We start from the raw sequence: 144,179 nt of genomic DNA on the forward strand, positions 1-144,179 counted from the left end.
TATGTTGGGTTCATTGTATTGGCCTGATGGTTCTCAGTCAGAGGCAGGTGTTTGTCATTGTCTCTGATTGAGAACCATATTAAGGTAGACTGTTTCTCACTGTTTGTTTGTGGGTGATTGTTGCTGTGTCTGTGTTTGTTCGCCACACGGTACTGTTTCGTTTCGTTCGTGTGTTCCTTCCTGTTTGTGCGTTCATGTTATATGTTCTCAAGTTGAGGTCTGTTCACGTCGTTTTGTTATTTTGTATTTTGTCAGTGTTCTGTTTTGTTGGATATCATTAAAATTCGACATCATGAACATTCACCACGCTGCGCCTTGGTCCTCCTCTCTTCCACCTAAAGACGAGCGTTACAAAGACAGGTCCTACAGGCTCTAGTTTTGTCGCAACTGGACTACTGTTCAGTTGTGTGGTCAGGTGCCACAAAGAGGGACGTAGGAAAATTGCAATTTGCTCAGAACAGGGCAGCACGGCTGGCCCTTGGATGTACACAGATAGAAAACATGAATAATATGCATTTCAATCTCACCTGGCTCAAAGTGCAGGAGAGACTGACTTCATCACTACTTGTACTTGTGAGAGGTGTTGACATGTTGAAAGCACTGAACTGTCTGTTTAAATGACTAGCACACAGCTCAGACACCCATGCATACCCCACAAGACATGCCACCAGAGGTCTCTTCACAGTCCCCAAGTCCAGAACAGACTATGGGAGGCGCATAGTACCACATAGCGTGATGACTACATGGAACTCTATTCCACATCAGGTAACTGATGCAGGCAGTAGAATCAGATTTAAAAAACAGATTCAAATACACCTTGTGGAACAGCGGGGATTGTGAAGCAAAACAAACATAGGCGCAGACACATGCATAGACACATGATAACATCTGCACTATACGCACACGTACACATGGATTTTGTGTTGTAGATATGTGGTAGTGGAGTAGGGGCCTGCGGGTACACACTTATTAGTGTGTTGTGAAATCTATTCTATCTATTATCAATGTATTGTAATGTTTTTAAAATTGCATAACTGCCTTAATTTTGCCAGACCCCAGGAAGAGTAGCTGCCTTGGTAGCAGCTAACGGGCATCCATAATAAATACAAATACAACAAAAAATGGTGTGTTTGTGAAACATGGTTCACTTCAAATACAGTGAGTTTGCCTGTGCTATTGTTGAATTCATTGAACTGCCCCATTTCCTATTTTGGTGAAGGCAGGTGGCTTTCCAGGATGAAGAGAGATGCGTCCAGACCCTGAGCTGTGAAGTGAAGATAAAGGGAGGGCCAAGGAGTTCATCCTACTGGATGTTAGCATGAAAAAGGCTAATCATACATAACGAGATCACCTGCAAGCAGATTGGGTATAAATGAATACATTCAAGATTTGGATTGTACCACCATTCAAGAACAAGAGCCTCTTTACCATCTATTTGAATCTTGTTTCTGCACTCAGTACAACAGTGATATTCAGAAAAGGTGTGTCTCTTTGAAGAAGAGAGATATTTCAATGGATTGATTTTGTATAAGAAAACAGGTCTGATATTGATATATTGATCATAATCCATGACACTTTATTTAAGATAGATTTCATTTTTATCAGAATAGATGAAGATAAACTTGACATTTTCTACAATACAACAAAAATAGTGGAGGCACATTTTGAACTGTGTGGCCAGATTTGATAAACATAACACTATATTACAGTGCTGTATCTGAATTATATTAAATGTGGTCATCAAACACGTGAATCATCTAACGCTATCACATAATGGGAAAAAGTACACTTCAAAGCACACTTCCAGTTTATACTAGATACAAATTTTTACCCTAAATGATTGTGCATCCTTTACACATTCTCCTTTTCACCTTCACTCGTGATGACTTCTCAAATAGGTAACCAATCTTCTTGTTGGAGCTTGATAAACACTTGTCCTCAGTCTTGATCAATCACACTGATCTCAGTTCAGCTGTAAGGTCCCACGATCCACCAAAAGGCCTGTAGTTGTGCCCCTGGTCGGATCCTAGAGCATCCTACAAAGCTTAGTCCAGCCCTGACAGTCACCCCAGAGGGCATTCCATAGTAAACAATCCCATATTCCCAATCCTGTTTTTCCCATTATCTCTGTGTGAAGTTCTATCATTCCTTCATTCCTGTGTCAGGCGAAGTCTGATTCCACTGTGGCACCTTGCAGCACTAGTGAGGAATGGGCGGACACCAATGTCCAGTACGATGCTCCATAGGCTCTGCAGCCAGTATGTGATAATAAGGATGTAATGGACGAATGGGCTGAAGAACCTATCACGGTTAGATAGAGAATACATGGAGAAACAGAAGAAAAGAGAAGGTTAGAGAAGACAAGACAAGACAAGAGAAGAAAAGAGAAGAGAAAATGTGAACATGTTGATTTATGGTTCATATACTATCAGTGGGCCTTGAAATGATATTATATACCTACCATATGTGTAGGAAGCTGAGGATGGCGAAGAGCAGTGCAGTGATGATGGATATAGGGACGGCCAGCAAGACAGTTACTATCCGGTAGATCCAGACCCTGGTGACCTCGAACAGGGCATTACTCCAGATCCACACTCTGTCTCCGCTACGCACTGACACCGGCTCCGCTATCACATCCTCAAAGGTCACCTAAAGGCCGAGTCATAGTCTCAGGGTGGACGTTCCCACAGTTTCCTTTCAAACTACTGCACATTTTTTGACACTCAAAGAAATATGGATAAGTGCAGTCAATAACATGCCCACCAGAGGGCAGTACAAGCATAGAAAACCAACTGTGACAAACCACAGACTGTATTACTGTAGAATTATAAAATGTTTCAGATCTGTTTGCTAGTTTCAGTAATTAGGTTTGAATAATTGGGTTAAGACAGATTATATGCTTGACCCCACATCACCCAATATTACTATTGTGACAGCATTACTCCTTTCAGATGACAATCCAGAAAGCACAAAAAACTCATTCATGAAGTCATGCAAATTAACACAACAAATGCGGTCTTGTTAGCAGTCAGCGCCTGCGTTGATGCATTGATGCATGGTTGTGTTGAAATACCTTCAGACAGTCGTTGACTCCTCTAGGGTCTCTTTCTTTCAGCAGGGGCTTGGTGTCACTAACGTCAACTAACGGGGACACAGCCTCCTCTTCATCCATCCCATCCCCCAGTTCAGCCTTCCATAGCAGCTGAGGCTCCTCACGGTCCTCATCCAGGTCTTCATCATCAGAGTCTCCTAGGTCAATCTCTGTCCCCACTGGATCTGTTTCCCTCATCATGGTGCCCATTCAAAAGAACAAACAAAACGTTTTTCGAATTGATTTGAACTGAAGAAAAAATGTATTCAAACACGAGAGAGCAACAGAGACTCACAAGCCCAGGGCCAGAAATAGACTCGCTCTGCCCACAGAAATACTTACACACTCACACACACTGTCAAATTGTGACACTCTCAGGCAGAGGGTGACCAACCAGGCTGTTTACACGGGCGTGGTCAGCAGCAAGTGGGTTATATTGGGAAAGTGAGACTGGCCTGGCTGGAATTTTCAAAGGGGCTTTGGTGTGTGGATCACTTCCCCATACCCAGGCTCAGGCCCAGGGAGAGGGGAGAGACCCTCCCTGCTGCAGGATATAAATACCTAGAGAGGAAACTATATTCTGCCTGCTTCTTTGAATACAGACTGATCTACTCATCTGATCCAATACAGACTTTACATTACAGAGGACAATGACAACTCAATAGGGTACTGGTTTTGACTTGCAAAATGTATGAACAGAAGTAAAAAGTCACTTTCCACTTGATATGAAAAGGAGAAAGAAGAAACAATTTGCACACAAAGCTTTGTAGAGTAAGCCAAAATTGTGATATGAATGTCATAGTGATATGGCAACAGGATCTCACAAACACACTTAGATAGGTTACGAGTTCTTGTGATATCGTTGGCTAGGTGGTGATTAGCCCGCCCTGCACTCTGTGACTTATTAGAAGTGGTAACTTTACCTGTCCCGGTTCCCACAGGAAGGTATTGTAAACCAGTTCAGGGCCGTACTCAATGTTGCACACGTAGCATAATGCTTTGCAACGGAAAATGAAAACTAGCATTCTTAATTGACAAGTTCATGTAGTCTCTCCCTGTTTTGTCCCGTTTGCTCCCGGTTTTGTTCCAAATGAATGTCGCCCATACTCCAAGAAGAAAAGGGTCAACTAAAGTGTGTAAAGGCTGCAGCCCAACAATACCCCCTTCTGGTCTCTCAGGGTTGGGGTCATAGTTTTCTTCATGTTGGGGAATAAGAGATTTGAAAGTCTAGGTTGGAAATCAAATATGTCCCCAAATATGTCCCCTGTACCAAGAGGAATCAGATCTTTTACCTGATGGTGGTGCTCTACACATCATAAAATTCCCATTGGAACAGCCATTTTAAAAGTGCAGGGCTTGTGCAATGTGCCATGCCTTCAGGTTTTGTCTTATAGGAATGATATAATGTACAAATGAAGAGAATGCTGAAGTCTCTACCTATCTATTGATGTAAATGAATCCCCTGTCTGATTCTTATTTTTTCTCACCAAAATATTTCTTGCTAGCTATGAGTCTGAAATGGGGAATTGAATTTGAATGCTTTGAATATTAACATTTGTTAAATCTAAAAATGTCAATAGTTCGATTTTTTGGGGATGTGCTCAGCAATTGTTTTATTTACTACATCTGGATAATGCTTTATAAACGGGAAAATAGAAATGACAATACATGGACTGCATAGAATTCAAACATTTAATGTGGTGTTATAGATCATTGGCAAACTGCACAGTTAATTACCATAAAGTGCTTAGCTATAAATGTTTTATGAATGAATAGATTTGACTTTACCTTGACTGTGTGTTATAGACCGGTATCGACCAACTTAATTGTGATGTGGAGGGGGTTGTTAATGAGGAAGAACGAGTTATGATATGACCCTCAACTACACAATTTGATCTGTAAAAGCTACCCTGAAGATTCAACCATGTGGGGATTTTCATGCACCATTGACCTCAGTGAGAAGAAGAAGGTAAGTCATGGGTCTATACTGGCCAATGGGGGAAATGTGGCTGGTTCAGGCTATATAGCAGCATCATTTTCAAAACGTGGTTTTGGCCTTTCGGCATATTCACTAACAGAAGCACTTTTCAGAACAGCCATAATGATGACCCTGTGCTGTCATTGTAATAATGCATCTATTAAGAAACGTACATAGGAGCTCTTGCATGACATGAATGCACTAGAGTTTTGGTATGGATATATTTCATTAACCTTTAATAATGTGGTTGGGACCTGCTATAACACATTCATGAAATGCTTATAGATGTGTATTAAATGCGTTATGGATATGTAGCCAAAGTAAGTCGTTACCCAACCGATAACCAAATGTGTGTTCATTGTGGAGCCATATTCTCAAAGTTTCAAAGTATATTCGTCACGTGCACAGGATACAACAGGTTTAAAACAGTACAGTGACATTCTTACCATGAGAGCTCTTTCCTAACAACTCCCTGATAATAATAATATAGATAATAATAGAAAATATAATTTTAAAAATTAATTAAGAATAAAAACCACACAAGAACTACGATGAGAGTCAAAGAATAGGAGAATGCAAGTATATACAGGTCAGTGCTAGTACCTTATTCTATGTGCAGCGATACTGGAGTGGTTGAGATGGGTTTATGCATAAAAAGTGACTGGTAGTAGGATATACATGTAAACAGGGCTGAAAAGTGACTGGTAGCAGGAATACATAAATACTTATGGTAATGGCAATATATGCACGTAAACAGGCACAATAGTGACTATTAGTAGGATAAATAGATAAATACTAATGATAATGGCACTCAATAACCAATGGACAGCAACGTAATGGAGTAATAAATGTAATCAATAATAATTTTAGCAGCAGCGTAGTGAGTGGGCAGAGACCTGTGGATGGGCATAGAGTCAGTGTGCATAATCTGTGGGAGAGGGAGAGCAGTAGCTGTTAGCCAGGGTAAAGAAGCTATTTAGTATTCTGTTTGTCTGAGTCTTATTTCGGATGGGAGCATGGAGAACAGCCCATGTCTCGGTTGGCTGGAGTCAGACACCATCTGGCTCACCCCCAGTGAATCGCTGGGCCGTCTGCACCACACTTTGTTGGGCCTTCCGGACGTGGGCGGTGCAGTTGCCTTACCAGATGGTGATACAACCAGTTAGAATGCTCTCAATGGTACAGCTGTAAATGTTCCTGAGCATCTGAAGGGCCATTCCACATGGAGGGGTGTTCAGTCCCAGGGTCCCGAACTTGGAGGGCACTATAATGTTGAACGCTGAGCTGTAGTCGATAAACAGCATTCTCACAAAGGTATTCCTCTTTTCCAGGTGGGAGAGGACAGTGTGGAGTGCAATTGAGATTGCATCGTCTGTAGATCTGTTGGGGCGGTATGCAAATTGGAGTGGGTCTAGGGTGTCTGGGATGATGGAGGTGATGTGTTCACTGACCAGCCTTTCAAAGTACTTCATAATTACAGATGTAAGTGCTACAGGGTGGTAGTAATTATGGCAGGTAGCCTTAGAGTTCTTGGGAACAGGAATGATGGTGGTCAGCTTGAGATATGTGGGGATTAGAGACTGGGACAAGGATAGGTTGAAAATTACAGTGAAGACGCCTGTCAGCTGGTCTGCCCACGCTCTGTGAACGTTCCCTGCAATACTGTCTGGCCCGTGGCCGTACAAGTGTTGACCTAATTAAAAACCTTCCTCACATCACCCAGTCCTCTGGGACGACGGGGGACCCCATGCACAGCTCTGTGTTGTTTTTGTCAAAGCATGAATAGAATTCATTGAGTTTGTCTGGTAGAGAGGCATTATTGAATAGATCGAAGCTAGGTCTTCCTATGTAATCCATAATGGATTGTTGCCCATGCGACATGTGACGAGCGTCGGAGCCAGTTTAATAGGATTCAACCCTGTTCCTATATTGTCCTTTTGCCTGTTTGATGGTCATAGTGTGACTTCTTGTATGTGTTTGTGTCCTCAGCCATAGCCTCAGGGTTGGCTGCGATAGCCCTGTGTGAGTGTCACATCCTGACCTTAGTTCCTTTTTTATGTCTTTTGGTCTTTTATGTATTTTGGTTTGGTCAGGGCGTGAGTTTGGGTGGGCATTCTATGTTTTGTATTTCAATGTGTTTGGCCTGGTATGATTCCCAATCAGAGGCAGCTGTCTAGCGTTGTCTCTGATTGAGAACCATACTTAGGTAGCCTTTACCCACCTGGTGTTTGTGGGTAGTTGTTTCCTGTTTTGTGTTGTGTTCACCTTTCAGGACTGTTTCGGTTTTCGTTGTTTCACTTTTGTTATTTTGTATTTAGTGTTCAGTCATAATAAATTTAACATGGACACGTACCACGCTGCATTTTGGTCCGATCTTTCCTGTTCTTCAGATGAAGAAGATCGTTACAGTGAGGTAGCCATGTCCTTTATTTTAGTGCATGCTTCTGTCTTAATACACGGCATTTGACTGGGGAAGCAGCAAACCTTCACTGTCGGGACAACGTCAGCAATGTACTTCTTGATGAAAGCCGAGACAGAGGTGGTTAGCTCGTTGATGCTATCGGCGGAGTACCGAAACATCTTCCAGTCAGCGCTAGCAAAGCAGTCCTGCAGCATAACCTCCGATTCTGACCATATCTCTACAGAGCACGTCACGGGTACTTCTTGTTTGAGCTTCTGTTTGCAAACAGGAAGCAGGAGTATAGACATTCTGATTTACCAAAAAGGGGATGATGGAGGGCCTTAAATGCTTGCTTGTGGTTAACAGTGGTCTAGGACTTTATCGCCCCTAGTGGCTTAGCAGATGTGTTGATAAAGGTTGGGCATCACGTCTTAGTGACGCATAATTACATTCACCAGCAACAAGAAAAGCAGCCTCCATGTGCATTGTTTCCTGCTTGTTTTTATAGCCTCATACAGAGTGCCAGATTGGTGTTCTTGTTGTCCTCAGGTGGAATATACACTGAGTATTCAAAACATTAAGGACACCTGCTCTTTCCATGACTTTAACTGACCAGGTGAATCCAGGTGAAAGCTATGATTCCTTATTGGTGTCACTTATTAAATCCACTTCAATCAGTGGAGATGAAGGGGAGGAGACAGGTTAAAGGACTTTTAAGCCTCGAGAGAACTGAGACATGGATTGTGTATATGTACCATTCAGAGGATGAATTGTCAAGACAAAAAATGTAAGTGCTTTTGAACAGGGTATGGTAGTAGGTGCCAGCCACACCGGGTTTGCATCAATAACTGCAACGCTGTTGGGTTTTTCACACTCAACAGTTTCCTGTGTGTATCAAGAATGGTCCACCACACAAAGGACATCCAGCCAACTTGACGCAACAGTGGGAAGCATTGGAGTCAACATGGGCCAGCATCCTTGTGGAACGCTTTTAACACCTTGTTGAGTCCAGGATCCGAAAAATTTAGGCTGTTCTAAGCACAACGGGGGGGGGGTAGAAGGGTTATCATTCATGATAACAGATGGAGGGTGGAAGGGTCAGCATTTGACCATCAAGTATTCCAAGATAGGTAAACAATAGGTCAAGACTTTCTCTGCACTAGTCTGCACACCATCTGTTGTTGATGAAGAGACATACTCCTCCATACTCCCTCTGGATTTCCCTGAATCTAATGTCCTGTCCACACGGTGAAAGGATAATCCTTTGAGTTGTATCTCACATACACTTCACAATTATTATACTGAATAATATGGTAATGTGGCTAATGTAATACGTTATAGGTGACACACCAATGTCCTCTCACCAATAGTCAGCTAGTGTTGATTCTCTATTGCCCCCCTATGGCAATAGGAGACCATGACATTTCACACAGGGGATTTTACTCAGTAGTCTTTACTTGTGTCCTCATGTCCTCTTGTTTCTTCTTCTCCTCATGTCCTCTCATCCTGTCCTCTCTTCCCTTCCTCTCCCCACCTCTTTCTAAAAATATCACATCGGTAGGACATCTTTTCACCAAAACAAGTCAGTCATACATTAAGGTTTTATTTGGAAAAATGCATTGAAGCACTATAGATTTTCAAACCAAATACCATCTGATTAATACAATCATTAGTGGTGGACTGTAACTTACAGTGCCTTCAGAAAGTATATACAGACCTGAATTTAAAATGGATTCAATGTTGATTTTTGTTCCACTGGCTTACATACAATACCCCATAATGTCAAAGTGGAAGGATGTTTTTCAATTTCATTTACTAACATTTTTCTATTTAAAGCTGAAATATCTTGAGTCAAGACGTATTCAACTTCTTTGTTATGGCAGGCTAAAAAAATTGCTTAACAAGTCCTAATTAGTTGCATGAACTCACTCTGTGTGCAATAATAGTGTTTAACAGGATTTTTGAATAACTACCTCATCTCTGTACCCCACACATACAATTATCTGTAGGGGCTCTGTCGAGCAGTCAATTTCAAACACAGATTCAATCACAAAGACCAGGGAGGTTTTCTAATGCCTCACAAAGGAGGGCACCTATTGGTAGATGGTTAAAAATGTCAAAAGCAGACATTGAATATCCCTTTGTATTTTTATATGTATTATGGATTCCCTTTGAGGATGGTGAAGTTATGAATTACACTTTGGATGGTGTATGAATACACCCAGTCGCTAAAAAGATACAGGTGTCCTTCCTACTGTAACTCAGTTACCGGAGAAGGAAAATGTTCATGCTCAGGGGTTTCAGCATGAGGCCAACAGGCACTTTAAAGCAGTTACAGAGTTTAATGGCTGTGATAGGAGAAAACTGACATTGTAGTTACTCCAAAATACTAACCTAATTGACAGAGTGTTTGCAACAAGGTACTAAAATAATACTGCAAACAAATGTGGCGAAGCAATTAACTTCATGTTCTGAACATAAAGTGCTATGTTTGGGGCAAATCCAATACAACGCATTACTGAGTACCACTCTCCATATTTGCAAGCATAGTAGTGGCTGCATCATCTTATGGTTATGCCTGTAATCGTTAAGGACTGGGGAGTTTTTCAGGACAGAAAATAAACAGAATGGAGCTAAGCACAAGCAAAATCGTAGAGGAAAACCTGGTCCAGTCTGCTTTCCAACAGACAATGTGAGATGAATTCTCCTTTCAGCAGGACAATAACCTAAAACACAAGGCCAAATATACACTGGAGTTTCTTACCTAGAAGACAGTGTGTCAGGGTTGTGTGCGGAGAATATTTGGAGTCAAACGCAGGACACAGTGTTGAGCGAAACCACAGTGTTTTACTCAAATTAAATGCACAATTCCACAAATGGAAAATAAACAGATACATACACGTATCAACTACAACACCTAACGCACAAACAATCACGGACAAACAGAAATGAAAGCGAGAGGGTTAAATAGGGAACATGATGGGGGAATTGAAACCAGGTGTGTATAATACAGACAAAACAAAACGAAACTGAAAAATGGATCGATGGTGACTAGAAAGCCGGTGACGTCGACCGCCGAACACCACCCGAACAAGGAGAAGGGCTGACTTCGGCGGAAGTCGTGACACAGTGAATGATCCTGAGTCACCAAATTACATTTTTTATGGTTAGCAATAATCGACAACAAATTGACAGAGCTTGAAGAATTTTGAAAAGAATAATGGACAAAAGTTGCAGAATCCAGGTGTGGAAAGCTGTTAGAGACTTACCCAGAAAGACTCACAGCTGTAACTGCTGCCAAAGGTGATACTAAAATGTATTGAATACTTATCTAATCAAGATATATTAGTGATTTATTTTATTTTATTTTGTTACTAATGTTATAATTTTTCTTCCACTTAGACATGAGTATTTTGTGTAGATCGTTGACAAAAAATGACAAATAAATACATTTTATTTCCCACTTTGTAACACAACAACATGTTGAAAAAGTCAAGGGGTGTCACGACTCCCACCGAAGGTGGCTCCCCTGCCTGTTCGGGCGGCGCTCGGCGGTCGTTGTCGCCGGTCTACTAGCTGCCACCGATCCCCTTTTCCTTTTCTGTTTGTTATGTCTTATTGGTTGCACCTGTTTCGGGTTTGAGATTGGATTCAGGACTATGTAAGCCTGTTAGGCCCTGCCTGCTATTGTGCGGGCTAGTTTTCTGTTAGTCGAGGTTTGTTGCGTGTTGTGTTCCCTGTCTGTTTGTGCCCAGTTTTGGGTTGGACTCTTTTGATTATCGCCTGTTGTTTTGGCCGTTTATTTGGATACCGCAATAAAGCTCGGTTTCCCCCATTATCCTCTGCTCTCTGCGCTTGACTCTGCACCCACCACTCCTGGCTTTGTGACAAGGGGTGTGTATACTTTCTGAGGGAACTGTATGCTCAGACACTCTCATGGTAAATTCTTTAAGATCCTTTTTGAATAAATTATGTAAATATTACTACTGAGGGAGATACACCTTCACCCCTTCAGCAAGAACTGGACCATACTGTACTGTATTTACTGTACTAATGCTGAAATAAAAACACAGCATTTACCATTAAACTACATATTTAGTTATGGCTTTAGGGATATAGAACACAAAATAAACCTGTATGAATTTTGTGGATTGTAGCATACAGTGACTGCACACACACAATAATTGTAACATCAGATCAGATTTCACTGCATACTGATTTTACACATCTGATCACTGCAGTAATCAGACACAAGTTAGCCATCACTAGTGGTGACCAGGGTTACAGGTTCACTGATGATGACAATAACTGCACAAGCTGTGATGAGCAAATAGTTCCCATGTTAAGTACTGTTCCAAGAAAATGTTTGCATCTAAGAGGCACTATGTTGATTTAGAAACTGCATTACTTCGTCTGAAGGAATGTGATTTTGAGATTGTTGTTTCTTAACTGTAGCATACCAAATGTGGTGGTTGAAGTATGTAATAGTGCCTGACCTGTGCTTCATGTGACGTCAAATTGTCATTCAAACTCAATTTACCAAAACAACATCAGATCTCTTTTCCACAATTGCATCAGTGGAGAGGAGGGTAGGGCTGTAGTTCCATTGAAAGTTATGATTCTTCAAAGCATGTCTTTGAACGAACATTTGGGACTGCTCAAGACTCCGGGTTACTATGGCAACTTGAGAGATTTATTTTGAGGAACGGGATCGTCTCTGACTCGGTGCTCAAGTAGACCAATGTCATTTTCTTCCCCTCTCAAATGAATATACCACCTGGTAAATAGAGAGAGTGGATTAACTACAGTTAATGAGAACATTGCCATGACGTGGGATTCCATGAACGTTCTGCTATATAATGTTAAGACAGTTTGGGAAATGACAGTTTTTATTCATTCTTTCATATGTAATCCTCTGAAATTTCAAATAAAGTCTGTCATCTTGTGATTTATACTTTATTTGCAAACCCCAAATAAAATAAAATAAAATTCAGCTTATTGATGTTTCATTTAGTGGGTTAGTTAGATCTTGACCAAAGTAATGGGACAATGCAACAATGGGCTTACTACCAAGTACCAACATCTTTCCTCCCAGCATGATCGCTTCCCAGCTGGTCTTTAGAGGAAGTGGAGACCAGTGCTCATTTGTTGTCTACTAATTACTGTAATCATTTTGTTGGACCGCCCATCTGCCCAACAGAAATACAGAACCGTTAATAAAAGTACTTTACGTTTCACAGGGGTGATGGTATAAAGGTTAGTGGGTGTTTAATATAGTCCACTACCAAGGTTATAAAGGAATACTAGAACTAGAGACACAGTATAAAGAGATGTAGTATGTATATACAGTGCCAGTCAAAAGTTTAGACAAACCGACACATTCAACGTTTAAAAAAAACAATTTTCTACGTTGCAGAATAATACTGAAGACATCAAAACTATGAAATACTACATATAGAATCAAATGTTAAACAAATCAAAATATATTCTATATTTGAGATTTTTCTTTGCCTTGATGACAGCTTTGCACGCTCTTGGCATTTTCTCAACCAACTTCATGAGGTAGTCACCTGGAATGCATTTCAATTAACAGCTGTGCATTGTTAAAAGTTAATTTGTGGAATTTCTTTCCTTCTTAATGCGTTTGAGCCAATCAGTTGTGTTCTGACAAGGTAGGGGTGGTATACAGAAGATAGCCCTATTTGGTAAAAGACCAAGTCCATATTATGGCAAGAACAACTCAAATAAGCAAAGAAAAACCCTTGAATGAGTAGGTGTGTCCAAATGTTTGACTGGATCTGTATATATACGTATATATATATATAACTATATATATATATATATATATATATATATATAACTATATATATAACTATACTTAGATTAAACATGAGAAAAATACTACATAGAAATCAACCTCTATGGGATCGGTGTCCCTAAACCGGGATAGTTGTTGCTCAATGTGCGGGAATGTGACTAGAACCTTCTGGGACATAGACATGTCTTATTCGCTCAGAAAGCTTAAATTCTTGTTAATCTAACTGCAGTGTCCAATTTACAGTGGCTATTTCAGCATAAAAATACCACGCTATTGTTTGAGGATAGTGCACAACAACAAAACACTTATCACAGCAACTGGTTTGATACATTCACCTCTGAAGGTAAATAATGTACTTACGTTCAGTAATATTGCTCTGATTTGTCATCCTGAGGGTCCCAGATAAAATGTAGCATAGTTTTGTTTGATAAAATATTTTTTTTAATTCAAATGTAGGAACTGGGTTCTACAGTTTGACCCCACTGCTGTCTCTGGCACTACACAAAATATTGTGTAGTGATGTAATTCTTCACTTGATCCGTCTGAAACGTTGCACACACACTGCTGCCATCTTGTGGACAACATCTAAATTACACCTAAAGTCCTATCTCAATGTATGGCCTTTCTCTTGCATTTCAAAGATGATGGAACAAAAACAATTGAAAATGCATGTTTCTTTGTTTGTATTATCTTTTACCAGATCTAAAGTGTCATATTCTCCTACATTTTTTTCACATTTCTACAAACTTCAAAGTGTTTCCTTTCAAATGGTATCAAGAATATGCATATCCTTGCCTCAGGTCTTGAGCTACAGGCAGTTAGATTTGGGAATGTCATTTTAGGCGAAAATTGAAAAAAGGGTCTGATCCTTAAGAGGTGTTATACACAAGATAGCCTTATTTGGTAAAAGACCAAGTCCATATTATGGCAAGAACACCTCAAATAAGCAAAGAGAAATGACAGTCCATTCATTATTACTTTAAGACTTGAAGGTCAGTCAAACCGGGAAAATGTCAAGAACTTTGAAAGTTTCTTCAAGTGCAGTTGCAAAAACCATCAAGCGCGATGCTGAAACTGGCTCTCATGAGGACTGCCACATGAAAGGAAGACCTGCCTTGACCTGCCTTGTTGATAGTGTTGTTGACTGGTGGCTGAGCGCTGTACTCAGATTACTGTTAATAACTGGGAAAGATGTGTATAAAAAATTATATTTATTCAACTGATTCATACAATTTATAGAGTGCCATAAAATTATACAACTTGTAACTGGGATTTAGGTTAAGTTAGTCTCCCTGAAAACATGACAGCATATCCAATGGTCTGAAATAATTTATCCTAAACATTTCATACTCTTTTCGACCAAATAAGCGGGTGTCGAAATACATCACAAAATACATCACAGTGGCAATTATAAGAAACACCTCTTCCTTTTAACATTCTGGAATGATGTGAACTACACTGCTCAAAAAATAAAGGGAACACTTAAACAACACAATGTAACTCCAAGTCAATCACACTTCTGTGAAATCAAACTGTCCACTTAGGAAGCAACACTGATTGACAATAAATTTCACATGCTGTTGTGCAAATGGAATAGACAAAAGGTGGAAATTATAGGCAATTAGCAAAAAAAAACCAATAAAGGAGTGATTCTGCAGGTGGTGACCACAGACCACTTCTCAGTTCCTATGCTTCCTGGCTGATGTTTTGGTCACTTTTGAATGCTGGCGGTGCTCTCACTCTAGTGGTAGCATGAGACGGAGTCTACAACCCACACAAGTGGCTCAGGTAGTGCAGTTCATCCAGGATGGCACATCAATGCGAGCTGTGGCAAGAAGGTTTGCTGTGTTTGTCAGCGTAGTGTCCAGAGCATGGAGGCGCTACCAGGAGACAGGCCAGTACATCAGGAGACGTGGAGGAGGCCGTAGGAGGGCAACAACCCAGCAGCAGGACCGCTACCTCCGCCTTTGTGCAAGGAGGAGCACTGCCAGAGCCCTGAAAAATGACCTCCAGCAGGCCACAAATGTGCATAAGACTGCTGAACAATTCATCAAATGGCAACCGGACTATTTACTTTGACACCCCCATCCTCCATTTGTTTTGTACACTGCTGCTCCTCGCTGTTTATTATCTATGCATAGTTACTTCACCCCTAACTACGTGTACAAATTACCTCAACTAACCTGTTACCCCGCACACTGACTCTTGGTACTGGTAACCCCTGTACATAGCCTCGTTATTGTTATTTTATTGTGTTACTTTTATTATTTTTTACTTTAGTTTATTTGGTAAATATTTTTTTTACTCTTCTTGAACTGCACTGTTGGTTAAGGGCTTGTAACTAAGCATTTCACGGTAAAGTCTACGCTTGTATTCGGCGCATTTGACAAATAAAGTTTGATTTGATTTAAGTGGTCATCAAAACACTTCACAGTGCCAATTCTAACAAACACCAACCAACACGTCTTGTTTTTCACATTCTGGAATGATGTGAACTGTTTCTCCAAAAAGACGTTCACCTCTGGTGTCACAGTTCAGAGGGAGGACACTCCCTGTTCTATAGGTCTGACCCAATACACTGAGTGTGCAACATCGATAGTGCTACAAATTCCAAAATCATTGTCAATAGTTTGCTAGTTTTGAAAGAGCAGATCGTTTTTTTTGTTGCAAATATCCTACCTTGAAAGAAGAGGCATTTGGAATACAAACTTTTTTCATCAGCAGCTCGCTCAATTTCCAGTTGAACATACTCTCTACTTGGTTCTTGTAAGCTAATGTTAATGCTAGGCGTTTCATTGGGCATAATGAATCAAGAAATGATGCTTAGAGATGAGCGGCATATCTGGATAGAGGGTTTTAAATAGGTTTTGATGGTCTTTAATCAACTGCTTTAAAATCACAGCTAGTCCATTTGTGATTACAGGGGAACATATTGTGCTGCATATTTCCCTAAGAAGACTGAACAACTGCCAATTCGGACTTTGCAAACTAACGTGGTCCAGTAAGAAAGCCACATTTGAGTGGCAATTGTTTTATGGGATTTTCCGATATTCTCAAATTCAGAATTACGCTTGGTTTATTCTTCTCATTCCCATAATAAAAACTTGATAATCTGTCTTTAAGCTGTTACAAAGTGATTTTTTTTTTGTCATAGATAAAATACTGTAACATTAGTTTTACTTCAAAAGAGGGCAAATATTATAATACTTAATGTATTCTCAGTCAGTTACAATAAAGTATAGAAGTGTGTTCAAATGGGAGTCCCCTGATGACCTGGAATCATTAAGCCTGATTATTTTTTTTATTTTTTATTTTTAACCTTTATTTGACGAGTCAAGTCAGTTAATTAAGAGCAAATTCTTATTTACAATGATGGCCTACCTCGTCCAAACCCGGACGACGCTGGGCCAATTGTGCGCAACCCTATGGGACTCCCAATCACGGCCGGATGTGATACATCCTTTGCTGTTGATAACAATTTTTATTACGTTTCTCAAGCTCATCTTCATTAAACACATGTTGAGCAGTTCGTTTGTCAGTCAAACAAAAATTGCTAAATTTGTTAACAGTTAAAAAACAGTGAATGACAAGCAAGGTTGTCAGCTGTCAAGAGGCAAATGGTTCCATAGAGCAAATGGCTCTGCCCTTTCATTTCAATCTCAATACCATGACTTTCAAGATGTCTAATGTCTGACAGTGGCTCCAATATTTTGCCAAACCCATAAACTTCTCTATCCATAGAATTAAACAGGAGGCACAAGTGAATGTTTGTAAGGTAATAGTTCTTCTCAGGAAGCAAGTTCCTCAAAGAGAAATATACAGCCCCCATTTAGTTTTAAGAACCCTAAGGATTGGTTGTTGACAAATCATCATAGTACAATTGTATCCGCAAGGCATCTGGACAGCTACTGTACAATGGATGAGTTTCAAACTGTGCACCTGTCACGGAAACTCCCTCTAGGTCATCAGGCTGCTGATTATCCCGCACACCTGTCACCATCATCAAGCACACCAGCGCCTCATGACACTCACCAGGACTCCTTCGCCTCCTTTATTATCTTCCCTATATCTGTCACTCCCCTTGGTTCTTTCCTCGGGTGTTATTGACTCTGTTTCATACCGGTGCATTGTTTGTGTTTTGTGTTTATTCTTTTGTTTATTTATTGAAACACTCACTCCCTGTACTTGCTTCCCAACTCTCAGCGCACGTCGTTACAGCACCATCACAATAGTCACCATTTTACCATCTACACTTATTATAGACTGCATATAGACCCTCTGCATTCTCTCATTGCTGAAGAGGAACTTGATGATAGAAATATACTGATGTGTCAGATGCTAGTACTCATGTCACTTTCTGGCTGTATCATCTTTGTGCCCAATGAATATTTCTATGAGCTTCACAAGAGAGAGTTTTTCAGATAATTATTTACTTCCACTAGATGTCAACAGTCTTTAGAACGTTGTTTCAGGCTTCTATTGTGAAAGGGGAGCGAATAAGAGCAGTTTCAACCAGGGGTCTGGCAGAAAGCCTTTAGTTATTGATCAGGCCGTGAGCATGAGCTCCGTTCCCTTTCATTTCTAAAGACAAAGGAATTGTCCAGTTGAAACATTATTGAAGATGTATGATTTAAAAAATCCTAAAGATTGATTATATACATCGTTTGACATGTTTCTACGAACTGTAATGGAACTTTTTGGACTTTTCGTCTGGACTTGTGCCCGCGCCTTGTGCATTTGGATTGGTGAACTAAACGTGCGAACAAAAAGGAGATATTTGGACATAAAGATTAACTTTATCGAACAAAACAAACATTTATTGTGGAACTGAGATTCCTGGGAGTGCATTCTGATGAAGATCATCAAAGCTAAGTGAATATTTATAACGCTATTTGTGACTTTTACTGACTCCACAACATGGCGGGTATCTGTATGGCTTGTTTTGGTGGCTGAGCGCTGTACTCAGATTATTGCATGGTGTGCTTTTGCCGGAAAGCTTTTTTGAAATCTGACACAGCGGTTGCATTAAGGAGAAGTTTAACTTTAACCTCTCTGGGATAGCGGGACGCTAGCGTCCCAACAGCCATGTTAAAATGTAGAGCGCCAGATTCAAAAAAATTATATAAAATTAAACTTTATTAAATCACACATATAAGATACCAAATTAAAGCTACACTTGTTGTGAATCCAGCCAACATGTCAGATTTCAAAAAGGCTTTTCGGCGAAAGCATAAGATGCTATTATCTGATGATAGCAAAATGTCAACAAGAGAGTGTAGCCTATTCAACCATGCCGGCGCTACTCAAAACGCAGATATAAAATATAAAACATGCATTACCTTTGACGAGATTCTTTTGTTGGCACTCCAATATGTCCCATAAACATCACAAATGGTCATTTTGTTCGATTAATTCCGCCCATATATATCCAAATTGTCCATTTATTTGGCGCCGTTGTACCAGAAAAAAACAGCGTTCAATTTGCGCAAAGTCACGACAAAATATCTAAAATATCTAAAAAAGCCAAAACATTTCAAAGTACTTTTGTAATACAACTTAAGGTATTTGTAAACGTTAATAATCGATCAAATTGAAGACGGGTCAATCTGTTTTCAATATAGGAGATAAACAAACTCACGGTACTTTTCAAGTCTTGCGCAACAATCAAATAAAAACACCAGACTTCACTCTACTTCCTGATGTTTTTCTTTCAGACTGTTCAAATGATTAACCTTAATCTTTTTCCATACACTGGCGACATCCAGTGGAAGCAGTAGGAACTGCGATTATAGTGATTAAAATTCTGGCCTGCCTATAATATCTCCTTGAACAGACAGTGACTTAAAAAAAAAAGTTAGTCCTCAGGGTTTTGACTGCTATATAAGTTCTGTTATACTTACAGATATGATTCAAACAGTTTTAGAAACTTCAGAGTGTTTTCTATCCAAATCTACTAATAATATGCATATCTTATATTCTGGGGATGAGTAGAACGAAGTTGAAATTGGGCACGCTATTTTTCTATAAGTGAAAACTCTGCACCCTATCCCCAAGAAGTTTTAAAACTGTGCATAACACTTGTATCTTTCATCAAAGTTTATGATGAGTATTCCTGTAAATTGATGTGGCTCTCTTCAAATTCGCCGGATGTTTTCGAGGCAAAACATTACTGAACATGACGCGCCAATGTAAACTGAGATTTTGGGATATAAATAAAATGAACTTTATCGAACAAAACATACATGTATTGTGTAACATGAAGCCCTATGAGTGCTATCTGATGAAGATCATCAAAGGTTAGTGATTCATTTTATCTCTATTTCTGCTTTTTGTGACTCCTCTCTTTGGCTGGAAAATGTCTGTATGTTTTTTTGTGACTAGGCGCTGACCTAACATAATCGTATGGTGTGCTTTCACTGTAAAGCCTTTTTGAAATCTGACGCGGTGGCTAGATTAACAAGAAGGTAAGCTATAATTTGGCATATTGAACTGGTGAATGTATGAAAGTTAAATATTTCAAAAAAATATTTTGGAAATTCGCGCTCTGCCATTTCAGCGGATGTTGTCGAGAAGTTCCCCATAATTAATCTAACAGCACTGTCCAATTTTCAGTAGCTATTACCATGCTATTGTTGAGGATAGTGCACAACAACAACAAAAAACTTTTATCACAGCAACTGGTTTGATACATTCACCTCTGAAGGTAAATAATGTACTTGTATTCAGTAATCTTGCTCTGATTTGTCATCCTGAGGGTCCCAGAGATAAGATGTAGCATAGTTTTGTTTGATACAATCTATTTTTATATTCAAATGTAGGAACTGGGTTCTACAGTTTGAACCCCTGATGTCTCTGGCTCCCCACCCACCCCACCCAGCCATCTAGATGTGTGAAAGTTAGTGTATAAGCCAACGATCCATCATGTATGACATTCCTGGAAGTGTATGAACTTAAATTGTGTATTACCATATCATTTTTGTATGTTCTCTATAGTTATGTAATGGAAAATGTATCAATTGACCAATTCAGCACATTTTTGCATACTTCACTGGATCAATCTGAAGCTTTGCACACAGACTGCTGCCATCTGTGGCCAAAATTTTAATTGCGCCTAAACTGCAACATTATATTATGGCCTTTCTCTTGCATTGCAAAGATGATAGAACAAAAAAATGTAAAACATGTTATTATCTTTTACCATATCTAATATGTTATATTCTCCTACATTCATTTCACATTCCACAAACTTTTCAAATGGTATCAAGCATATGCATATCCTTGCTTCAGGTCCTGAGCTACAGGCAGTTAGAGTTGGGTATGTCATTACAGACACTGGTCCCCAAGAAAGTAGACCTCTCTGTTTACATCACATACATTATCAAGCTTTTCACACATATTATTTAGTACTGACTGTTAGCACTTGGTGGCCTATAGCAACAACCCAATAGAAAAGGCTTCGGTGTGCCAGGTAAACCTGCAACCACAACACTTCAATAACACTTGACATAAGATCTTCTCTAAGTGTCAGGGATATGGCTCTGAATATATACAGTACAGCAACACCTCCCCCATAAGCATTCCTGTCTCTTCTATATATGTTATATCCTTGTATTGTTACCACTGTATCGTCAAATTAATTATCTAAGTGATTCTCAGAAATTGGTACTATATGAATGTTATCTGACCCTTTAAATAAAAATAGCCTAAAATGACATACCCAAATCTAACTGTCTGCAGCTCAGCCATTGAAGCAAGGAATTGCATATTCTTGATACCATTAGAAAGGAAACACTTTGAAGTTTGTGGAAATGTGAAATAAATGTAGGATAATATAACACATTAGATCTGGTTAAAGGAAATACAAAGAAAAAAAACAACAATTTTTTGGTATTTTTTATGTACCATCATCTTTGAAATGAAAGAGAAAGGCCAAAATGTATTATTCCAGCACAGGTGCAAATTCAATTTTGGCCACTAGATGGCAAATCAAATCATCCCGCCGAATACAACAGGTGTAGACCTTATAGTGAAATGCTTACTTACATGCTCTAACCAATAGTGCAAAAAAGGTTTTAGGTGAACAATAGGTAAGTAAAGAAATAAAACAACAGTTAAAAGACAGGCTATAAAAGTAGCGAGGCTACATACAGACACCGGTTAGTCAGGTTGATTGAGGTAGTATGTACATGTAGATATGGTGACTATGCATATATGATGAACAGAGAGTATCAGTAGCATAAAAGAGGGGTTGGCGGGTGGTGGGTGGCGGGACACAATGCAGATAGCACGGTTAGCCAATGTGCGGGAGCACTGGTTTGTCGGCCCAATTGAGGTAGTATGTATATGAATGTATAGTTAAAGTGACTATGCATATTTGATAAACAGAGAGTAGCAGCAGCGTAAAAAGAGGGGTTGGGGGGGGGCACACAATGCAAATAGTCCGGGTAGCCATTTGATTACCTGTTCAGGAGTCTTATGGCTTGGGGGTAAAAACTGTTGAGAAGCCTTTTTGTCCTAGACTTGGCACTCCGGTATCGCTTGCAATGCGGTAGTAGAGAGAACAGTCTATGACTGGGGTGGCTGGGGTCTTTGACAATTTTTAGGGCCTTCCTCTGGTGTGGAGGTCCTGGATGGCAGGCAGCTTAGCCCCAGTGATGTACTGGGCCATACGCACTACCTTCTGTAGTGCCTTGCGGTCAGAGGCCGAGCAATTGCCGTACCAGGCAGTGATGCAACCAGTCAGGATGCTCTCGATAGTGCAGCTGTAAAACCTTTTGAGGATCTCAGGACCCATGCCAAATCTTTTTAGTTTCCTGAGGGAGAATAGGCTTTGTTGTGCCCTCTTCACGACTGTCTTGATGTGTTTGGACCATTCTAGTTTGTTGTTGATGTGGACACCAAGGAACTTGAAGCTTTCAACCTGCTCCACTACAGCCCCGTCGATGAGAATGGGGGTGTGCTCGGTCCTCCTTTTCCTATAGTCCACAATCATCTCCTTAGTCTTGGTTACGTTGAGGGATAGGTGGTTATTCTGGCACCACACTGCCAGGTCTCTGACCTCCTCCCTACATGCTGTCTCGTCATTGTCGGTGATCAGGCCTACCACTGTTGTGTCGTCAGAAAACTTAATGATGGTGTTGGAGTCGTGTCTGGCAATGCAGTCGTGGGTGAACAGGGATTACAGGAGGGGACTCGATAATCATACTACATCGTCTCCGATGCTCGGCTTGCAAACTATTACACACTACAAAGGGAAGCACAGCCGCAAGCTGCCCAGTGACACGAGCCTACCAGACGAGCTAAATCACTTCTATGCTCACTTCGAGGCAAGCAACACTGATGCATGCATGAGAGCATCAGCTGTTCCGGACGACTGTGTGATCACGCTCTCCATAGCCGATGTGAGTAAGACCTTTAAACAGGTCAACATACACAAGGCTGCAGGGCACTGTTCGTGGGAATTTTCGTGGGCAAGAAATAATTAACTACATCATTTCCACCCCTCAACCATTATTCTACAAGAGCACAGACACAAGGGACAACAGACACACCAGTCTCTACATTGCAGATGATCTGAAGACAGTCATCAATGACCTTGGACCACAGATGGTATTTGCACTGGTGACAGACAATGCTGCGAACATGAAGGCTGCTTGGTCTAAAGTGGAGGAGTCCTACCCTCACATCACACCCATTGGCTGTGCTGTTCATGCATTGAATATGCTCCTCAAGGACATCATGTCACTGAAAACAATAGATACACTCTACAAAAGAGCCAAGGAAATGGTTAGGTATGTGAAGGGTCATCACGTTAGAGCAGCAATCTACCTCACCAAGCAAAGTGAGGAGAATAGGAGCACCACTGAAGCTGCCCAGCAACAGCCGTTGGGGTGGTGTTGTCATGTTTGACAGTCTCCTGGAGGGGAAGTAGTCTCTCCAAGAAATGGCCATATCACAGTCTGCCATTATGGACAGCCCCCTCAAGAGGATCCTTCTGGATGATGTATTTTGGGAGAGAGTGGTAAGCAGCCTGAAATTCCTGAAACCTATAGCAGTAGCCATTCCACGGATCGAGGGAAACTATGCCATCCTGTCTGATGTTCAGACTCTGCTTGCAGATGTAAGAGAAGAAATCTGTACTGCCCTGCCCACTTCGCTGTTGCTCCAAGCAGAGGAAACATGTTAATCACTATTATTGCACGCAGAGTGAGTCCGTGCAACTTATGTGATTTCTTAAGCATATTTATACTCCTGAAATTATTTAGGCTTTCCATAACAAAGGGGTTGAATACTTATTGACTCAAGATATTTCAGTTTTTCATTTTAAATTAATGTATATATATTTTTTAAGATAATTCCACTTTGACATTATGGGGTATTGTGTGACACAAAATCTCAATCTAATCCATTTTAAATCCAGGCTGTAACACAACAAAATTTGGAAAAAGTAAAGGGGTGTGAATACTTTCTGAAGGCACTGTATCCCTGCCTCTACTGAATCTATGGTTGGAAATCTCCTAGGTGAATCCTCATACTTTTACAGTTCTGTCTATCTGTCCTCTAAGAGAGGAGCAGAAACACCAAGTTACACGACAGACAGTCTCTACACTACATCCTCTTCTTTCCCCTACCACCCCCCGACGACTACCCCAACCCCAGATAGCTTGCTTTGCTCTCTCCTCTCCTCACTTCAGATGTCTGGTCTCTGGTCTCCCCACCCTCCGGGCAACCTCTGCACTCTGCTCTCTCTCTCTCTCTCTCTGCTTTCTCTCTTTGTGCCATCTACATCAGTGACAGTAGAACAGTATGAGGAGAAAGCTGCTAACACCATCTTGCGGAGTAGAACTTGTTCACTTTGCTTTTTAAATGTGTATGGTCATATTTGCTCCGGTAAGTTGTTGTTTCTTTCATATTTGGACTGTAGCTAATTGATTTTCATTAGTAAGTACATTCCTGGTTAAACACTATAATAAAGCATTACAATTATCCAGTTATGAAGTATGGATGTGCTCTATGGTAGGCTAGTGATAGATCGGTTTTTAATTTATTTTATTTTTTTCATTTTCAATTTAGTTTGTAAGGAATAGAATTTATGTTTAGTGGGTGGAATGTTATCAAACGTTGTTTCCAGTGGAGTCTTTTAGTGTGTGTGTGTGTGTGGCATGTACAGTATTCCAACAGGTTGAGTCACTCTATGGGGCTCTGCCCACCCTCTAACCCACCGTAGGCGACCCTCTGTTTGCAGTCAGCCCATTTCTAAATTATTCAGTTGTTTTCATAATGCTGTTTTCAAGGAAATCAATCCCAAACCTTGATCATCAGTCTGCTCTATAGATATGGTGCCAGGATTAGGGGCTCGATTAAATACGCAGCGCTGAAGTTCAGCGCTATAGCGCAATTAAAATGAAAAGGTAATTTTCGATTGAGCCAACATATCTAGTGTTTACCGTAAATGCAGTTTCCGCCAACATTGCCTTTAAATGTCAATCACTCTACAACGCATATCTTCAGTGCTAAGGATTAAATTGACGCTAGCTTTCATCTATCACCTCTCTCTCTGTGTCATCAATGATCGGAATAATTTAGAAAGCATCCTTATCCATTTGAATATTAATGAGTGAATGACCAAGGGGTTTGCAGACAACAGACAGATCAATCCATCTTTAAATCCATCCAATCACTGACTTTTAATTATAGCCACGCATACTTAATTAGATGGGGTCTCCTGGCTGTATGTTATCCCTTTATTAAGCAACTCTCTCTGTCTATATCTCTGTTCCACTCTCTCTCTCTCTCTCTGTCTCTGTCTCTATCTCTGCCACCGTCAATCTCTCTCTTTCTAAAAGATAAACAAACCCACACAAAGAATCACAACAAACAAACAACATTTCATCAGAGAGATGAGTTGTGTCATCTTTCTAAATTATGGTAAAGGCTAAAGATGATGGATAATTACTTGGTGTGTGTGTCCATGCGCGTGCGTGGGAGTGCTAGGTCTTGATTAGAATTGACCAATGCTTCAGTCCTTTCGCATGCATCAAAGGTAGATAACAGAAAGCGATTAGTGCCAGTAGCCTACAGTATCTGACTGCCTGCCATGCCCACGGACGGTTCCTGATGAAATATATATAACATGTATAACATGCTGACATCAGTCTCCCGGGCCACTGACAGAAATTATAGACACATGATCCCTTTGAAAGATGTGCATGCCTCATAGACTCCCAATAGATGTATACGGAGACACCACATGCATTCACCTGTTTGCATTCATCAACAGCAGTTGAAGCTCTGACAAACGCAGAGTGACTGTTGCTTAATAAACCTACGTGATACTGGAAAGAGCAGGTTCTCTTTTCTTTAAGGATCGATCAACAGCTCCAAGTTGGTAAAAGCTAAAGACAACCAACTGTAAAACTCCTTCCACCATATACTGTATCCACACCATACACCATGTCACACATGAAAAGTTCCCTAATTACTTTCACAGAGTCAGCCTTTGTCAGGATGTTGATGGTCCTCTGTGGCCCATTAATTCCAGCTGCTAGTCTAGCAGCTCTGTACAGGACCAGACAGGAGAGGTGTGACAAGGAGCAACTATGTGTGCATTCTAACTGGTACCCTATTCCCTATGTAGTGCACTACTTTTTTTACCAGGCCCAGGGCTCTGGTCAAACGTTGTTCACCATGTAGGGAATAGGGTGCCATTTTGGGACACAGCCTATGTCTAGAATGCTCAATGGGTAGGAGTCTAATGAGGTTTTTTCTTTTCCCAGATCTTTGCCGTCTGTGCATTTGCAACATGTGGAGGGTACTCTGGTCACCTGCGGGTGAGAGTGGAATGTCTAGACAAGAGCCAGAGCAACCTCAGCATCACCGTAAACTTTGCCTATCCCTTCAGGTAATACATGCTGACATTTTTCCATAGTCTGACTACTATACTTTTACCCATTTTATTGTGGTTCATGGGCAACATTCTCCAAAACATGAATTGAGCAGAATTGACATTGAAGTACACTACAGTCATGTGCAAACTGGAGCAGAAGGCTCATGCCATTGTCACACGTACTTTCGCACTCATGGGTATGTCACGTTGAGAGACACGTCACATTTACCTCGATTAACATGGTGACCACACTGCTCGTGGCACGTGTGCAAGCGTTGCAAAATAACATACATGTTATTCAATCATTGCACCCACACTGTTCGAGCGCGTCAACGAGCATCTGCGTAACCAGAACTTGGTTCTATTTGCGACTATTGTGTCATGCTGGTATAAAGGATTTTGGAGACTGGCGCAGGAATACACAATAGGGGTTTTTAATACACCCAAAACAAACACGTATAAAAAACACTGGGCTGTACCCAAACAAAAGAGCGAGGGTGAACCTCACTGACTGACACGGGATGATACCCGTAATACACAATATATAAAGCACGCAGCATAACAGCTGCAGCAACACATAGGTACTCACACCACCAACAAACATGGGAACAATAACCAACAAAGACAGAGGGAACAGAGGGCACATATATAACGTACTAATCAGGGGAAATGGGAACCAGGTGTGTGCAATCAGACAAGACAGTCCAGGGTTGATGATAATGAATCCCGTTACCAAAACTGGTGAACAGAATGAGCATCAGTACCGGGGGATCCGGGACAGCTTGACACGCTGCAAGTCCCGCCTCTCCCATCTCCTCATTGGCTTTTAGGAGCATATACCTACGTGGGTGTTTGAAAGATGAACTGAGGTCAACACACCAGTCCAGTTGGTAGTGGTAATCCACCTTAAAATAGGTTGCCAACCACCATGTCAAGTCCAAAGAAGAAGAAAACGCCTGAAGGAGGAGAGATTACTAGAAGCAAACTTTTACCCTTTTATGTGTGGATTAATTGTTCTGGGATATACTGTAGGCGACCTGTAGCCTACACAAACTGTGCATTTCAGGAAAAATAACGACCCAATGTTTATATCCCCTAGCAAATTAGCGAGAAACAGCAAGCTATCTAGCTAAATTGCCATTAATGTTTAATGCGTTTTGATCTGTCCCCAAATATAGTTGGTTCAGAGTTTGCTTTGATATTTCAAAGCAAGAGCTTCTGGTCTAGCTATCATTGAATCTATGGTGCATATGGGAATATAGCTATGATGAGACAATGACAGTGTTGTCTGCCTGTGAATGTGTTTTGAAAAATAGTGTGGTGGCTGAGTTTTATTTTCCATCTATAAAAGATGGAAGAAAGAGAACAGCATTGAGTTGATGAAATATGGAGCTGTCAGACAGACTGTGGCGTCAGAGTCATTGTCTGATCCCCAGAAATGATTCATGTTTCCACATTCAGTATCTCATGTGTATCTATCTACAGTACCTGCTCCCTTGAAAACCCTAAACCTTTTCAACTCCTGGGGCCTCATTCATCAACCGTGCATACATGTCTTAATATATGGTGGTATATGTGGAGATTGTAGGATTTCTGTAACAAATTATTGGGATTTATCAAACTGTCGCTCGCAACATCATACACATGTTTTCATTGATAAATCAGAGCCATAGTATATTTGTGTGCTCATGAACAAGCGCTAAAACTCCACCTTTTATGGTAACAAAACTTCCTCATTTGCTGTATGATTTGGGAAATGTTGGAATTGGGACATGTCAGATTTAGACCTATATAATAAACGTGTACAAAGGCTATACGTGCTGTTATGCAACCTCCTTACCAATGGCAAATGCATCGATTTTATCATTAGGCTTATTCTTTAATGTTCATATTATCCAACTATTATCATAATTCCCGTGTGTCAAACACCTCGATTTCCCACAAAATAGCAATATAAGCATGTAATACAATTCTTCAACCACTTAAAGTTGTGCGTACGCATGGTAGAGTACATGGAGATAAGCACACTTCCCCGTCAAAACTGGCAAATGCAAGGTTTAGTCTTTTTTTGTGTGCACGCACCTTTGATAAATTAGTCCCTTAGAGATCGGTGGAGAGATTTGTAATTGAGACTCCTGAGCATCATGCAGTGATTCTGAAGAGTACATACAGTTGAAGTCGGAAGTTTACATACACCTTAGCCAAATACATTTGAACTCAGTTTTTCACAATTCCTGACATTTAATCCTAGTAAAAATTCCCTGTCTTAGGTCAATTAGGGTCACCACTTCATTTGAAGAATGTGAAATGTCAGAATAATAGTAGAGAGAATGATTTATTTCAGCTTTTATTTCTTTCATCACATTCCCAGTGGGTCAGAAGTTTACATACACTCAATTAGTATCTGGTAGCATTGCCTTTAAATTGTTTAACTTGGGTCAAATGTTTTGGGTACCCTTCCACAAGCTTCCCAAAATAAGTTGGGTGAATTTTGGCTTATTCCTCCTGACAGAGCTGGTATAACTGAGTCAGGTTTGTAGGCCTCCTTGCTCGCACACATTTTTTCAGTTCTGCCCACAGATTTTCTATAGGATTGAGGTCAGGGCTTTGTGAAGGCCACTCCAATACCTTGACTTTGTTGTCCTTCAGCCATTTTGCCACAACTTTGGAAGTATGATTGGGGTCATTGTTCATTTGAAAGACCAAGTTTTAACCAAGCTTTAACTTCCTGACTGATGTCTAGAGATGTTGCTTCAATATATCCACATAATAGATAGATGCCATCTATTTTGTGAAGTGCACCAGTCCCTCCTGCAGCAAAGCACCCCCACAACATGATGCTGCCACCCCTGTTCTTCACGGTTGAAAGGGTGTTCTTCAGCTTGCTAAGCCTCCCACTTTTTCCTCCAAACATAATGATGGTCATTATGGCCGAACAGTTCTGTTTTTGTTTCATCAGACCAGAGGACATTTCTCCAAAAAGTACGATCTTTGTCCCCATGTGCAGTTGCAAACCATAGTCTGGCTTTTTTATGGCGGTTTTGGAGCAGTGGCTTCTTCCTTGCTGAGCGGCCTTTCAGGTTATGTCGCTATAGGACTCGTTTTACTGTGAATATAGATACATTTGTACCTGTTTCCTCCAGCATCTTCACAAAGTCCTTTGCTGTTGTTCTGGGATTGATTTGCTCTTTTCACACCAAATTACGTTAATCTCTAGGAGACAGAACGCGTCTCCTTACTGAGCGGTATGACGGCTGCGTGGTTCCATAGTGTTCATACTTGCGTACTATTGTTTGTACAGATGAACGTGGTACCTTCAGGCGTTTGGAATTTGCTCTCAAGGATGAACCGGACTTGTGGAGGTCTACAATTAAAATTCTGAGTTCTTGGCTGATTTCTTTTGATTTTCCCATGATGTCAAGCAAAGAGACACTGAGTTTTAAGGTAGGCCTTGAAATACATCCACAGATATATCTCCAATTGACTCAAATTATGTCAGTTAGACTATCAGAAGCTTCTAAAGCCATGATATCATTTTCTGGAATGTTCCAAGCTGTTTAAAAGCACAGTCAACTTAGTGTATGTAAACTTCTGACCCACTGGAATTGTGATACAGTGAATTATAAGGGAAATCATCTGTCTTTAAACAATTGTTGGAAAAATTACTTGTGTCATGCACAAAGTAGATGTCCTAACCGACTTGTCCTAACCGACTTTGTTAACGAGAAATTTGTGGAGTGGTTGAAAAAAGAGTTTTAATGACTCCAACCTAAGTGTATGTAAACTTCCGACTTCAACTGTATACCACAATCTCCTTAGATGAGTCTTCTTTCTCCACCTCTCTCTTCTCCCTCCCTCCCCTCCTCCCAAAGCCTGTCAGATCAGGTCAGATACCATTGGTAATGGAAGGATCCCCCCCAATGTAGTAACATCTTTGTTGTTGTAATATCACAAACGGATGTGGCAGTTTCACTGCTATGGATTCATGATTGAAAGGTTTAAATTGCCTACACTGTGATCAGAGCCTTGCATTACTCAATAAAGGTCTCTGTTACCATGTCCTTGTTCCTGTCATCTGATAGGTTACAGCAGGTCCATTTCAAGCCCACGCTGTGTGATGGGAACAGACAGGAGACCATCTTCATGGTAGGAGACTACTCCTCCTCAGCTCAGTTCTTTGTGACCGTGGCAGTTGTTGCCTTCCTCTACTCCCTGCTGGCCACCGTGGTGTACATCTACTACCAGAACAAGTACCGCGAGGGTAACAGAGGACCACTGGTGGTGAGTTGATTTACTTACCAAGAGCTGCCTTTGATTCATTCATGCCATGGGATTTGTATAATTTGCATGTGTATTAATTGAGATACAATAAATGTAATAATTTACAGGACTGTAGCTTAGCATATAAAGAAATGTGATTCAAGATTATTACCTATAAAAGGTGTGGTACATTATTGCATTCTTTAAATAGCAGTTAGCTGTAATTTTCTGTTAGTCCTGATGTTACTCCTGCTGTTACTCCTGCAGCTAGAGTCACAGATGTTTATAGACCCAAACAGGGGGCTGGCAAAAGACATGTCAAAGGCAGGCAGAGGACCGTAATCCAGGGCAAAGTCAATAAGGTACAGACCAGCAGGCAGGGTCAGGACAGGCAGAGGTTCGTAAACGGTTCAGAGTCAGGCAGGTACAGAACGGCAGGCAAGCTCGGTGTCAGGGCAGGCAGAATGGTCAGAACCGGAGAAACTAGGAAACAGAACCCTAGAAAGCAGGGAGACGTTGCTCCTCATGTTACTCCACATGTTACTCCTGCTTTTTTTTATCCCATATCCCTTTAAATCTCATTTATAACTTTACCCTATCCTCTTCCTTAACTCTCACAATCTCATTACATCTGATAATAACCTCCTCCATCTCTCTCACCTAAACAGGACTTTGTAGTGACTGTGCTCTTCGCCTTCATGTGGTTGGTGAGCTCCTGTGCCTGGGCCAAAGCTCTGTCTGATGTGAAGTCAGCCACAGATCCCACCCAGGTCCTCCTGCTCATCTCCGCCTGCAGACGCCCAGCCAACCGGTGTTCAGCTTCCCACCACCCAGTCTGGTCTGAGCTCAACACGTCTGTGGTGAGTCATTGGATGCGTCCATAATGGCATCCTATTCTCTATATAGTGCCCTACTTTAGTCCATGGGCCCTAGTCAAAATTAGTGCACTATATATGGTAGGGGTATTCAACTCTTACCCTATGAGGTCCAGAGCCTTCTGGTTTAACTGTTCTACCTGTTAATTAATTGCACCCACCTGGTGTCCCAGGTCTAAATCAGTCCCTGATTAGAGGGGAACTGTGATACAATGCACTGGAACTGGCTTCGAGGTCTAGAGTTGATTTTGAGGGATATATGGAGTAGGGTCCATTTGGTACACAGCCCTTATACTCTATGTGAAACATGAATGCTGATCAATGTTAGCTCCATTGCCTTTTTTTAACCAGGTAGGCCAGTTGAGAACAAGTTCTCATTTACAACTGCGACCTGGCCAAGATAAAGCAAAGCAGTGCGACAAAAACAACAACACAGAGTTACACATTGGATTAACAAACGCACAGTCAATAACACAATAGAAAATCTGTATACAGTGTGTGCAAATTAAGTAAGGAGGTAAGGCAATAAATTGGCCATAGTGGCGAAGTAATTACAATTTAGCAATTAACACTGGAGTGATAGATGTGCAGATGAGGATGTGTATAAATACTGATATAAATACGGGTGTGCAAAAGAGCAGAAAAAAACAAAAAACGAATATGGGGATGAGGTAGGTAGTTGGTTGGTTGGATGGGCTATTTACAGATGGGCTGTGTACAGCTGCAGCGATCGGTAAGCTCCTCTGACAGCCGATGCGTGAAGTTAGTGAGGGAGATATAAGTCTTCAGAGATATAAGTCTTCAGTGATTTTTGCAATTCGTTCCACTCATTGGCAGCAAAAACCTGGAAGGAAAGGCGGTCGAAGTAGGTGTTGACTTTGGGGATGACCAGTGAAATATACCTGCTGCAGCGCGTGCTACGGGTGGGTGTTGCTATAGTGACCAGTGAGCTGAGATAAGGCGGAGCTTTACCTAGCAAAGACTTATAGATGACCTGGAGCTATTGGGTTTGGCAACAAATACGTAGCGAGGACCAGCCAACGAGAGCATTCAGATTGCAGTGGTGGGTAGTATATGGGGCTTTGGTGACAAAACGGATGGCACTGTGATAGACTTCATCCAATTTGCTGAGTAGAGTGTTGGAGGCTATTTTGTAAATGACATTGCCGAAGTCAAGGATTGGCAGGATAGTCAGTTTTGCGATGGTATGTTTGGCAGCATGAGTGACGGAGGCGTTGTTCCGAAATAGGAAGCCGATTCTAGATTTAACTTTGGATTGGAGATGCTTAATGTGAGTCTGGAAGGAGAGTTTACAGTCTAGCCAGACACCTAGGTATTTATAGTTGCCCACATATTCTAAGTCTGAAACGTCCAGAGTAGTGATGCTAGTCGGGTGGGTGGGTGCGGGCAGCGATCGGTTGAAGAGCATGCATTTAGTTTTACTACCATTTAAGAGCAGTTGGAGGCCACGGAAGGAGTGTTGTATGGCATTGAAGCTTGTTTGGAGATTTGTTAACACAGTCTCCAAAGAAGGGCCCGATGTTTACAGAATGGTGTCGTCTGAGTAGAGGTGGATCAAAGAATCAACGCAGCAGGAGACTGCCAGACCCATAGAAACTGCCAGAGGTCCGGACAACAGGCACTCCAATTTGACACACTGAACTCTATCTGAGAAGTAGTTAGTGAACCAGGTGAGGCAGTCATTAGAGAAGGCTGTTGAGTCTTCCGATGAGAATGTGATGATTGACAGTCGAAAGCCTTGGCCAGGTCGATGAAGACGGCTACTGTTTTTTATTGATGGTAGTTATGATATCGTTTAGGACCTTGAGCGTGGCTGAGGTGCACCCGTGACCAGCTCGGAAACTGGATTCCATAGCGGAGAAGGTACGGTGGGATTCGAGATGGTCGATGATCTGTGTGTTCACTTGGCTTTCGAAGACTTTAGAAAGGCAGGGCAGGATGGATATAGGTCTGTAACAGTTTGGGTCTAGAGTGTCTCCCCCTTTGAAGAGCTTTCCAATCTTTAGGAATCTCAGACGATATGAAAGAGGCAGATAATTTTAGGAAGAGAGGGTCCAGATTGTCTAGCCCAGCTGATTTGTAGGGATCCAGATTCTGCAGCTCTTTCAGGACTTCAGGTCTTCAGTTCCGACAGGTGGTGTTTAACGGTTGTTGATGACGTTTTACATGTGTGCACACCAATGAAAATTCTTAGCAACCATTTGTTACATTTTCTGATTCTAAATCTGTCATTTTTATGTTTAGACCCTAACTAAATACCCTCTTTCTATACCTCTATGCAGGCTTTTGGTTTTGTAAACTTTATCCTCTGGGCCGGCAACATCTGGTTTGTATTCAAAGAGACTGGCTGGTACAAGACTGGGCAGAGGTACCCGATGAGAAGTGCCTCTGAGAGACGGGCCAATGGGATGAGCCAACGACTCTGCAGCCAGAACAGTGTCGACCAATCAGGGGACAGCTTCTATCAACATCCATACAGGCAGGCTAGTTTTGACCTATCACGGGAGAGCTTTGGCCAACAGCACTACAGCCAAGGCAGCTTCAACCAATCAATGGGCAGCTTACGCTTGCCGCAGACTAGTCTAGGACAGCCAGTCATCATCAGTCAGGGGGATGTCACCCCTAAAGGGCCTAATCCTATCATATTTGTTAATGATATTTAGATCACATTTTGCACAAATATTGCCCTCATCTACTTACCCTCAAAAACTTGACTAGATCTGAAAATACTATTGTGTAGTGATACCTGACCATAAGGTATAGGTAGCTATAAGTCATGTAGATTTTCCGATGTGAAGTTTGCAAGGGCCAGGAGGTTGTAATTATCTAACGGGGTGGAATATAAGAGGGAATAAGATGGTATAGTAAAAGGGAAGTAAGGGATATTTAGCAAGTGAGTTATTTGAGAGGAGATCGGAGTGAATTGGAGAATGTATCAGAAATCAAAATGGAGTGAGAGAAGATTGTCTGTGTGAATAGTGACTTTGCATTAAATGTGGTGGCTGTCTTACGGAAGTGGTTTTCTTGGTGTGTTTAGTCTAGAACTTGGTGTGTTTTGTTTTAGAACTTGGTGCATCGGTGCACAGGGGTTACCTGTGTTTCACTAGAGGTTCAATGATTCATGTTTTTATTTACAAATTGTTTTATGCTTCAGTAGGTTTGTGCTATTGAATTAAAAATTGCGGTGGGTACATTCGTTTGTGAACTGTATATTATATATACTCTAATTATACAATCTGATTCTTCAATTGATGCAGTGTGCTTGATTGGTGGTGGGTGGCTGTGCAGTGTGTTGATAGTCTTATGCAGTGATGCTCCACAGTCGTTCCACACATTTTGTATACTTGTTGTCATTTCTCAATGGTTTTCAAGTGATGTTGATGTTTCACAGGGATCTTAATAATACTGACATTGAAGATGCACAAATAAAAAATGACATTGGCATTTTCCAAATGGTTTGCCTCTGTGTGAATACTGTACAAAGCCTTATGAAACTAAAGTCAAACCAGTCTGTCTGTCTCTAGACAACAACCAACTACAAGGGCAGTTTAGGAACACACCTATGCAGAATATCCTATTTAAGGTGGAAACTTAGATCTGACATTCTAAAGATATGGACTCTTACTGCTGAACTCTGAGCCCTACCATTCCATTTATTCCATTCCAGCCATTACAATGATCCCGTCCTCCTATAGCTCCTCCGACCAGCCTCCACTGCTCTGAGCCCTGACTTTCCAAATATATGAACACTTACTGCTCGACTGTATCTCTGTGCTCTGAATACACGGTCTATCACACAGGTGAAAGGTGCTCTGATATTCTGCTGTCCTATCACAGTGATCAGATCAGATCTACCTGAGAGCTGTTACCATGGCAATGCAGGTATGGTACAATAGGTGAGAGCTGTCATCCTTTTCTGCTTCAGAGGGAGTCTGTAACAAGACAAATAAGATTCAGCACTGCCTCGTTTCCATGGCAATGTGGGCTACTTGATACAGAACAGGGAAAGGAAAGAGAAAATGAGGATATTAAATACAGAAGTAAGAGAAGAAGGTGAAGGAGAAAAGATCAGAAAGCACATTGATAAGAGAGAAAAATAAAGTGTGTGAGTAGGTGTGAATGTCTAGTTTGTGTTGAGGGGAGTGCTAACTGCTCCTGCCAGGACTGCACCTGCCAGGTCCCCTAGATATTGTCATGCTTACAGTACCTTGTTTAGCTCTGTGGCTAGACTAGACAAGTGTGGAGAAAGGCTGTCAGATTAAAGGCTCATACAGGCACAGACACAAGGGCCCATGGGGCCCCTCTCTCTGGCTCAGGGACTCTATTTTATTCCTTTGAACGCAGGGATTTTAATGAGATCCAAGCCTGCTCGCATCACAAAACATGGATTCTCTTTCTCTTTCTTCAATTCTGTCTCTTACTGAGGGTCATGCTAAGAAATTATAGTACTGTATCTTGGCTGAGCATTCTAAATACATGCCGTTCATATACAGCAGCTAATGCATTGCAGCCAGTGCTGCATAATCAGATCTCTGCAATATCAGAAATCAAATGTTCTTTGAAGAGCCCTAAAGATGTTGACATAATAAAAACACGTTTTAATCCAGATAAAGTCCTAATGGTGAAATCTAACACCTTCTGCAACAGCGTTCCATCATTTCAGTCCCTATAATTGAGACCAAGTGGGAAACAAGATGTTATATATATTTTTTTCTCTGCATAATTGAATTTACAGGCTCCCAAGGAGCAAGCTAATGGAATGAGGAATCCAACTAAGACAAATACCATGACGATATGCCAAACGCTGAAATGGGCCTAACATCCCAGGATGACAGCTGGGATGTAAAATACATGAGAAGAGATGAGATAAGAAAAGAGCCGAACAGAACAGAAGAGAACAGAATAGGAGAGAGCGGATGTACAGACATTACCCAATGGTAAGCCTGTTTAATAACGTGGCACGAGGGTTGTAATTAAGTTTCTGTGGGTTGCATGGACTCTTCTGTGTGTGCGCAGCCATTAAATACAGTGTGGAGAGAGTGAGGCAGTGTTTCTCTGGTCACATGCCAAATGGAACCATATTCCCTGTGTAGTGCCCTTCTTTTGACCAGGGCCCATAGGACTCTGTTCAAAAGTAGTACACTATTGAATATGAAATAGGGTGCCATTTGAGATGCATACTTTGTGTGTTAGGCCGACCCTCCACAGAGATGTTAGCTAAACGGCAACAGCAGGTGTCCAGGCCACAGAAAGACACAAGGATGGAAATTGCAGTGTAGGTGTCCCACAGTATAACAATTAAGATCACCAGGAAATGAAGGGTTAGAATGCACATGCCAAGGCTGTGTGGAGGGCGGGAGATGTGGAAGGGGTTGGGAGAGATGGAGGGGTTCGGGGGTTGATGGGTTCAAACACTGGTCGTGTCCGAATACCCATACTTGTGCCCTAAATAGTAGGCCGTTTTGAGTATGTGAAAAAAGTAAGTTTAATAGTATAAAACGTTTCTAAAATCAACTATACTTTTTTCGGCTTTGACAACAGGTGATACATTAGATACGGGGATGCGCTAAGGAAATCAACCAATAGCAGGAAACAACGCAATCATGCATGACACGTTCTCAGCATACAAAAATAGAGTATGTGAAATTTTCAGAAATCAAGTATGTTTTAAATGCCAGAATGTTACTCACTCACATACTCGCTCTTCATCTAGTAGAATTCGATGCACACTATTCCACAATGCATTGGAATAGATGGGCTGAGAGTGATAGGCCCAAGTTCTCTTCAAGTAGCCAAACGACAAAACTAGGCTACGTATTTGGGAAGACACCAAATAGTGAAGTGTTCAAATGTAGGCTAAGTAGTTTTTGTTCTGCTTAAAATGATCACGAGTATCGTGTCATAGGCTACATCTTTGAGAACAAATGTTTAAAAAATATATATTTTCTCATTGAAAAGTGTTACTTGTTCTCTTGGCCTTCGTTAAGCAAAATAGCCTACTAATTTGATTTGATTTATTCTGAATATGTCGACACCTGGGACTCTGGATGTGGCTGCGTTGTTGATGTCATGTTAATCAGGCCTTTTGATTTGAACATATGGATTGTTTGTTTTGTAGGCTAGGCTTTCTGTCATTTATATTTATTTATGGATCAAGCCTAGTTCCCAATGATCAGTACATTAGTTCATTATGATACTGTCCAGCGGTTCTGAATTTGCGATGTACACAACTGTCCACGTTTCTCTGTGCAATAGCCTTTCGATTTGAACATTAGAAAATGTTTGGTGTGTGTACTAGGCTGTTATATATGCTACATCACTTGGGTTTTACTAAGAAATCTGTTGAAATGGAACCAAATTAGGCTATATGTTTCTGTCTACGGTCCTTTTTAAATAGGATAGATGGGCTATATGGGCTACGGTATAGGTTGAATGTTATAGTCTGCCATAACCAGCCTGAGTAAGCCTATAACTCCATTCATATTTGATTCAGAGTTTAAAGAAATTAATCTAATTGGAAATGAGCTATTATCAGGCTGGTTAATGTGATGCATGTCTGTTGAATTTTGACAAATCCACCTGCACTCAGCCCCGCCCCACCTACTCAGCCAGCCAGGAGCCACTACTGCGTTGAAGCCGTGGAATATTGCATACTTTCTACTAAAAAGTACATGCAAAATAGTATGCAACGATGATTACATAGTATGCAGTTTAAGTATGTATTATGCTAGTATGGGTATTCCATACTATTCAATTTTAAAATTTAAATTGTGGAATTGACCACAACCCGGGCATTAACTGTCCCACAGCCCAGCCAGGCAATTCATAAACATAATCTCCTCTGGAAAAAGCATTATTTCCCCATGATTCTAGCCTAGCATTTAGTTTGCAACTGTGGGGGTTTGTCTGAATCTTGCTGCCTGCCTCTCCAACCTGAGCAACAATGTGTTTTTCTGTTGATCTCCACAGTGCAATAGAGAATGAACGTGTTCAGTTGAGGCTGACAGCTCCACTTGACTAGCAATTTAATGGCTGGCTTTTGCACAGACAATATTGTCTGGTGAAAGGATGAGAACTAACTGCGTTAAAATAACGTTTTTAAAATAAACATGTCGTTAATCTTTTTTTAAATATCTGGCAACCATTTCATAAAACCAATAAGGCACTCGAACTCAGGAACTCACTATAATCCCCGGGTACTCATGCCTTATTGCTTCAATCTCTCCTCCTCCAAAAGTGTGCACTTGTTCACTTCCCTTCACTGATTTGAAATACAATGATTGGTATAATAAATATGGTGGGAACCAACTAGCCCATGCCTCCACCAATCCTATGCTTTTAGATTGATGGGAAGTAGTGAATGAGTGTACACCTCAGGAGCAAGGACATATTATTAGGATGCACCCAGGATTTCTATCGCTACAGTGTATTTCAGTATGGACATGCTTGGAAAGCCATGTTTTTACGGTAATTTACTAATTTACTCATCATCACAATGCATCATACATCTCTCAGCACAGCATATATATATACAAAACACAGCCAAACACCATAATAAAAGCTTAGATCTTGATTACATTATTCTTTTTTTTACATGTAGGGTCGTGAGACTGCCCCAAAGGCCTTATTTCAAATCCACAGTGTTACTCTTGAACCTGCAGGGGGAGCCAAAGACCTTTAGAAGACTTTCAGAGACTAAACCTCTTCAGTGGCTTTTAAGATCCCCAACCCTCACATCGTTCCCACAACCTACATAGATGGTTCCTATCTTTAGCCAGCAGTGGGTGGAAGCCAACTTACAAAAACATGTGTTGTTTTCAAGATCCCTCATTCCTGACACCTTTCTAACACAACAGTATTTAGGCTGGGTTCACCTGTAGCAGCCTGTAGCCACCTCTCATAGACTTATACAAGTTGTACATCTCCCTCTGAAGAAGTTAGCTGGTTGCCCGGCCACCAGATCAGGCCTGTGATAAATATAGTTTATGGAAAGTTTTCAAAAAATACATATATTTGAATACAGATCCCCCCAAAAGACTACTTTTTAAAACTACTTGCATACAGATCTCAGTAATGGCTACTTTTTCTAAAATTCAGATCTGAGAAAGCAACTACTTAAAAAATATATATTTCCCTTAACCAACAGTCTTCTTAGAAATAGTGCACGCAGTGCACATACCTGTATGTGAAATGTATGCAAAAGTTATAAATGAGGTCCCAGGACTTGCCAAGTACAGTATATCCAATTCTCCTATGGCTCCATTGGTCAAATTGTGATAAACTGCTGAAATATTGTTTTGCTTCTATCTCAGGACCCTTTCCTGGAATCAAATAGCTCATGCATTTTCATCTGACGATTGCAAACCATGGCATATCAATTAATATTAATTTAGTACTTTGCCAAATAATGCTCATTTACACAGGAATACCTCTGTTATAAAACAAGGTATTCTCCGCACACAGTAGAGCCCTCCTTGTCACTAAGACAAGTGTAACAGTTTTAACTTTACGTCTGTCCCCTCGCCCCGACACGGGCGCGAACCAGGGACCTTCTGCACACATCAACAACGGTCACCCACGAAGCATCGTTACCCATCGCTCCACAAAGGCCGCGGCCCTTACAGAGCAAGGGGCAACACTACTTCTAGGTTTCAGAGCAAGTGACGTAACTGATTGAAACGCTACTAGTGCGTACCCGCTAACTAGCTAGCCATTTCACATCCGTTACACAAGGTCTACTTCACACAGTGAATTCTCCTCCACACACAGAAGATACCTCTTTGTCACTAAGACAAGGTCTACTTCACACACAGTGAAACCATGTCATGTCATCCCTTGGCCTCTTCTTTGCTTCTACAGAAACCCCTACAATGGGTAACTCGTCCTTTAAAATCTCCTTAAACTAAAGATATCTCTGTTTCAACAGAGTTCCTAATCAAAAATTCCATATGTGATTCCATATGTGTTATTTGATAGTTCTGATATCTTCACTATTATTCAACAAGAACATTTTGAAAAAAGGGGCGGATCCTTAAGAGGTTTTAACATTCAGAATAAAGGAGCATCTTTCACAGTGTTGTCTTTTCAGAGCGCTCTGCCAGACAGTAGGTCCACATAGGCAATTATAGCACAACATTCAAATCATAAAAATACAAGAAAAACGTTGTGATGAATGAAGTTGAGAGGCATCCAGAGGAAATGCTTGAAGAATACTGCTCAGCTACAAAGCATGGAGAATGGTGAGCACTACAGTTTTCATTATTTTCTTTGAGCTAGATGTTTTGGTAACACTTTAAATTACAGTGCCCTTATTACAGTGGAATTATTCCTGTAAGTACAGTGCAACAGTATTGTAATTACTCATTATTATACTGTACTTACACTGTAATGTAAAATCTAACAGATTTTCTTGACGTGGCCCTCACCTGAAGGTCACTGGATGTGTTTACACTACTTTAACATAATTACTGTGTCATTAACATGTTATTTCTTAGTAAATGGCTGGTCACTTATGTGCTGTAAAATATAGTTTGGACACACCTACTGTACTCATTCAAGGGTTTTTCTATATTTTTACTATTTTCGACATTTTAGAATGTCGTGTGAAAACATCAAAACTATGAAATAGCACATATGGAATCACACTACTTGACAGAATGTTTTTATTTACATCCTATTTCATTGGCTGAAGTTTAAGATTCCATCCACAGTCATTAGGCACCGTCCATCCAACTATAATTGTTGATCATGCTGATATGTTGAAATACTACATAAAGTACAGCATATTTTAAACTGTTGAAATCAGTGGACTTTGGTATGAGGTAATAAAACATACATCTGTCAAACTAGATGTAACATTATCACTCTCCATTACATTTCAAAAGTTTTGCAAGTAATATACATTAGATGTATTATGCCCCCCTTTTCCTATTCATTTAAGTGCTCAAGTTCTGTCACTCCTCTCCTCTATCCATTGTAAAGTCATAATTCAGAGAGTTTCATTTGTTCACATTCCACAAATCTATGCCCCTTCAGCATTCAATTTAGGGGCAGCAGGAAGCCTCGTGGTTAGAGCGTTGGGCCAGTAACTGAAAGGTTCAGGATCGAATCCCAGAGCTAACAAGAGACAAATCTGTCCTTTTACCCCTGAACAAGGCAGTTAACCAATTGTTCCCCAGTAGGCCGGCATTGTAAATAAGATTTTGTTCTTAACTGACTTGCCTTGTTAAATAAAGTTTAAAGAAAAAGCCTGCCTGCTGCTGTCGCTTTCACAGAGTAAATCCCCTCCTCTTCCCCTCAATGAAGGAGCCAGTGTTACCTTGACTAGCTCCGCCTCACACACACAGGCACATGAACACACACACACACACTCCAAACTATCCACATGGCTTCACTCATGGTTAGTTCTGGGAAGGGCATTTGACAGGGAGAAACGCAGGGTCTAGGTTTGCTTCCAATGAAAGGGACCAGAACAAGTCTTCCTTGATGGAGAAGTAGACTACTACAACAGAATTCATCCTTAAAACCTCTTCAGGAAAGGACCCTTTTTTTCAATTTTCGCCTGAAATTAAATCCCAAAACTGCCTGTAACTGAAGCAAGGATGTGCATGTTGTTGGTACCATTTGAACACTTTGAAATTTGTGGAAATGTGAAAGGAATGTCGGAGAATATAACACAATAGATCTCGTAAAAGATAATACAAAGAAAAAAACAACCGTTCTTTTGTATTTTATTTGTACCATCATCTTTGAAATGCAAGAGAAAGGCGATGATGTGTTATTACAGCCCAGCTGCAATTTAGATTTTGGCCACTAGATGGCAGCAGTGTATGTGCAACATTTTAGACTGATCCAATGAACCATTGTATTTCTGTTCAAAATTGTGCATCATGCTAATCGCATTAGGCTATGTTAGCTCAACATCCCGCAGGGGACCGACCAACCCTGAAGAAGTTGTAAGGTACTCTTTCTCTCTCTCTCTCTCGCTTTCTAGTCTCCTCCATTTATATCAAGAAACCTTTTATTTAGACAGTTTATCACTGTTTATATTTGAAATCTAGGAGACTTGGCAGGCAGGGGCTGTGATAACACCTAGACATCTCCCTAGTTGTATAGAGAGACAGAGACAGACATGAGGCTTCAGTCAGTGGTACTGTAGCTTTCTCTCTTTCTCTTTCTCTCTCGCTGTCTCTCGCTGTGTCTCTCTCTCGCTTTCTCTTTCTCTCTCGCTGTCTCTCGCTGTCTTTCTCTCTCTTTATCTGCAGTCAGTAGCACTTGCTGTAGGCACGGAATGAGGGCCAAAGTCTGGAGGCTCAGCAGTGTCTTCCTGGTCTGTGTAACTATACAGGCATGTCTAATAAACATAGAAGTCCTCTTATCGCATTCTTTTATGATTTGAAAGCCGAATTCCTGGTTGTTGAGGTAGATATTATTTTCATAATTCAAGCAACAAACCTTAACAGAAAAAAATAAACACGACAGTATGCTAAAATATTAGAAAGAGACGACTCAGACATGAACCTATAAAATCTATTTTATTTATCATGCCCTTTTTACATCAGAAGATGTCACAAAGTGCTATACAGAAACCCTGCCTAAAACCCCAAACAGCAAGCAATGCAGATCTATCCAATGCATGGAAGAAAGGGGCTCATGTTTTGCTGTACTAGACCTTCCCTTTTTCCCTCTATTCTATTTTTCTTGACAGTTGTGGTGGTTAATTTCTTTTCTATCAAATGAGGAGAGACAAAATTATCACACAAGTTAGAGTTGTACTTAAACTAAATCTTTATTCACTTATTAAAAAAGGTGCAAGTCAATACAACACACACATATAAAGTGAATCGATTGAGTGCTCTACGATAATAATGTCTGGACGACAAACCACCTTCCGATGATTCGTTGAGAACCTCGAGATAAAGGTGCAAAGGTCTTTTATAGCCAAGATACACCCCCTTCAGTCCACATTACAAACAACAGATGTATGGAATGGGTCACAAGGTAAACATTTGTATGAAAGATACTTAGAATTCACAGCAGACAGTATCTGCTGTAAAAACTGTTCTCATTCTGTAGAAACCAGGGTCTGGCCCCGAGCCATCTCTCCCTTATAGAACAGAAACATATACTAATGCTCTGGAATGCGGTATCAACCAAAGACATTGTGAATCTCCTGTCAGTGTTAAATCTCCCAGATGCCCACTTTCAGTTCATACAGACACAGTAGAGTTATGACAACCTTCTATTCTGTTGCATAAAACAACCATTTCATGCAATTACAGTATTATAACATAATCTTGCAATTTTGCTCTCACACAGGTCACATTTAGCTGGTCATATGTACTGTAGCTGGTCATATGTAGCTGTTCATATGTATAAGGTCATATGTAGCTGTTCATATGTAGCTGTTCATATGCAGCTGGTCATCTGTAGCAGGTCATATGTAGCAGGTCATATATAGTTGGTCATATGTAGGTGTTCATAGGTAGCTGGTCATATGTAGCTGGTCATATGTAGGTGTGCAAATGTAGCTGGTCATATGTAGGTGTGCCTATGTACCTGGTCATATGTAGCATTCATATGTAGCTGGTCATATGTCATATGTAGCTGTTCATACAGTGGCTTGCGATAGTATTCACCCCCCTTGGCATTTTTCCTATTTTGTTGCCTTACAACCTGGAATTAAAATAGATTTTTGGAGGGTTTGTATCATTTACACAACATGCCTACCACTTTGAAGAAGCTAAATATTTTTTATTGTGAAACAAACAAGAAATAAGACAGAAAAACAGAAAACTTGAGCGTGCATAACTATTCACCACCCCAAAGTCAATACTTTGTAGAGCCACCTCTTGCAGCAATTACAGCTGCAAGTCTCTTGGGGTATGTCTCTATAAGCTTGGCACATTTTTGCCCATTCTTCAAGGCAAAGCTTCTCCAGCTCCTTCAAGTTGGATGGGTTCAGCCATCTTTAAGTCATACCACATATTCTCAATTGGATTGAGGTCTGGGCTTTAACTAGGCCATTCCAACACATTTAAATGTTTCCCCTTTAAACACTTGAGTGCCGCTTTAGCAGTATGCTTAGGGTAATGGTCATGCTGGAAGGTTGAACCGCTGTTCCAGTCTCAAATCTCTGGAATTCTGAAACAGGTTTCCCTCAAGAATTTCCCTGTTTTTAGTGCCATCCATCATTCATTCAATTCTGACCAGTTTTACCAGTCCCTGCCGATGAATAACATCCCCACAGCATGATGCTGCCACCACCATGCTTCACTGTGAGGATGGTGTTCTCGGGGTGATGATAGGTGTTGGGTTTGCGCCAGACATAGCGTTTTCTTTGATGGCCAAAAATCTACATTTTAGTCTCATGTTTAAGTAACAGCTTTTTTCTAGCCACTCTTCCGCAAAGCCCAGATCTGTGGAGTGTACGGTTTAAAGTGGTCCTATGGACAGATAATTCTATCTCCGCTGTGGAGCTTTGCAGCTCCTTCAGGGTTATCTTTGGTCTCTTTGTTGCCTCTCTGATTAATGCGCTCCTTGCCTGGTCCGTGAGTTTTGGTGGGCAGCCCTCTCTTGGCAGACTTGTTGTGGTGCCATGTTCACCTATTTTTTAATAATAGATTTAATTGTGCTCTGTGGGATGTTCAAAGTTTTGAATATTCTTTTATAACCCAGCCCTGGTCTGTACTTCTCCACAACTTTGTCCCTGAGCTGCTTGGAGAGGTCCTTGGTCTTCATAGTGTCCCTTGCTTGGTGGCACCCCTTGCTTTGTGGTGTTGCAGACTCTGGGGCCTTTCAGAACAGGTGTATATATACTGAAATCATGTGACAGATCATGTGACAATTAGATTGCACACTAGTGGACTTTATTTAACTAATATGTGACTTCTGAAGGTAATTGGTTGTACCAGATCTTATTAAGGGGCTGTCAGGACCCGGTATGAGAAACAGTCACTTAGTAAACTGAGCCACTAATAGTCGACAGAACCCAGAAGATGAGGCAGACACAGCAGTACTAGAGACGGTGGTTTAATAAAGTAAAAAGGAAAAGATCTTCAGACAAAAAATAAAAATCCACAACGTCAAAAGTAATTTCCAAGAGAAAAAATGTATATCCTCTAAGACACAAGGAAAATCCACAAAGTGGTAACAACAACAGGGAAAAAACAAACCTCAAAAGAATAATCAGAAAAATAAACAAGAACAAAACCAGAGTACCTCAAGAAAATCCAACAAGAGAAGCAAATGTTCACAGCATGGCTGGGGCTGGGTGCTAACATACAAACACAGAGCAAAGAACTGAGGAACACTAAGGGTTTAAATACTTTCAAAGGAAATGAGGCACAGGTGCAAACAATAACTGGAACAAGGGAAAAAACAAAAGGGTCAAAAAAAGCACAATGGGGGCATCTAGTGACCAAAACCTGAACAATCCTGGCCGAATCCTGACAGGGGCTTCATAGCAAATGGGGTGAACGCGTTACCACCCACCACTTTATAGTTTAAAATAATAATAATAATAATTGAAACAAGTTCTTTTTTAAATTTCCCTTCACCAATTTGGACTATTTTGTGTATGTCCATTACATGAAATCCAAATAAAAATCAATTTAAAACACAGGTTGTAAATGCAAGAAAATAGTAAAAACGCCAAGGAGGGTGAATACTTTTGCAAGGCACTGTATGTAGCTGGTCATATGTAGCAGGTCATATGTAGCTGTTAACTGTGTGTCCTTATACTGTCTTCATAACACACAGACTATGTTAGATAAACGTGTGTTCACCGCATAAAACCAACTTTGTCTTTCTCAGTGTTATGGAGAAGCATAATGATCCCAATTTGAGGTTCAATAAGCTTTCCCAGCAGGAGATGGGTCTGGTCCAGCCTGTCCCTGTGCCAAGCACCCAGACCAGGGGACAGTGGTCCAGCAAGCTAGAGTTCCTCCTGGCTGTGGCCGGACAGATCGTAGGCTTGGGGAATGTATGGAGGTTCCCATATCTGTGCTACAAAAATGGAGGAGGTAGGTCTCACATCACATCTTTTTGACATGTAGAATTAGGAATCACGTAGACTCTATTCATGGCCTTTCTATCTGCAATGTTCGATGATGTTAGGCTACTGAACGTGTCCCAGATACCCCACAATAATATCCGTAACACTTACATGCCAAATGGACGCACAACACTTCAGGTGGTAGCTAAGTCCGCCAGCCACACAAACAAATATTTCCGTCCCTGTGTTTCAACTCAAATATAATAATAGATTTTTTTTTTTACTGTATTTTTCTATACAATTTTTTTAAATTATCATCTTTGTAAATGATATCATAAATAGAACTGGTGGAGTTATGTCACACATGCAGCTAACACAGACATATGGAAATGTCTGCTCTACCCAAAATTACAACCAAGTAATTGCAACATTACCACAAAAATGGAAGACGGAAGTGGAAGGTTGTTCCTTGTCAATCATTGGCTTATAGGTGAAATCAGCAATCAGACAATATCTTCTTTAAGTAAATCAATCAAACCAAACCTTTTTTAATGCAATTGCAGACAGAAGTTGACAACGGAAACATAGCACGCATGTTTCAGAGTTATTCTGTTAAATAAAAAAGGTCAAAGTTGCTTTAATATGTTTGCAGTCAACCCCTGGTGATGTAACTGCCTACGTCAACACCTTCTACTCATGAGACCAAGCCCATGCATGTACAGTTATACAAACTTGCAGGATAAACAATAGTCCAGTGTTTTCTAAGGGCTCAGCAGTAATTTTCCATTCCCGTGTGGCTTATAGTGGTATGTCTGACTTGTCTCTTACCTCTTTTACTCCCCTGCATGTTTCTGTGTCTATGAATCTCTTTTAGCCTTGAGGCGCTTTCTCACAGACACCCTGTTTTGAAGGGGGAAAAAGCAAGGAACTTGTCTGTCGGCCCTGCATTAAAGACCAAAATTGGTTAAAGAAAATTGTGATGAATTAAAATATATACCAGTTTCATTTAAGGACCAAAAAATTGACAGCTGTGCCATATAAATTGCAAAATAGTTGGGAAGAGATTTTCGATGACTGATTCCATGGCACATGGTTTATGAAATGACACGCAAAATGACACCGGATTCAAAACTTCTAATTTTTCTATTTAAATTATTATTCAAAATTCTTGCAACGAATAGAATGTTATATATATTTACAGTATATGGGGGATGCAATCTTCCCAGCGCTGCAGATTTTGCTGCGAGGAGGCAGTCATTAGATAATTTATTTTGGTACTGTCCATATGTAGCTCTTTTTTGGTCACAGGTCCAAGAATGGCAGAAGAATTGCAACATTTACCTAGATCTAACGCTGCAGATAACAATACTCGGTGATTTGAAAATTCATAGTCAATCAATCAATAATTTTAGCAAAAAATGTTATCTTTAATTTACGATCTGTAGAAACTATGAGAATAGAAAGGTTCAGTACTTTGTGAAGCATCACATTACAGTTTAAAAATATATGGCAAATAGAAATCCAATATGGATGGTGTTAAGAGATAGATGGCAGGGGTTGAATAGAGCTGAAGGGTGTAAATAATAACAACACGATAACAAATGTAAAACATATGGGATCTGTTAAATGTATGTAGGTTCAGAACTTTTGTGAAATAGCACAGTTGCAAATATATGGCAAATAGAGACACCAGAAATAGAGGAAGGCCAGGACTAAAAACAAACAAAATATAACTATTGTAAAATAGATTATGTCTGTAAAATATATTAGCTGGAAGTAGAAGCCTAAGTGTTATTGTTTATTAGTTTACTCCAATTGGGGGAGGGGTGGTAGGGTTGTCAGGGTAGGTTCCTTGTTCCTTGTCAATCATTGGCTTATTGGTGAAATCAGCAATCAGACAATATCTTCTTTAAGTAAATCAATCAAACCAAACCTTTTTTAATGCAATTGCAGACAGAAGTTGACAACGGAAACATAGCACGCATGTTTCAGAGTAAGTTCTGTAAAATAAAAAAGGTCAAAGTTGCTTTAATATGTTTGCAGTCAACCCCTGGTGATGTAACTGCCTACGTCAACACCTTCTACTCATGAGACCAAGCCCATGCATGTACAGTTATACAAACTTGCAGGATAAACAATAGTCCAGTGTTTTCTAAGGGCTCAGCAGTAATTTTCCATTCCCGTGTGGCTTATAGTGGTATGTCTGACTTGTCTCTTACCTCTTTTACTCCCCTGCATGTTTCTGTGTCTATGAATCTCTTTTAGCCTTGAGGCGCTTTCTCACAGACACCCTGTTTTGACCGCATTGGCTCACACATCTCTCAGACCGTTTCTTATAAGAGGCAGAGACTAGATAAGAACTGTGGAACAATATTAAACCTTATAATGCGTATATTGCTAATCTGTGGTCCAGGACCATATAAATGTAGTGGGGGAGGGTCTTACAGCCCTTTCCCCTCTATTAATACAACATAAGCATAATCAATTCTTATATTACATCAATCATTTGGTGCAACCCCTATCATGACCCAAAGGTAAACCTCATCAGGTTTGTGGGGAATAATAAAGGAAAAAGATATTCTAAATAATATGTATATTTATATAGGTATGTGTATTGTATGTATGTATATGTATGTGTATGTATATGCATGTATGTTTATGTATATATATGTGGATATGTGTATGTATATAAATATATTTACCCCAAAAATATATGGGCGATTAGAAATGATGCAGACAATTACATTGATGGAAGCGACAATCTATCTGCAATTTTAAAGACGATCCACCCTCTCACCCCAAAAAGTATATATAAATAAAAAATACTTGTGTTCTCCTCTCTGGACAGTAGAGATGTACTCAAACCTGAAGTGTGTGTGTGGGAGGGGGGGGGGGGGTTCAGGTGGTTGAGATGGCTTCGGGGGAAAGAAATGTGTCTTGTGGAAAAATAATCACGTGAAATGAAACATTAAGTTATGGTCTTGGGCCATATGGTTAATTGTGGTTTAACTTGTGTTGTTCGTAAGGGGTGTTCTTCATCCCTTATGTGCTCTTTCTGTTTATCTGTGGCATTCCACTCTTTCTCCTGGAGACCTCCCTGGGCCAGTACACCACGCAGGGCAGCATCACCTGCTGGAGGAAGATCTGCCCCCTGTTTGAAGGTAAATATCAAGGCTCATATTTATAAAGCGTCATTGAGTAAGACTGCTGATCTAGAATCAGGTCCCCTCTGTCCATATAAGCTTAGTCATTATGATCTAAAAGGATAATATGACCCTAGATCAGCCATCCTAGGGATGGCAGGTAACCTAGTGGTTAAAGCGTTGGGCCAGTAAACGAAAGGTAGCTAGAACCAATCCCCGAGCTGACAAGATAAATATCTGTCATTCTGCCAATGAACAAGACAGTTAACCCACTGTTCCTAGGCCATCATTGTAATTAAGATTTCTTTCTTAACTGACTTGCCTAGTTAAATTAAAAAAATCCTACTGGTATGCTATATGAATGTGGCCATGGGGTCTTGTTGTACGTATAGCAACCATATTAGGGATTAAATTATCACTGTTTGTCTGACAATTGATAGCATTTGCTTCCTAATGTGAATTCCATATTGGTGAAATAGACATGAAAGCCTGATAGCTAGAAGGAAGAAAGGCTATAGCCTTCAGAAAAGTAAAGATTTGATAGTACTGTAAACTGTGCCAAAAGAAAAGATAAAATTCAGAGGGACTGTAGACCAAACTTTGTCTGTTTTTTTGTATTCGTACTCAGGAAAACTCCTAGCTGCAATATCCAAACTTGAGAAAGTAGCATTGTAATCCAAAGCAATGTCAATATGATTTAGATTGGTATTCAGCACATAAACTCAAGGTTTCTGTCTGGAGTTTTTGTCAAGAATATGTTGGTTGAGGGTGACATGTAGGGCCAGACAATTAGCCATAATGGGTACAGTATATGCACAGTACATGCAGGCTTTTCCTTCGGTAAATGATATTGCGCTATTGTATTTGTAAAAGTCCACCATGATTTTAATCACATTGCTTTAACAGTTTGAAACAATATCAGGATACATTTTAGATTGATTGTTGGATGACTGGTCTGTTTCTGGCCTGATATAACTTCAAATATGAAAAAGGGGTTAAAGTAACAAGACATTTCACTCAAGTTATTGGATGAAGCTTGGATTAAACATCAACAGATTTACTCAGGCTCACACTAATTCATGAGCTATTACATGATAGAGTAAGTGACAGTGCTTAATGTGCAATGACACGTGCATTCAGGACACTTGTCCCGTGTTCAAATATTCACAAACATTCACAAAATCTCCTCCTCCTTCTCCTCCTCCTTCTCCTCCTCCTCCTCAGGACTGGGTTATGGTAGTCAGGTGGTGGTTATATATTCCAGCATCTATTACATCATCATTCTAGCCTGGGCCTTCTTCTACCTCTTCTCCTCATTCAGCTCTGAGCTCCCCTGGGCCAGTTGTAGTAACAGCTGGAACACAGGTATGTACTTCAGTGTAGCCTGAGTGCCAGTCTGCTTGTGCTGTCATACCAACTGCTTGTCACTCATTGTCATAACAAACCTGTTTGGAATGACAAGGACAGCAATGGAGTTGGCATTGCAAAGAGCACAAACAGATCTGGGACCAGGTTAACTTCAGTGTGTAGACATGTTGATGGTGACATAGCTTTGTCATGCCCAAAAGATAGATAGTATCTTAGATTTATGGACACTACTTCAAACTGAGATATTATTTTTTTGACAAGTGAGTTTTATTTTTGTAAATGTCTCCTCATCCAGGAGAGATTCAGAGAGTTCTGAGACATGCTTGTTATTGTGAAATTTCCTCCTAACCAGCAACCTGCATGGAGTTTGACAGAAGAGTAGTGGGACATCTAAATTGGACAGTAGCAGGAAATGCAACATCGCCAGTGAGAGAGTTCTGGGAGTGAGTATACAAAATCATTCCAATTTATCAACTCCTTATTAAGTCCTTACAGATGGAAACCAGGGCTATTTGCCTTAGGAGGCGCAGAGAGAATGGTGAAAAGCAAGTGGTGGGATTGTAACTCAAAATATGATTTTCAGGAGAAGAGTTTTGAATCTCACAGACAGTCCAAACAAGCTAGGCAGTGTTCGCTGGGAGCTGGCTCTGTGTCTTCTACTGTCATGGATTCTCTGTTACTTCTGTGTCTGGAAAGGAGTGAAGTCTAGTGGGAAGGTAAGGTGGGATCTCTGCCATTCAACCTGATGACACCATGAATACTGTAGAGTTGTTAGGATGAGCCATAGACTGAGTGAATGTAACGCTGGTCTGCCCCCCCCCCCCAGGTGGTCTACTTCACTGCCACCTTCCCCTATCTGATGCTGCTGGTGTTGCTGGTCCGTGGACTCACACTGCCGGGGGCAATAGATGGTATCAAGTTCTACCTCTACCCAGACCCAGCCCGCCTCACAGACCCACAGGTAGGAACACACTTCACTGTATAATTTGTGTTCAGGTGTAACAAAAACGATCAGTACACACTGTGGTGATTAGTGGGGGATAAATGGTAATGTCTCTGATGGTGTTTGAACGCTGGTCAACATGACCGAGGGCAGCAACCATTACCACTGACACAAGAAACGTAACTCCCTTGATGCAACAGTTTGTGGTTAAGAGCATCAGATTTGTTCCAACCTCAATACCTGATTAAAAAAATCCTCTGATTTTCAAAGCAAATGCATTTCCTGTTGACTTATTATAGCTATAGTGGCAAGAAAAAGCATGTGAACCCTTTGGAAATACCTGGATTTCTGCATAAATTAGTCGTGAAATTTGATCAGAAATTCATCTAGGTCACAACAATAGACATCCACAGTCTGCTTACACTAATAACACACAAACAACTATAGGTTCCATGTATTTATTAAACAAAATGTGTAAACATTCAAAGTGCAGGGTGGGAAAAGTATGTAAACCCTTGGATTTAGTAACTAGTTTATCCTCATGTGTCAACAATAACCTCAACCGAACGTTTTCCGTAGTTACGGATCAGATCTGCACAACGGTCAGGAGGAATTTTTGACCATTCCTCTTTACAAATCTGTTTCAGTTCACCAATATTCTTGGGATGTCTGGTGTGAACTGCTCTCTTGAGGTCATGCTACAGCATCTCAATCGGGTTGAGGTCAGGACTCTGACTGGGCCACTCCAGAAGGCATATTTTATTTTGATGAAGCCATTTTGTTGTTGATTTACTTATTTTTTGGGGGTCTTTGTCCTGTTGTATCACCCAACTTCTGTTGAGCTTCAATTGCCGGACAGATAGCCTTACATTCTCCAGGAAAATGTCTTTATAAACTTGGGAATTCATTTTCCTGTCGATAATAGCAAGCTGTCCAGGCCCCGAGGCAGCAAAGCAGCCCCAAACCATGATGCTCCCTCCACCATACTTTATAGTTGGGATGAGGTTTTGATGTTGGTGTGCGGTGCCTTTTTTTCTCCACACGTAGTGTTGTGTGTTCCTTCCAAACACTCAACTGTAGTTTCATCTGTCCACAGAATATTGAGTCAGTAGTGCTGCCAGAAGAGATTTCGGTAAGTCTTTAGCTGACACTCTAGGATTCTTCTTAACCTCATTGAGCAATCTGCTCTGTGCTCTTGCAGTCATGTTTGCAGAATGGCCACTCCTAGGGAGAGTAGCAACAGTAATGAACTTTCTCCATTTGCAGACAATATGTCTTACGGTGGGCTAATGAACATCAAGGCTTTTAGAGACACTTTTGTAACCCTTTCCAGCGTCATGCAAGTCAACAATTCTTAATCTTAGGTCTTCTGAGATCTCTTTTGTTCAAGGCATGGATCACATCAGGCAATGCTTCTTGTGAATAGCAAACTCACATCTTGTGAGTGTGTTTTATAGGGCAAGGCAGCTTGAACCAACATCTCCAATCTAGTCTCATTGATTGAACACAAGGTTAGCTGACTGCTGACTCCAATTTACCTTTGGAGAAGTCATTAGCCTAGAGGTTCATATACTTTTTCCAACCTCCACTGTGAATGTTTAAATTATGTTTTCAATATAGACAAGAAAAATAGTTTACGCACACTATGTCTGTCTATTGTTGTGACTGAGATGAAGATCAGATCAAATTTTATGACCAATTTATGCAGAAATCCAGGTAATTCCAAAGGGTTCACTTACTTTTTCTTGCCAATATACAAGGTCAATATAGGTACCATTTGAATTCGCCTCTAACACCCTGGGATGAGACTAGTGTATCAGAATTGTGAAACTATGAAGGCAAGGCAGCTCGAACCAACATCTCCAATCTAGTCTCATTGATTGGACACAAGGTTAGCTGACTCGTGACTCCAATTTACCTTTGGAGAACTCATTAGCCTCATTAGCTCTGGTGTGTCTCACAGGAGAACTCATTAGCCTCATTAGCTCTGGTTTGTCTCACAGGTGTGGATGGATGCTGGAACACAAATGTTCTTTTCCTATGCTATCTGCCTCGGCTGCCTGACTGCTCTTGGCAGCTACAACAAATATGACAACAACTGTTACAAGTGAGTGGAAAAATTATGTACACAAACAGTAAATGTGCCTTGCTAGATAAAATGTGCTGGCAGAACGTTTTCTCTTGCCTGCAAAAATGTCCCCTGTGCACATAATTCTTTGGAGGTTGGGTTGCAGAAATGGTAGGGCATCTGGGAAGTTTGATGATCTCCATATTGTAGGTCATTTGGATGCCTTCGTGTTGTGACTAACAGGGAAGTGAATCTCTTTTTAGGGACTGTGTGTACCTGTGCCTGTTGAACAGTGGAACCAGCTTTGTGGCCGGTTTTGTAATCTTCTCTGTTCTGGGATTCATGGCTTATGAACAAGGGACAGACATCTCAACGGTGGCCGAATCAGGTAAGTGTTGCAGCAGTGAGAAATGAATGAATTAAGTAATGAAAACAAATTTACAAATAAAAAAACAAATTAACATACCCTTGTTAGTTCTGGTTTGTTACAAGACCGGTGTCTTAGCATTTCAAGGATCTAACTCTTCCCTCTGCCCCTGAGAGTTCAGTAATGAGTTTACCTGTGTTGCTGCATACAGGTCCTGGCCTGGCATTCATCGCCTACCCTCGTGCCGTGGCCATGATGCCATTACCCCAGCTTTGGGCCATCTTCTTCTTCATCATGATAATCCTACTGGGGTTAGACAGTGAGGTGTGGTCCTGAAGGTCTACGGAATATTTCCTTAGTGAAGGATAATTACATAACCGACAAAAGATGCTACAATCATCACAAAACTCAATGGATATGAAATTGTGAAGGAGTAGCTAGTATTTCGAAGAGAGTTTCCACTGAACTACCCCATTTCTCCTTCAGTTTGTAGGTCTGGAGGCTTTGATGACAGCTATCTCAGACATGAATCCCTCCTTCTTCCTGGTTGGCCATCGGCGTAAAATCCTCCTCCTCATCATCAGTGTGGGTAGCTTCTTCATTGGCCTGGTCATGGTCACAGAGGTGAGGTCATTTGAAGTCATCGTTCTATAAGGATATAGGTTATAAAATATAGAATTTAAAGGCCATTGTTATTAGATTAATCATGACAGTAATAAGATATATGATCAATTATGTACCTCCCAAGTGATCTGTTTCAACATATCCCTGTGTTTCAACATACCTCCTCGTTCCGCATAATTGTTGGTTGATTCCACTTATTTCGTAAGCGATTGGGCTGCTGGACACACCTACGATCATTGTCTGAGTGTTTTGTAGACTCTGGAGGTAGATTTATAGTCTTATTTTTGTGCTCAGTAAGACTGTACCTTATACATTCTTTCTACCCCTCCTCTATTTGCAGGGAGGCCTGTATATCTTCCAGCTGTTTGATTACTATGCCTGCAGTGGGATGACTCTGCTTCTCTTCGCTATACTACAGTCAGTGTGTATCAGCTGGGTTTATGGTGAGTTAGCCCGGCCTACTCCCAGTGTCGCTTAAGGGCCCGCAACCACTTTTGTTCAATGCCAGTCGGGGTCTCAACTTAATGTTAGTTAACCTGTCTGGCGCTGGCGTTCCGCCAGCGGAACTCCTCCCACATTCCACTGAAAAGGCAGAGCGCGAAATTCAAAAGATATTTTTTAGAAATATTTAACTTTCACACATTAACCTGTTTGGGCTGCAAGGGGCAGTATTGAGTAGCCAGATAAAATGTGCCCATTTCAAACGGCCTCTTACTCAATTCTTGCTCGTACAATATGCATATTATTATAACTATTGGATAGAAAACACTCTCTAGTTTCTAAAACCGTTTGAATTATTTCTCTGAGTCAAACAGAACTCATTCTGCAGCACATTTCCTGACCAGGAAGTGGAATGTCTGAAATCGATGCTCTGTTCTTCTTCCTGCCTATAAATGGGCACAAGACTTATTAGTATACATGTACGTCATACACCTTCCGCTGGGTGTCAAGAGGCTGTGAGAGAAGACATTAGTTAATTATCTTGGTCTGAGATTGAACACATCATCTTGGTATGACGTGTCCACCATTTTCGGTACTCTGAAGGGCGCGAGCTGGACAGTGGGATTGCCTTTTGTTTAGCTGCCGTTATGGGCGACTACAATCTCCGGCTTTGATTTTATTTGATACATGTGACCATATCATTGTAAAGTATGTTTTTTCAATATGGTTTCATCAGATTATTGAAATTTTTTCGGGAGTTTTGCCGTGTTCCGTTCTCTTCCGTTTGTTGACACGGAGAGTGTCGCGCCACCCGGCTAGCGCGCTTGCTAAATGAAGAGGGAAAGTTGCCGTTCTGAATCCAAACAACGACTGTTCTGGACAGAGGACACCTTGTCCAACATTCTGTCCAACAAAAGTAAGACCCATTTTATGATGTTATTTCATATATCTGCCGTAGTCGCCGGCGCCCAAGTGTTTCTGGCTATTGTGCTAAGCTAATATAACGCTACATTTTGTTTTCGCTGTAAAACACTTGATAAATCGGAAATATTGTCTGGAATCACAAGATGCCTGTCTTTCAATTGCTGTACACTATGTATTTTTCAGAAATGTTTTATGATGAGTATTTAGTTATTTGGCGTTGGTGTCTGTAATTTTTCTGTCTGCTTTCGTTGCAATTTCTGACTGTAGCTGAAATGTAAACTATGATTTATACCTGAAATATGCACATTTTTCTAACAAAACATATTTATTGTATAGCATATGTTATCAGACTGTCATCTGATGAAGTTGTTTCTTGGTTAGTGGCTATTTATATCTTTATTTGGTCGAATTTGTGATAGCTACTGATGGAGTAAAAAACTGATGGAGTAAAAAAAGTGTTGTCTTTTGCTAACGTGGTTAGCTAATAGATTTACATTGTGTCTTCCCTGTAAAACATTTAAAAAATCGGACATGTTGGCTTGATTCACAACATGTGTACCTGTCATCTGGTGTCTTGGACTTGTTAATGTGTGAAAGTTAAATATTTAAAAATATATATATTTTGAATTTCGCGCCCTGCACTTTGAGCTGGCTGTTGTCATAAGTGTACCGGCGTCGGGCTGCAGCCATAAGAAGTTAACAAGTCCAATACAGCAAATGAAAGGTACACATCTGGTGAAAACAGTCAACATGTCCGATTTTTAAAATGTTTTACAGCGAAAACACCACATTTATGTTAGCTCACCACCAAATACAAAAAAGGACAGACATTTTTCAAAGCACAGGTAGCATGCACAAAGCCAACCTAACTAACCAACAAACAACTTCATCATCAGATGAAAAATGTGCATATTTCAGGTATAAATCATAGTTTACATTGCAGCTACAATCAGAAATTGCAACGAAAGCAGACAGAATAATTACAGACACCAACGTCAAATACCTAAATACTCATCATAAAACATTTCTGAATAATCGATGGTGTACAGCAAATGAGACAAACATCTTGTAAATCCAGCCAATATTTCCGATTTTGTAAGTGTTTTACAGCGAAAACACAATATAGCATTATATTAGCTTACTACAATAGCCTACCACACTACCGCATTCATTCATCAAGGCACGTTAGCGATGGTAATAGGCACGTTAGCGATAGCGAATAAACCAGCAAGATATATAATTTTGACTAACCTTGATAAGCTTCATCAGATGACAGTCCTATAACATCAGGTTATACATACACTTTTGTTTTGTTCGAAAATGTGCATATTTAGAGCTGAAATCAGTGGTTATACACTGCTCAAAAAAATAAAGGGAACACTTAAACAACACAATGTAACTCCAAGTCAATCACACTTCTGTGAAATCAACCTGTCCACTTAGGAAGCAACACTGATTGACAATAAATTTCACATGCTGTTGTGCAAATGGAATAGACAAAAGGTGGAAATTATAGGCAATTAGCAAGACACCCCCAAAAAAGGAATGGTTCTGCAAGTGGTGACCACAGACCACTTCTCAGTTCCTATGCTTCCTGGCAGATGTTTTGGTCATTTTTGAATGCTGGCGGTGCTTTCACTCTAGTGGTAGCATGAGACGGAGTCTACAATCCACACAAGTGGCTCAGGTAGTGCAGTTCATCCAGGATGGCACATCAATGCGAGCTGTGGCAAAAAGGTTTGCTGTGTCTGTCAGCGTAGTGTCCAGAGCATGGAGGCCCTACCAGGAGACAGGCCAGTACATCAGGAGACATGGAGGAGACCGTAGGAGGGCAACAACCCAGCAGCAGGACCCCTACCTCCGCCTTTGCGCAAGGAGGTGCACTGCCAGAGCCCTGCAAAATGACCTCCAGCAGGCCACAAATGTGCATGTGTCTGCTCAAACGGTCAGAAACAGACTCCATGAGGGTGGTATGAGGGCCCGACGTCCACAGGTGGGGGTTGTGCTTACAGCGCAACACCGTGCAGGACGTTTGGCATTTGCCAGAGAACACCAAGATTGGCAAATTCGCCACTGGCGCCCTGTGCTCTTCACAGATGAAAGCAGGTTCACACTGAGCACATGTGACAGACGTGACAGAGTCTGGAGACGCCATGGAGAACGTTCTGCTGCCTGCAACATCCTCCAGCCTGACCGGTTTGGCGGTGGGTCAGTCATGGTGTGGGGTGGCATTTCTTTGTGGGGCCGCACAGCCCTCCATGTGCTCGCCAGAGGTAGCCTGGCTGCCATTAGGTACCAAGATGAGATCCTCAGACCCCTTGTGAGACCATATGCGGACACATGCACATTTGTGGCCCGCTGGAGGTCATTTTGCAGGGCTCTGGCAGTGCTCCTCCTTGCACAAAGGCGGAGGTACCGGTCCTGCTTCTGGGTTGTTGCCCTCCTACGGCCTCCTCCACGTCTCCTGATGTACTGGCCTGTCTCCTGGTAGCGCCTGCATGCTCTGGACACTACGCTGACAGACACAGGAAACCTTTTTGCCACAGTTCGCATTGATATGCCATCCTGGATGAACTGCACTACCTGAGCCACTTGTGTGGGTTGTAGACTCCGTCTCATGCTACCACTAGAGTGAGAGCACCGCCAGCATTCAAAAGTGACCAAAACATCAGCCAGGAAGCATAGGAACTGAGAAGTGGTCTGTGGTCACCACCTGCAGAATCACTCCTGTTTTGGGGGGTGTCTTGCTAATTGCCTATAATTTCCACCTTTTGTCTATTCCATTTGCACAACAGCATGTGAAATTTATTGTCAATCAGTGTTGCTTCCTAAGTGGACAGTTTGATTTCACAGAAGTGTGATTGACTTGGAGTTACATTGTGTTGTTTAAATGTTCCCTTTATTTTTTTGAGCAGTGTACATTGTGCTAACGTAGCATCTTTTTCCCACAACGTCCGGATATTTTTCTGACACTTTTTCTGACACACATATTCTGACCAAATAACTATTCATAAACATGACAAAAAAATACATGTTGTATAGGAAATTATAGATACACTAGTTCTTAATGCAATCGCCATGTTAGAATTCTAAAAATAACTTCATTACGACATCCAGCTTAGGTATAGCGAGAGAGTACCCAAAAGCTGGGCACAAACGACTAGTTCACATGTACGACAGATGTATGAAATAACATCATAGAATGGGTCCTACTTTTGCTGATCTTCCATCAGAATGTTGTACAAGGGGTCCTTTGTTGGGGACAATCGTTGTTTGGTTTTAGAACGGCCTTTTTCCCTCTCGATTTAGCAAGCACACTTGCCAAGTGGCACGAATCTCTCCATCGTCAACAAACGGAAGAGAACGGAACACGGCAAAACTCCCGAAAAAATTTAAATAATCTGATTAAACTATATTGAAAAAACATACTTTACGATGATATTGTCACATGTATCAAATAAAATCAAAGCCGGAGATATTAGTCGTCCATAACGTCAGCTTATCAGAAGGCAAATCCAGGTCCCTCCTTGCGCTCTCCAGAAAACAGGAAACTGGTGACACATCATGCCAAGAGCTATGATTCGAGTCCAGATCAAGTTACACACTAAATTTCTTCTCTCGCTGCTTGTCGACATCTAGTGGAAGACGTATGAAGTGCATCTAAACTAATAAATATCAAGGACTTTAATAGGCAGCCCCTAGAACAGTGCATCGATTTCAGATTTTCCACTTCCTGTCCGGAAGTTTGCTGCAAAAGGAGTTCTGTTTTACTCACAGATATAATTCAAACGGTTTTAGAAACTAGTGTTTTCTATCCAATAGTAATAATAATATGCATATTGTACCAGCAAGAATTGAGTACGAGGCCGTTTAAATTGGGCACGATTTTCCCCCAAAGTGAAAACAGCGCCCTCTGTCCTCAACAGGATAAGGTTCTATATGCAATCCAATGACACAATGCTGGGTTGTCAATAACAAATAATTGTACATAAGGTGATATACTTGAAAACAGGAGGACATCACAAAACAGTTCTGAGATCTGTGACTTGAAACATTTTTATTATCTCAAAACTATTCATTTTGCACATACAACCTTATAGTCCCACCCCTGGGTGCTTGTTTTGTTTTTGCCATAACACTACACAATTGAATCAAATACTAAAAGCTTGATGAGTTGGTTATTTGAATCAGCTGTGGGGGGCCCAGGACCGAGTTTGGGAAACCCTGGTTAGAGCTGCTTTCCAGGTTTTCTAATCTGCAATTGTTTAAACCTGTCTGTCACTTGTTGGTTTGAGAATGTTTACCTTGGTTTTTGACAGACCAACTGACCAAACCCTTTTATTGACTGCTGTTATTTTGAGTCCCTGTTGATATGTTTACTCCACAGGTGCAGACCGTCTGTACGATAATATAGAGGACATGATCGGTTATCGACCATTACCCATCATTAAGTACTGTTTGAAGTATTTCACTCCAGTCATGTGCACTGTAAGTTTTATTTATTTACACCCCACTGTCAACAGCAAATTAATGTTATTTTTCTAATTATACACTGCTCAAAAAAATAAATGGACACTTAAACAACACAATGTAACTCCAAGTCAATCACACTTCTGTGAAATCAAACTTAACTTAGGAAGCAACACTGATTGACAATAAATGTCACATGCTGTTGTGCAAATGGAATAGACAACAGGTGGAGATTATAGGCAATTAGCAAGACACCCCCAATAAAGGAGTGGTTCTGCAGGTGGTGACCACAGACCACTTCTCAGTTCCTATGCTTCCTGGCTGATGTTTTGGTCCCTTTTGAATGCTGGCGGTGCTTTCACTCTAGTGCTAGCATGAGACGGAGTCTACAACCCACACAAGTGGCTCAGGTAGTGCAGCTCATCCAGGATGGCACATCAATGCGAGCTGTGGCAAGGTTTGCTGTGTATGTCAGCGTAGTGTCCAGAGCATGGAGGCGCTACCAGGAGACAGGCCAGTACATCAGGAGACGTGGAGGAGGCCGTAGGAGGGCAACAACCTAGCAGCAGGACCGCTACCTCCGCCTTTGTGCAAGGAGGAGCACTGCCAGAGCCCTGCAAAATGACCTCCAGCAGGCCACAAATGTGCATGTGTCTGCTCAAACGGTCAGAAACAGACTCCATGAGGGTGGTATGAGGGCCCGACGTCCACAGGTGGGGGTTGTGGTTACAGCCCAACACCGTTCAGGACGCTTGGCATTTGCCAGAGAACACCAAGATTGGCAAATTCGCCACTGGCACCCTGTGCTATTCACAGATGAAAGCAGGTTCACACTGAGCACATGTGACAGACGTGACAGAGTCTGAAGACGCCGTGGAGAACGTTCTGCTGCCTGCAACATCCTCCAGCATGACCGGTTTGGCGGTGGGCCAGTCATGGTGTGAGGTGGCATATCTTTGGGGGGCCGCACAGCCCTCCATGTGCTCGCCAGAGGTAGCCTGACTGCCATTAGGTACCGAGATGAGATCCTCAGACCCCTTGTGAGACCATATGCTGGTGCGGTTGGCCCTGGGTTCCTCCTAATGCAAGACAATGCTAGAGCTCATGTGGCTGGAGTGTGTCAGCAGTTCCTGCAAGAGGAAGGCATTGATGCTATGGACTGGCCCGCCCGTTCCCCAGACCTGAATCCAATTGAACACATCTGGGACATTACATTTTACATTTTAGTCATTTAGCAGACGCTCTTATCCAGAGCGACTTACAGTAGAGTGCATACATTTTTATTACATTTACATACTGAGACAAGGATATCCCTACCGGCCAAACCCTCCCTAACCCGGACGACGCTATGCCAATTGTGCGTCGCCCCACGGACTTCCCGGTTGCGGCCGGCTGCGACAGAGCCTGGGCGTGAACCCAGAGACTCTGGTGGCGCAGCTAGCACTGCGTAGCAGTGCCCTAGACCACTGCACCACCCGGGAGGCGAGACATCATGTCTTGCTCCATCCACCAACGCCACGCTGCACCACAGACTGTCCAGGAGTTGGCGGATGCTTTAGTCCAGGTCTGGGTGGAGATCCCTCAGGAGACCATCCGCCACCTCATCAGGAGCATGCCCAGGCGTTGTAGGGAGGTCATACAGGCACGTGGAGGCCACGCACACTACTGAGCCTCCTTTTGACTTGTTTTAAGGACATTACATCAAAGTTGGATCAGCCTGTAGTGTGGTTTTCCACTTTAATTTTGAGTGTGACTCCAAATCCAGACCTCCATGAGTTGATAAATTTGATTTCCATTGATAATTTTTGTGTGATTTTGTTGTCAGCACATTCAACTATGTAAAGAAAAAAGTATTTAATAAGAATAGTTAATTCATTCAGATCTAGGATGTGTTATTTTAGTTTTCCCTTTATTTTTTGAGCAGTGTAGTTATAGTAAACATGACGTTGATGTCCCAGTAATACAAGTGATTTACAGAAAACCAGAAGTTAAGATGACAATACAGAGAAATATAAATCAAATGGATGCCGATTTGTAACCTATAAAGTAGATAATCCTAACTTTGTTTATTATAAATGCTTATATAAAAAAAGTTGCACTATATATAAACTCGCTGTAATTTATTGGGTAAACCACCAACATTTCGACATCATTGTTCCTTCTTCAGGGTAATGTTATGAATGCTTGAACCAGGTTATGTAGACAAAACAGTGCAATTAGTGCAAACAAATGACGAGAGAGGGGTGTGTCATCGTTATTAGGTTGATTAGAATGAATTGAGTGAAACATTTAAAATATAATAGTTTACAGCATATTGAATATATTAAGCTGTTATCATTATCACTAGCATAGGATTAACATACATTACTGTTTAAATTAATTTCACATATACAGTAACACACAAGTTGACACACCTAGTCATTTAAGGGTTTTTCTTTATTTTTTTACTATTTTCTACATTGTTGAATAATAGTGAAAACATCACAACAATGAAAAAACACATGGAATCATGTAGTAACCAAAAAAGTGTAAAACAAATCTAAATATATTTTTGATCTTAGATTATTCAAAGTAACATCCTGTTGCCTTGATGACAGCTTTGCACACTAGGCATTCTCTCAAACAGCTTCATGAGGAATGCTTTTCCAAGCCCCCCCACACACACCATCACACCTCCTGCTTCATGGTGGGAACCACACATGCGGAGATCATCCATCCACCTACTCTGCATCTCACAAAGACACGGCGGTTGGAAACAAATCTCATATTTGGACTCATCAGACCAAAGAACAGATTTCCACTGGTCTAATGTCCATAGCTCATGTTTCTTTGCCCAATCATGTCTTCTTATTATTGGTGTACTTTAGTAGTGGTTTCTTTGCAGCAATTTGACCACGGAGGCCTGATTCACGCAGTCTCTTCTGAACAGTTGAATGTTGAGATGTGTCTGTTAGTTGAACTCTGAAGCATTTATTTGGGCTGCATTCTGAGGGGTAGTTAACTCTAATGAATTGTCCTCTGCAGCAGTGGTAACTCTGGGGCTTCCTTTCCTGTGGCGGTCGTCATGAGTCAGTTTCATCATAGCACTTTTTTGCAACTGCACTCGAAAAAACTTTCAGTTGTTGAAATGTTCTGCATTGTCGGATCTTCATGTCTTAAAGTAATGGCGGACTGTCATTTCTCTTTGCTTATTTGAGTGGTTCTTGCTATCGTATGGACGTGGTCTTTACCAAATTTATTTATTTCACCTTTATTTAACCAGGTAGTTGAGAACAAGTTCTCATTTACAATTGCGACCTGGCCAAGATAAAGCAAAGCAGTTCGACACATACAACAACACAGTTACACATGGAGTTAAACAAACATACAGTCAATAATACAGTAGAAAAATAAGTCTATATACAATGTGAGCAAATTATGTGAGATAAGGGAGGTAAAGGCAAAAAAGGCCATGGTGGCGAAGTAAATACAATATAGCAAGTAAAACACTGGAATGGTAGATTGCAGTGGAAGAATGTGCAAAGTAGAAATAATGGGGTGCAAAGGAGAAAAATTAAAATACAGTAGGGGAAGCGGTAGTTGTTTGGGCTAAATTATAGATGGACTATGTACAGTTGCAGTAATCTGTGAGCTGCTCTGACAGCTGGTGCTTAAATGGCTGCAAGCCCGATGTCGGGACACTTATGACAACAGCCAGCTCAAGTGCAGGGCACGAAATTCAAAATATTTATTTTTTAAATATTTAACTTTCACACATTAACAAGTCCAATACAGCATATGAAAGGTACACATCTTGTGAATCCAGCCAACATGTCCGAATTTTAAAATCTTTTACAGCGAAAACAGCACGTATATTTATGTTAGCTCACCACCAAATACAAAAAAAGGACAGACTTTTTTTTTCACAGCACAGGTAGCATGCGCAAACCAACCTAACTAACCAAGAACCAACCAAACTAACCAACAAACAACTTCATCAGATGACAGTCTTATAACATGTTATTCAATAAATCTGTTTTGTTCGAAAAATGTGCATATTTTAGGCATAAATCATAGTTTACATTGCAGCTACAATCAGAAATTGCACCGAAAGCAGACAGAATAATTAGACACCAATGCCAAATAACTAAATACTCATCATAAAACATTTCTGAAAATTACATAGTGTACAGCAATTGAAAGACAGGCATCTTGTGATTCCAGACAATATTTCCGATTTATCAAGTGTTTTACAGCGAAAACAAAATGTAGCGTTATATTAGCTTACCACAATAGCCAAAAACACAAGCAATTTCCCAGTAGCAAAAGTAAGCGATCGTAACAAACAAGCAAAAGATATATAATTTTTGACTAACCTTGATTTTCTTCCTCAGATGACAGTCCTATAACATCAGGTTATACATACACTTTTGTTTTGTTCGAAAATGTGCATATTTAGAGCTGAAATCAATGGTTACACATTGTGCTAACTTAGCTACTTTTTCCCCACTACGTCCGGATTTTTCCTGACACTTTTTCTGACACACATATTCTGACCAAATAGCTATTCATAAACATAACTAAAAAATACATGTTATATAGGAAATCAAAGATCCATTAGTTCTTAATGAAATCGCAGTGTTAGAATTCTAAAAATAACTTCATTACGATATGCAGCTTCGGTATAGCTAGAGTACCCAAACGTTGGGCGCCCACGACTAGTTCACATGTACGACAGATATATGAAATAGCATCATAAAATGTTTCTTACTTTTGCTGATCTTTCATCAGAATGTTGGACAAGGTGTCCTTTGTCTAGAACAATCGTTGTTTGGATTTAGAACGGCAACTTTCCCTCTTGATTTAGCACGCGCACTAGCCAAGTGGCACGGATCTATCCATCGTCAACAAAGTCAGAGAACGGAACACTGCAAAACTCCCGAAAAAAATTCCATAATCTGATGAAACCATATTGAAAAAACATACTTTACGATGATATGGTCACATGTATCAAATAAAATCAAAGCCGGAGATAGTAGTCGTCCATAACGGCAGCTAAACAGAAGGCAATCCCACTGTCCACCTCGCGCTCCCAAGAGTACCGGAAATGAGGGACACGTCATACAAAGAGCTTGTATTCCAATTCAGACCAAGATAAACACTAAATGTCTTCTCTCACAGCCTCTTGACATCCAGGGGAAGGTCTATGAAGTGCACGTAAACTCTTACGTATCATGCCCATGTATAGGCAGGAAGAAGAACAGAGCCTCGATTTCAGACTTTCCACTTCCTGGTCAGGAAGTTTGTGCCAAATGAGTTCTGTTTGACTCACAGATATAATTCAAACGGTTTTAGAAACTAGTGTTTTCTATCCAATAGTACTAATAATATGCATATTGTACGAGCAAGAATTGAGTACGAGGCCGTTTGAAATGGGCACCTTTAATCAGAGCTACTCAATACTGCCCCTGCAGCCATAAAAAGTTAAAGATAGTGAGAAGTGTTTCCAGTTCAGAGATTTTTGTAGTTCGTTCCAGTCATTGGCAGCAGAGAACTGGAAGGAGAGGCGGCCAAAAGAGGAATTGGCTTTGGGGGTGACCAGAGAGATATACCTGCTGGAGCGTGTGTTACAGGTGGGTGCTGCTATGGTGACCAGCGAGCTGGGATAAGGGGGGAATTTGCCTAGCAGGGTCTTGTAGATGACCTGGAGCCAGTGGGTTTGGCGACGAGTATGAAGCGAGGGCCAGCCAACGAGAGCGTACAGGTCGCAGTGGTGGGTAGTGAATGGGGCTTTGGTGACAAAACGGATGGCACTGTGATAAACTGCATCCAATTTATTGAGTAGGGTATTGGAGGCTATTTTGTGAATGACATCGCCAAATTCAAGGATTGGTAGGATGGTCAGTTTTACGAGGGTATGTTTGGCAGCATGAGTGAAGGATGCTTGGTTGCGAAATAGGAAGCCAATTCTAGATGTAACTTTGGATTGGAGATGTTTGATGTGAGTCTGGAAGGAGAGTTTACAGTCTAACCAGACACCTAGGTATTTGTAGTTGTCCACATATTCTAATACAGAACCGTCCAGAGTAGTGATGCTGGACGGGCGGGCAGGTGTAGGCAGTGATCGGTTGAAGAGCATGCATTTCGTTTTACTTGTATTTAAGAGCAGTTGGAGGCCACGGAAGGAGAGTTGTATGGCATTGAAGCTCGTCTGAAGGGTTGTTAACAGTGTCCAAAGAAGGGCCAGAAGTATACAGGATGGTGTCGTCTGCGTAGAGGTGGATGAGAGACTCACCAGTAGCAAGAGTGACATCATTGATGTATACAGAGAAGAGTCTGCCCAAGAATTGAACCCTGTGGCACCCCCATAGAGACTGCCAGATGCCCGGACAACAGGCCCTCCGATTTGACACACTGAACTCTATCAGAGAAGTAGTTGGTGAACCAGGTGAGGCAATCATTTGAGAAACCAAGGCTATCGAGTCTGCCGATGAGGATGTGGTGATTGAGTCGAAAGCCTTGGCCAGGTCAATGAATACAGCTTCACAGTATTGTTTCTTATTGATGGCGGTTAAGATATCGTTTAGGACCTTGAGTGTGGCTGAGGTGCCCCCATGACCAGCTCTGAAATCAGAATGCATAGCGGAGAAGGTGCGGTGGGGTTCGAAATGGTCGGTAATCTGTTTGTTGACTTGGCTTTCGAAGACCTTAGAAAGGCAGCGTAAGATAGATATAGGTCTGTAGCAGTTTGGGTCAAGAGTGTCCCCCCCTTTCAAGAGGGGGATGACCAGAGCTGCTTTCCAATCTTTGGGAATCTTAGATGACATGAAAGAGGTTGAACAGCCTAGTAATAGGGGTTGCAACAATTTCAGCAGATAATTTTAGAAAAAAAGGGTCCAGATTGTCTAGCCCAGCTGATTTGTAGGGGTTCAGATTTTTCAGCTCTTTCAGAACATCAGCTGACAGAATTTGGAAGAAGGAGAAATGGGGAAGGCTTGGGCGAGTTGCTATGGGGGGTGCAGTGCTGTTGACCGGGGTAGTCAGGTGGAAAGCATGGCCAGCCATAGAAAAGTGCTTATTGAAATTCTCAATTATAGTGGGTTTATCGGTGATGACAGAGTTTTCTGTCCTCGGTGCAGTGGGCAGCTGGGAGGAGGTGCTCTTATTCTCCATGGACTTTAGTGTCACAGAACTTTGAGTTTGTGTTGCAGGAAGCAAATTTCTCCTTGAAAAAGTTAGCCTTGGCTTTTCTAACTGCCTGTGTATATTGGCTTCTAACTTCCCTGAAACGTTACATATCACGCGGGCTGTTCGATGCTAATGCAGAACACCAAATCATTTTTTTGTGTTGGTTAAACTTCTTATGGCTATGATCTCGTTAACGGGATCGATATGACAACAGCCAGTGAAAGTGCAGGGCGCCAAATTTCAAAACAACAAATCTCATAATTAAATTCCTCAGACATACAAGTATTTTACACAATTTTAAAGATAGACTTGTTAATCCACTTTACGACGAAAGCACAACATATCATTATGTTAGGTCAGCACCTATTCACAGAAAAACACAGCCATTTTTTCAGCCAAAGAGAGGATTCATAAAAAGCCGAAATAGAGATACAATTAATCACTAACCTTGGATGATCTTCATCAGATGACACTCATAGGACTTAATGTTACACAATACATGTATGTTTTGTTCGATAAAGTTCATATTTATTTCCAAAAATCTGTTTACATTGGCGCGTTGCGTTCAGTAATGTTTTGCTTCCAAAACATCCAGTGATTTTGCAGAGAGCCACATCAACTTACATAAATATTCATCATAAATGTTGATGAAAATACAAGTGTTATGCATGGAACTTTAGATCGACTTCTCCTTAATGCAACCGCTGTGTCAGATTTCAAAAAAACTTTACGGAGAAAGCACACCATGCTATAATCTGAGTACAGCGCTCAGAGCCCAAAACAACCATAAAGATATTCGCCATGTTGTGGAGAACAGATGTCAGAATAGCATTATAGATATTCACTTACCTTTGATCTTCATCAGAATGCACTTCCAGGAATCCCAGTTCCACAATAAATGTTTGATTTGTTCCATAAAGTCCATCATTTATGTCCAAATACCTCCTTTTTGTTTGCGCGTTCAGCACACAATCCAAACTCACGACGCGCTGGCAGGTCCAGGCAAAAGTTCAGACAAAGTCATATTACAGTTTGTAAATCTACAATAATGTTCCAACCGGAGAATGCCTTACTCTGCAGAAAAGCAATGGAACAAAGCTAACTCTCACGTGAGCGCGCTCGAGGCACTGTGCCAGACCCCTGACTCATTCAGCCCTCATTCCCCCCTCCTTTACAGTAGAAGCATCAAACAAGGTTCTAAAGACTTTTGACATCTAGTGGAAGCCTTAGGAAGTGCAAAATGACCAATATCCCACTGTATCTCTGATAGGCAATGAGTTGAAAACCTACAAACCTCAGATTTCCCACTTCCTGGTTGAATAATAATAATATGCATATATTCACAACTGGGCATGAGTAGCAGGCAGTTTACTCTTGGCACCTTATTCATCCAAGCTACTCAATACCTCCCCCAGCCATAAGAAGTTAACCTTTCACGAGTATCTACCCCGGATCCGGGATCACCCCCCCCCCCCCCCCCACACTGATTAGCATCGCTAGCATAGCGTCACAATTAAATATTAGCATCTAAATATCATTAAATCACAAGTCCAAGACACCTAATGAAAGATACAGATCCTGTGAATAAAGCCACCATTTCAGATTTTTTAAATGTTTTACAGGGAAGACACAATATGTAAATGTATTAGCTAAACACGTTAGCAAAAATCACCATTTTTCTTGTCCACCATTTTCTCTCAACATCAGTAGCTATCACCAATTCGGCTAAACTAAGATATTGATAGCCACTAACCAAGAAAAAACCTCATCAGATGACAGTCTGATAACATATTTATGGTATAGGATAGGTTTTGTTAGAAAAATTTGCATATTTCAGGTATAAATCATAGTTTGCCATTGCAGCCAGCATCACAAATCTCACCACAGCTCCTAGAATTACTAGAGACAGCAACTTGTATTACCAATTTACTCATCATAAAACATTTCTTAAAAATACACAGCACATAGCAATGGACAGACACAGATCTTGTGAATTCAGACAACATTTCAGATTTTCTAAGTGTTTTACGGCGAAAACACAATAAATCATTATATTAGCATATCACATACGCAAACGTTACCCGAGCACTGATTCTAGCCAAAGAGAGCGATATCATATCATCGCCAAAATATATAAATTTTTTCACTAACCTTCTCAGAATTCTTCAGATGACACTCCTGTAACATCATATTACAACATACATATACAGTTTGTTCGAAAATGTGCATATTTAGCCACCAAAATCATGGTTAGACAATGACAAAAGTTGCCCAGCTGGTCAGACAATGTCGTGCGCCATATTAGACAGTGATCTAGTCGTATACATAAATACTCATAAACGTGACTAAAAAATATAGGGTGGACAGCGATTGATAGACAATTTAATTCTTAATACAATCGCTGATTTACATTTTTTAAATTATCCTTACTTTTCAATACAGTTTGCGCCAAGCGAAGCTACGTCTAAAAAGATGGCGTCATAAGCCATTAACATTTTTCGACAAACACGATTTATCATAATAAATTGTTCCTACTTTGAGCTGTTCTTCCATCAGAATCTTGTGCAAAGAATCCTTTCTTGGGTCTAATCTTCTTTTGGTCGAAAGATGTCCACTTGTCCGTCGAAATGCCCACTAACGTACGACCGGGACCCCGAAATGTGCCCAGCGCGTCAAAGTGCACAACAAAGCAATGCCGCAAAATCGCACTAAAAGGATATAAATTGCTATACAACGGTTCAAATTAACTACCTTATGATGCTGTTAACACCTATAACGGGTAAAAACATGACAGGAGAAATATTACTGCCTACACTAATGTTTGGAAAAAGAGCAGCGCGGTGTCCAACGCGCATCCGGTGCAGCTGGAAAAGAGTTCCTACCTACAGGATTTTTTCATTTATAGTGGCTGTGATTGCGCAATCGATACCATTCAAATCATCATCACGTAAAGGCATCCAGGGGAAGACGTAAGCAGTGTCCGTATCCTGATAGCGTTCACAGTCGCCTTTAAACTGACTCCAGATCAGGGGCCAAAATGTGTGAAATCTGACTCCATGTCAGGGAAATTGCTGTAGAATGAGTTCTGTTCCACTCAGAGACAAAATTCCAACGCCTATAGAAACTAGAGTGTTTTCTATCCAATAATAGTAATAATATGCATATTGTACGAGCAAGAATTTAGTAGGAAGCCGTTTAGTCTAATGCAATTATGCTAATGAGAAAACAGCACCCCCTGTAGTCGCAAGAAGTTAAGGGCAGTCAGTTCTGGAGAGAACCAAGGGCTATATCTGTTCCTAGTTCTAACTTTCTTGAATGGGGCATGCTTATTTAAGATGGTGAGGAAGTCATTTTTTAAAAATCACCAGGCATCCTCTACTGATGGGATGAGGTCAATATCCTTCCAGGATACCCGGGCCTAGTCAATTTAGAAAGGCCTGCTCGCTGAAGTGTTTCAGGGAACGTTTGACAGTGATGAGTGGAGGTTGTTTGACCGCTGACCCATTACGGATGCAGGCAATAAGGCAGTGATCACTGAGATCTTGGTTGAAAACAGCAGAGGTGTATTTAGAGGGCAAGTTGGTTAGGATGATATCTATGAGGCTGCCCAAGTTTACGGCTTTGGGGTGGTACCTGTTAGGTTCATTGATAATTTGTGTGAGATTGAGGACAACAAGCTTAGATTGTAGGATGGTTGGGGTGTTATCCTCTAACGCCTACCAAACCCGGATCCGGGAGCCCCCCCATCACAAAAGCTGACTAGCATAGCCTAGCCTAAAGCCACAGGGATATCATATAAAATGATCATGAAATCACAAGTCCAAGACACCAAATGAAAGATACAGATCTTGTGAATAAAGCCATCATTTCTGATTTTTTTAAATGTTTTACAGGGAAGACAAAATATGTAAATCTATTAGCTAACCACGTTAGCAAAAGACAACTTTTTTTTTTTACTCCACCATTTTCTTACTGCATCAGTAGCTATCACAAATTCGGCCAAATAAAGATATAAATAGCCACTAACCAAGAAACAACCTCATCAGATGACAGTCTGATAACATATTTATTGTATAGCATATGTTTTGTTAGAAAAATGTGCATATTTCAGATATAAATCATAGTTTACCATTGCAGCCACCATCACAAATCGACTAGAATAACTACAGAGAGCAACGTGTATTACTTAATTACTCATCATAAAACATTTCTTAAAAATACACAGCGTACAGCAATTGAAAGACACAGATCTTGTGAATCCAGACAATATTTCAGATGTTCTAAGTGTTTTACAGCGAAAACACAATATAACGTTATATTAGCTTAGCACAGTAGCAAACCAAACAACAGCATTGATTCCAGCCAAACATAGCGATAACGTATTCGCCACCAAAATAATTTTTTCACTAACCTTCTCAGAATTCTTCAGATGACAGTCCTGTAACATCATATTACACAATGCATATAGAGTTTGTTCGAAAATGTCCATATTTAGCGGCACAAATAGTGCTTATACAATGAGAAGTTGCCAAGCTCCCCAGAAAATTTTGGGCGCCATCTTGGAGAGTCACCTAGTCTAATCAATAAATAATCATAAACTTGACTACAAAATACAGGGTGGACAGCAATTGAAAGACAAATTAGTTCTTAATGCAATCGCTGAATTACATTTTTAAAATTAACCTTACTGCGCAATACAGGCTGCGATAACACAATGCTACACTGCAGGAAACGGCGTCTTATGCATTTGACATTTTTCAACAGAACAATGAATTATCAGCATAAATAGTTCTTACTTTTAGATGAACTCTCATCAGATTCTTGGGAAAGGTGTCCATTGTCAAAAAGAATCGTTGATAGGTTGGAGAACGTCCTCTTCAGAGTTCCAACTAGCAGTAAACATTAGCACGAAAGAGAGAGAGACCCACATTCCTACAGCGCCAAGGAAATAAATACCCGAAAATCGCAATATACTGACAAACTGATTCGGTTCAAAATAACAACATTACGATGTCCTCAACACCTATATCGGATAAAAACACAGCCGGAAATGTCTACGATCTATAACCCATGGTTCCAAAATAACGTCCCGAGCTCCTCACTGTGCCCGAGCGAAGGTGAAAAGAATGTGCCACCTCGTTCCTAATCAATTTATTAACTTTCTGAACTACGTAGAGACGCCATTTCAAGACTCCCTATTCGCTAACAACCAGGGGAAGGCGTATGCAGTGCATCTCAACCAATAGAAGACAGTCAGGGTTATCCACAGGTCTGGGGACAGCAAGCAGATTTCACCATTTTCAAATCCTCATAGGAGAATTGCTCTAAGTCTAGTTCTGTTTCACTTACAGACATAATTCAAACGGTTACTAGAGAGTGTTTTCTATCCAATAGTAATAATAATATGCATATTGTACGAGCAAGAATTGAGTACGAGGCAGTTTAATTTGGAGACGAATTTGTGCTATGTCGAAATGGCACTCCCCTAGTGGCAAGAAGTTTTAAGCATGTCCCAGTTTAGGTCACTTAGCAGCACGAGCTCTGAAGATAGATCGGTGGCAATCAGTTCACATATGGTGTCCAGAGCACAACTTGGGGCAGAGGGTGGTCTATAGCAGGTGGCAACGGTGAGAGACTTGTTTTTAGAGGTGGATTTTTAAAGTAGAAGTTAAAAAAATGTGGGTACAGACCTGGATAGTAGGACAGAACTCTGCAGGCGATCTCTGCAGTAGATTGCAACACCGACCCCTTTGGCCGTTCTATCTTGTCTGAAAGATTTGTAGTTAGGGATGGAGATTTCCGAGTTTTTGGTGGTCTTCCTAAACCAGGATTCAGACACGGCTAGGACATCCGGGTTGGCAGAGTGTTTAATTCACTGCTTTAGCACAAACTTAGGGAGAAGGCTTTGAACGTTAACATGCATGAAACCAAGGCTATTACGGTTACAGAAGTCATCAAAAGAGAGCGCCTGGGGAATAGGAGTGGAGCTAGGCACTGCAGGGCCTGGATTGGCACTGCAGGGCCAGTGAACTGGCTAGCTTCTGTTGTGGATTTCAGATTTCAGACCCCAAAATAGGGCTATGTTCTGTATAACTCCCCCTACCTTGTCACAACACAACTGATTGGCTCAAACGCATTAATTCCACAAACTTTTAACTAGGCACACCTTTTTAATTTAAATGCATTCCAGGTGACTACTGTGCCTCATGAAGCTGGTTGAGAGAATGCCAAGAGTGTGCAAAGCTGTCAAGGCAAATGGCTACATTGAAGAATCAAAAAATATATTTTTTGATTTGTTTAACACTTTTGGTTACTACTTGAATCCATATGTGATATTTCATAGTTTTTTATGTCTTCACTGTTATTCTACAATGTAGACAATGGTAAAAATAAAGAAAAGACCTTGAATGATTAGGTGTGTAGAAAGTTGACTGGTACTTTATTTAATTGTTTCCAATTTCACAAAATGTTTGTTACATGTAATCTTTTGTTTCAACTATAATCCCTGATAAGCATCATCAACAGAAGGAACATATTGGGTGTGCGCCAGCTCATGCTTTTTATTAGACCATTATAAATGCTTCACCAGAAGCCTGACCTAAATGTACTGGAGAAACCATAACCTTGTTCTTAACCTTATCTTGTTCATCTCTGTCTTCACTCAACCCTCACTGTTACCCTATAATGTTATAATTAGTACAATGCTATCGGAAAATACATTATGTTAATTATACAACCTCCATCCATATCTTTTGTTCTAGGTTACATTTGTCTTCTCCTTGATGAAGTTAGCCCCGCTGAAGTTCAACAACACCTTTCAGTATCCTTGGTGGGGTTCCGCTGTTGGCTGGTGGTTCACTCTCTCCTCCACCCTCATGGTTCCTCTATGGATGGTGTACATCGTGAGCGTCACTCCTGGTACACTGCGACAGGTAAAAAGGGACATAATTTTTTATGTTTCTGTAGAGTTTCACATTGCTTGACTTGGGCAGGAGCTCTCCGGAGCTGAGTACCGGCAACTAAAATGTTTAACAGCTTGAGCTCCTGTTCCTCTTTTACAATATTAGCTAAAAAGTATTGTGGAGCTCATGCACCTAAATATAAACAGTACCGACACCAAACATGAGTACCGGCATTTGTCTCAGCCCAAGTCAAGCACTAGAGTTTCAAAACAGAAAAGCATCTCAAAGTGGTCCATAAGCAAAAAAAAATCAAGCAATATATCATAGGTAGCCTAGCTATAGCTAGTTACGTAGGTTGACGATAGAGGCTAAATCTTTGAGGACATCCTCCAAAGATGGAGCAATGGTCATGAGAGGACATGGTTAATTTCTCACTATCAATTCCAAACTTCAGATCTTTTAAAAGTTGTCAGGTATCACTTGTGGTGTTATCGCTAGTTATGTCTCTATTTATCGAATGATCAGATCCATTACCCAAACCCCATTTCCTCCCCAATATACACTTATGTTGTTTCTTCTACCAACTAAGAAAATAAGACAAACAATCAACGTTCTGCAAACATCACCAGTTATTGTATGTCTCATTTCTTTGGTGGTCTATCTTTGAAATGCTCCTCTGTCCTCTATTGATTCTTTAGAGACTGTCCATCCTCACCACGCCGTCACAGGATCTCCCCATGACCAAGGCCCAGAAGAATTCCCACCTGACCAAGCAGTCAGAGCAGGACAGACCCCTGGGGGACATGGAGATACCAGCCTGGGGCCACAACCTCCTAGACAGAGACACTGGCCCCCTGTAGAGACACTGTCCCCCTCTCTCAGCCACCTTCCCTATAGAACTTGAAATAAGCAGGTCCTGACATAAACAATACAAATACTTCCTGTTGTGTAACAGAGACTTATGTGACCCTTCGCTTGGTCTGAGTGGCTTAGAAAAGTATAGTACAGAATATAATCCACCCCATGCCTTTTTCTTGGGAGGGCGATGTGGGCAAGTGTTTCCAAAACACACACTATTTCCTGTATGTAGTGCTGATGAGACGTAGAAACACTGGTTCTGGGAAGTCTTGGTGTGAAAAAAGAGATGTGATCATTCTGTTTGGCCCAGAAAACCCTACCTAGAATTAATAGAATTACAGGTCAATCTTGCTGACTCATGTCAGAATGAGGAGAAAACGTATTGAGTAAGGTCCGGCACAAAATATGGACCTTTGCAGTTGTCCTTTAATTAACCAGGACTGTGGTCATGACAGAGTAATGGATGAATGGATCAAACACCTGTCACACAACATGGTGGAAACAAAAACATGACATTCCTACTATTAGTCCCGGTTGGTTAAGTGAGTCAGTATATACAGGTGAACAAACTATTTTTTTAAAGATACATTTTATCTTTGATTTGGGTGGGTTTAATAATCTTATATTGTTTTTTTCTACTTACTACTATGTCATTTCTTAAGACTTTGTGAAGTATGACATTTGTGAAAATGTATTGATGGTTAACGAGAAGGGATTGTATTGATGCTTATATAGTAGAAACACTGTAAAACACTGTGGTAGGATTTGATGCCAATATCAATAAAATCATTAAACCTTATGTCATTTTTCCACCCTTATTCTTTGGAGTACTGTAAATAAAAAGTGTAATTCGCTGCAGAAATCTCTTCCGATATTCAGACATTAATCTAAGACCTGAGCCCGTATTCATAAAGCGTCCTAGAGTAGAAGTGCTGATCTAGGATCATAGAAAAGGTTAAACTGAACCTAGATAAGCACTCCTACTCTGAGGTGATTGAACAGAGACATCGTCATTCCACTGACTGTAAATACGTTTTCCCCAGAGGGTACAGACAGTGTTCCATAGCCGAGCTGAAGACTAATACAGAAGCAATGCCCTTCTATGAGTTACAGATAAGACCAGTAGTTAACCTGTTGAGGCTGGGGGCGCTGTTGTCACTATTTATGCTAATCGTGTAATTTTTGAAACGGCTTCCCACAAAATTCTTGATCGTACAATATGCATATTATTATTATTATTGGATAGAAAACAGTCTATAGTTTCTATAGGAGTTGAAATTTTGTCTCTAAGTGGAACAGAACCCATTCTACAGCAATTTCCCTGACATGGAGTCAGATTTCAGAAATGTTGGCCCCTGATCTGGAGTCAGTTAAAAGGCCACTGTTATTGCTATGAGTATACGGACACTGCTTACGTCTTCCCCTGGATGCCTTTACGTGATGACGATTTGAATGGGGTCGATTGCGCGTTCACAGGCACTATAAATTAAAAAACCCTGTAGCTAGCAACTCTTTTCTTGGTGCGTCATGCGCGTGGAGGACACCGACCCGCACCTGTTCCAAGCATTAGTGTTGGGAGTAATCTTTCTCCGGTCATGTTAAGACTCGTTATAGGAGTTAAAAACATCATAAGGTAGTTAATTTAAAGCGTTTTATAGCAATTTATATCCGTTTAGTGCGATTTTGGGACATTTATTTCTGAAACGCTGTGAATCGCTGGGCACGCTTCCAGTTCATCCCGAACGCAGTTGGCATTTCCACATGGCAAGAGGACAGCTTTCCACCAAAAGACGATTAGACCCAAGAAAGGATCCTTTGCCCAAGATACTGATGGAAGAACAGCTCAAAGTAGGACATTTTTATTATGATAAATCGTGTTTCTGTCGAAAAATGTTAGTGGCTTAGGACGCCATGTTTTTTGACGTAGCTTCGCTTGGCGCAAACTGTATTGAAAAGTAAGGATAATTTAAAAAATGTAAATCCGCGATTGTATTAAGAATTAAATTGTCTATCAATCGCTGTCCACCCTATATTTTTTAGTCACGTTTATGAGTATTTATGTATAAGAGTAGATTACTGTCTAATATGGCGCACCAACATTTTCTCACCAGCTGGGCTACTTTTGTCATTGTGTAACGATGATTTTGGTGGCTAAATATGCACATTTTCGAACAAACTGTATATGCATGTTGTAATGTGATGTTACAGGGGTGTCATCTGAAGAATTCTGAGAAGGTTAGTGAAAAAATAATATATTTTGGCGATGTTTACGTTATCGTTATCGCTCACTTTGGCTAGAATTAATGCTGGGGTAATGTTTGCACATGTGCTATGCTAATATAACGATTTATTGTGTTTTCGCTGTAAGACACTTAGAAAATCTGAAATATTGTCTGTATTCACAGGATCTGTGTCTTTCGATTAGTGTATGCTGTGTATTTTTACGAAATGTTTGATGATTAGTAAGTAGGTAAACACGTTGCTCTATGTAGTTATTCTAGTCCATTTGTGACGGTGGGTGCAATTGTAACCTATGCCATCTACCTGAAATATGCACATTTTTCTAACAAAACCTATCCCATACCATAAATATGTTATCAGACTGTCATCTGATGAGTTCTTTTCTTGGTTAGGGGCTATAAATATCTTAGTTTAGCCGAATTAGTGATAGCTACTGTTGTTGGTGGACAAATAAAAGATGGTGGATTATGCTAATGTATTTTTAGCTAATAGATTTACATCTTTACATATTGTGTCTTCCCTGTAAAACATTTTAAAAATCGGACATGTTGGCTGGATTCACAAGATCTGTGTCTTTCATTAGCTGTATTGGACTTTAATGTGTGAAAGTTAAATATTTTAAAAATATATTTTTTTTTGAATTTCGCGGCTCTGCCTTTTCAGTGGGGGTGGGGGGGAGTGCCGCTAGCGGCACCCTCATCCTAGACAGGTTAACAGCAGTTATCATTTGTTCAGGCTAAACCAACACAGAGCACACCCCACCCGCAATTGTGTCTGAGGTGAATTTAGCCTGATATGAAAAATGAATACTCGTAGCTTTAGACAGTACAATATACAATATCTATGTTCATCCTTTAATGATGTACTGTGGTCTGTATTACAGTGTACAAATGGCTCTGATGATTGCTGACCAAAGGTGGCAGCTCCAGCTCTACTATCCCTGATGACAGTTTGTGTTTTATCATTCATAGATACCATTATGACCCTCAATGTAGCAGGTTAGGGTGATAATAGTGTTTCAATATTTTGATATATTATTGCTGTTCTTGTGATAATATTACACAATTCCCCAGCTGCACATGATGTATTCCACTAGTATTTGACATTGAGGTCCAGTGATTGGTTGTGTCACTCCACATGTCAGGCTATCATCCTTACTGCTTCAGCAAGTTGTAATACTAGTTCTAACAGATGTTAGACTCTGGTTCTAAACTCCACTGAGTTTAAAGACTAGCGGCTCTATTCAATCTGTAAATCTGAAGCGTTACAGATTATGCGATAGAAATCTAAAGGTAATTTCCGATTGGACCGACATATACAGCGTTTACGGTGAATACCGTCTCCACTAAAGCGGGAACATTGCCTTTAAATCTCAATCACTCTGCAAAGATGAATTTATGCAACACAGATTGAATCGAGCCCTGGGTCATTAAGGTTTTCTGGACGAAGAAGTTGAATTAGAATTAATGAATTCACACAACATATCTCTCAGAATCTCCATTGAGAATGCCTTTTAGTCCTGGGTTAGGCTAAATATGTGTCTGGGAAACTGGCCCATTATCTCCTACCTTTTTAATACTGATTTGAAATTTCAAAGAGTAGACAATTCAGGGAGATACTGACAAGGTTTAATGCCTCAGTCATCTTAACATAAAGAAGCATTTGAAAGGGTCCCTTGTTGCCCTGTTATGTTATTGCATTACAGTAAATAAAGAAGAACAGAACAAAACTGATATCCATCAGATAATTCCTGGGCTTCAATACCTCTTTTGCCAATTGGCCTGGACCCTTTGCTGCCGACACGGAGCCCCGTCAATCCATCTCAACTGATCTGCCGATGTAACCGTCCGAGGGGGTTTAAATAGGCTCTCCCGTTGCGACGTCCCCTTGAGGCCCGGCCTGCTTGCTGTCTGAAACGCCGTGCCACCAGTTTGCCTAGCTACTCACTGGACCCTATGATCACTTGACTACACATGCCTCTCCCTAACATCAATATGCCTTGTCAATTGCTGTTTTGGTGATTATTTCACTGTAGAGCCTTCAGCCCTGCTCAATATGCCTTAGCTAGCCCTTATGTTCCAACCCCCACACATGCAGTGACCTCACCTGACTTAAATGGTGCCTCTAGAGACAAAACCTCTCTCATCGTCACTCAATGCCTAGGCTTACCTCCAATGTACTCACATCCTACCATACCCTTGTCTGTACATTATGCCTTGAATCTATTCTTCCGCACCCAGAAACCTGCTCCTTTTACTCTCTGTTCCGAACGCATCAGTTCTTTCAGCCTTTAGCCGCACTCTTATCCTACTCCTCCTCTGTACCTCTGGTGATGTAGAGGTTAACCCAGGCCCTGCAGCCCCCAGCATCACTCCCATTCCCCGGGTGCTCTCATTTGTTGACTTCTGTACCCCTAAAAGCATTGGTTTCATGCATGTTAACATTAGAAGCCTCCTCCCTAAGTTTGTTTTATTCACTGCTTTAGCACACTCCGCCAACCCGGATGTCCTAGCCGTGTCTGAATCCACCAAAAATCCTGAAATTTCCATCCCTAACTATAAAATTTTACGACAAGATAGAACTGCCAAAGGGGGCAGAGTTGAAATCTACTGCAGAGATAGCTTGCAGAGTTTTGTCATACTATCCAGCCAATTCGAGCTTCTACTTTAAAAATCCACCTTTCCAGAAACAAGTCACTCACCGTTGCTGCTTGCTATAGACCCCCTTCAGCCCCCAGCTGTGCCCATGAGACCATATGTGAATTGAACGCCCCAAATCTATCTTCATAGAAGATGTTAGGTGACCTAAACTGCTTAACACCCCGGCCATCCTACAACTTAAACTAGATGCCCTCAATCTCTCACAAATGATCAAGGAACCTACCAGGTACAACCCTGAATCCGTAACCATGGCCACCCTCTTAGATATCATCCTGACTAACTTGTTGTTGCCCTCCTACGGCCTCCTCCACATCTCCTGATGTACTGGCCTGTCTCCTGGTAGCGCCTGCATGCTCTGAACACTACGCTGACAGACACAGCAAACCTTTTTGCCACAGTTCGCGTTGATGTGCCATCGTGGATGAACTGCACTACCTGAGCCACTTGTGTGGGTTGTAGACTCCGTCTCATGCTACCACTAGAGTGAGAACACCGCCAGCATTCAAAAGTGACCAAAACATCAGCCAGGAAGCATAGGAACTGAGAAGTGGTCTGTGGTCACCACCTGCAGAATCACTCCTTTTTTGGGGGGTGTCTTGCTAATTGCCTATAATTTCCACCTTTTGTCTATTCCATTTGCACAACAGCATGTGAAATTTATTGTCAATCAGTGTTGCTTCCTAAGTGGACAGTTTGATTTCACAGAAGTGTGATTGACTTGGAGTTACATTGTGTTGTTTAAGTGTTCCCTTTATTTTTTTGAGCAGTGTATATCCCCCATCTACACACAAAACCACAAAATGAGAAAGTGCTAAAAAAATATTGGGAAATGTTTGACAATATATTGAAAATGAAATACACAAATATCTAATTACATGAGTAGTCACACCCATGTTAGAGTCAATACATGTTAGAATCACATTTGGCAGCGATTACAGCTGTGAGTCTTTCTGGGTAACTCTTTCTGGGTAATATGATTTAAATTGGTATTACGCACAAACTCAAGGTTTCTGTCTGGAGCCTTTTTCAAGAATGTGCTGGTTGAGGTTGACATATAGGGCCAGACAATTAGCCATAATATGTACAGTATATGCACAGTACATGCAGGCTTTTCCTTCTGTAAATTACAGTATATCACAAAAGTGAGTACACCCCTCACATTTTTGTAAATATTTGAGTATATCTTTTCATGTGACAACACTGAAGAAATGACACTTTGCTACAATGTAAAGTAGTGAGTGTACAGCTTGTATAACAGTGTACATTTGCTGTCCCCTCAAAATAACTCAACACACAGCTATTAATGTCTAAACCGCTGGCAACAAAAGTGAGTACACCCCTAAGTGAAAATGTCCAAATTGGGCCCAATTAGCCATTTTCCTCCCCGGTGTCATGTGACTGGTTAGTGTTACAAGGTCTCAGGTGTGAATGGGGAGCAGGTGTGTTAAATTTGGTGTCATCGCTCTCACACTCCCTCATACTGACTGGTCACTGGAAGTTCAACATGGCACCTCATGGCAAAGAACTCTCTGAGGATCTGAAAAAAAGAATTGTTGCTCTACATAAAGATGGCCTGGGCTATATGAAGATTGCCAAGACCCTGAAACTGAGCTGCAGCACGGTGGCCAAGACCATACAGCGGTTGAACTGGACAAGTTCCACTCAGAACAGGCCTCGCCATGGTCGACCAAAGAAGTTGAGTGCAGGTGCTCAGCGTCATATCCAGAGGTTGTCTTTGGGAATTAGACGTATGAGTGCTGCCAGCATTGCTGCAGAGGTTGAAGGGGTGGGGGGTCAGCCTGTCAGTGCTCAGACCATACGCCGTACACTGCATCAAATTGGTCTGCATGGCTATCGTCCCAGAAGGAAGCCTCTTCTAAAGATGATGCACAAGAAAGCCGGCAAATAGTTTGCTGAAGACAAGCAGACTAAGGACATGGATTACTGGAACCATGTCCTGTGGTCTGATGAGACCAAGATAAACTTATTTGGTTCAGATGGTGTCAAGCGTGTGTGGCAGCAACCAGGTGAGGAGTACAAAGACAAGTGTGTCTTGCCTACAGTCAAGCATGGTGGTGGGAGTGCCATGGTCTGGGGCTGCATGAGTGCTGCCGGCACTGGGGAGCTACAGTTCATTGAGGGAACCATGAATGCCAACATGTACTGTGACATACTGAAGCAGAGCATGATCCCCTCCCTTCAGAGACTGGGCCGCAGGGCAGTATTCCAACACGATAATGACCCCAAACACACCTCCAAGACGACCACTGCCTTGCTAAAGAAGCTGAGGTTAAAGGTGATGGACTGGCCAAGCATGTCTCCAGACCTAACCCCTATTGAGCATCTGTGGGGCATCCTTAAACGGAAGGTGGAGGAGTGCAAGGTCTCTAACATCCACCAGCTCCATGATGTCATCATGGAGGAATGGAAGAGGACTCCAGTGGCAACCTGTGAAGCTCTGGTGAACTCCATGCCCAAGACTGTTAAGGCAGTGCTGGAAAATTATGGTGGCCACACAAAATATTGACACTTTGGGCCCAATTTGGACATTTTCACTTAGGGGTGTACTCACTTTTGTTGCCAGCGGTTTAGACCTTAATGGCTGTGTGTTGAGTTATTTTGAGGGGACAGCAAATTTACACTGTTAACCTGTTGGGGATGGGGGCGCTGTTTAGACTATTTATGCTAATGTGGCTAATTTTTTAAACGGCTTCCCACAAAATCCTTGATCGTACAATATGCATATTATTATTATTATTGGATAGAAAACAGTCTATAGTTTCTATAGGAGTTGAAATTTTGTCTCTAAGTGGAACAGAGCCCATTCTACAGCAATTTCCCTGACATGGAGTCAGATTTGAGAAACGTTGGCCACTTTTCTGAAGTCATTTAAACGGGCACTGTCGTTGCTATGACTATACGGACACTTCTTACGTCTTCCCCTGGATGCCTTTACGTGATGACGATTCCAACGGGCTCGATTGCTCGTTCACAGGCCCTACAAATGAAAAAAACCTTTAGCTAGCAAGTCTTTTCTTGCTGCGTAACGCGCGTGGAAGACACCGACCCTCTCCTGTTCCAAGCGTTAGTTTAGCCTGTTATATTTCTCCGGTCATCTTTTCACTCGTTATAGGAGTTACAAACATCACAAAGTAGTTAATTTAAAGCGTTTTATAGCAATTTATATCCGTTTAGTGCGATTTTGGGACATTTATTTTTGCAACGATGTGAAAAGTTGGTCACGCTTTTCAGTTCATCCCGAACGTAGTTGACATTTCCACATGGCAAGAGGACAGCTTTCCACCAAAAGACGATTTCTCCCAAGAAAGGATCCTTTGCCCAAGATACTGATGGAAGAACAGCTCAAGGTAGGACATTTTTATTATGATAAATCGTGTTTCTGTCGAAACATTTTAGTGGCTTAGGACGCCATGTTTTTTGACGTAGCTTCGCTTGGCGCAAACTGTATTGAAAAGTAAGGATAAATTAAAAAATGTAATAACGCAATTGTATTAAGAATTAAATTGTCTATCAATCCCTGTCCACCCTATATTTTTTAGTCACGTTTATGAGTATTTATGTATAAGAGTAGATCACTGTCTAAGTGGCGCAAGGACGTTTTCTTTACCAGCTTGTCTACATTTCACATTGTCTAACCATGATTTTGGTGGCTAAATATAAACATTTTCGATCAAACTGTATATGCATGTTGTAATGTGATGTTACAGGAGTGTCATCGGAAGAATTCTGAGAAGGTTAGTGAAAAAATTAATATCTTTTGGCGATGTTGACTTTTATCGCTCACTTTGGCTAGAATCAATGCTGGGCTGCTAATTGCTATGTGCTAAGCTAATATAACGATTTATTGTGTTTTCGCTGTAAGACACTTAGAAAATCTGAAATATTGTCTGTATTCACAGGATCTGTGTCTTTCGATTCGTGTATGCTGTGTATTTTTACGAAATGTTTGATGATTAGTAGTTAGGTAAACACGTTGCTCATTGTAATTATTCTAGTCCATTTGTGATGGTGGGTGCAATTGTAAACTATGCCATCTACCTGAAATATGCACTTTTTTCTAACAAAACCTATCCCATACCATAAATATGTTATCAGACTGTCATCTAATGAGTTTTTTTGTTGGTTAGAGGCTATAAATATCTTAGTTTAGCCGAATTGGTGATGGCTACTGGTGTTGGTGGACAAATAAAAGATGGTGGAATATGCTAATGTGTTTTTAGGTAATAGATGTACATCTTTACATATTGTGTCTTCCCTGTAAAACATTTTAAAAATCGGAAATGTTGACTGGATTCATAAGATCTGTGTCTTTCATTAGCTGTATTGGACTTTAATGTGTGAAAGTTAAATATTTTAAAAAAATATTTTTTTTGAATTTCGCGGCACTGGTTTTTCAGTGGGGGGGGGGGGGGGAGTGCCGCTAGCGGCACGCTGATCCTAGACAGGTTAAACAAGCTGTACACTCACTACTTTACATTGTAGCAAAGTGTCATTTCTTCAGTGTTGTCACATGAAAAGATATACTCAAATATTTACAGAAATGTGAGGGGTGTGATATACTGTATATTGCGCTATTGTATTTGTACAAGTCAATCAACCATGATTTTAATCTCTGCTTTACCAGTTTGAAACAATATCAGGATACATTTTAGATTGCTTGTTGGATGACTGGTCTGTTTCTGACCTGATTTAACAAAAATGAAAAGGGATTAAAGTAACAAGACATTTCATTCAAGTTATTTTTATTTTATTTTTTATTTTACCGTTATTTTACCAGGTAAGTTGACTGAGAACACATTCTCATTTGCAGCAACGACCTGGGGAATAGTTACAGGGGAGAGGAGGGGGATGAATGAGCCAATTGTAAACTGGGGATTATTAGGTGACCATGATGTTTTGAGGGCCAGATTGGGAATTTAGCCAGGACACCGGGGTTAACACCCCTACTCTTACGATAAGTGCCATGGGATCTTTAATGACCTCAGAGAGTCAGGACACCGTTTAACGTCCCATCCGAAAGACGGCACCCTACACACAAGGCAGTGTCCCCAATCACTGCCCTGGGGCATTGGGATATTTTATTAGACTAGAGGAAAGAGTGCCTCCTACTGGCCCTCCAATACCACTTCCAGCAGCATCTGGTCTCCCATCCAGGGACTCACCAGGATCAACCCTGCTTAGCTTCAGAAGCAAGCCAGCAGTGGATGAAGCTTGGATTAAACATCAACAGTATTACACAGGCTCACACCAATTCATGAGCTATTACATGATAGAGTTAGTGACAGTCTTTCCTGTGACATGACACGTGCATTCAGGACAATTGTCCTGTCTTCCAACATTCACAAATGTCTGTCTTGTTGGAATGGCACCATAACCTATTAATCAGGGCTGTTGAATTTGAAAGGAGTCTAATCCACATCAAAAAGAAACACAGTTAAATGTTTTTTTATGTTTTAGGTTGAGAATGTGATTGGATATAATATATGTGTCAAGATCGTCGTAAGGATTGGACAAAGGTGCAGCGTGGTAGGTGTACATTTAGTTTTATTTAAATTAATACCGAACAAAAACAACAAAATACTGAACGAACGAAACGTGAAGATACTGGTGTGCACACAATCAACTATCTGTAGACAAGCTCCCACAAAACACAAAAGGGAAATGGCTGCCTAAATATGATCCCCAATCAGAGACAACGATAAACAGCTGTCTCTGATTGGGAAGTATCCCAGGCCAACATAAACCATTAATCACCTAGATGACCCACCCTAGTCACTATCACGCCCCAACCAACAGAGAAAATAAACAGCTCTCTATGGTCAGGGCGTGACAATATCTCACATATATTTCTCAGAAGAAGCCTTTTTTATCTCCATGTTTGTATGTAAAATCTCTTCCTCCTCCTATGCTTTTTACAACCTACACGGTGAATGTTTAAATTATGTTTTCAATATAGACAAGAAAAATACAATCAATCAATCAATCAAGTTTATTTTATATAGCCCTTCGTACATCAGCTAATATCTCGAAGTGCTGTACAGAGACCCAGCCTAAAACCCCAAACAGCTAGAATGTAGGTGTAGAAGCACGGTGGCTAGGAAAAACTCCCTAGAAAGGCCAAAACCTAGGAAGAAACCTAGAGAGGAACCAGGCTATGAGGGGTGGCCAGTCCTCTTCTGGCTGTGCCGGGAGGAGATTATAACAGAACTATGCCAAGATGTTCAAAAATGTTCATAAGTGACAAGCATGGTCAAATAATAATCATGAATAATTTTCAGTTGGCTTTTCATAGCCGATCATTAAGAGTTGAAAAACAACATGTCTGGGACAGGTGGCGGTTCCATAACCGCAGGCAGGACAGCTGAAACCGGAACAGCAGCAAGGCCAGGCGGACTGGGGACAGCAAGGAGCCACCACGCCCGGCAGTCCCGACGTATGGTCCCAGGGCTCATGTCCTCCGAGAGAAAGAAAGAGAGAAGTAGAAAATTAGAGAGAGCCAAGATTTTCAAAATGTTCATAAATGACAAGCATGGTCAAATAATAATCAGGAATAAATCTGTTGGCTTTTCATAGCCGATCATTAAGAGTTTAAAACAGCAGGTCTGGGACAGGTAAGGGTTCCGTAACCGCAGGCAGAACAGTTGAAACTGGAATAGCAGCAAGGCCAGGCGGACTGGGGACAGCAGGGAGTCGTCATGCCCGGTAGTCCTGACGTATGGTCCTAGGGCTCAGGTTCTCAGAGAGAGAGAAAGAAAGAGAGAACGAGAGAATTAGAGAAAGCATACTTAAATTCACACAGGACACTGGATAAGACAGGAGAAGTACTCCAGGTATAACCAACTGACCCTAGCCCCCCGACACAAACTACTGCAGCATAAATACTGGAGGCTGAGACAGGAGCGGTCAGGAGACACTGTAGCCCCATCCGAAAATACCCCCGGACAGGGCCAAATAGGAAGGATATAACCGCACCCACTTTGCCAAAGCACAGCCCCCGTACCACTGGAGGGATATCTTCAACCACCAACTTATAATCCTGAGACAAGGCCGAGTATAGCCAACAAAGGTCTCCACCACAGCACAAACCAAGGGGGGGCGCCAACCCAGACAGGAAGGTCACGTCAGTAACTCAACCCACTCAAGTGACGCACCCCTCCCAGGGACGGCATGAAAGAGCACCAGTAAGCCAGTGACTCAGCCCCTGTAATAGGGTTAGAGGCAGAGAATCCCAGTGGAGAGAGGGGAACCGGCCAGGCAGAGACAGCAAGGGCGGTTCGTTGCTCCAGAGCCTTTCCGTTCACCTTCACACTCCTGGGCCAGACTACACTCAATCATATGACCTACTGAAGAGATAAGTCTTCAGTAAAGACTTAAAGGTTGAGACCGAGTCTGCGTCTCTCACATGGGTAGGCAGACTGTTCCATAAAAATGGAGATCTATAGGAGAAAGCCCTGCCTCCCGCTGTTTGCTTAGAAATTCTAGGGACAATTAGGAGGTCTGCGTCTTGTGACCGTATCGTACGTATTGGTATGTACGGCAGGACCAACTCGGAAAGATAGGTAGGAGCAAGCCCATGTAACGCTTTATAGGTTAACAGTCAAACCTTGAAATCAGCCCTTGCCTTAACAGGAAGCCAGTGTAGGGAAGCTAGCACTGGAGTAATATGATCAAATTTCTTGGTTCTAGTCAGGATTCTAGCAGCCGTATTTAGCACTAACTGAAGTTTATTTAGTGCTTTATCCGGGTAGCCGGAAAGTAGAGCATTGCAGTAGTCTAACCTAGAAGTAACAAATGCATGGATGAATTTTTCTGCATCATTTTTGGACAGAAAATTTCTGATTTTTGCAATGTTACGTAGATGGAAAAAAGCTGTCCTTGAAACAGTCTTGATATGTTCGTCAAAAGAGAGATCAGGGTCAAGAGTAACGCCGAGGTTCTTCACAGTTTTATTTGAGACGATTTTACAACCATCAAGATGAATTGTCAGATTTAACAGAAGATCTCTTTGTTTCTTGGGACCTAGAACAAGCATCTCTGTTTTGTCCGAGTTTAAAAGTAGAAAGTTTTCAGCCATCCACTTCCTTATGTCTGAAACACAGGCTTCTAGCGAGGGCAATTTTGGGGCTTCACCATGTTTCATTGAAATGTACAGCTGTGTGTCATCCGCATAGCAGTGAAAGTTAACATTATGTTTTCGAATAACATCCCCAAGAGGTAAAATATATAGTGAAAACAATAGTGGTCCTAAAACAGAACCTTGAGGAACACCGAAATGCATAATTGATTTGTCAGAGGACAAACCATTCACAGAGACAAACTGATATCTTTCCGACAGGTAAGATCTAAACCAGGCCAGAACTGGTCCGTGTAGACCAATTTGGGTTTCCAGTCTCTCCAAAAGAATGTGGTGATCGATGGTGTCAAAGGCAGCACTAAAGTCTAGTAGCACGAGGACAGATGCAGAGCCTCGGTCTGACGCCATTAAAAGGTCATTTACCACCTTCACAAGTGCAGTCTCAGTGCTATGATGGGGTCTAAAACCAGACTGAAGCATTTCGTATACATTGTTTGTCTTCAGAAAGGCAGTGAGTTGCTGCGCAACAGCTTTTTCTAAAATTTTTGAGAGGAATGGAAGATTCGATATAGGCCGATGGTTTTTTATATTTTCCGGGTCAAGGTTTGGCTTTTTCAAGAGAGGCTTTATCACTGCCACTTTTAGTGAGTTTGGTACACATCCGGTGGATAGAGAGCTGTTTATTATGTTCAACATAGGAGGGCCAAGCACAGGAAGCAGCTCTTTCAGCAGTTTAGTAGGAATAGGATCCAGTATGCAGCTTGAAGGTTTAGAGGCCATGTTTATTTTCATCATTGTGTCAAGAGATATAGTACTAAAACACTTAAGTGTCTCTCCCGATCCCAGGCCCTGGCAGAGCTGTGCAGATCCAGGACAGCTAAGCCCTGGAGGAATACGCAGATTCAAAGAGGAGTCCGTAATTTGCTTTCTAATGGTCATGATCTTTTCCTCAAAGAAGTTCATGAATTTATTACTGCTGAAGTGAAAGCCATCCTCTCTATATATTGATAACCAGTTGTTCAGAGACACAAAGATTACTCCATGGTTATTTAAAAAATTACAAAGTTCTCATAGATGAGGAAAATAAACACAATTCAAGCCCGGTTATTGATTGTAACAATACAATACAAAATATAGCTTTTCTATAAATCTTCACATATAACTAATTGAACACAAGCACTATTTCTACATAGTGAAGATAAAAACTAAGTAAACAGAAGGCACAGTATGTGTGGATGGTGTGGTGTGTGTTTATTTTTATTTGTTATGTTTAGAAAGTTGAGTGAGTGAGTAATGAAATAGTTGCATATCCCAGAGCCAGTGTATTGCTGTGGGCCGGGTATGAGAGGGCTTTCAATATTGTTCAGATGATAGATATACTTTTATAATGAATTATACATCTTATTTATTTATTGTCCTATCATGGGGAACTACATTTTTTAAATAAATTATATCTAATTATTTATTATCCTATTTTAATGGTACGGTCCATGGCCCTATACCCTAGACACCCACATGAATGGCCCAGATACTAAGGAGAAGTCTTTAACTGTTTTATGTGCATGCTGTAAGCGGTCTGTATGCAGCCAAAATGAGGTCAGGGACCAAGAGCAGCACTGCCCCCTCAAGATTCTGAGCCTGCTTGGCAGGGTTGGTCCTGCAAAGCCAAAGCCCCATAAAGGGAGAGCATAATAAACAAGGAAATTCTCAAAGCTGCTAATGAGAACCTTGACGACCTTGTACCTAGCCGGTGGGGATTCCGGTGGGGTGCCCCCACCCAGGCAGTGGCAGTGCTGGCAACACTAGCTGCAGTAACCCATGGGGAGGGGGTCACACTCGGACATTCAGAGAGGGGGTATATTATTGTGGCCCTGGTGGCACGAAATCAAGTCGGACTGCATGGAGATGCTTGGGAACATGGTCAAAATGGATGACCGTATTGTGGGTGTTTCAGGAAGAAGGTGTACATTTGACCTCCATCATCTAGGATGTGACAATGGTAAATAAATCTCTACATTTATGCTCATTTTTTTGCGCGGTCTTGCAGGCCTTTTCATGCAGCTGCAACTGCAAGTACATTTGTAAATCATAACCCATCTTGAGTTGGGCTCTGGGATGGTGCAATTGTTGAGAGGGTGAGCTTATGGTTGTGTGGGGGTAAGGGCTGAATATGTGTGGGTGTATGTGTGTATCCCACAACTGTTGTGAAGAAAGAAGTAAGAGATGTTAGGGACAATAGAGGATGATTCACAGCAATATGTAATAAAAATCGAGGTGAGGGCGATGGAAATGCATTTGGCAATGGATCTGCTCCGGTTCGGTGGATGGCGCTGTGTGCACTTTTCGAAGGATGGATCCCAGTCGGTCCGGGGCTGTGCGATGCGGGGGGTCGGGGGTGGTCTGCCGGGCATTGGGATGACAACCCAACTCGAGATGGGGGCTTTTGGCGGGTGGAATAGTGGGGACCAATTGGAGGTTTGCTTAGTGGAGATGCAAATGTCATGGTACAACTATATAGACACTCAATCATTATGTTACTTTTTAATAGGACGTTTACAAACATATATTTTGATAAAAATAATTGAAAGGTGTGTCTCATTATGGTAAGTGGTGAAATAAGTATAGCCAGTTACAATTGTAATGGCTTAGCAGATAATAAGAAAAGACGATCAGTATTTACCTGGCTAAAAGAGAAGGATTATAATATCTACTGTTTACAGGAAACCCATTCGACAGTTTTAGATGAAGTTTTGTGGAAAAAGAACTGGGGGGGCGAAGTATATTTCTCCCATGGGCAAAGAAATTCAAAAGGGGTGATGGTTTTAATTAATAATAACTTTGATCCAAATGTGCAACTTGTCCAAACAGATCCTCAAGGTAGATGGATTATTTTAAATATGTTATTGGACAATAAACATATATGGCTTATTAACCTATACAGTCCGAATAATGATGATCCAAGCTTCTTTGACAATATATATAAGAATGTATCAACTCTACAAGCAACACTAGACTCTATTATTATAGTGGGAGATTTTAATACGGTCTTAAATACCTCTATGGACCGGAAAGGAAATCACACTACAAACTATCACCCTCAGGCACTTAAGGAAATCAAGAATGTCATGGATATATTGGAATTAGTGGATATATGGAGACTTAAATACCCTGACCTAGTAAGATATACATGGCGGAGGCTTAATCAAGCTAGTCGCCTTGACTACTTTCTTATATCATTCTCTCTGGCACCAAAAGTTAAAAAGTGTTTGATAGGGGACAGAATGCGGTCGGACCATCACATAATTGGCATATATATTACTCTTACAGAATTTCCACGTGGGCGAGGATATTGGAAATTTAATCAAAGCCTACTAGATGATAAATTGTTTAGAACTAGGACAGAAGAATTTATAACTGACTTTTTTAGACAACATAGGTACAGCAGATCCCCATATTGTATGGGACACTTTTAAGTGTGCCTTTAGAGGCCATGCAATTCAGTACTCATCTATAAAACAAAAGCAATTTCGATCAAAAGAGTCCATATTAACAAAGGAAATTGAAGGACTAACAGTACAGTTAGATAACAATAAAAACGGTACCATAGAGGCACAGAATAAGTTAGAGGAAAAACAAAAAGAAATGGAGGAACTTATTCAAGAAAGATACAGTGTAATATATTATAAAAATAAAGCGAACTGGATGGAATATGGGGAAAAATGCACCAAATTCTTTTTCAATCTTCAATATAGAAATGCAACCAAAAAAAACGTATTAAAACTTGTTACAAATGATGGAGTCACGCATGATTCACCAAATGATATTTTGAAAGAGGAAGTAAAGTACTTAAGAATATGTTTTCGTTTCAGGCTCCTCCATCTCCACTAACTGAAACTAATTGTATGGATTTTTTCCCTAATAATAATGTAAAATTAACATCTGTACAAAAAGACTCATGTGAAGGCCTAATTACAGAGGAGGAACTACTTGATGCAATTGGGGCCTTTAAGGATGGGAAAACTCCAGGACTGGATGGCATACCAGTGGAAGTATACAAACATTTTTTTGATATACTCAAAGGACCATTATTAGCTTGTTTTAACCACTCCTATATAAATTATAGATTATCAGACACGCAACAAGAAGGTGTGATATCATTATTACTGAAACAGGACCCAAGTGGTATATACAAAGATCCAGTCCATTTAAAAAATTTGAGACCTCTTACACTTCAGTGTTGTGATGCAAAAATCCTAGCAAAATGCTTGGTGCACAGAATAAAAATAGTTTTGTTAGATATTATTCATCCTAATCAGACAGGTTTTTTACATGGACGATACATTGGAGATAATATAAGGCAAGTACTGGAAACAATAGAACACTATGAAATATCGGGGACACCAGGCCTGGTTTTCATAGCTGATTTTGAAAAGGCTTTTGATAAAGTACGACTGGAGTTTATATATAAATGCCTAGAATATTTCAATTTTGGGGAATCTCTTATAAAATGGGTAAAAATTATGTATAGTAACCCTAGGTGTAAAATAGTAAATAATGGCTACATCTCAGAAAGTTTTAAACTATCTAGAGGAGTAAAACAAGGTTGTCCACTATCGGCATATCTATTTATTATTGCCATCGAAATGTTAGCTGTTAAAATTAGATCAAACATTAATATTAAGGGATTAGAAATCCAGGGCCTAAAAACTAAGGTGTCATTGTACGCTGATGATTCATGTTTTCTTTTAAAACCACAACTAGAATCTCTCCACGGCCTCTTAGAGGATCTAGATACATTTGCTATCCTCTCTGGATTAAAACCAAATTATGATAAATGTACCATATTACGTATTGGATCACTAAAAAATACACATTTTACATTGCCATGTAGTTTACCAATTAAATGGTCTGACGGAGATGTGAACATACTCGGTATACAAATCCCAAAAGAAAGAAATGATCTCACTCCAATAAATTTTTATAGAAAGTTATCAAAAATAGATAAGATCTTGCTACCATGGAAAGGAAAATACCTGTCTATTTGTGGGAAAATCACCCTGATTAACTCTTTAATCATATCACAGTTTACCTATTTGCTTATGGTTTTGCCTACACCTAGTGACCTGCTTTTTAAATTATATGAACAAAAAATATTCAATTTTATTTGGAACGGCAAGCCAGATAAAATTAAAAGGGCCTATTTATATAACGAATATGAATTCGGAGGGCAGAAATTATTAAATATTAAAGCATTAGACCTCTCACTAAAGGCATCAGTCATACAAAAGTTATACTTAAATCCAAACTGGTTCTCTAGTAGATTGGTACGAATGTCTCATCCTATGTTCAAGAAGGGCCTTTTTCCCTTTATTCAGATTACACCTGCTCACTTTCGGTTGCTTGAAAAGGAAATAATCTCCAAAATATCTTTATTTTTTAAACAAGCCTTAGAAAGTTGGTTGCAATTTCAGTTTAATCCACCTGAAAGGACGGAACAAATAGTACAACAAATCTTGTAGTTAAATTCAAATATAGTAATTGATAAAAAAACTGTATTTATCGAAGAAATTTTTAAAAAAGGTATAATTTTTGTGAATGATATCATAAATAGGACTGGTGGAGTAATGTCACACATGCAGCTAACACAGACATATGGAAATGTCTGCTCTACCCAAAATTACAACCAATTAATTGCAGCATTACCACAAAAATGGAAGAGGCAGGTAGAAGGGGATAAAAGTAAGGAACTTGTATGTCGGCCTTATATTAAAGAACATAAATGGTTAAAGAAAAGTGTGATAAATAAAAACATATACCAATTTCATTTAAGGACCAAAAAACTTACAGCTGTGCCATATAAATTGCAAAATAGTTGGGAAGTGATTTTCGATGTACCCATTCCATGGCACATGTTTTATGAATTGATCCGCAAAACAACGCCGGATTCAAAACTTCGAATTTTTCAATTTAAATTATTGTACAAAATTCTTGCAACTAATAGAATGTTATATATATGGGGGATACAATCTTCCCAGCTCTGTAGATTCTGCTGTGAGGAGGCAGAGTCATTAGACCATTTATTTTGGTATTGTCCGCATGTAGCTCGTTTTTGGTCACAGGTCCAGGAATGGTTGAAGAATTGCAACATTTGCGTAGAACTAACGCTACAGATAGCAATATTGGGGGATTTGAAAAGCCATAGTCAATCAATCAATAATATAATAATTATTTTAGCAAAAATGTTTATTTTTAATTTACAATCCGTGGAAGCTATGAGAATAGGAAGATTCAAATCTTTTGTGAAGCATCACAGCACAGTTGAAAAATATATGGCAATAAAAGTCCGAAATGGATGATGTTGGAAGATAGATGGGAAAGGTTGAGTGGAGCTGAAGGGTGGGACTAATAACAAGATAAACAATGTAGGGCATACGGGATCTGTGAAATGTGTATAGGTGCGGAGCTATTGTGAAATAGCACAGTTACAAGTGGAAATCAAACTGGATGGACAACAGAAATAGAGGAAGGACTAAGAACAAACAAGAGAGAACTATTATAAAGTAGACTGTGTCTGTAAAATGTGTATAAGATGTATAAATTGAAGGTAAAAACAGAAATGTTTATCAGTTTACTCCAATTGGGGGATCGGTGGTAGGGTTTGCGGGGAATAATAATAAAGGTATACTCTTTAAAAAAGGTATGTATGTCTATGTAGGTATGTGTATGTATATATGTGTATATGTATGCATACGTGAATGGATATATATATTTACCCAAAAAAATATGGGGGATTGGAAATGATGCAGACAATTACATTGGAAGCAACATTCTTTCCGCAATATTAAGCTGATCCACCCCCCCAAAATTAAAAAAAAATTAAAAAATAAAAAAATAAAAATAAAAAAAGCAATCTTCTCTTGGGGAATGCTGCTTTTTAGTTAGCTTTGCAACAGTATCAAAAATAAATTTTGGATTGTTCTTATTTTCCTCGATTAAGTTGGAAAAGTAGGATGATCGAGCAGCAGTGAGGGCTCTTCGGTACTGCACGGTACTGTCTTTCCAAGCTAGTCGGAAGACTTCCAGTTTGGTGTGGCGCCATTTCCGTTCCAATTTCCTGGAAGCTTGCTTCAAAGCTCGGGTATTTTCTGTATACCAGGGAGCTAGTTTCTTATGACAAATGTTTTTCATTTTAAGGGGTGCAACTGCATCTAGGGTATTGCGCAAGGTTAAATTGAGTTCCTCAGTTAAGTGGTTAACTGATTTTTGTCCTCCGACGTCCTTGGGTAGGCAGAAGGAGTCTGGAAGGGCATCAAGGAATTTTTGTGTTGTCTGAGAATTTATAGCACGACTTTTGATGCTCCTTGGTTGGGGTCTGAGCAGATTATTTGTTGCGATTGCAAACGTAATAAAATGGTGGTCCGATAGTCCAGGATTATGTGGGAAAACATTAAGATCTACAACATTTATTCCATGGGACAAAACTAGGTCCAGAGTATGACTGTGGCAGTGAGTAGGTCCAGAGACATGTTGGACAAAACCCACTGAGTCGATGATGGCTCCGAAAGACTTTTGGAGTGGGTCTGTGGACTTCTCCATATGAATATTAAAATCACCAAAAATTAGAATATGATCTGCTATGACTACAAGGTCTGATAGGAATTCAGGGAACTCAGAGAGGAACGCTGTATATGGCCCAGGAGGCCTGTAAACAGTAGCTATAAAAAGTGATTGAGTAGGCTGCATAGATTTCATGACTAGAAGCTCAAAAGACGAAAACGTCATTTTTTTTTTGTAAATTGAAATTTGCTATCATAAATGTTAGCAACACCTCCGCCTTTGCAGGATGCACGGGGGATATGGTCACTAGTGTAACCAGGAGGTGAGGCCTCATTTAACACAGTAAATTCATCAGGCTTAAGCCATGTTTCAGTCAGGCCAATCACATCAAGATTATGATCAGTGATTAGTTCATTGACTATGACTGCCTTTGAAGTGAGGGATCTAACATTAAGTAACCCTATTTTGAGATGTGAGGTATCATGATCTCTTTCAATAATGGCAGGAATGGAGGAGGTCTTTATCCTAATAAGATTGCTAAGGCGAACACCGCCATGTTTAGTTTTGCCCAACCTAGGTCGAGGCACAGACACAGTCTCAATGGGTATGGGTATGGCTGAGCTGACTACACTGACTGTGCTATTGGCAGACTCCACTAAGCTGGCAGGTTGGCTAACAGCCTGCTGCCTGGCCTGCACCCTATTTCATTGTGGGGCTAAAGGAGTTAGAGCCCTATCTATGTTGGTAGATAAGATGAGAGCACCCCTCCAGCTAGGATGGAGTCCGTCACTCCTCAGCAGGTCAGGCTTGGTCCTGTTTGTGGGTGAGTCCCAGAAAGAGGGCCAATTATCTACAAATTCTATCTTTTGGGAGGGGCAGAAAACAGTTTTCAACCAGCGATTGAGTGCTGAGACTCTGCTGTAGAGCTCGTCACTCCACCTAACTGGGAGGGGGCCAGAGACAATTACTCGATGCCGACACATCTTTCTAGCTGATTTCACACGCTGAAGCTATGTTGCACTTGGTGACCTCTGACTGTTTCATCCTAACATCGTTGGTGCCGACGTGGATAACAATATCTCTATACTCTCTACACTCACCAGATTTAGCTTTAGCCAGCACCATCTTTAGATTAGCCTTAACGTCGGTAGCCCTGCCCCCTGGTAAACAGTGTATGATCGCTGGGTGATTCGTTTTAAGTCTAATACTGCGGGTAATGGAGTCGCCAATGACTAGGGATTTCAATTTGTCAGAGCTAATGGTTGGAGCCTTCGGCGTCTCAGACCCCGTAGCGGGAGGAGTAGAGACAAGAGAAGACTCAGCCTCAGACTCAGACTTGCTACATAATAGGGAAAACCGGTTGAAAGTTTCTGTCGGCTGAATGAGCGACACCAGTTGAGCATTCCTACAGCATTTCCCTCCAGAAGCCATGAGAAAGTTGTCCGGCTGCGGGGACTGTGCGGGGGGGGTTTATACTAACGTTACTATCTGTACTTACTGGTGGCACAGACGCTGTTTCTTCCTTTCCTACACTGAAATTACCCTTGCCTAACGATTGCGTCTGAAGCTGGGCTTGCAGCACAGCTATTCTCGCCGTAAGGCGATCGTTCTCCTGTATATTATGAGTACAGCGACTGCAATTAGAAGACATCATGTTAATGTTACTACTTAGCTTCGGCTGTTGAAGGTGCTGACGAACCATGTCCAGATAAAGCGTCAGGAGTGAAAAAGTTGAATGAGGGAAAAAAATAAGATTTGTGTGTTATTAGTTTAAGCACGCTATGTTTGTCTATTGTTGTGACTTAGATGAAGATCAGATCAAAATTTATGACCAATTTATGCAGAAATCCAGGTAATTCCAAAGGGTTCACTTACTTTTTCTTGCCACTATACAAGGTCAAAATAGGTACCATTTGAATTCGCCTCTAACACCCTGGGATGAGACTAGTGTATCGTAATTGTGAAACTATGAAGACTATTGTGTCTCTCTCTGGTGTGTCTCACAGGTGTGACAACAACTGTTACAAGTGAGTGGAAGAATTATGTACACAAACAGTAAATGTGCCTTGCTAGAGAAAATGTGCTGGCAGAACGTTTTCGCTTGTCTGCAAAAATGTCCCCTGTGCACATAATTCTTTGGAGGTTGGGTTGCAGAAATGGTAGGGCATCTGGGAAGTTTGATGATCTCCATATTGTATGTCATTTGGATGCCTTCGTGTTGTGACTAACAGGGAAGTTAATCTCTTTTTAGGGACTGTGTGTACCTGTGCCTGTTGAACAGCGGAACCAGCTTTGTGGCCGGTTTTGCTATCTTCTCTGTTCTGGGCTTCATGGCTTATGAACAAGGGACAGACATCTCAACGGTGGCCAAATCAGGGGTCAAGTGTTGCAGCAGTGAGATATGAAATTAACAAATGCACAAACAAACAAATTAACAAACCCTTGTAAGTTCTGCTTTGTTACAAGACAGGTGTCTTAGCATTTCAAGGATCTAACTATTCCCTCTGCCCCTGAGAGTTCAGTAATGAGTTTACCTGTGTTGCTGCATACAGGTCCTGGCCTGGCATTCATCGCCTACCCTTGTGCCGTGGCCATGATGCCATTACCCCAGCTTTGGGCCATCTTCTTCTTCATCATGATAATCCTACTGGGGTTAGACAGTGAGGTGTGTTAGAGTGGTCCTGAAGGTCTACGGAATATTTCCTTAGTGAAGGATAATTACATAACCTACAATAGATGCTACAATCATCACTAAACTAATGGATGTGAAACTGTGAAGGAGTAGCTAGTATTTCAAAGAACAGAGTTTCCACTGAACTTCCCCATCATCTCTCCTTCAGTTTGTAGCTCTGGAGTCTTTGATGACAGCTATCTCAGACATGAATCCCTCCTTCTTCCTGGTTGGCCATCGGCGTGTAAAATCCTCCTCATCATCAGTGTGGGTAGCTTCTTCATTGGCCTGGTCATGGTCACAGAGGTGAGAGGTCATTTTAAGTCACCATTCTATAAGGATATAGGTTATAAAATATAGAATTTCAAGGCCATCGTTATTAGATCAATCATGACAGTAACGAGATATATGATCAATTATGTACCTCCCAAGTGATCTGTTTCAACATATCCCTGTGTTTCAACATACCTCCTTGTTCCGCAGAATTGTTGGTTGTTTCCACTTATTCCGTAAGCGATTGGGCTGCTGGACACACCTACGATCATTGTCTGAGTGTTTTGTAGACTCTGGAGGTAGATTATAATCTTATTGTTGTGCTCAGTAAGACCTTATACTTTCTTTCTCTTTCTACCCCTCCTCTATTTGCAGGGAGGCCTGTATATCTTCCAGCTGTTTGATTACTATGCCTGCAGTGGAATGACTCTGCTTCTCTTCGCTATACTACAGTCAGTGTGTATCAGCTGGGTTTATGGTGAGTTAGCCCAGCCTACTCCCAGTGTCTCTTAGGGCCCACAACCACTTTTGTTCAATGTCAGTCGGGGTCTCAACTTACTGTTAGTTAAGATAGTAGAATACACAATGTGACATTTTGAAACGTGGTAGTGCATCCGCAGTTTTCCTCTTGTTATCTCAGTCACTGGCAGTCACCCAATTAGCCCATGTCAGCTACCATGTTATAGTTTGCTAGGTAAGTTAGTCTAGTCAGCTATCTAAACCTTGTATTATATTACAAACATTAATGAAGGCATTTTCATGTAAGTTATTATTAAGTGTTACCACTATCATTGTAGGTTTTATGAAAACATAATAGTAAAATTAGTGCTACCAGGAATCCTTGGGATGTCCCTACCTTAAACCCTAACCTTAACCACTTTAAATGTCAACTTCAATGGAGTAGGAACGTCCCAACGATCCCTGATAACAAGGAGCTGTAAAAGACCCTGCTTGGCCCCATTCTATCAATCCCAGATAATCAATCACAGAAACCCTAATTGCAGGTCAGCTTCCCTCAGGATGTTTCTGTTCAAGGTGTTTATGGCATTATCCAAGTTGTTCCTCTGGCACACATTGCCACTTTGGACATTGATGTGAAACGACATCTCGTTACTTTGGGATTATAAGGTTCTGACAATGTTGGTCAAAAATTCGAATTTTACATAGAGTTGCTCTTTAGGTGGTCCTTTACGTGTGAGATAAGTCAGATTTTTGAAAAAGTACATTTACAATGAAAAAAATGAAAAAAGTTATATTTACGCAAACACCTTTGTTCTTGGTGCTTTAAGGTTCAATATGCAATCCAATCACACAATGCTGGGTAGTCAATAACAAATAATTGTACGTAAGGGTAGCCTAGTGGTTAGAGAAGTTGGACTAGCAACCGAAAGGTTGCAAGTTCGAATCCCTGAGCTGACAAGGTACAAATCTGTCGTTCTGCCCCTGAACAGGCAGTTAACCCACTGTTCCTAGGCCGTCATTGAAAATAAGAATTTGTTCTTAACTGACTTGCCTAGTTAAATAAAGGTAAAATAAAAAAATAAAAATAAAAAGTAAGGTGATATACTTGAAAATAGGAGGACATCACAAAACAGTTCTGAGATCTGGTACTTAAAAATACTAATTATCTCAAAACTATACATTTTGCAGATAGAACTTTATAGTCCTGAGTCCTTGATTATTCACATCACAGGTTATGGTTGTAACATGTACGCTGGGAGTCGGGAAGCAAGTTCAGGGAGTGAATTTAATAACTAAATGAACATAGAACAAAACAAGAAAGACGGGTAAAGTACAGACATGAACACTGGAACAGAAACAATAACACCTTGGGAAGGAACCTAAGGGGTGACAGATGTAGGGAAGGTTATCAAATCATTATTAGTTATTTGTTACATGCGCCGAATACAACAGGTGTAGTAGACCTTACAGTGAAATGCTTACTTACAAGCCCTTAACCAACAATGCTTTAAGAAGTTAAGAAAATAAATACAAATAAGTGTTAAGTAAAAAATAGAAAATTAAAGTAACAACTAATTTAACAGCAGCAGCTAAAGAGCAAGCGAGGCTATAAACAAGGGGCACCGGTACATAGTCAATGTGCGGGGACATCGTTTAGTCGAGGTAATTGAGGTAATATGTACATGTAGGTAGAGTTAAAGTGACTATGCATAGATTATAAACAGAGCAACAGCAGCATACAAAAGGGGTCTTGGTAGCCCTTTGATTAGCTGTTTAGGAGTCATGAAGGTATTGAATTCCAGGTGACAGGTGTGTGTAATAATGAGCAGCCTGATGACCTAGAGAGCCGGACAGGCATTGTATGTGACCGTACCCCTTCCCTGACGCATGGCTTTAGCCACAGGACGCCGACCAGAGGGACGATCCCGGGGACCAGGAGCGGACTGGTGACCTCTACTGATGCTCAGGAACCTATCGAGACTGGGTGAGGCTCGGGAACCTATCGAGACTGGGTGAGGCTCGGGAACCTATCGAGACTGGGTGAGGCTCGGGAACCTATCGAGACTGGGTGAGGCGTGGGAACTAGGCGAGCCAGCTAAGGCATGGAAGCCTAACAAGCCGGCCGAGGACCCGACATCAAAAATAACTAAAGACACTGATGCTCCCCTTTGGTGAGGGGTTATTCTTTAGCGTGTAGGCTGGGACTCGGGAAGCGAGTTCTCGAAATGAACAAAACAAGAAACACAGGTAGCATACAGACATAAACACTGGAACAGAAACAATCATGCCTGGGGAAGAACTCAAAATAAGTGACAGATATAGGGAAGGTAATCAGGAAGGTGATGAAGTCCAGGTGAGTCTGATAAGGCGCTGGTGCGTGTAATGATGATGATGAGTGTGCGTAATAATGAGCGTCAGAGAGAGAGTATACGTGACACTGGTCCTCTTTTCATATTACTTATATTTTTTTCACCACTTTTTCAGAAGAATGGCCATAACGTGAAATCTGATTTTCTAAACAAAGAAATACAGGTACCTTAGACCATAGTTTCCTAAACTTGGTCCTGGGGCCCACCAATGGGTGCATGTTTAGTTTTTTGCCATAACACTACACAACTGAATCAAATAATAAAAGCTTGATGATGAGTTGGTTATTTGAATCAGCTGTTGGGGGCCCAGGACCGAGTTTGGGAAACCCTGGTTAGAGCTGTTTTCCAGGTTTTCTAATCTGCAAATGTTTAAACCTGTCTGTCACTTGGTGGTTTGAGAATGTTTACCTGGGTATTTGACAGACCAACTGACCAAACCCTTTTATTGACTGCTGTTATTTTGAGTCCCTGTTGATATGTTTACTCCACAGGTGCAGACCGTCTGTACGATAATATGGAAGACATGATTGGTTATCGACCCTTACCCATCATTAAGTACTGTTTGAAGTATTTCACTCCTGTCACGATCGTCTATGGGAGAGAGAGAGGATCAAGGCGCAGCGTGTGAAAAATACATCTTCTCTTTATTAGAAGAAGAACGAAACAAAACAACAAACGTGAAGCTATCAAAGACTATGTGCAAACATACAACATAGACAATTACCCACAAAACCCCAATGCCTATGACTGCCTTAAATATGGCTCTCAATCAGAGACAATGAACCACAGCTGCCTCTAATTGAGAACCAATCTAGGCAGCCATAGACATAACTAGACAACTACACTAGACACTGTCCCATACACATACAACACCCCTAGACACTACAAAAACACATACATTCCCCATGTCACACCCTGACCTAACTAAAAAACATAAAGAAAACAAAGAATACTAAGGCCAGGGCGTGACAACTCCAGTCATCTGCACTGTAAGTTTTATTTCTTGACACCCCACTGTCAACAACAAATTAGTTTGTTATTTTTCCAATTATAGTTATAGTAAACATGACGTTGATGTCCCAGTAATACAAGTGATTTACAGAAAACCAAAAGTTTAGTTGGCAATACAGAGAAATATAAATCAAATGGATGCCGATGTGTAACCTATGTAAAGTAGATAATCCTAACTTTATGTTTATTATAAATGCTTCTATAAAAACAAAGAGAGTCTCACACTCTATGTATAAACTCACCGTCATTTATTGGGTAAATCACCAATGTTTTGGCATCACTGTGCGTTCTTCAGGGTAATGTTATGAATGATTGAACCAGGTTATGTAGACAAAACAGTGCAATTTGCACAAACTGATGACTAGAGAGTGGTGTGTCATTATTATTATTTTTAATTAGAATGAATTGAGTGAAACTGTTAAAAGACAATGCGAGAATATAGTAGATGTCATCGAGTGATTGTTTAGCAGACATGATAATGCAAGCTGTTCCTTTGAAGGAAAGCAATTGTTTGCAATAAAAAATGTCCTGGTGATTGATGTGATGTGATTGATGTTGAACTGTTGAATGTGTTAGGACATTTGAAACAGTTGGGAATTTATGTGGTGAATGGGGGTGGCCTGAGGTTGAAAAGTTTGAATGTGGCAAAAAGTGATTGATGAGCTCTTTTAAGTGTCGTGTTTATGCCTTTTTGTGGTCATTCTGTCCAGATGTTCTCACGCTATCAAGTGATTGCTTATAATACATGATATTACAGCTGTTACTTTGAAGTAAAGCAAGTGTTTGTAATAAAAATGTCCTGGTGATTGATTCAGTGACCTTGTTGACCTTGTTGAAATGCTGAATGTGTTTGAACATTTGGGTAGGTCTCACCTGTAACATAATAATAATAATGATTATAATAATATTGTTATTCTTTTTATCAAGACACAAGGCGAGACCCAGATACAGACACAAGAGGCAGATGGTTGGAGTTTTACAATGTTTATTAATCCCAAAAGGGGTAAGCAAGAGAATGGTCGTGTACAGGAAAAAGGTGGTCAAAACCAGTTCAGAGTCCAATAGGTACCGAAGGGCAGGCAGATTCAAGGTCAGGGCATGCAGGATTATCAGGCAGGCGGGAAAGAAGTCGAGTCAGGCAGTGGTCAAATCCGGGAAGACTAGCATAAGAGAATAGAAAAGGAGTACGGGGGAAAAAACACGCTGGTTGACATACAAGACGAACTGGCAAAGAGAGACAGGAAACACGGGGATAAATACACTGGGGAAAATAATCGACACCTGGAGGGGGTGGAGACAATCACAGGGACAGGTGAAATAGATCAGGGCGTGACACTTTTTATAATAATACAAATCTGTCATTTAACCAAATTTCTTGAAAAACCTTTTTGCATCAGCAGTTGTCACAAAGTGTTTTACAGTTACCCCATCTAGAAATATAAGACCCATCAATGCATATGCCGAAGCACAGCATCTAGGAAACACTCCCTAGAAGTCATAAACCTAGAAACAAAATTAGAGAGGAACCATGCTCGGAGGGCTGTGCTGAGTGGACATTTAAGAGTACGTGTGCCCCTTATTGTTATTCAAGATGTTCCAACTTTCATACTATAGATGATCATCAGGGTCATAAACTATCAAGCCATGTATGTGTGTGTGTGTGAGTGATGATCTATTATTTAATTGTGTAATATCTCTCTCTCTCTCTCTCTCTCTCTCTCTCTCAATGTATAACATTTCCCTCAATGTATACCAAAGTAACAAATATTTAACAATGTTTCAATGTTTTGTATTGCAACAGTTATGAAAGACAATGACATCCAATTATTAGGGAATTATTAATATAATGTGTTACATAGTGTGCATCTGTGATAACTTTATGTAATAGATCCTCTCTCTCCCTCTCTCAGGCTACGAAAAATACAAAAGACATGACACTGACTCCTGAGTGTTGAACTTTTGCCCACTCTATAGCCACCCTGGTTATTAATAGTTGTTCGTAGTTTTTGATCATAGTTTGTCATAGTTTCTCATTATCGTTTCTAATCCTAGTTTGAACATAGTTGGCCAACGTTTCTAATCATAGTCTCTAGTCTGAGAGGTTTTGATATAATAACAGGGTGCCAGTGGCGAATTTGCCAATCTTGGTGTTCTCTGGCAAATGCCAAACGTCCTGCACGGTGTTGGGCTGTAAGCACAACCCCCACCTGTGGACGTCGGGCCTTCATACCACCCTCATGGAGTCTGTTTCTGACCGTTTGATCAGACACATGCACATTTGTGGCCTGCTGGAGGTCATTTTGCAGGGCTATGGCAGTGCTCCTCCTTGCACAAAGGCGGAGGTAGCGGTCCTGCTGCTGGGTTGTTGCCCTCCTACGGCCTCCTCCACGTCTCCTGATGTACTGGCCTGTCTCCTGGTAGCGCCTCCATGCTCTGGACACTACACTGACAGACACAGCAAACCTTCTTGCCACAGCTCGCATTGATGTGCCATCCTGGATGAGCTGCACTACCTGAGCCACTTGTGTGGGTTGTAGACTCCGTCTCATGCTAGCACTAGAGTGAAAGCACCGCCAGCATTCAAAAGGGACCAAAACATCAGCCAGGAAGCATAGGAACTGAGAAGTGGTCTGTGGTCACCACCTGCAGAACCACTCCTTTATTGGGGGTGTCTTGCTAATTGCCTATAATTTCCACCTGTTGTCTATTCCATTTGCACAACAGCATGTGAAATTTATTGTCAATCAGTGTTGCTTCCTAAGTGGACAGTTTGATTTCACAGAAGTGTGATTGACTTGGAGTTACATTGTGTTGTTTAAGTGTTCCCTTTATTTTTTGAGCAGTGTAAATCATACATATTATTTCACAATAGTACACCAATAAGTGTTTATATGTATAAATACACTTGGTGGAAAGACTGTTTTTAAAATGTATTTTGTTCATGAAAATAAGGTTTGCTCAGGGATTCTCTCTCTCTCTCTCATCACTCTCTGCATGTAACCCGAAGCCAGGCCTCAGACACACACACACCTCTTAGAGGAGAGATTTCATTCATTGAATGTAAATTGTTTTTTTAACTTTATTTTATTCTAAATCTTTATATATATCATACACTTTACTACACAATACATGTTTATATGTATAATTATTCTTTAATTCCTTTCTTAGAGACAAAGAAGCCCTTGGGAAGGGCCAATTCTAACCGAACACCCCCATGAGTCTCCAAATCCCCTTATTCAAGCTGTGAGCACCTCAGACAATGTCTCTTCCATGTCTCTTCCACCCTGAATCTCCAGGGCCTTACATGTTTTGAATGTTTTCTTTTCCATGATAGATCAACCTTCTTGCCGTTAAGCCCAAATTATGTCTTGAGGACAGAAGGGCCCATATTCGTAAATGTTCACGATGGTGAAAAAACTGCTGTACTTGTTTCATGATATCAAGCACTTTAAAATAATCTCCCCACCTGAAGCTAAAGACAAGCACAAAATAGTTGACCTCTGTGCTTGCTTTTGAAGATACATACTAACTAAGAAATTTTGTGGCATTTGAGCTATTGAATTTGGCACTACCTAAAATTGTCACTTTTGAGTCTGGACTATATGCGACTGAAGAGATTCTTATGGCTTTCAAATCATCTCGCCCGCAGATGTCCTCTCACAATGTATAGCCAGGCAGGGATGTTCCACCAAGGTCCTGTACGATCTGACAGAGAGCAAGTCTTATCTTAAATCATTCTCTCAAGCGAGATGCAGGAGAAAATGGCTTAAGATGGTTTTGTCATTGTGTCCCAGACATGAAGGACACAATACACCTAGAATTGGTCTAGGAGACATGTTTTCTGTAGTTTATCTGTGTTAGACATGGCACAGGACTACTCTAACACTTACTTATACTCAGACAGACCTACCCCGGAAATTACTTATTCATATACAAGGGGCTCACAAGCTAACTCCATAAGTTCACTACAAAAATTCCCAAATGTTTAAACTTTAAACTAATCAACTGAACACGACAAAATACAAAAATAACAAAGTGAATGAAAACCGAAACAGTCCTGAATGGTGACACAAACCCAGGAAACAACCATACACAAACACAATAGAAAACAGGCTACCTAAATATGGCTCCCAATCAGAGACAGCGACTGACACCTGCCTCTGATTGAGAACCATACTAGGCCAAACACATAGAAATCTAACAACAGAACAAAACATAGATAAAAACAACATAGAATGCCCACCCCAACTCACGCCCTGACCAAACGAAAATAAAGACATAAAAAAGGAACTAAGGTCAGAACGTGACACATATTGAACATATTAAACTATTGCTATCATTAGCACTAGCATAGGATTAACATTAACATACATTACTGTTTAATTTAATTTCACATATACAGTAGCACTCAAAAGTTTGAACACACCAACACAAATGGAATCATGTAGTTCTCTCAACCAGCTTCATGAGGAACGCTTTTCCATTCTTGCTGTGAGATGTTACCCCACTCTTCCACCAAGGCACCTGCAAGTTCCCGGACATTTCTGGGGGGAATGGCCCTAGCCTTCACCCTCCGATCCAACAGGTCCCAGACGTGGGATTGAGATCCGTGCTCTTCGCTGGCCATGGAAGAACACTGACATTCCTGTCTTGCAGGAAATCATGCACAGAATGAGCAGTATGGCTGGAGGCATTGTCATGCTGGAGGGTCATGTCAGGATGAGCCTGCAGGAAGGGTTCCAAATGAGAGAGGAGGATGTCTTCCAGGTATCGCACAGCATTGAGATTGCCTGCAATGACAGCAAGCTCAGTCGAATGATGCTGTGACACACCGCCCCAGACCATGATGGACCCTCCACCTCCAAATCGATCCCGCTCCAGAGTACAGGCCCCGGTGTAACGCTCATTCCTTCGACAATAAACGCGAATCCGACCATCACCCCTGGTGAGACAAAACCGCGACTCATCAGTGAAGAGCACTTTTTGCCAGTCCTGTCTGCTCCAGCAACGCTGGGTTTGAGTTGACTTTGAGTTGACCAAGGCCAGTGAGCATTGCTACATGGTGGATGTGCTCCACGCCATGTACATGGACAAGACCAACTATGTCTACCTGACATTCTTGAAATCAATCCTGTCCGACGTACAAGTTGTAGTGGAGTCAGCTGAGGGAGAGCAAACAGATCCTGTCAAGCTTTTGGACAATCTGGTACACCTCTTAAAATTAATTTGCAGCCTAGTAGTCAACCCTATGGCAAAAAAATTGATGTCCTGAAGGATGCCATTGATGGACATCTCAGTCCATCACCATGCCTTGGGTACCTTTTCGAGAGCACGGTGTCCAACTCAGTCTTGCGCCAGAGGACGAAAAGGTCATTCGGAGACAGTGCATCAACTACATTGTTGCTTTAAGCAAGGAGCTGCAAGCAAGGCTCCCAGACAACCTAGACGCCTTGCGAAACATGGCCTTGTTCAGTGTTAAGGAAAAGCTAAAGTACAATAAAGGCACCACTGAAATTATTAAAGTAGCTGAGCTACTGGGGTACTAGTCCCAAACAATTGATAAAATTGTTTCCAAATGGAGAAACATACATTTGTTTAGGTGGGACTCAACTGAAAATACAGTCGAGTTTTGGAGTGAAGTGAATAACTACATGGACTCTTCCGGGTCAAATCCATTTGAAGAACTGTGCAAAGCTGCACTCGCTGCCCTCTCCTTGCCACACTCAAATGAGGAGGTTGAACGGCTGTTCAGCCAAATGAGTGTGGTTAAGTCAAAGTTAAGAAATAGAATGTCACTGCACACTCAACTCAATACTCCTGGTGCGATATGGACTGAAGCTGGCTGGTGATGCCTGTTACCAGCATAAACTACCAAGTGAAGTCCTGCAGCAGTTTGGCACCACAGCAACATACAGCTTTTAGGCCACTCCATCCTCATCTGCTGGTTCCAGCTCCATGACAATGCAGTTGGACAGTATAGATGAAGAGGATTTCCTTGCCAATCTTTGATTCATCATATTTACAGTACGTATGCAAGGAGTGGACTTTCTGGAACTGGCAGAGACACACAGCTGATGGTGGCAGTGTGCACTGCAGTGTGAGCGAGAACAGTGGCAATATCTGGAGGAAACCATTAAGCAGCTAGACAGCCAAGCACCACAACAACCTGGAGAGAGCTGGAGAGAGATGCATGGTGCACACATCATTATTTGAGTTAAGTTGCTTGTTCAAAAAGATAGCATATATACCTTGTTATTAGCTTGTGCCTATAATTGTTGATCAGTTAGTTTGCATGTTAATTAACTTTTACTGCCTCAGAAACCCGGATCCGGGATCCCCCCCCACCCCCCCACACTGATTAGCATCGCTAGCATAGCGTCACATTTAAATAGTAGCATCTAAATATCATCAAATCACAAGTCCAAGACACCTAATGGAAGATACAGATCTTGTGAATAAGTCGCCATTTCAGATTTTTTAAATGTTTTACAGGGAAGACAAAATATGTAAATCTATTAGCTAACCATGTTAGCAAAAGACACCCTTTTTCTTTGTCCACCATTTTTTCGCAACACCAGTAGCTATCACCAATTCGGCTAAACTAAGATATTGATAGCCACTAACCAAGAAAAAACCTCATCAGATGACAGTCTGATAACATATTTATGGTATAGGATAGGTTTTGTTAGAAAAATGTGCATATTTCAGGTATAAATCATAGTTTACCATTGCAGCCACCAACACAAATCTCACCAAAGCGACTAGAATTACTACAGAGAGCAACGTGTATGACCAATTTACTCATCATAAAACATTTCATAAAAATAGACAAAGCATAGCAATGGAAAGACACAGATCTTGTGATTTCAGACAACATTTCAGATTTTCTAAGCGTTTTACAGCGAAAACACAATAAATCGATAAGTTAGCATACCACATGTGCAAACGTCACCCCAGCATGAATTCAAGCCAAAGGGAGCGATATCGTTATCATCGCCAAAAGATATACATTTTTTCACTAACCTTTTCAGAATTCTTCCGATGACACTCCTGTAACATCATATTACAACATACATATATTGTTTGTTCGAAAATGTGCATATTTAGCCATAAAAAAACGTGGTTATACAATGAAAATATTAGCAAATCAAGCCTGAACATGTCGGACGCCATCTTTCATAGTGATCTAGTTTAATCGAAAGCTAATCATATACTTGACTAAAAAATACAGGGTTGACAGGAATCGAAAGACAAATTAGTTCTTAATGCAATCGCTGATTTACATTTCTAAAAGTATCCTTACTGTGCAATACAGGGTTCGCCAAGCGAAGCTATAGCAAACAAAATGGCGGATTATGCGTTTAAAATATTTCGACAGAACAACGATTTATCATATTAAATATTTCTTACTATGAGGTGATTTTCCATCAGATTCTTGGGCAATGCATCCTTTCTTGGGTCTAATCTTCTTTTGGTCGAAAGATGTCCTCTGTCCATCGAAATGAACGCTAACGTTCAACCGGGACCCCGAAACGTGCCCGGTGCTTGAAAGTGCATAACAAAGCAATGCCTCAAAATCGCACTAAACGGATCTAAATTGCTATAAAACGGTTCATATTAACTACGTTATGATGTTTCTAACTCCTATATCGAATTAAATTACAGACAGATACATTTCACGTTGATAACCGAGCCTCTGAAAATGGCATCCCGAGGTCCTCTTCTGCATAATGGCAAGAGTCGAAAGGGGGGCTACCCTCACTCCTTGGCCTTTTATAACCTCTGAGAGCTACGCAGAAAGCCCATTCCACTTCTCATTGGTTACTGACATCCAGGGAAAGGCGGGTGCAGTTCATGTCGTTCCATAGGATATACACAGACTTTCAAAACTGATCTGAAATCAGAGCTTCGCTCTCAGACCATCGCAGTACCTGTCATGGATTTCGCTGTAGAAAGAGTTCTGGGTCACCCACAGACAAAATTCCAACGGCTATAGAAACTAGAGAGTGTTTTCTATCCAATAGAATTAATAATATGCATATTGTACGATCAAGAATTGAGCACAAGGCAGTTTAATTTGGCGACACCCAGAAATAAAAAATGCTAATTGCGCCACCTATTGGCAAAAGACTAACTACCAATACACTGCTTAAAACTATAACTGTTCAGAATGTGTAGGTTTACGAGTTTAAAAAATAAATAAATCAAATGTAATTGTTCAATAGTTTGTAATGTGTAATTGTTCAATATTTCAATGTGTTGTGTTTAAAAATTTAAAATATCTGATCATATCAAATGTGTTGTGTTTATATTACTTTTACAAATAAAAATATGTGATAATAAACTAACAAATGTCAAATCATATTTTTCACCGAGATGGCCAGTCAGTTTGAGTAACGTTATTGTGTAATCTACGTAATGACGTCATCACGCAATGACATCACAACATCATTTAATAACTTTTAGCAATAAATCTACCTGCCTCTAGCAACTTCCCCTGAAAATGATTTGGCAACACTGCTCAAATGGCCCTTTGTCTTTGGCCGCATGACTAAGTTATTCAAAACAAGAGAGGAAAAACACTGGCTTCTTCTGACATGAAACAAACAGACAGTGGAAATGTAGAGGTGCAAGGCTTATACAGAGCATGTGCATAACAGAGTTTGTAGTTTTCCGCGATACTATTACCAATGTGCCCTCTTGAGAACGATTGTTGAGAGATCTCGACTTAAAAACTAAATAGATTCACTGTTGCTATCGAAGTCATTCCAAAGGGAAGGTTTAACAGAGCAAATAAAGCATGACCATAGTTTATCACTCATCATCAATGAAGCCATTTAAGCCTATAGCATTTGCCAAGGACAGCTATTGCTTAAATTCAACCCAGAATTCAACTAAAAATAGAAAAATCAATAGGCCTAGGGTTTCAAGCTGTGCTTAGAATGTAATGATAGTTAGTGATATTGAAATGTGTTTGATTGTCAACGCAACCAAAGATCAAAATTTGAAGAGTTTTTGCCTTTTGCCCCCAGCACCTTAAAATCAAGTCACATTTTATTAGTCATGTGCTCCGAATACAACAGGTGAAATGCTAACTTACGAGCCCCTAACCAACAATGCAATTAAAAATATATATATGAATAACAATAAGAAATAAAAGTAACTAGTAATTTAAGAGCAGCAGTAAAATAACAACAGCGAGACTATATACAGGAGGGAGCCGGTACAGAGTCAATGTGTGGGGGCACCGGTTAGTCAAGGTAATTGAGGTAATATGTACATGTAGATAGAGTTATTAAAGTGACTATGCATAGATGATAACAACAGAGAGTAGCAGCAGTGTAAAAAAAGGGGGGGGGGGGGGTGGCATGTCAATAGTCTGGGTAGCCATTTGAGTCTTATGGCTTGTGGATTGTGGGTAGAAGCTGTTTAGAAGCCTCTTGGACCTGGGCATGGCACTCTGGAACCGCTTGCCGTGCGGAGAGCAGAGAGAACAGTCTATGACAAGGGTGGCTGGAGTCTTTGACAATTTTTAGGGCCTTCCTCTGACACCGCCTGGTATAGAGGTCCTGGATGGCAGGAAGCTTGGCCCCAGTGATGTGCTGGGCCGTACGCAATAGCCTCTGTAGTGCCTTGCTGTCGGAGGCCAAGCAGTTACCATACCAGGCAGTGATGCAACCAGTCAGGATGCTCTCGATGGTGCAGCTGTAAAACCTTTTGAGGATCTGAGGACCCATGCCAAATCTTTTCAGTCTCCTGAGGGGGAATAGGTTTTGTTGTGAACTCTTCACGACTGTCTTTTTGTGCTTGGACCATGTTAGTTTGTTTGTGATGTGGACACCAAGGTACTTGAAGGTCTCAACATGCTCCACTACAGCCACTTCGATGAGAATGGGGGAGTGCTCGGTCCTCTTTTTCCTGTTGTCCACAATCTTCTCCTTTGTCTTGATCACGTTGAGGGAGAGGTTGTTGTCCTGGAACCACACGGTCATGTCTCTGACCTCCTCCTATAGGCTCCTCTCGTCGTTGTCTGGCATTAGGCCTACCACTGTTGTGTCATTGGCAAACTTAATGATGGTGTTGGTGTCGTGCCTGGCTGTGCAGTCATGAGTGAACAGGGAGTACAGGAAGGGACTCAGCACGCACCCATGAGAGGCCCCTGTGTTGAGGATCAGCATTGTGGATGTGCTGTTACCTACCCTTAACACCTGGGGGCGGCCCGTCAGGAAATCCAGTTGCAGAGGGAGGTGTTTAGTCTCAGGGTCTCTAGTTTATTGTCGAGCTTTGACAGCACTATGGTGTTGAACGCTGAGCTGTAGTCAATGAACAGCATTCTCACATACAGCTGAACGCGAAAGTTTACATACACCTTAGCCAAATACATTAAAACTCAGTTTTGTACAATTCCTGACATTTAATCCTAGTAAAAATCCCTTTCTTAGGTCAGTTAGAATCAATACTTTATTTTAAGAATTTGAAATGTCAGAATAATAGTAGAGATAATGATTTATTTCAGTTTTTATTTATTTCATCACATTCCCAGTGGGTCAGAAGTTTACATACACTCAATTAGTATTTGGTAGGATTGCCTTTAAAGTATTTAACTAGCCTTCCACAAGCTTCCCACAATAAGTTGGGTGAATTTTGGCCCATTCCTCCTGACAGAGCTGGTGTAACTGAGTCAGGTTTGTAGGCCTCCTTGCTCGCACACGCTTTTTCAGTTCTGCCAACAAATGTTCTAGGGCAGGGGTGTCAAACTCATTCCACGGAGGGCCTAGTGTCTGCAGGTTTTTGGTTTTTCCTTTCAATAAAGCCCTAGACAACCAGGTGTGGGGAGTTCCTAACTAATTAGTGATGTTAATTCATCAATCAAGTACAAGGGAGGAGCGAAAACCCGCAGACACTCGGCCCTCCGTGGAATGAGTTTGACACCTGTGTTCTATGGGATTGAGGTCAGGGCTTCACTCCAAAACCTTGACTTTGTTGTCCTTAAGCCATTTTGCCACAACTTTGGAAGTATGCTTGGGGTCATTGTCCCTTTTGAAAACCCATTTGCAACAAAGCTTTAACTTCCTGACTGATGTCTCAAGATGTTGCTTCAATATATCCACAATTTCCCTCCCTCATGTTGCCATCTGTTTAGTGAAGGACACCAGTCCCTCCTGCAGCAAAGCACCCCCACAACATGATGCTGCCACCCCCGTGCTTCACATTTAACATTTACATTTAAGTCATTTAGCAGATGCTCTTATCCAGAGCAACTTACAAATTGGAAAGTTCATACATATTCATCCTGGTCCCCCCGTGGGAATTGAACCCTGGTCCCCCCGTGGGAATTGAACCCACAACCCTGGCGTTGCAAGCGCCATGCTCTACCAACTGATCCACACGGGACCACGTTTGAGATGGTGTTCTTCCCAAACAGTTCTATTTTTGTTTCATCAGACCAGAGGACATTTCTCCAAAAAGTATGATCTTTGTCCCCATTAGCAGTTGCAAACCTTAGTCTGGCTATTTTATGGCGGTTTTGGAGCAGTGGCTTCTTCCTTGCTGAGCGGCCTTTCAGGTTATGTCGGTATAGGACTCGTTTTAATGTGGATAAAGATACTTTTGTACCTGTTTCCTCCAGCATCTTCACAGGGTCCTTTGCTGTTGTTCTGGGATTGATTTGCACTTTTCACCCCAAAGTACGTTCATCTCTAGGAGACAGAACGCGTCTCCTTCCTGAGCGGTATGACGGCTGCGTGGTCCCATAGTGTTTATACTTGCGTACTGTTTGTACAAATGAACGTGGTACCTTCAGGCATTTGGAAGTTGCTCCCAAGGATGAACCAGACTTGTGGAGGTCTACAATTGTTTTCTGAGATCTTGGCTGATTTCTTTTGATTTTCCCATGATGTCAAGCAAAGAGGCACTGAGTTTGAAGGTAGGCCTTGAAATACATCCACAGATACACCTCCAATTGACTCAGTTGATGTCAATTGGCCTTTCAGAAGCTTCTAAAGCCATGACATAATTTTCTAGAATTTTCCAAGCTGTTTAAAGGCACAGTCAACTTAGTGTATGTACATTTCTGACCCACTGTAATTGTGATACAGTGAATGATAAGTGAAATAATCTGTCTGTAAACAATATGTTGGAAAAATTACTTGTGTCATGCACGAAGTAGATGTCCTAACCGACTTGTCAAAACTATATTTTGTTAACAAGGAATTTGTGGAGTGGTTGAAAAACGAGATTTAATGGCTCCAACCTAAGTGCATGTAAACTTCCGACTTCAATTGAAGGTGTTCCTTCTGTCCAGGTGGGAAAGGGCAGTGTGGAATGCAATAGAGATTGCATCATCCGTCGATCTGTTGGCGGTATGCAAATTGCAGTGGGTCTAGGGTTTCTGGGATAAAGGTGTTGATGTGAGCCATGACCAGCCTTTCAAAGCACTTCATGGCTACAGACGTGAGTGCTACGGGTCGGAAGTCATTTAGGCAGGTTACCTTAATGTTCTTGGGCACAGGGACTATGGTGGTCTGCTTCAAATAATTAAAATATGTTGGTATTACAGACTCAGACAGGGAGAGGTCGAAAATGTCATTGAAGACACTTGCCAGTTGGTCTCGCATGCTCACAGTAAATGTCCTGGTAATCCGTCTGGCCCTGCGGCCTTGTGAATGTTGCCCTTTTTGAAGGTCTACTCACATTGGCTGCGGAGAACATGATCACACAGTCTTCCTAGAACAGCTGGTGCTCTCATGCATGTTTCAGTGTTATTTGTTTCGAAACAAGCTTAGAAGTGTCACTGGGCAGCTCTCGGCTTTGCTTTCCTTTGTAGTCTGTAATGGTTTGAAAGCCCTGCCACATCCGACGAGCATCAGAGCCGGTGTAGTACAATTCGATCTTAGTCCTATAATGATGCATTGCCTGTTTGATTGTTCGTCGGAGGGCATAGCGGGATTTCTTATAAGCTTCTAGGTTAGAGTCCCGCTCCTTGAAAGCAGCAGTCTAGTCTTTAGCTCAGTGCGGATGTTGCCTGTAATCCATGGCTTCTGGTTGGGGTATGTACGTACAGTCACCGCGGGGACGACATCATCGATGCAGTTATTGATGAAGCCAATGACTGATGTGGTGTACTCCTCAATGCCATCGGAAGAATCCCGGAACGTATTCCAGTATTCCTGCGCTTGCAAAACAGTCCAGTAGCTTAGCATCTGCTTCATCTGACCACTTTGTTATTGTGCTTTATTCATTATTCATGCTTTATTCATTTTTGCTTGTAAGCACGAATCAGTAGGATAGAATTATGGTAAGATTTGCCAAATGGAGGGGGAGGGAGAGCTTTGTATGCATCTCTGTCTGTGGAGTAAAGGTGGCCCAGAGTTGTTTTCCCTCTGGTTGCACATTTAACATGCTGACAGGAATTCGGTAAGACAGATTTAAGTTTCCCTGCATTAAAGTCCCCGGCCACTAGGAGCGCAACCTCTGGGTGAACGTTTTCCTGTTTGCTTATGGCGGAATACAGCTCATTCAGTGCGGTCTTAGTGCCAGCATCGGTCTGTGGTGGTATGTACACAGCTATGAAAAATAAACAGATGAAAACTCTCTAGGTAGATAGTGTGGTCTACAGCTTATCATGAGATACTCTACCTCAGGTGAGCAAAACCTCAAGACTTCCTTAGATATCGTGCACCAGCTGTTATTTACAAAAATACACAGTCCGCCACCCCTTGTCTTAACAGACGCCGCTGTTCTATCCTGCCGATACAGCGTAAAACCAGGCAGCTGTATGTTGATAATGTCGTCGTTCAGCCACGACTCCGTGAAGCATAAGATATTACAGTTTTGAATGTAACGTTGGTAGTTTAATCTTCTGCGTACGTCCTCGATTTTATTTTCCAAAGATTGCACGTTTGCTAGCAGAACGCAAGGCAATGGGGGTTTATTCGATCGCCTACGAATTCTCAGAAGGCAGTCCGACCTCCGACCCCTTTTTCTCTGCCTCCTCTTCACACAAATGACGGGGATCTGGAACTGTTCCCGGGAAAGCAGTATGTCATTCACGTCGCGCTCCTCAGACTCATTAACTTCTACTGCCTCAGAAACCCGGGTCCGGGAGCACCCCCCACAACCCCCACCAGTAAAAAAGCTGACTAGCATAGCTAGCATAGCGTCACAAGTAAATACTAGCATCTAAATATCATTAAATCACAAGTCCAAGACACCAGATGAAAGATCCACTTCTTGTGAATCCAGCAATCATTTCTGATTTTTAAAATGTTTTACAGGGTGATTCAAGGCAAAAAGAGCGATAGCGTTATCACCACCAAAATATATTAATTTTTTCACTAACCTTCTCAGAATTCTTCCGATGACACTCCTGTAACATCCTATTACAACATACATATAGAGTTTGTTCGAAAATGTGCATATTTAGCCACAAAAAAATTGTGGTTATACAATGAGAATAGTAGCCAAACTGGCCAGAAAATGTCGGGCGCCATCTTGTAGAGTGATCTAGTCTAATCAATAAATAATCATAAACTTGACTAAAAAATACAGGGTGGACAGCAATTGAAAGACAAATTAGTTCTTAATGCAATCGCTGAATTACATTTTTTTTAATTATCCTTACTGTGCAATACAGGGTGCGCCAAAGCGAAGCTACCCCAAAGAAAATGGCGGAATATGCGTTTAACGTTTTTCAACAGAACAACGATTTATCGTCATAAATAGTTGTTACTATTAGCTGAGCTTCCATCAGAATCTTGGGCAATGTATCCTTTCTCCGGTCTAATCGTCTTTTGGTCGAAAGATGTCCTCTTGTCCTGTCGAAATTGCCACTAACATTCGGCATGTACTGGAAAAGTGTCCAACTCTTGAAAGTGCGTCACAAAGAAATACCAGAAAATCGCAATAAACGGTTATAAATTGCTATAAATCGGTTTAACCTCTAACGAGCCTCTACCCCGGATCTGGGAGCACCCCCCACCCCCACCCCCCCACACTGATTAGCATCGCTAGCATAGCGTCACAATTAAATAGTAGCATCTAAATATCATTAAATCACAAGTCCAAGACACCAGATGAAAGATACAGATCTTGTGAATAAAGCCACCATTTCAGATTTTTTAAATGTTTTACAGGGAAGACACAATATGTAAATCTATTAGCTAACCACGTTAGCAAAAGACACCATTTTTTTACTCCAACAGTTTTTTCCTGCGTCAGTAGCTATCACTAATTCTACTAAATAAAAATATATATAGCCACTAACCAAGAAACAACTTCATAAGATGACAGTCTGATAACATATTTATGGTATAGCATAGTTTTTTTTTGAAAAATGTGCATTTTTCAGGTATAAATCACAGTTCTACATTGCAGCTGCAATCTGAAATAGTGCCGACGCAGCCAGAACAATTACAGAGACCAACGTCATATAACTAATTACTCATCTTAAAACATTTCAGAAAAATACACAGCGTACAGATATTGAAAGCCCAACATCTGGTGAATCCAAACAATATTTCAGATTTATTAAATGTTTTATAGCGAAAACAAAATGTAGCGCTAAATTAGCATAGCTACGCCAGGCAGAACCAGCTGGGCGCCCACGACCAGTTCACATGCACGACAGATATATGAAATAACATCGTAAATTGGGTCTTACTATTGCTGATCTTTCATCAGAATGTTGATCAAGGTGTCCTTTGTCCAGATGAGTCTTTGTTTCGATTCAGAATGGCAACTTTCCCACTTCATTTAGCATTGGTACTGGTCGAGTGGCACGGATCTCTCAAACGAAAATAAAATCAGAGAACGGAACACCGCAAAACTCCCGAAAAAATTCAAATAATCTGATTAAACTATATTGAAAAAACATACATTACGATGATATGGTCACATGTATCAAACAAAATTCGAGACGGAGATAGTTTTCATCCGTAACGGCAGCAAAACAGTAGACAATCGCACCTCCAAGTCGCGCGATTCAGAGAACCGGAAGTTGTCGGTCACGCCAAAGAAATAGGTCTTATTTCACGTCAGAACAAGATAAACAAAAAATTTCTCCTCTGACGTCCTCTTGACACCCAGAGGAAGGCGAATGAAGTGTGTTTCGGGTCATAGGTGGCGTGACCATATATAGGCAGAGCGTTGAAGCGAGCATAGACATCTTGCATTCTACTTCTTGGTCAGGGAAAGTGCTGTCAAATGACTTTTGTTTCTCTCAGAGACAAAATTGAAACGGTTTTTGAAACTAGAGATTGTTTTCTATCCAATGGTATTAATTATATGCATATAGTAAGTGCAATAATTGAATAAGAGGCAGTTTAATCTGTAGAGCAAATTATGCTAATGCAAAAACAGCACCCCCTGTATTCTCAAGAAGTTAAATTAACTACCTTGTGATGTTTTTAACCTGTTAGGGGTGCAGCCCGACACCGGTACACTTATGACAACATCCAGCTCAAAGTGCAGGGCGCGAAATTCAAAAGATATTTTTTTTTTAATATTTAACTTTCACACATTAACAAGTCCAAGACACCAGATGAAAGGTGCACATCTTGTGAATCAAGCCAACATGTCCGATTTTTTAAATGTTTTACATGGAAGATACAATATGTAAATCTATTAGCTAACCACGATAGCAAAAGACACCACTTTTCTTACTCCATCAGTTTTTTACTCCATCAGTAGCTATCACAAATTCGGCCAAATAAAGATAAAAATAGCCACTAACCAAGAAACAACCTCATCAGATGACAATCTGATAACATATTTATTGTATAGCATATGTTTTTTTCCAAAAATTTGCATATTTCAGGTATAATTCATAGTTTACATTTCAGCTACAATCAGAAATGGCACCGAAAGCAGCCATAATATTTACAGACACCAACGTCAAATACCTAATTACTCATCATAAAACATTTCTGAAAAATACATAGTGTACAGCAATTGAAAGACAGGCATCTTGTGATTCTAGACAATATTTCCGATTTATTAAATGTTTTACAGCGCAAACAAAATATAGCGTGATATTAGCATAGCAGCAATAGACAGAAAAACTTGGGCGCCCACGACCAGTCAACATGCACGACAGATATATGAAATAACATCATAAATTGGCTCTTACTTTTGCTGATCTTTCATCAGAATGTTGAACAAGGTGTCCTCTGTCCAGATGAGTCGTTGTTTGGATTTAGAATGGCAAATTTCCCTCTTCACTTAGCATTGGCACTAGCCGAGTGGCACAAATCTCTCCGACGTAAACACAGTCAGAGGACGGAACACGGCAAAACTCCCGAAAAAATGTCAATAATCTGATTAAACTATATTGAAAAAACATACATTACGATGATATGTTCACATGTATCAAAAAAATTCCGAGCCGGGGATAGTTTTAGTCTCTTACGGCAGCAAAACAGAAGGCAATGGCACTTCCTTGTCGCGCGTTTCAGAGAACCGGAAGTGGACGGTCACGTCAAAGAAATAGCTTTTATTCCACCCCTGACCAAGATGAACACAAAATGTCTTCTCTCACATCCTCTTGAGACCAAGAGGAAGGCGTATGGAGTGTAAGTAGACTCCTAAGTGTCATGACCATATATAGGCATCAAGTTGAACAGACCACATATTTCTGACATTTCACTTCCTGGTCAGGGAAAGTGCTGCCAAATGAATTCTGTTTCACTCAGAAAAATAATTCCAACGGTTTTAGAAACTAGAGAGTGTTTTCTATCCAATATTAATAATAATATCCATATTGTACGAGCAAGAATTGAGTAGGAGGCCGTTTGAAATGGGCACGATTTCACTGGCTACTCAACACTTTCCCTTGCAGCCAGAAGAAGTTTTAACACCTATAGCGAATAAAAACATGACTGGGGATATAGAAGTGGCTAAACCAAAGCTTGGAAGGAGGCCAGTCCGACGTCCACTCTGTGTCGAGCGCACGGCTGAAAAGAACGGTACTTCCGCATCTTGGTCTTATATAATGTCCCAGATTGCGCAATCGACCCCATTCAAATTGTCACCACTTACTGACATCTAGAGGAAGGCGTAGGCAGTGTTTGTAGCCCCACAGCATTCACAGGGACTTATTAACTGACCTGGGAGCAAGGCCAAGATTTCTGAAATCTCACTCCCTGGCAGGAAAAGTGCTGTAGAATGAGTTCTGTTTCACTCAGAGACATAATTCCAACGGTTTTAGAAACTAGAGAGTGTTTTCTATCCAATAGTAATAATAATATGCATATTGTACGAGCAAGAATTGAGTACTAGGCAGTTTAACCTGTTATGGCTGCACGCTGAATATTGAAAAAACTGGAAAATGTGTGCACATTTTCAAACGGCCTCCTAAGAAACATTTTATTTTCCAATATGCATATATTTACTACTGTTGGATAGATAACAGTCTGTAGTTTCTAAAAAGGTTTGAATTGTTTCTCTAAGTCGAACAGAAATATTTTTACAGCCATTTTCCCAGCCGAATTGAGTTTTCCAAAATGCGATGTGTCTCTTTAAGACCTTCTCTATAAAAGGCCATTTGACTTGGGACGATAGGGACACGTCACAGGCGTTCGTCAGACTGTAATGCGGAAGTGAGAATTGAAAGGAGTCGAATATCTCGTCCCTGGACTGAATAACACAACTTCTTGTGAGACCTGCGCAGTTAAAAAAAATATCCGGGCGCGAAGGATAATTTGGGCTCGGCTTCTGGAACAAGGTAGATAACGTTGAATATGATGCCTGACTACGATATTATTTGATACTTGTCACAAAATCATCCTAAAGTATGTTTTTTCAATATACTTTAATTATATTATTGCAATTTATTCTGGACTTTAGATGTGAAACGACGGAAGAATTTTTTGAAGAAACGCTTTCTAGCGCAGCAATGCTATCGTGCTAGCTAACCAAAGAGGGAAATAATTCGTTCTGGAACCCAACTAAAGACTCTACTGGACATTGGACCCCGTTACAACATTCTGATGGAGTATCAAGAAAGATAAGACCCAATTTGGGATGCTTTTTCATATATATGTCGAACTGTTGAATGCTAACTCTGCTAACTGTGCTAGGCTAGCGCTTGACTAGAATCAATGCTGCCTTATGCTAGCTTCTGTTGTTAGCTAATATAACGATATATTGTGTTTTCGCTGTAAAACACTTCAAAAATCGGAAATGTTGGCTTTATTCACACGATATCTGTCTTTCATTAGTTATCCACTATATGTTTTTCTGAAATGTTTTATGAGGTGTAATTAGTAGCCGACGTTGGTGTATGTATTTTCTCTGGCTACTCCCGGCTGGATTCAGACTCAAGCTATGTATTAGCATTTTTGGGTAGCATCAATGTAAAACTGATTTATAGCTAAAATATGCACTTTTTATGAACAAAACATAGATTTATTGTGTAACATGTTATATGACTGTCATCTGAGGTCGTTTTTTCTGGGCTCTTTAGGTTGGTTTTAGTTTATTTCGGTTGGTTGTGCATGCTACTTCAATCATAATTCATACTTCATAATCATAATTCATACGTGTCTGTCCACTTTTGTATTTGGTGGTGAGCTAACATAAATATATGTGGTGTTTTCTCTGTAAAACATTTAAAAAATCGGACATGTTGGCTGGATTGACAAGATGTTTATCTTTCAAATGCTGTATTGGACTTGTTAATGTGTAAAAGTTAAATATTTTTAAAAAATAGATTTTGAATTTCGCGCCCTGCAGGGGTGTCATTTTCGGTCCGAGGTCGGGCTTGCACGCCAAACAGGTTAATTTGGAGACCAATTTTCACTAAGTCGAAACAGCACCCCCTATATTCTCAAGAGGTTAGTTAAAGGAAAAAAAGTATTCTGCCAGTTCGTGGTGAGTAATCGATGTTCTGATGTCTAGAAGTTATTTTCAGTCAAAAGAGACGGTAGCAGCAACATTATGTACAAAATAAGTTTAAAAAAATGAAAAACGAAAACAAACAAAAAAACACAATTGGTTAGGAACATGTAAAGCGTCAGCCTTCTTCTCCGGAGCCATCTTACGATCACTAACTATTCACTAATCAGCTCTGGGTGTGCGGTAGATTCCGCATATTATATAAAAAAATGTTAGATAATGCTAATATTAGCGGTCGAAAGTGTTGCAAACATTTGCACCAACATTGGCGATTATAGCACTGGCAACTAAAATGACAAACTGAAGGCAAACAAGACGAATCCATTTGACATGAAATGCATTCCATTAAGCATTCCTCTCATATCAAACAAAAGAGGGGACAACTTTTGGAACTTTTTGAAATGTAATTGTATAACACATAATTCATTTGTTGACTGTTGTGTAAGGTAAGATCCCACCATTTACCATACAGCAAATATATGTGGCCTTTAGTGTCCAGTAGCCAGGGGCAGACTGGCCATCTTTAGCCCAGTGGGCCTGTCTAACTTGGGTTTTTTTGCTCAAAATAATCCCTATCTGGCTTATAATGTGGGACTTGAGAAGAAAAATGGGCCGGTGTTGTGACCACAAGGAAAAAAATGTGTTGGTGTGTTTGAAATGCCAGGGCCAAATTCTGGTCACAGTCCACCCATGCCCGTAGACCACTACAGTCCTACATTTTGCCATCATTCAAATGGGACTGACTGCATGACAAGTGCTTGAAACTAGTGCGCTATTGCCACCTACAGTACAACTACTTGTAGATAAATGACTTACTTTCAGTGGGACAAAAACAATCACCACTCACTCACCAAGGAACTGAAAAGCACCTGTAGTAACATTGCATGAACAGTTGGTGGTACTAACGCACTACAACTGTGACATGGATATGGTTGTCGTAAAGTCATATTGATTGAACTACATACATTGATTATACTTTTGTAATAATAATAAGACTATTATTATGGTACTAGAGGTGTCACGCACCAAATTATTGAAGGGCCATTGATGGTCAAATTCAATATATTTTAATTTAACAATATTTTACATTTTTACATTTTGAGAATTTATCAGACACTCTTCTCCAGAGCCACTTACAGTCAGCTCATTCAACTAAAGTGTCACATTCCTGACCTGTTTTCCATTGTTTTTGTATGTGTTTAGTTGGTCAGGGCGTGAGTTGGGGTGGGCATTCTATGTTAGGTGTTTCTATGTTGGGTTTAATGTGTTGCCTGATATGGTTCTCAATTAGAGGCAGGTGTTTGACGTTTCCTCTGATTGAGAATCATATTAAGGTAGGCTGTTCTCACTGTTTGTTTGTGGGTGATTGTCTTCCGTGTCTGTGTATGTCGCACCACACGGGACTGTTTCGTTTTCGTTCGTGTATGTAGTCTGTTCCTGTTCGTGCGTTCTTCGTGTTTATGTAAGTTCACATGTTCAGGTCTGTCTACGTCGTTTTGTTGTTTTGTAATTTTAATAGTGTTCTTCGTGTTTCGTCTTGATATAATAAATCATTATGGATTCAACCTACGCTGCATTTTGGTCTGACCCTTACTCCTCCTCCTCGTCCGAGGAGGAGGCATTAGACGACCGTTACATAAAGGTTGCTAGATATGACAGTATTTGTAAAAACCAGTCATTACAAAGTCAGTGCTAGTAGAAAAAGACACCTATTAGTACAAGAAAACGTATAACGTATAACAGTAAGGTATAACAGTAAGGTGATTGTTTTTTTATAGGGGGTAGGGGTTTTAGGGGATAACAGTGAAGGAGCCTAAATGGGTCTGTTTATAAGTAACTAACATCACTTTTTGTGTAGTGACAAAGTTTAGCGATCTCTAACCTTTGGCCATAATCGTGAAATGGAGATAATTTATTAACATTTAGAATAAAGGAGCATCTTTCTCAGTCTTGTCTTTTCAGAGCGCTCTGCCAGACAGTAGGTCCACATAGTCAATTATAGCACAACATTCAAATCATAAAAATACAAGAAAAACGTTGTGATGAATGAAGTTGAGAGGCATCCAGAGGAAATGCTTGAAGAATGCTGCTCAGCTACAAAGCATGGAGAATGGTGAGCACTACAGTTTTCATTATTTTCTTTGAGCTAGATGTTTAGGTAACACTTTATATTACAGTGCCCTTATTACAGTGGAATTATTCCTGTAAGTCTAGTGCAACAGTATTGTAATTACTCATTGTTATATTGTACTTACACTGTAATGTAAAATGTAACAGATTTTCTTGACGTGACCCTCACCGGTCACTGGATGTGTGTACACTACTTTAACATAATTACTGTGTCATTAGCATGCTATTTCTTAGTAAATGGCTGGTTATTTATGTGTTGTAAAATATAGTTTGGACACACCTACTCATTCAAGGGTTTTTCTTTATTTTTTACTATTTTCTACATTGTAGAATAATAGTGAAGACATCAAAACTATGAAATAGCACATATGGAATCACACTATGTGTAACGGGTTTTGTCCCCTTTGTCTGAGGAGGAGTAGCAAGGATCGGACCAATATGCAGCGTGGTAAGTGTCCATAATGAATATTTAATAAATCAAACTGAACACTGAAAGAAATAACAAAAGTACAAACAAACAACCCGAAACAGTCCCGTATGGTGAAAACACTAACACAGGATACAGGAAACAACCACCCACAAAACACAAAGAAAAACAGGCTACCTAAATATGTCTCCCAATCAGAGACAACGACTGACACCTGCCTCTGATTGGGAACCATACTAGGCCAAACACAGAAATAGACAACCTAGACATAAAACATAGAATGCCCACCCACATCACACCCTGACCAAACAAAACATAGAAACATACAAAGCAATCTATGGTCAGGGCGTGACACTATGGGCCTTAAAGAGGCCTTGACAGAATGCTTTTATTTACATCTTATTTCATTGGCTGAAGTTTATTAAGATTAAATCCACAGTCATTAGACACTGTCCATCCAACTAGCAATTGTTGATCATGCTGATATATGTTGAAATACTACATAAAGTACAGCATATTTTAAACTGTTGAAATCAGTGGACTTTGGTATGAGGTAATAAAAACATACATCTGTCAAACTAGATGTAACATTATCACTCTCCATTACATTTCAAAAGTTTTGCAAGTAATGTAAATTAGATGTATTATGCCCCCCTTTTCCTATTCAATTAAGTGCTCAAGTTCTGTCACTCCTCTCCTCTATCCATTGTAAAGTCATAATGCAGAGAGTTTATTTGTTCACATTACACACATCCATGTCCCTTCAGCATTCACATTCGGTGCGATAGGTAGCCTAGTGGTTAGAGCATTGGGCCAGTAACTGAAAGGTTTCTGGATCGAATCCTTGACCTAACGAGGTAAAAATCTGTCATTCTGAACAAGGCAGTTAACCCACTGTTCCCCGGTAGGCCGTCATTGTAAATAAGAATTTGTTCTTAACTGACTTGCGTAGCAGCGTAATAGTCAAAACTAACTGTTGCCAACTCTTAGCTATGATGTGGGCTTGCCCCAAGGGAAAGGGGGATACGTAGTCAGTTGTCCAACTGAATGTATTCAACTGAAATGTGTCTTCTGCATGTAACCCAACCCCTCTGAAGCGGCGAGCTGCCTTAATCAACATCCACGTCTTCAGCACCTGGGGAACAGATGGTTAACTGACTTGCTCAGGGAAGAACAACACATTTTTACCTTGTCAGCTCGGGAATTCAATCCAGCAATCTTCCGGTTACTGGCCCAACGCTCTAACCACTAGGCTACCTGCCACCATGCCGCCCAAGAGTCAATACTGTACATTCTTGATTTGCCTTCTGTCTGTACTGGGTCTGAAGTTCAAACATATGCAGATGATACAGCGATATATGTGCATGCAAAGAGCAAGCAACAAGCTGCACAAGGACTCACTACTGTAATGGTCCAGGTTACAAAGTGGCTCAGTGACTCATGTTTGCATCTCAAAAAAAAGTCTGCATGTTCCTCACAAAGAGGGCAACTGATGCTATTGAGCCAGATGTCTATGTGTCAGGGGAGAAGCTCCAGGTGGTATCTGATTATAGTACATTTTAAGGCATCATACTTGATTCCAGCCTCTCTTTTAATAACTTCTTGTGGCTGCACCTTGCGCTACCGGGATCGATATGACAGCAGTGAAAGTGCATGGCGCCAAATTCAAACAACAGAAATCTCATAATTAAAATTCCTCAAAAAAACATGTGTCTATTATCATTTTAAAGGTAATCTTGTTATTAATCCCACCAAAGTGTCCGATTTCAAATATGCTTTTCAGCGAAAGCACTACAAACGATTATGTTAGGTAACCACAAAAGCACAATAAGCACAGCCATTTTTCCCGCAAAAGATAGCTTTCACAAAAAGCAGAAATAGAGATAAAATGAATCACTAACCTTTGATTATCTTCATCAGATGACACTCATAGGACGTCATGTTACACAATACATGCATGTTTTGTTTGATAAAGTTCATATTTATAACAAAAAATCTGAGTTTACATCGGCGCGTTACATTCACTAGTTCCAAAAACATCAAGTGATTTTGCATAGCCACATGGTTTCAACAGAAATACTCATCATAAATGTAGATGATAATACAAGTTATACACATGGAATTATAGATATACCTCTCCTTAATGCAACTGTGGTGTCAGATTTCAAAAATATCGAAAAAGCAAATCATGCAATAATCTGAGACGGAGCTCAGAACAATAGCCAAATTAGCCGCCATGTTGGGGTCAACAGAAACCAGAAAATACATGATAAACGTTTCCTTACCTTTGATGAACAGTCCTAGGAATCCCAGGTCCACAATAAATGCTTGATTTGTTCGATAATGTCCGTTATTTATGTCCAATAAGCTACTTTGGTTAGCGCGTTAGCGGTTTGAGCAGACACATGCACATTTGTGGCCTGCTGGAGGTCATTTTGCAGGGCTCTGGCAGTGCACCTCCTTGCACAAAGGCGGAGGTAGCGGTCCTGCTGCTGGGTTGTTGCCCTCCTACGGCCTCCTCCACGTTTCCTGATGTACTGGCCTGTCTCCTGGTAGCGCCTCCATGCTCTGGACACTACGCTGACAGACACAGCAAATCTTTTTGCCACAGCTCGCATTGATGTGCCATCCTGGATGAACTGCACTACCTGAGCCACTTGTGTGGGTTGTAGACTCCGTCTCATGCTACCACTAGAGTGAGAGCACCGCCAGCATTCAAAAGTGACCAAAACATCAGCCAGGAAGCATAGGAACTGAGAAGTGGTCTGTGATCACCACCTGCAGAATCACTCCTTTTTTGGGGGTGTCTTGCTAATTGCCTATAATTTCCACCTTTTGTCTATTCCATTTGCACAACAGCATGTGAAATTTATTGTCAATCAGTGTTGCTTCCTAAGTGGACAGTTTGATTTCACAGAAGTGTGATTGACTTGGAGTTACATTGTGTTGTTTAAGTGTTCCCTTTATTTTTTTGAGCAGTGTATAAATAAATGGTGGGACCAACAGCAATAGTAGTAGTGGACATGGGATTACCATTAACAACAACTACAACAACAATATTAATCAGAACAACAATACATTAAAGCAACAGTAGTAGACCAGTCTTAACATGACTGAGAAGACACATGACCTGGTATGAAAGACAAAACAAAACAAGATGGGAAATATTATCAACATTACTTTGCACTTTTCACTGGCTGTCCCTCAGGTTGTGGCAGGAGGACACAAAACTGCATATTTTGGCTTTTCACCCAATAAATATGTGCTTTTTTCTTCATATTTTATAGTTTCAAATTCTTTGTATTTAATTATAATTTTGGGAAAGAAATATTCTCTTAGGTCTGAGTATTTGTCACAGTGTAATAGGAAATGCAGCTCTGTTTCTACCTCTCCCCTGGAGCAGAGTGAGCACAGCCTGTCCTCTCTGGGCAGCCAGGTATGTCTGTGACGACCGGTCTCTATAGCCAGACTGTGCTTACTGAGTCTGTACCTAGTCAATGTTTTCCTCAGTTTTCTATCAGTCACAGTGGTCAGATAGTCTGCCACCATGTACTGTCTGTTTAGAGCCAAATAGCATTGAAGTTTACTTAGATTTTTTGTGGTGTCTTTCCAATAGGTGATACATTTTTCTTTTTGTTTTGTGATAATTTGGTTGAGCCTGATTTTCTGAGGGCTGTCCTGAGGCTCTATGGGGCTGGTTTGGGTTGGTGAACTGAGCCTCAGAACCAGCTGGCTGAGGGGACTCTTCTCTGGTTTCATCTCTTGACATTGTAGAGCTGTGTGATGGAATGTTTTGGGGTCACTTGTTTTTAGATGGTTGTAAAATGTGATGGCTCTTTTTTCTATTCGAATGAGGAGGGGGTATTGGGGGGGGGTATTGGTATCTCTCTCTCTCTCTCTCTCTCTCTCTCTCTCCCTCTCTCTCTCTCTGCAGTCAGTAGCACTTGTTGCAGGCACGGAATGAAGGCCAAAGGCTGGAGGCTCAGCAGTGAGAGCAGCACTGTCTTCCTGGTCTGTGTAACTATACAGGCATGTCTAATAAACGTAGAAGTCCTCTTATCGCATTCTTCCGATTTGAAAGCAGAATTACTGGTTGTTGAGGTAGATATTATTTTCATAATTCAAGCTACAAACCTTAACAGAAAAAATTGAAACACGACAGTATGCTAAAATATTAGACATAGACGACTCAGACATGAACAATGAACCTATAAAATCAAATTTATTTATCATGCCCTTTTTACATCAGCAGATGTCACAAAGTGCTATACAGAAACCCTGCCTAAAACCCCAAACAGCAAGCAATGCAGATCTATCCAATGCATGGAAGAAAGGGGCTCATGTTTTGCTGTACTAGACCTTCCCTTTTTCCCTCTATTCTATTTTTCTTGACAGTTGTGGTGGTTAATTTCTTTTCTATCAAATGAGGAGAGACAAAATGATCACACAAGTCAGAGTTGTACTTAAACTAAATCTTTATTCACTTGTTAAAAAAGGCGCAAGTCAATACAACACACACATATAAAGTGAATCGATTGAGTGCTCTACGACAATAATGTCTGGACGACAAATCACCCTCAGATGATTCGTTGAGAACCTCGAGATAAAGGTGCAAAGGTCTTTTATAGCCAAGATACACCCACTTCAGTCCACATTACAAACAACAGATGTATGGAATGGGTCACAAGGTAAACATTTGTATGAAAGATACTTAGAATTCACAGCAGACAGTATCTGCTGTAAAAACTGTTCTCATTGTGTATAAACCCGGGTCTGGCCCCGAGCCATCTCTCCCTGGTACCTTATAGAACAGAAACATTAACTAATGCTCTGGAATGGGTATCACCCAAAGACATTGTGAATCTCCTGTCAGTGTTAAATCTCCCAGAGGCCCACTTTCAGTTCCCACACACACAATAGAGTTAAAACAACCCTCTATTATGTTGCATAAAACAACCATTTGTTGCAATTACAGTATTATAACATGATCCTGCAATTTTGCTCCCACACAGTTCATATGTAGCTGGTCATGTGTATTGTAGCTGGTCATATTTTTTATTTTATTTTATTTTACCGTTATTTTACCAGGTAAGTTGACTGAGAACACATTCTCATTTGCAGCAACGACCTGGGGAATAGTTACAGGGGAGAGGAGGGGGATGAATGAGCCAATTGTAAACTGGGGATTATTAGGTGACCATGATGGTTTGAGGGCCAGATTGGGAATTTAGCCAGGACACCGGGGTTAACACCCCTACTCTTACGATAAGTGCCATGGGATCTTTAATGACCTCAGAGAGCCAGGACACCCGTTTAACGTCCCATCCGAAAGACAGCACCCTACACAGGGCAGTGTCCCCAATCACTGCCCTGGGGCATTGGGATATTTTTTTAGACCAGAGGAAAGAGTGCCTCCTACTGGCCCTCCAACACCACTTCCAGCAGCATCTGGTCTCCCATCCAGGGACTGACCAGGACCAACCCTGCTTAGCTTCAGAAGCAAGCCAGCAGTGGTATGCAGGGTGGTATGCTGCTGGTGTAGCTGTTCCTATGTAGCTGGACATATGTAGCTGGTCATATGTAGCTGGTCATATGTAGCTGGTCATATGTACTATAACTGGTCATATGTAGCTGGTCATATGTAGCTGGACATATGTAGCTGGTCATATGTAGCTGGTCATATGTAGCAGGTCATATGTAGCTGGTCATATCTAACTGTTCATATGTAGCTGGTCATATGTAGCTGGTCAAATGTAACTGTTCATATATAACTGTTCATATGTAGCTGGTCATATGTAGCAGGTCATATGTGGCTGGTCATATGTAGCTGTTCATATGTAGCTGGTCATATGTAGCTGGTCAAATGTAACTGTTCATATGTAATTGTTTATATGTAGCTGGTCATATGTACTGTAACTGGTCATATGTAGCTGTTCATATGTAGCTGGACATATGTAGCTGGTCATATGTAGCTGGACATATGTAGCTGGTCATATGTAGCTGGTCATATGTAGCAGGTCATATGTAGCTGGTCATATGTAACTGTTCATATGTAGCTGGTCAAATGTAACTGTTCATATGTAACTTTTTATATGTAGCTGGTCATATGTACTGTAGCTGTTCATATGTAGCTGGTCATATGTAGCTGGTCATATGGAGCTGGTCATATGGAGCTGGTCATATGGAGCTGGTCATATGTAGGTGTGCCTATGTAGCAGTTCATATGTAGCTGGTCATATGTAGCTGTTCTCATGTAGCAGGTCATATGTAGCTGTTAACTGTGTGTCCTTATACTGTCTTCATAACACACAGACTATGTCAGATAAACGCGTGTTCACCGCATAAAACCAACTTTGTCTTTCTCAGTGTTATGGAGAAGCATAATGATCCCAATTTGAGGTTCAATAAGCTTTCCCAGCAGGAGATGGGTCTGGTCCAGCCGGTCCCTGTGCCAAGCCCCCAGACCAGAGGACAGTGGTCCAGCAAGCTGGAGTTCCTCCTGGCTGTGGCCGGACAGATCGTAGGCTTGGGGAATGTATGGAGGTTCCCATATCTGTGCTACAAAAATGGAGGAGGTGAGTCTCACATCACATCTTTACATGATCTTACAATTAAGCCCACATTAAATGTATGGCAAGGTGAGCCTTTGTCTTTTACATTATCAATGCAAACGATCTAGTCACTTCATTTAACTTCATTGTGGTGGAGACAGTACAGAGTTGTTCTTTTCATATCTTAGGCTAATATTGAAATCACACAATTACAAGACGGTAATGGAATAATCATTAAGAGATGTGTAATCATGGCCTGATATAAACATATCAGTGGTTGCTATAATATTATAGGGATATTTACACACTAGGGCTAGATGTTATCTGGAGGGCACAATCATGAAAACAACAGTGCATGTCTGGGTGCACAAAAGGAACCAAAACCTTCTAGGTGCTTCCAGAATCTCTATACTGATATGCACATCACTACTGTACAACGTTTTGTTACACTCTGATAGAAATATGCTATGGAGAATAAACATGTTTCTCTGACATGTAGAATTAGGAATCACAATGACTCTATTCATGGCCTTTCTATCTGCAATGTTCGATGATGTTAGGCTACTGAACGTGTCCCAGATACCCCACGATAGAGACCAGAGATTCTGGTACTAAAGATGGCGCCGACCGAGATGGCCGCCTCGCTTCGCGTTCCTTGGAAAATATGCAGTATTTTGTTTTTTATGTGTTATTTCTTACATCGGTACCCCAGGTAATCTTAGGTTTCATTACATACAGTCGGGAGGAACTACTGAACATACGATTAACGTCAACTTACCATCGTTATAACCAGGAATATGACTTTCCCGAAACGGATCCAGTGTTTTGCCTTCCACCCAATACAATGGATCTGATCCCAGCCGGGGACCCTATGCGACGCCGTAAAAGGGGCAAACGTAGCGGTCTCTTGGTCAGGCTTCGGAGACGGGCACATCGCGCTCCACTCCCTAGCATACTACTCGCCAATGTCCAGTCTCTTGACAATAAGGTTGATGAAATCCGAGCACGGGTAGCATTCCAGAGAGACATCAGGGATTGCAACGTGCTCTGCTTCACGGAAACATGGCTAACTCAAGAGACGCTAACGGAGTCGGTGCAGCCAGCTGGTTTCTTCATGCATCGCGCCGACAGAAACAAACATCTTTCTGGTAAGAAGAGGGGCGGGGGGGTATGCCTTATGATTAACGAGACGTGGTGTGATCATCATAACAACACACAGGAACTCAAGTCATTCTGTTCACCTGATCTAGAACTCCTCACAATCAAATGTCGACCGCATTATCTACCAAGGGAATTCTCTTCGATCATAATCACAGCCGTATATATTCCCCCCCAAGCAGACACATCGATGGCCCTGAACGAACTTTATCTGACTCTTTGTAAACTGGAAACCACACACCCTGAGGCTGCATTCATCGTAGCTGGGGATTTTAACAAGGCTAATCTAAAAACAAAACTCCCTAAATTCTATCAGCATATCGATTGTGCTACCAGGGCTGGAAAAACCCTAGATCATTGTTATACTAATTTCCGTGACGCATATAAGGCCCTCCCCCGCCCTCCTTTCGGAAAAGCTGACCACGACTCCATTTTGTTGATTCCAGCCTACAAACAGAAACTAAAACAACAAGCTCCCGCGCTCAGGTCTGTTCAACGCTGGTCCGACCAATCTGATTCCACGCTTCAAGACTGCTTCGATCACGCGGATTGGAATATGTTCCGCATTGCGTCCAACAACAATATTGACGAATATGCTGATTCGGTGAGCGAGTTCATTAGGAAGTGCATTGACGATGTCGTACCCACAGCAACGATTAAAACATTCCCAAACCAGAAACCGTGGATTGACGGCAGCATTCGCGTGAAACTGAAAGCGCGAACCACTGCTTTTAACCAGGGCAAGGTGACCGGAAGCATGACCGAATACAAACAGTGTAGCTATTCTCTCCGCAAGGCAATCAAACAGGCTAAGTCCCAGTACAGAGACAAAATCGAGTCGCAATTCAACAGCTCAGACACAAGAGGTATGTGGCAGGGTCTACAGTCAATCACGGATTACAAAAAGAAAACCAGCCCCGTCGCGGACCAGGATGTCTTGCTCCCAGACAGGCTAAACAACTTTTTTGCCCGCTTTGAGGACAATACAGTGCCACTGACACGGCCCCCTACCAAAACCTGCGGGCTCTCCTTCACTGCAGCCGAGGTGAGTAAAACATTTAAACGTGTTAACCCTCGCAAGGCTGCAGGCCCAGACGGCATTCCCAGCCGCGTCCTCAGAGCATGCGCAGACCAGCTGGCTGGTGTGTTTACGGACATATTCAATCAATCCTTATCCCAGTCTGCTGTTCCCACATGCTTCAAGAGGGCCACCATTGTTCCTGTTCCCAAGAAAGCTAAGGTAACTGAGCTAAACGACTACCGCCCCGTAGCACTCACTTCCGTCATCATGAAGTGCTTTGAGAGACTAGTCAAGGACCATATCACCTCCACCCTACCGGACACCCTAGACCCACTCCAATTTGCTTACCGACCCAATAGGACCACAGTCGACGCAATCGCAACCACACTGCACACTGCCCTAACCCATCTGGACAAGAGGAATACCCATGTGAGAATGCTGTTCATCGATTACAGCTCAGAATTTAACACCATAGTACCCTCCAAACTCGTCATCAAGCTCGAGACCCTGGGTCTCGACCCCGCCCTGTGCAACTGGGTCCTGGACTTCCTGACGGGCCGCCCCCAGGTGGTGAGGGTAGGTAACAACATCTCCACCCCGCTGATCCTCAACACTGGGGCCCCACAAGGGTGCGTTCTGAGCCCTCTCCTGTACTCCCTGTTCACCCACGACTGCGTGGCCATGCACGCCTCCAACTCAATCATCAAGTTTGCGGATGACACTACAGTGGTAGGCTTGATTACCAACAACGACGAGACGGCCTACAGGGAGGAGGTGAGGGCCCTCGGAGTGTGGTGTCAGGAAAATAACCTCACACTCAACGTCAACAAAACAAAGGAGATGATTGTGGACTTCAGGAAACAGCAGAGGGAGCACCCCCCTATCCACATCGACGGGTCAGTAGTGGAGAAGGTGGAAAGTTTTAAGTTCCTCGGTGTACACATCACGGACAAACTGAATTGGTCCACCCACACAGACAGCGTCGTGAAGAAGGCGCAGCAGCGCCTCTTCAACCTCAGGAGGCTGAAGAAATTCGGCTTGTCACCAAAAGCACTCACAAACTTCTACAGATGCACAATCGAGAGCATCCTGTCGGGCTGTATCACCGCCTGGTACGGCAACTGCTCCGCCCACAACCGTAAGGCTCTCCAGAGGGTAGTGAGGTCTGAAGAACGCATCACCGGGGGCAAACTACCTGCCCTCCAGGACACCTACACCACCCGATGTCACAGGAAGGCCATAAAGATCATCAAGGACAACAACCAACCAAGCCACTGCCTGTTCACCCCGCTATCATCCAGAAGGCGAGGTCAGTACAGGTGCATCAAAGCAGGGACCGAGAGACTGAAAAACAGCTTCTATCTCAAGGCCATCAGACTGTTAAACAGCCACCACTAACATTTAACGGCCGCTGCCAACATACTGACTCAACTCCAGCCACTTTAAAAATGGGAATTGATGGAAATTATGTAAAAATGTACCACTAGCCACTTTAAACAATGCCACTTAATATAATGTTTACATACCCTACATTACCCATCTCTTATGTATATACTGTACTCTATATCATCTACTGCATCTTGCCATCTTTATGTAATACATGTACCACTAGCCACTTTAAACTATGCCACTTTATGTTTGCATACCCTACAGTACTCCTCTCATATGTATATACCGTACTCTATACCATCTACTGCATCTTGCCTATGCCGTTCTGTACCACCACTCATTCATATATCTTTATGTACATATTCTTTATCCCTTTACACTTGTGTGTGTATAAGGTAGTAGTTGTGGAATTGTTAGGTTAGATTACTTGTTGGTTATTACTGCATTGTCGGAACTAGAAGCACAAGCATTTCGCTACACTCGCATTAACATCTGCTAACCATGTGTATGTGACTAATAAAATTTGATTTGATTTGATAATATCCCTAGCATTTCAGGTGGTAGCTAAGTCCGTCAGCCACACAAACACATACTTGCTGTCACCCTTGCAGGCCAGGGTGTGACTAGGGTGAGCATTCTAGTTTCTTTATTTCTATGTTTTCTATTTCTTTGTGTTTGGCCGGGTGTGGTTCTCAACCAGAGGCAGCTGTCTATCGTTGTCTCTGATTGGGATTCATACTTAGGCAGCCTTTTTTCCTTTTGGGATTGTGGGTGTTATCTTTGTTAGTGGCACTATAGCCCTGTAAGCTTCACGGTTGTTTTTTTCGTTTCTTGTTTTGTTGGCGACATTTACTAAAATAAAATAAAATGTACGCTCACCACGCTGCACTTTGGTCCACTTCTTTCGACGGCCGTGACACTTGTGTTCTTGTGGTTAAACTCAAATATACTAATTGATTTGTTTTTGTTTTTGGATTTAAAAAAAAGTATAATCTTTATGAATTATATCATAAATAGGACTGGTGGAGTTATGTCACACATGCAGCTAACACAGACATGTGGAAATGTCTGATCTACCTAAGATTACAACCAAGTAATTGCAGCATTACCTCAAAAATGGAAGAGGCAAGTGGAAAGGGGATAAAGTAAGGAACTTGTCTGTCGGTCCCTGCATTAAAGACCAAAATTGGTTAAAGAAAATTGTGATAAATAAAAATATATACCAGTTTCATTTAAGGACCAAAACATTGACAGCTGTGCCATATACATTGCAAAAATAGTTGGGAAGAGATTTTTGATGTACTGATTCCATGGCACATGGTTTATGAATTGACACGCAAAAACGACACCGTTTAAATTAATTTGCTAAATTCTTGAAACCAATAGAATGTTATATATATGGGGGATACAAATTTTCCTAGCTCTGCAGATTTTGCTGCGTGGAGGCAGAGTCATTAGATCATTTATTTTGGTAACATCCATATGTAGCTGAAGAATTGCAACATTTACCTAGAGCTAATACTGCAGATAGCAATACTAGGTGATTTGAAAAGTCACAGTCAATCGATCAATAAAATAATTATTATTTTAGCAAAAATGTTTATCTTTAATTTGTAATCTGTAGAAACTATGAGAATAGAAAGGTTCAGTACTTTTGTGAAGCATCACATTACAGTTTAAAAATATATGGCAAATAGAAATCCAATGTGGATGGTGTTAAGAGATAGATGGGAGGGGTTGAATGGAGCTGACGGTTGTAAATAATAACAACAAGATAACAAATGTAAAACATATGGGGTCTGTAAAATGTATGTAGGTTCAGAAGTTTTGTGAAATAGCACAGTTATAAATATATGGCAAATATAAACATCAGAAATAGAGGAAGGCCAGGACAAACAAATAAAAAATATATAACTATTGTAAATTAGATTGTGTCTGTAAAATGTATATAGAATGTATAAGCTGGAAGTAGAAGCCTAAGTTTTATTGTTTATTAGTTTACTCAAATTGGGGGAGGGGTGGTAGGGTTTGCGGGGAATAATATATATATTGATGTTTTTTATACATGTATTTTTTTTTCACTTTTATTTAAGAAAGTAGGCCAGTTGAGAACAAGTTCTAATTTATAACTGCGACCTGGCCAAGAGAAAGCAAAGCGGTGCGACACAAACAACAACACAGAATCACACATGGAATATATAAGCGTACAGTCAATAACAGAATAGAAAAAAAATATGTCTATATACAGTGTGTGCAAATGGCCTGAGGATGTAAGGCAATAAATTGGCCATAGTAGCAAAGTAATTACAATTTAGCAAATTAACACTGGAGTGATAGATGTGCAGATGATGATGTGCAAAAGAGCAGAAAAGTAAATAAAAAAAACAATATGGGGATGAAGTAGGCATATTGGATGGGCTATTTACAGACGGGCTATGTACAGCTGCAGCGATCGGTTAGCTGCTCAGATAGCTGATGTTTAAAATTAGTGAGGGAAATATAAGTCTCCAACTTCAGCGATTTTTCCAATTCGATCCAGTCATTGGCAGAAGAGAACTGGAAGGAAAGGCAGCCAATTGGGATTGGAAATGATGCAGACAATTACATTGATGGAAGTGACAATCTATCCACAATATTTAAGCTGGTCCACCCCCTAAAAATATATATATAAATAAGAAATACTTGCATTCTCTTCTCTGGATGGTATAAACTCACTCAAACTTGAAGTGGGGGAGGGGGATTTGAGGTGATTCAGATGGCTTCGTGAAGTGAAACATTAAGTTATGGTCTTGGGCCATATGTTTAATTGTGTTTTTTTTCTTTTTTCTTTTCTTTTTTTATTTCACCTTTATTTAACCAAGTAGGCTAGTTGAGAACAAGTTCTCATTTACAACTGCGACCTGGCCAAGATAAAGCATAGCAATTCAACACATACAACAACACAGAGTTACACATGGAATAAACAAAACATACAGTCAATAATACAGCAGAAAAAAATAAAACAAAAAAGTATAGTGAGTGCAAGTGAGGTAAGATAAGGGAGGTAAGGCAATATATAGGCCATGGTGGCGAAGTAATTACAATATAGCAATTAAATACTGGAATGGTAGATGTGCAGAAGATGAATGTGCAAGTAGAGATACTGGGGTGCAAAGGAGCAAGATACATAAATAAATACAGTATGGGGATGAGGTAGATAGATGGGATGTTTACAGATGGGCTATGTACAGTTGCAGTGATCTGTGAGCTGCTCTGACAGCTGGTGCTTAAAGTTAGTGAGGGAAATATGAGTCTCCAGCTTCAGTGATTTTTGCAGTTTGTTCCAGTCATTGGCAGCAGAGAACTGGAAGGAAAGGCGACCAAAGGAGGAATTGGCTTTGGGGGTGACCAGTGAGATATACCTGCTACGAGTGGGTGCTGCTGTGGTGACCATTGAGCTGAGATAAGGCAGGGCTTTACCTAGCAGAGACTTGTAGATAACCTGTAGCCAGTGGGTTTGGCGACGAGAATGAAACGAGGGCCAGCCAACGAGAGCATACAGTTTGCAGTGGTGGGTAGTGAATGGGGCTTTGGTGACAAAACGGATGGCACTATGATAGACTGCATCCAAATTGTTGAGTAGAGTGTTGGAGGCTGTTTTATAGATGACATCGCCGAAGTCGAGCATCGGTAGGATGGTCAGATTTACGAGGGTATGTTTGGCAGCATGAGTGAAGTATGCTTTGTTGCGATATAGGATACTAATTCTATATTTAATTTTGCATTGGAGATGCTTAATGGGAGTCTGGAAGGAGAGTTTACGGTCTAACCAGACACCTAGGTTTTTGTAGTTTTCCACATATTCTAAGTCAGAGCCGTCCAGAGTAGTGATGCTGGACGGGCGGTCAGGTGCGTGTAGTGATCGATTGAAGAACATGCATTTAGTTGAACTTGCATTTAAGAGCAGTTGGAGGCCACGGAAGGAGAGTTGTAGGGCATTGAAGCTCATCTGGAGGTTAGTTAACACAGTGTCCAAAGAGGGGCCAGAAGTATACAGAATGGTTTCGTCTGAGTAGAGGTGGATCAGAGAATCACCAGCAGCAAGAGCGACATCATTGATGTATACAGAGAAGAGAGTCGGCCCGAGAATTGAACCCTGTGGCACTCCCATAGAGACTGCCAGATGTCCGGACAATAGGCCCTCCGATTTGACACACTGAACTCTATCAGAGAAGTAGTTGGTAAACCAGGCGAGGCAATCATTTGAAAAACCAAGGCTGTCGAGTCTGCCAATAAGAATGTGGTGATTGACAGAGTCGAAAGCCTTGGCCAGGTCAATGAATACGGCTGCACAGTAATGTCTCTTAGCGATGGCGGTTATGATGTCGTTTAAGACCTTGAGCGTGGCTGAGGTGCACCCATGACCAGCTCTGAAACCAGATTGCATAGCGGAGAAGGTACGGTGGGATTCGAAATGGTCGTTAATCTTTTTGTTAACTTGGCTTTCGAAGACGTTAGAAAGACAGGGTAGGATAGATATAGGTCTGTAGAAGTTTGGATGTAGAGTGTCACCCCTTTTGAAGAGGGGGCTGACCGCGGCAGCTTTCCAATCTTTGGGAATCTCAGACGATACGAAAGAGAGGTTGAGGTTGAACAGGCTAGTAATAGGGGTTGAAACAATTTCCGCAGTGGTTTAACTTGTGTTGTTCATAAGGGGTGTTCTTCATCCCTTATGTGCTCTTTCTGTTCACCTGTGGCATTCCACTCTTTCTCCTGGAGACCTCCTTGGGCCAGTACACCACGCAGGGCAGTATCACCTGCTGGAGGAAGATCTGCCCCCTGTTTGAAGGTAAATATCAGGGCTCATATTTATAAAGCGTCATTGAGTAAGACTGCTGATCTAGAATCAGGTCCCCTCTGTCCATATAAGCTTAGTCATTATGATCTAAAAGGCTAATCTGATCCTAGATCAGCCATCCTACTGGTATGCTATATGAATGCTTTATGAATGCGGCCACAGGGTCTTGTTGTACGTATTGCATCCATATTAGGGATTCAATTGTCAGTGTTTGTCTGACGATAGATAGCATTTAATTCCTAAGATGGTTGCCATCTTGGTGAAATAGACATGAAAGCCTGATAACTAGAAGGAAGAAAGGCTATAGCCTTCAGTAAAGAAAAGATAACAGTCAGAGGCACTGCAGACTAAACTTTGTCTGTTTGTTGTATTTGTGCTCAGGAAAACTCCTAGCTGCCATATCCAAACTTGAGAAAGTAGCATTGCAATCCAAAGCAGTGTCAATATTATTTAAATTGGTATTCAGCACGTAAACTCAAGGTTTCTGTCTGGAGCCTTTGTCAAGAATATGCTGGTTGAGGGTGACATATAGAGCCAGACAATTAGACAATATAGGTACAGTATATGCACAGTACATGCAGGCTTTTCCTTCTGTATATGATATTGCACCATTACATTTGTAAAAGTCAATCCACCATGATTTTAATCTCTGCTTTACCAGTTTGAAACAATATCAGGATACATTTTAGATTGATTGTTGGGTGACTGGTCTGTTTCTGACCTGATTTAACTTCAAATATGAAAAAGGGGTTAAAGTAAGAAGACATTTCACTCAAGTTATTGGATGAAGCTTGGATTAAACATCAACAGATTTACTCAGGCTCACACTAATTCATGAGCTATTACATGATAGAGTAAGTGACAATGCTTAATGTGCAATGACACGTGCATTCAGGACACTTGTGTTCAAGCATTCACAAATGTCTGTCTTGTTGGAATGGCACTATAACTTATTAATCAGGGCTGGTGACTTTGAAAGGAGTCTAATCCACATCAAAAAGAAACACAGTTAAATATTTTTTATGGTTTTAGGTTGAGAATGTGATTGGATATAAACATATGTCACATATATTTCTTAGAAGAAGCCTTTATTCCATTTACATCTCCATGTTTGTCTGTAAAATCTCCTCCTCCTCCTCCTCCTCCTCCTCCTCCTCCTCCTCCTCCTCCTCCTCCTCCTCCTCCTCAGGACTGGGTTATGGTAGTCAGGTGGTGGTTCTATATTCCAGCATCTATTACATCATCATTCTAGCCTGGGCCTTCTTCTACCTCTTCTCCTCATTCAGCTCTGAGCTCCCCTGGGCCAGTTGTAGAAACAGCTGGAACACAGGTATGTACTTCAATATAGCCTGAGTGCCAGTCTGCTTGTGCTGTCATACCAACTGCTTGTCACTCATTGTCATAACAAACCTGTTTGGATTGACAAGGACAGCAATGGAGTTGGCATTGCAAAGAACACAAACAGATCTGGGACCAGGTTAACTTCAGTGTGTAGACATGTTGACGTTGAGATACCTTTGTCATGCCCAAATGATAGATAGTATCTTACATTTATGTACACTACTTCAAACTGAGATATTCTGTTTTTAAAAAGTGAGTTTAATTTTTGTAAATGTCTCCTTATCCAGGAAAGATTCAGAGAGTTCTGAGACATGCTTGTTATTGTCTAATTTCCTCCTAACCAGCAACCTGCATGGAGTTTGACAGAAGAGTAGTGGGACATCTAAATTGGACAGTAGCAGGAAATGCAACATCGCCAGTGAGAGAGTTCTGGGAGTGAGTATACAAAATCATTCCAATTTATCAACTCCTTATTAAGTCCTTACAGATGGAAATCAGGGCTATTTGCCTTAGGAGGCGCAGAGAGAATGGTGAAAAGCAAGTGGTGGGATTGTAACTCAAAATATGATTTCAGGAGAAGAGTTTTGAATCTCACAGACAGTCCAAACAATCTAGGCAGTGTTCGCTGGGAGCTGGCTCTGTGTCTTCTACTGTCATGGATTCTCTGTTACTTCTGTGTCTGGAAAGGAGTGAAGTCTACTGGGAAGGTAAGGTGGGATCTCTGCCATTCAACCTGATGACACCATGAATACTGTAGAGTTGTTAGGATGAGCCATAGACTGAGTGAATGTAACGCTGGTCTGGTCCCCCCTCCCTTCAGGTGGTCTACTTCACTGCCACCTTCCCCTATCTGATGCTGCTGGTGTTGCTGGTCCGTGGACTCACACTGCCGGGGGCAATAGATGGTATCAAGTTCTACCTCTACCCAGACCCAGCCCGCCTCACAGACCCACAGGTAGGAACACACTTCACTGTATAATTTGTGTTCAGGTGTAACAAAAACGATCAGTACATACTGTAGTGATTCGTGGGGGATAAATGGTAACGTCTCTGATGGTGTTTGAACGCTGGTCAACATGACCGAGGGCAGCAACCATTACCACTGACACAAGAAACGTAACTCCCTTGGTGGAACAGTTTGTAGTTTTAAGAGCATCAGATTCGTTACAATATCAATACCTAATAAAAAAAAATAACTCTGAATTTCAAAGCAAATGCATTTCCTGTTGACTTATTATTGCAAGGTCAAAATAGGTACCATTTGAATTCGCCTCTAACACCCTGGGATGAGACTAGTGTATAAGAATTGTGAAACTATGAAGACTATTGTGTCTCTCTCTGGTGTGTCTCACAGGTGTGGATGGATGCTGGAACACAAATCTTCTTTTCCTATGCTATCTGCCTCGGCTGTCTGGCTGCTCTTGGCAGCTACAACAAATATGACAACAACTGTTACAAGTGAGTGGAAGAATGAATTACACAAACAGTGGAGGAATAGAATGTATGATGGGCCTATGGAGAACCTACCTCAGAACAGTAACATACAATAAATGGACTTTGGGACAATATGGTTTGTCAGTCAAAATGGGGGTAATGACGATAAATGGAATATGAAAATGAGTGTCGCTTTTGTTATGTTATTAAAAGTTAAATTACGACATTATAAAGGAAACATTGTAACTTGAAGAGTTTTCATAATATGTACATGATGTTTACATACTGTACGTTATGTGGAAAATGTCCAGATGAAATAGAATGTTTTTGTAAAGGTGAAATGTGGTTAGTTGTCTAAATTGGATCTGAGTAAAATCCAGACCTTGCCTCGTAACTAGCGACGCCCAGAGAACTTGCCATAAGACGGAAACGCCCCATTCTGACCCGAGGATATTAAACATGTGAGTTAAGAATTATAATATCAGACACGAGCTGCAGCCAAGGTCCGAGGTAGTCGCAAACGCAAAACGCAACACGAGGTCGAAGAAGACCAAGGAACCTCTTAATCTATGCTACAGATGAGTAGCTGTGTCTAAGAGGGTGAATTCAAGCAGGACCACCCGGTTACCACTCTCCAAGGAATCTTGTGTCTACACTGCTTTTATTCCCACGCTGGAACCACCTATACGCTAATTAGCCATCCTCAGAAGACCCCTTTTCAGAACAAGTGCGAGGAAACAGACCACTAAGACAAAGGACACTTACATCGTGTGGACAATCAGAGACTTACACCCGGTAACATCAGAGGAGAAGGAAGAACTCGGTCCACGAGGAGCTACCCCACCGGAGACCTTCGACACGTAATTACATAATTATATTCTGACCCATAAGAGCGGTAGTTCGGGGCAAGGTTAGGGCTAAACTTAGCATAGTTTACAAATGTTCCCAAAAGTGCCTTTTTCTTGTGCATTCTCTCTTTTTAAATCCCCATTTTGTGTAACACGTGCCATACTGTGTTGACTTGCTAGGGACCTGTTTCATTGTACTAAGTTCTAATCA

At 41.0% G+C, this 144,179-nt stretch overlaps 4 protein-coding genes and 2 pseudogenes across 4 annotated transcripts in view; 4 read left to right on the forward strand and 2 right to left on the reverse strand.

The window, feature by feature from the left end:
* Positions 1-1,553: 1,553 nt before the first annotated feature.
* LOC129834550 (caveolin-2-like) lies at positions 1,554-3,505 on the reverse strand. The gene is made up of 3 exons (XM_055899653.1): positions 3,074-3,505; positions 2,462-2,649; positions 1,554-2,301 (listed from the first exon to the last, which is right to left on the reverse strand). Exons 1-3 carry the CDS (start codon positions 3,299-3,301, stop codon positions 2,151-2,153), a joined length of 567 nt encoding a protein of 188 aa, XP_055755628.1. The 5' UTR covers positions 3,302-3,505; the 3' UTR covers positions 1,554-2,150.
* A 20,448-nt stretch (positions 3,506-23,953) lies between these two features.
* On the forward strand, positions 23,954-34,783 carry LOC129843934 (synaptoporin-like). The gene is made up of 5 exons (XM_055912381.1): positions 23,954-24,178; positions 26,065-26,189; positions 30,257-30,455; positions 31,103-31,294; positions 33,613-34,783. Exons 1-5 carry the CDS (start codon positions 24,155-24,157, stop codon positions 33,991-33,993), a joined length of 921 nt encoding a protein of 306 aa, XP_055768356.1. The 5' UTR covers positions 23,954-24,154; the 3' UTR covers positions 33,994-34,783.
* An 11,365-nt stretch (positions 34,784-46,148) lies between these two features.
* LOC129851528 (sodium- and chloride-dependent GABA transporter 2-like) lies at positions 46,149-76,399 on the forward strand. The gene is made up of 14 exons (XM_055918155.1): positions 46,149-46,353; positions 49,352-49,486; positions 50,693-50,833; positions 51,189-51,279; positions 51,420-51,552; positions 51,663-51,797; positions 53,783-53,886; positions 54,111-54,235; positions 54,426-54,538; positions 54,701-54,838; positions 55,179-55,281; positions 60,591-60,691; positions 74,602-74,772; positions 75,441-76,399. Exons 1-14 carry the CDS (start codon positions 46,149-46,151, stop codon positions 75,600-75,602), a joined length of 1,857 nt encoding a protein of 618 aa, XP_055774130.1. The 3' UTR covers positions 75,603-76,399.
* A 16,500-nt stretch (positions 76,400-92,899) lies between these two features.
* LOC129851529 (uncharacterized) lies at positions 92,900-98,066 on the reverse strand (annotated as a pseudogene).
* Positions 98,067-98,121: 55 nt separating this feature from the next.
* On the forward strand, positions 98,122-99,874 carry LOC129851530 (sodium- and chloride-dependent GABA transporter 3-like; annotated as a pseudogene).
* Positions 99,875-131,759: 31,885 nt separating this feature from the next.
* Positions 131,760-144,179, forward strand: part of LOC129844383 (sodium- and chloride-dependent GABA transporter 2-like) — a 21,780-nt gene continuing 9,360 nt past the window's right edge. Inside the window, exons 1-7 of the mRNA XM_055912703.1 lie at positions 131,760-131,964; positions 140,202-140,336; positions 141,535-141,675; positions 142,031-142,121; positions 142,261-142,393; positions 142,507-142,641; positions 143,041-143,144. Coding sequence (XP_055768678.1) covers positions 131,760-131,964; positions 140,202-140,336; positions 141,535-141,675; positions 142,031-142,121; positions 142,261-142,393; positions 142,507-142,641; positions 143,041-143,144 — 944 coding nt within the window. The remainder of the gene's footprint in view (positions 131,965-140,201; positions 140,337-141,534; positions 141,676-142,030; positions 142,122-142,260; positions 142,394-142,506; positions 142,642-143,040; positions 143,145-144,179) is intronic.

The sequence above is a fragment of the Salvelinus fontinalis genome, chromosome 3, assembly GCF_029448725.1.
Source record: "Salvelinus fontinalis isolate EN_2023a chromosome 3, ASM2944872v1, whole genome shotgun sequence".
NCBI lineage: Eukaryota > Metazoa > Chordata > Actinopteri > Salmoniformes > Salmonidae > Salvelinus > Salvelinus fontinalis.

Coding starts and splice junctions, on each gene's coding strand:
- LOC129834550 (XM_055899653.1), bottom strand. CDS start 3,301: ATGGGCACCATGATGAGGGAAACAGATCCAGTGGGGACAGAGATTGAC. Junction 2,650..3,073: donor GAGTCAACGACTGTCTGAAG/GTATTTCAACAC, acceptor CTCGGCCTTTAG/GTGACCTTTGAGGATGTGAT. Junction 2,302..2,461: donor CTCAGCTTCCTACACATATG/GTAGGTATATAA, acceptor TAACCGTGATAG/GTTCTTCAGCCCATTCGTCC.
- LOC129843934 (XM_055912381.1), top strand. CDS start 24,155: ATGTGTATGGTCATATTTGCTCCG. Junction 26,190..30,256: donor AACTTTGCCTATCCCTTCAG/GTAATACATGCT, acceptor GTCATCTGATAG/GTTACAGCAGGTCCATTTCA. Junction 30,456..31,102: donor GTAACAGAGGACCACTGGTG/GTGAGTTGATTT, acceptor TCACCTAAACAG/GACTTTGTAGTGACTGTGCT.
- LOC129851528 (XM_055918155.1), top strand. CDS start 46,149: ATGGAGAAGCATAATGATCCCAATTTGAGGTTCAATAAGCTTTCCCAG. Junction 51,553..51,662: donor GAGTGAAGTCTAGTGGGAAG/GTAAGGTGGGAT, acceptor CCCCCCCCCCAG/GTGGTCTACTTCACTGCCAC. Junction 51,798..53,782: donor CCCGCCTCACAGACCCACAG/GTAGGAACACAC, acceptor TTTGTCTCACAG/GTGTGGATGGATGCTGGAAC.